Below are 144179 nucleotides of genomic sequence, written 5' to 3' on the forward strand. Positions count from 1 at the left end.
TCCTGTGGTGCTGGCCATCCTATAGAAGGGGTGGGGGAGACAGAACTACTGCCCACAGAGGGGACCATATGTAGTACTACCAAGAGGGAATGGATTAGTGGGTTCACTGCCCCTTTGTGCCGGTTTGTTCCTGGAGGGACTGTGCCTACTTGAAGCACAAGTCTTCTGGAAACTCCCTCTGTGGTGGCATGACTCAGCAGGGCTCCCACTCTGGGAGTCCCTAACACAGGGGTGGGGAACCTACAGCCCACAGGCCAGATCCATCCCGCTGCGTCATTTCATCCAGCCCGCAGCAAGTCTCCATGCCACAGGTTGGAAGCCCTGAGCCTCGGTGCTCCCCCACTGCAGGGCTGGAGCCGCAAGTGCCAGGTTTTCAAGCCATTAAAAGTCCGGTTGGCTCTGCGCAGCTCCCAGAAATGACTGGTATGTCCCTGCGGCTGCTAGGCGCGGGGGTGATCAGGGAAGTTCCACACTGCCCTCGCCGCCAGTGCTGGCTCCACAACTCCCATTAGCTGGGAACCGAAGCAAATGGGAGCTGTGGGGGCAATGCCTGTGGGGGCAGCCAGCATGCACCGTGCAGAGCCCCCGTCCCCTCCACCGAGGGGCTGGACATGGCAGGCACTTCTGGGAGCCTGCCTTAGCACCACCGACTGAGAACTGCCTGAGGTAAGTGCCGCCTAGCCAAAGCCTGCGCTCCAAACACCCAGCCGCAAGTCAGAACCCCCTCCTGCACCCTAACTCCCTCCCAGACCCCACACTCACACTCCAAGCCCCTGCACAGAGCCCTCACCTGCACCCCTCATTTCTGGCCCCACCCTGGAACCTAGGGGAAGCCCCAAGCCTCCGTGTCCACTCCCCCACAGGGTTGTGTGTGGCCCGCAACTGACTTTTTCTGTGGGTCAGTGGCCCCGGGTAGAAAAAAGGTTCCCCACCCCTGCCCTAACAGGCACAATCCACCCTTATTATTTGACTAAGCCTGACTGTTCCCTGAGGCAACAATAAAACAAATCTCCAAGCAGTGCCCCCTATTTTTTGCCAGTTACCCCATTCCCTAGGGGGTGCTTTACATCTCCATAGGGTTTGTCTTTTCCCCTTTATCAGTTGTATTTAGCACTTTCCCCCACAGATCAGTTTTCCCCCTGTTCTCCAGCTGATATTCCCCAACTGCCACAGGACCTTCCAATCCCAATCTCCTGTCCTTTTTCCAGTAGAAGGGCATCAGCCAAATATTCTGTTGCTGTCTGAATAGCAAGAGAGAGGAATAATATACCACAGGTATCCCATCATACTACCCTTTAGTTAACAAAAATGATGGATCTTACACTTGTGGGTGAAACATTCCTTCCCTAAATAAAAACCCAGCTCTATAAACATTCGTGTTTGCTTTTGCTTGCAGGCATGTTACCTGCAGGGAGATCATTATTATTCCTTGATTACATGGAGAGAACTGGCTAAATCTGAGATCAATGAAAAATTGCCTATCCAGTAACATACTGCAAATTGCAGCCACTTTCAATACCTCAGAATCTGGCGGACTCCCAAGCCAACCAGCCCGCTTTCACACAGGATGCTCAAAGTACATAAATGCCCTTTAAGTAAAATCTGCCTCACTGTTGCCGCTTTTTAAAAATTGCTTTTCCATTCCATTCTTTTGCTATACGGAGACCTACGCGCTCCAAAAGGCAATATGCAGGCTTTCCTCGGCTTCTCCACACCACCGCCAGCAGTACCCTGACAAGCCCTGTTCTCAGAGCTATGCACGTTCCTATCCACACTGTGGTGCACAAACAGAAGGGCAAATATACAGCTCTGTCTACTGAAAAAAGAGATACAGGGCAAAGTGACCTCTCAGTTCTATTAGTGCATCTCCAATGAAATGAGCAGAATTACATTGGTGTAGCCATGTAGGTGAGACGAGAGACTGTGGCTGGGAAAGTCTGGACTACAGGCCTCTCTCCTTTCTCAACTGCCCTGGATTTTTTTGATCTGTACTTCGTCCTCCCACCATTCAGGAACGCATGAAAAGCATCTGAATATTTGTTTAGGATTATATGTGGTGATGTCTTGTAATGTGTGAAAGATGCTGACTAATAAAATGGCTGGCTCTGAATGTGGATTTTTGTTCATTTGTTTATTTATTTATTTTAACGCTGGCTTCTGAGTCCTAGATCGTAATTGCCTTGAATAATTGTGCAGGCTTCCAGCATGCAGCTCTTTGCCTCTTCCACCAGCAACTCTCTTTGCTTTTGTAAATACCACATGTTTGCCACTGGGGGCATTCACAGTGCTTGGCTTGCAGCTTCTCTTCTTTACAGCGATGGCTGCTTCTGCCTCTAAGCACTCTCTTCGTAGGTGCAGATGTAATTTTTCAAAAAAACGTTTGCAGCCCATTTATAGAAGCTTGGAGGCAGTTAACTTACTTTGCTGGCATTTTGATGGCAACCCAAGAGAATGGCTCTTTGAACGTTCCTCTGGTGACACATGCTTCCTGTAGCACCTTATGCAGACTGGTACATTTGGATGAGCCAGTCTTTGTTTGCAGCCAGGATGTGTGTGAACAGACTTCTACTGTATTTATAGGCAGAATCCAGAATTTCAGCAAAGCCTGAGGTTTCTGACCCTCACAATGAGCTCTTTCTTTGTCAAAGGTGCACAGAGACAGCATTTCATTGTTTAAGGACAGCAAAACGGGCAAAAATGTAAACATTTCCCTCACACTTTGCTTTTCTTCCAAAGGCGATGGGCAGACACACTGGAGAGCTAGTTTGAAGGAGCTATCAGTAAAATAATGTAGAAGTATTTATATTAGCATCTGTTAATCTTAGTGCAAAAAGAAGCTGCCTATATACATATCAGTGTATATTATTTTCATGCTCCTAGCTGACCTCTGCTTGCAGTCCAAAACTGCTGGCTTGTTGCTAGAAATAATTGCTGTAAATGCTTTTTTGTGTGTGCTGATTTCTCAGATTTGTGAAAAATTATTTTACAGCAAATATTATTAATTCTATAATAGTCATGGTTTAAAATAATAACAAAAGCTCTGGAGCCCTGTATAAATTATAGGGTTGTTTAAAGACAAGATTCAACCTTGGCTGCACTGGTACCAAGGGGCCATAGGGCTGGCATAACCCTCTTCTGTCTGAAATATCCCTAGCATATGGCACCCTCTGTCGGAGTCATAGTTCTGTGCTTTAACTAGCCCCTATGCAGCCCCTGCACAGTAGACATTGTGCAGGAGGGCAGGCAGAAGGGGCAGTGGCCAGCACATTCTTACAACCCAGCAATTCTGTGCTTCTACAATGGCCCATTTACAGAGTGGATTTGCCCTCAGTTCTTCCATAACCTGTGCAAGGGGCTAAGGTGGCCCCTGACAACCTCAAAATAAGGGAGGCACTTGGGCTGGTGTGGGGATGAGTCTGTGCTTGTTTCAGCCCATCTTCTGGATGTCCTTTGTTGGTAGATCTCAGTTCCCCTGGCTGGGATTTAAATCTGCCATCTGCAGGTAGAATTCCCAGCAGGCAAGTCACCACTCTGGTGCAGCTCCCACTGTAAGTGCGGGGAGGTGCAATTTGCATCATACACCTACAGGGGTGATGTGGAGATAAATTAACGATTTAGGGGTTAGTGAGGGGCTCAGATGTTATTGGTAACGGGGCCCAGGTAAGTAAACCAGATAGATAATCTACAGCAGGTGTGTATCAGTGGAGAATCAGACCTTCAGGCTTTTGCTTGAGGAGTTTCTGATGGTGAATGTATTCTGGGGAGTCGACTTAGAGCTGACATTAGTCAGCATATTGTGTATTTTGTTTTAAAATTGTGTAAATGCCACAGATAATTTTTGATGGTTCCAATCAATACATCTATAAGAAATGAAACTAAATTAGGTTAAATTAGTAAAGAGGCCACTGAATAGACAGTACTGAAAGGGAACAAAGGAATCACATCATCCTCACTAACATTTCTAAAAACATCCTTTGTTGTTTGTAGTGTTGCTGTAGCCATGTTGGTCCCAAGATAGGAAGGAGACAAGGTGAGTGAGGTAATATCTTTTATTTGGCAAACATCCATTGGGCTGAAAGAGACACAGTTTTGAGCACCTCAAAGACCTGAAGAAGAGGTCTCTGGAGCTTGAATACTTGTCTCTTTCACCAATAGAAGATGGTCCAATAAAAGATATTACCTCACCCACCTTGTGTCTCTACAAACATCCTGAAAGACAAAGAACCAGCAAAAGCTGCAAAGAATAAAAAATGACAGTGGTAGAATGTGTTTGCAAAAAAGAAAAGAAGTACTTGTGGCACCTTAGAGACTAACAAATTTATTTGAGCATAAGCTTTCGTGAGCTACTGCTCACTTCATCGGATGTGTTTGGTAATTGCTGCTTTTTCTTCCCTGTCTATTTCGGTGGTGATCTTATAAATGAGTCCTTTAATAGTTTACATATGGCTGTCTCTCTAGGCTTTGCATGCAAAAAGGTTAATGCAAAACAGAATGGCAAATTCTGCTCTCTGTTACACCCAGTAGTTCCATAGAAGGCAATAGAGTAACTGAGAGCAGAATTCAAATTAATGCCATTGAAATCTCCCTGATTCAATATTCCATGAATATGGAGAATAGGGTTTTCTCTCTCATAACAGATTAGTATATCTTCTTTACAATTAACCTGGATAAATATAGAGAGAGAGTTAAGTATATTAACAGTGTTATTATTACTACTAGTCTCAAACAAACTTATTTTACAGATTAAAGCATTCAGATGGTAAAACTGGCTTGGACAGCATGCACTCTACTATGTTGAACCAAGATGTGGGCAATCCGTATAGACAAAACAGTACAGTTAGATTAGTATGGGAAAGTTATTTGATCAGTCACAATGATGAACACTCCATCTGATCTTGCACAGCCTCCTACCAGAACAGCTTAAAGGGCCTGAGTTGAAAGCCACTGAAGTCAATGGGAATCTTTCCATTGACTTTAATAGGCATTGGATCAGGCCCAATGAAAGCCATTTTTTCCCTCACTTATACTGGTGCTTCCTCACCGAAGTAACAGGGTTGTAGTAACGTAACAGAGGAGAGCATGGCCCACGGGAAAGTGTTCAGATTACCCAGAAATTGTTAACTGGGATTTTAGGGATAGAAAGCTTGGAAGGACAAAAACAAGCCTGAAGGCAGGTTCAAAAGAAAACAACCTCTGGCAAATATTGTGAAGAATTTTGCCTCTATATCGTTGGACCATTAAATTAACAACTTCTATTTTTTAAAAGGCCCAAATTTAAATGCTTTTACAGGCATACTTCTGAGGAATGTAAATAATGAAATGTGAAAGATTTGAAAACCGGAGGCCAAATTCTGCTCTCTGTTATATGAGCGAGGATAAACATTTAAATAAACCCTTTTTCTTCAGGGCATAAGCCAACCACTGACAGCCTGGGGTGAGGAGGAAATTTCCCCTCTGGCCATATTATGCCATAATTGTCCATTACAAGGTTTCTTGCACCCTCCTCTGAAATATCTGGTATGACAATGCCTATGTTCCTAACCAAGGACAGAATTTGGCCCAGAATGTTTTAAAATTAAATTTCAGCAACTGTAAGTATGTATTCTTTGTGGAGAAATACTTTAAAGTTATGCCAGAGTTTATGGCACAGCAGGTTTAAGTCCCAGTTTTGAACCCCCTATGTTCTCTGTAACCATGGGTTCAAAATCCCAGCAGGATTGACTCTGCCCTTAACCATCTCAGGAAGAAAACTGGTATCATACTGTTTACTCTATGGGTGCATCTACACTATAAAAATGATGTGTTTTTACCTCATGTTAGCTCACCGGATGTAAACCAATGAAGACAAGGCACTTTATAGCTTTCATACATTAGCAGGTTAAGGTAAAGATTCTGGAGGGAGCGAAGGATTTACCTTTACCTGTTAACTCATGTGAAAGCCAAAAACTGCACTGTCGTCATCAAGATTATGTCTCATGTTAATTACCACATGTTATCAACCACAAGGTAAGAACACACCTTTTTTCATAGTGAAGTCACATGTCTGGTGATGCTTTGTTGCTGTGATCATTTACAAGAGGTTTACTGAGTAAAAACCAGCACTGTATTTTTTAAATGAAAGCTCAGAGTCAGTGGGGACACTCCAATGTGCAGATTTTCTGATGTCAATAAAAATTAATCTAGCAACATGCTAGGCATAAGGGGTGGGTTTCTTGAAGGGATTTAGGCTTCTAAGTCCCATTTTTTAGGTACCACTGTGATCCACAAAATTCCTGCCGAATTCTGTAGACGTCTAAGGGCTACAGCCAGAGGTGGCAAGTTATATGGGCCCATGGTGCCCATGCTTCACCAATATTGGAAACATGGGCCTGGCTCCACCAATGTTTGGGCTTATATTTTCTGACCCCTCCATAGGGACGGGACGGCTCTGCTTGGACCAGTTCTGGGCAACACCAAAAATTATACAAACCTGGCACCCATGGCTACAGCGGCACAGCTATGCTGCTTCAGCTGTGCTGCTGTAGTGTAGATACCTCCTAAATCGATGGACGGGGTACTTCCATTGCTGCGGGTAATCTGCCTCACTGAGAGATAGTAGCTAGGTTGACGGGCAAATTCTTCCATTGACCTAGCTGAGTCTACAATGGGGGTTAGGTCAATCTAACTACATTTCACAGGGTTTGAAATTTTTCATAGCCCTGAGCAATGCAGCTAGATAGACTTAAGTTTTAGGTGTAGACCAGGGATGTAGTTAGGTTGTTGAACCCACACTGTAGATGCAGTGTAGACCCAGCTACGTCGACAGAAAGATTCTTCCATCAACCTAGCTTCTCTCAGAGAATTGAATTATCTACATCAACAGAAAAAACCTTTCCATCAATGTAGGAAGTATTTACACTATGGTGCTACAGTGGCACAGCTGAGGTGCTCTAGCTGTGTCATTGTTGCATAGACATACCCTTAGTTTTTTCCTCTGTGCATGCACACTGCAGCCTTGCTCTAGGCTCCCGGACACCTCTCTTGCCTAAGCAAGTCACAAACAGGGAAAGATAGGTGTTTGGCTGCCCAATCCAGTAGGAAGTCTCTGAGTATGCCTACCAAATCAGGCCCCTCAGGCAAGTTCACACAAAACAGCTATGGGAGGGAAGAGCTCCCTTAGAACCTTTAGCCAAGTGGATCAGGTGCCGATTGAGGATGTGCTTCAAGTCTCCCCTCCTTCTGAGGGGGAGAAGGGATTTGAACAGGGCCCTACCACCTCTCAGGTGAGTGTCCTCATCACTCGGCTATGGAATAGTCTGATGTGAGAGCCCCCTCAATCTCTCCTATTGATGTTGTTCCACTTTAATTAAACAATGGAATACTTAAATATGCCCTGAGCCAGAAAAAAAGTTAGAATGACTCCATAGCCTAGTTAGCCACTAAGCTAAAAATTATAAAGGAGTGCTGCTGCTGCTGCTGCCTCTTTTGTTTCAGGTCTTGCATGCAGCTTTGGCATTCAAGCGCCCATCCTTCCCCAGGTCATGGATCACTAGCAGAGCTAGGTGCCTCTGTATAGCTCAGACTTAGGCTACCTTTAAGAGAGGGGTGGGGCTTAGCACACAGACCTCTGGTCAGTGTCTCCCACTGGCTAGCTTAGGCCGCTCTTTGCCTAATGTGCCGGCTTTGTGAATCACATTCTTAGGTGCAAAAAGTAAAGGAGGACTTGTGGCACCTTAGAGACTAACAATGTTTCATGTTCTCCGTGTGTATAAATCTCTGTACTGTATTTTCCACTGCATGCACGCGATGAAGTGAGCTGTAGCTCACGAAAGCTTATGCTCAAATAAATTGGTTAGTCTCTAAGGTGCCACAAGTACTCCTTTTCTTTTTGCGGATACAGACTAACACGGCTGCTACTCGGAAACCTATTCTTAGGTGCCTACTTCTCCCTATTCATGAAATAAGGAGCCTAGGTGCCTAACTCAGACTTTGTGGATCACAGTGTTGCTCCTGTGGTTTCCTAGGTGCGTGAAAGCTGGGCACTGTGATGCTCAGTATTGCAGCCTTAAGTCCTTTCATGGATCCCATTCAAGATCTGATTTTGAACTCACACCAGTTTTACGGTGATGTAATTCCATTTACTTCACTGGAATTAAACCACTTTCAATCTGTCAGCAGTTTATAACACAGTCTGCATGGATGGATTGCTACTAAAACTGGCCAAAGTGATCCCCTGCCTGTGCATTCTCTGGCTGCTGAGCACCATGCTTAGCAGCAGAGCAATGTGTGTATACCTCAGAGGTCAAACCAGCAAGTCACACTCTTTGAATAATGGGTTACCACAAGGCTCTGTAGTCACTTGGACACTCTTCAGTGTTTACATGAGTGATATGCCTGAAAGGATAGTGCAGAAGTTTGCATATGCTGAGGATTTGGCACTTGCAATTCAGACCCATAGCTTTAAAGAACTTGACAAAACCCTGACATCTGACCTTAAGATCATGGAGGAGTATTTTCAAAAGTGGCAGCTGAGACCAAATCCAAGTAAATCAGAGCAAATTGACAACAGAATCACATAAAACACTCCAACTGTTGAAACTGTGCATTATGACATTGTGTCATAATCTTGGTGTCATTCTTGACCACACACTCACCTTTCATTACCACCTCAAGAAAGCAGCCTCCAAAATGAAGACTCGCATTAACAGGATCCAAAAGTTAGCGATAACAAGCTGGGGATCAACTGCCCTGGTGCTATGAACATCAGCTGGGGCCCTGGTGTTCTCAGTTGCAGAGTACAGTGCACCAGTGTGGACAAGAAGCTGCAATACAGCTGAATCAAACCATGCGAATCATTATGGGAACTTTAAAATCAACACCTCTGCTGTCTCCAGCTATCTGTCAAGCTATAGCCACAGCAAAGTAAATTACTGTCAGAGAGAGAAAAGGGAGAGGGGATTCCTTAATTGACGCTTGAAGAAGCTGCTAGACAGAGTAGCCAAAACTCTGTTCCGTGGCCTCGAGTAGGACTGTAAGCCAGAGGGGTTTCCCGGCAGCCAGAGCCTTGCCTCGAGGGAATCCGAGACAGGCCAGAGTGCCGAGGAGACCAGACCCGGAGGGAAGAAGTCATCCATAGACATGGTAACCACCTTCCCTGTTTGCCAAGCAGGAACTGTATGAGGCTAGCACAGGGCCTGTTTGTGTATATTTGTGAAAGAGAGGCTCACTAAGAGGAATGTATAGCTCTTAATGTATAGTTCTTTAATGTCTAACATAGGAGTTATGTGCTTAATGTAACCCTTTACCGCTTGTGTAATTTCTTCTCAGTGTATGCAAGTTAATTACTGTGGATCTTTTTCAGTAATCTGCTCCACTGAGAGCTATTAAAGATACATTCAGGGGTAGTAACCCCTGGGGCCAACAAAGACTACCTGGAACTTCCCATCCAGCAGATTATAGACAACATACCCCAACAATGCCTGAAATCACGAAAACCACTATGGACTCCATGCGACCACCTCATATCTCTGGATCTGGCCAGGGAATGGCAAAGTATCAGAACCTCATTCACCATTCCAAGCAAGCACATTATCACAGGCCCAACAAAAGCTACCTTCCCAGTTTCAACCTGCCATGTAGACTTTGGACCACACTGAACCACATCCAAACAAACCATGGAATCTGTGGCTACTTTGTGCACAAGTGGAAAATCAAAGACTCCCCTGCATGCAACTGCGGTGCGAACTTCCAAACTATCAAACACATCATAACGTAGTGCCCCAAATATGGATTCAAAGGTGAAATGGAGGATATTATCTGTGTCACTGAGGCAGCCTTGAAATGGCTTATGGACCTGCAACTGCGTCTAAAGAATGTTGCTCTGCAGACACTATATGCGCACGTGAGACAGAATAGAATTACTATTGATTGACACTGATGTGATATCAAAATCAGGCCTCAGTGATGTTAAATGATGTTTGATTAGGTGAAAAAGCATGAGGCTGATTCGATCCTTACAGGTCATCTTCATACAAGAGAAGTCGGAATGTGATTTCAGGGAAGTCTATTTGAATGGTAGATTATGGGCTTGATTTCCCCTCTCACTTATGTTGATTTTACACCATTGCATTGTCTATGACATCAGTGGAGCTACTCCTTATTTACAGCAGTGTGACAGGAGAATCAGCAGGCTGTAAAAGATCCTGTTATATAAGTCACGCTTCAGTAACATAATGATTTTCTAGTGCAAGTAGCATACGCCCCAAGAAGAAGTCTCTGTGGGTCAAATTATTTTCCTCAATTACAGTAGTGCAGCTTCACTGACTTCAAAATTGCAGAATTCAGCAGACTAGGAATGTTTGCCCATGTATATTTAGTTAGAAAAAAGAGAAAACTTTGAGCAAATTCTCTGCTTGTGGAAATGGGGCTTTGCCCACTTGTGCCAACAGAAAATATGGCCCACTGGCAGTGCAAGAGTCCCAGGAAACTTTAGTGATGTCCCACATAGACTTCATCAATAGATGTATTTGAAGCTGGAAAATATTTCAGGTAATGGACCAAATTCTTCTCTCAGGTATACTTGTGCAACCCAATGTATTAACTTCAATGGAGCTGCACTGGCATAACTAAGATCAGAATTTGGCACAATACCTTTAAAACCACACAGCGGCCTTCTGAGCACAGCTGAAGCCAGCATCTGACCCATTATATCTGAAGATATTTAAGTGACACAGAGGAAAAAATGTTTTTCTGGGAGTTCAGTTCAGATCCTTCATATATTTATTGTGTCGCCCTTATGCAAATTTGCACTTTTAATCTCAGTAACATATTACACCTTAGGCATACATTCCATGATCACTGAAGAGCTGTTACAGAACCTTCAGAGCTCAAACTGGTAAGTAATCAAAGCATTAATGGTGGATTTAAACTCCGAATTAATGCTTTGTATTGTTTTGGGCATATTGCAAATAGCTGGCCAAATTCTGCTTTCATTTGCATTGCTGTAGATCCAGAGTAACTCAGATGAAATTGGTGAATTTCACTGTTGTTTTACTCTAGATTTACACTAGCGTAACTGAGTAGAATTGGGTCCAGTTGTGAAATGTGCTCCTCATTGTCATTTTATTTTACTCGAATGTGAAGAAGAATAAAAAACATGTATCCACAGTGAAGAAATATATTTGGAAAGGCATATTGAACCCTATATTTTTATCTCAATTCTCTAAAATCAGAGGTTCTCAAAGGTTTCCACAGTGTAGGCTAGATCTTAATAAAGCAATTCCATGTACATCTTCCTCCCATACACAAATGGGCAGACTACCTCCCCTTCTATTCCTGTTTATGTAATATCCTTGTGGAAACTACCGCAATTGCTTACACGGAGAAATAGTATTAGGAAAATACTTATTTAATAGGCCAGCTCCTCAGCTGATGTCAATGGAGCTCTGCCTATTTACACCAGCCCAGAATTTAGCCCAAACTATTTTGAACTTCTTTTAATAGTTAGAGACAAGGAAAGCCACCCTCATCTGACCAACCAGCTCTCTGCAAACCACCAGCAAGTGCTCCATGAACCACCACTCTCCACAAGGCAAAACCACTGTTACAAATGTAATAATAGGCTGAACATAAGAGAAACACCACAGTCTACCGTCCAGTTAATAGCAAGGTAGCAATCAGAAACTATGTCTTACATGTCAGCTAAGTGTGCAGTAACATGCTGAATCCAGTGTTTTAGTTATGTTACAGTTACAGAATGTTGTTTTCTTAAGTGCCCTTCAAGTTGTCTCAAGGCTTTCAGAGCTGTCAGTTTTGTTTCTTTGGTGAAATGCACTGAGCATTACTTAGCCTCATGTGGTATATTTCCAGCAGGATTTTCCACATACAGACCAATCCCCTCCCTGCTCCTAATTCCCATTCATTCATATAGCGGATTGGCAACAGCCAGTCCCTAAAAAGGTTTAAAAAAAACTAGACCAACCCCTTTAAATCCCTATCCTAGCTGTGAGCGCTTCAATTAGCAGGTGCAACAAATTTCCTAAGGTCAAATATTTCTTGTAGTAACTTCTCAGTTAGAAAACAGCAGCTTGCAAAAACAAACCCCCAAAACCTTTACATGGTTTTCATGTTACAGTTGGAAACATGCTAGTTATAGCCATGTTTGGAAAGCTCTCCAAAATAGTAGTCAGAGAAGCTCTGCTAGACCCAGGTGAGCAGCAATGATGTTTAAATACATAGCCCCTCTGCAATTTCAATGGTACTGTGGGCAGGGCGAAGAATACCCTACTTCTCCAGCCCACACAGATTTAGGAATGGAACGTCTTATATTCTCTCAAGATTGAGGCTATATGGAATAGGAGACTGTGCCAAAGCAGAATCACAGCCATTTTTCACATTTTACCACTGTAAGGCTCAAAACCTACAGTCATTATGGTCTTAATGCTCATTGACACTAAAGTCCCTTTAAACTGAGAGAACAAGTAAATGAGAAGCAGAGCCATTTGTCTTTTCTGCTCTTTGATTGGATAACTGACTTTTTTAACAGGAGCATAATGAATGTTGACTAACAAATAATGATCAGTCCCTGAATGTGGGTCTCAGATACTGACAATGAGTGTCATAGAAAAGCTTATAAACAAACGTCAGCAATGGATTCTTGAAACGCTGGCAATTGGCAAATGCTGGCAGTTGGCTGAAAATTGACACAAAATGAATAGTGTGAACAACAGCCAAATGGAGTTCAAGTAATTTATGCAGGAATATATTTGCAAACATGCTTTTTTTCATTATTTGACCATCTCAAGATTTGAACCAGGCAAAACTGTGGCTGATTTCAGTAGGAGCTTTTACCGAGTAAGGCCTGCGAGACTTGGCTAAATGCATGCCAAGAAAAAAAAGGGGTGGTGGTGGTGGTGGGGAGAATGGCTCATTTGCATTGGCTAGTGGTTTGTCATCACATTGCAGACGTGTCCAGCCACATCAATAAACCAGTCTATTCTGTCCCATTAAACATGTGGTCCAAATTCTGACCTTAGTTTCACTAGTGCAGTTCTATCCAAGTCAATAGGATAGATGTCAGTGGGGTTGCAATGTCTGCAGGATCGGTCCCTATGTATAAACAAGCTGCACATGAGACCATGGCTGTGCTACAAGACAACATAGGCGCCCTTACTAGGCACAATAGCACAGTAATGTTTCAAAAAGGGGGCCTATTCTCCTCCAAGTGTTACAAGAAGGTACTGTAGGAAGAAGGTAAAAGAATCATCCCAGCTTGCCCAAAACTGTAGGTGCTGACATAAAAAAAAAAAAACCCTCCGATCATGCATGGTAAGTGACAGGCTGAAGTTACTCCCCCTTGGTGAGATGACCCAGGGCTAAGAAATTTCTGTTGAGATTTAGAAATAAATCAACATTTTAAATAACTGGGTTTTAATTATTTCCCAAAGGGGAAAGTGTCCAGGTAGACAGGTCCCAAATCTGACCACCCCCAGTACATTTTCTCTTTCCTCCTTAAAGAGGTGTATGCCTCCCCTCTGTGCCACATACAGAGGCCTTCACGAAGAGATAGGGGCATACACAGAGGAGAAAGCAATTTCTGTAGCAGCAGCAGCATCCTCACCACATAGCTGCCTCTCTCCTCTTCATAGCCAGTCTGCTATAGCTCTACAGACGGGAGAACCAGGCAGCAGGGTATGCTCCCTGCCCCCAGGCAGCAGAATTTACTTTGCAAAAGGCATTGTAACTGCCACAGCCACTGAGTGGCCTGAGCAGACCTTAGAAGGGGAGAGAAGAGTCATGGTCCCATTGCCGAGGGGTTTGGGGGTTGGAGGGAGCGTGAGCAGGTTTAAATCTGCAGGCTGGATTCCTGTGGAGCTCCCATTTCTGTAAGAACAGGCAGCCTAACCTTGTGACAGCTCTGCTCTGCCCTCAGAGGGAATGCTATGGTGAAGCTGTAGCCCACGCAAAAACACTGTTATGGGGGAGTCTGCGCTATTCTACTGGCTGCATGCAAGGAGTGGGGGACAGTTGGTTCAGTTTTGAAGAGTCAGCCTTCCAAAATGATGGCTGAAATGGCAAAATCAGAAGCATTAGGCTGAGACATTACTCAGATTCTTGCTGAGGGTGGCCCAAATCTCACTGCCATGGAAATCAAAGGCAAAGCTCCCACTGGCTTTAATGGGAACAGGAACAAGCCAAGTATATGAAGCCCCTAACAATCTAACACCAAAATATTTGAGCAACCCGCAAGGCAATTGAGATTGGCTGGGATCTCTCTGCTGTCCGTCCCAAAGATCCCCTGCAGCCATTTGGGGCACAATCTTCTCTGATCAGGTACTCTGTATATGGAAGGTCCTCCCTGAGTCTGTCCTTCTGAATCATTCAGCTGCTATTTTCATATCATGGGGCAAGGCTTGTCTTAAGGTATCAATGTACCTGTGACTGTTTTTACCCTCCTTCCTCTTTTGGCACTAGCTCTTCCTTGTCAGGAATCAGGTCCTGCAGCAGAGCCACAGCCAGAGTTAGAGCTAGTCTCCACAGCTGGCCAGTAGTAGGCTGCCTAACTAGGTGACTGTTCGGAAGATTCCGCATGTGGGATTTTAAGCCCAGCAACAGCAGTTCAGTGGCTACTCAAAGCATTTGCCAATGGCTCCTGCTCCTGCCATGCCTCACTCTAGGTAACCCAGTTCTGCTCCTTGGCTCAGATTTCTAAGCTCTGACTTCCGGTCTGACCCTCAGCTCTGGCACCTGACCTCTGACTCTTGGCTCTGATTCCTGGCTACTGACTCCTGTGCTAACCACAAGGCCTGACTCCTGCTCTGACCATTAGGAACAATCACACACATCCCAGTCACTGACATTCGTTATAGATCATCCCCCAGAGGGGCTCCCTCCGAGCTCCTTCCCAGTGGATTTGGAAGGCTCAGGCGACTGGGCTGGAACATCCGCTACTCCACCTGCCCTTGCCATCACAGACTGGGACACAGCAGCAGGGGTAGTGGCAGTCTCAAGCCTGCAGTAGTGACACAGAGAGGTTCTGCAGTCTAGGAAGGCTGGAAGTTTCCTTCATCCCTATCCCACTCCCAGGAACCCCCCTGCCCTGAGCTCACCTCCTCAGGCTTGGTGAGGGCAGAAAGATTTGGCTCGTGTTTTCATGTGAAGGGGGGGCGGGAATCACGTATGAGGCCAACCAATTTTATCAGTGCCTCATTTGAATGAGAAGGCCCTTAAAGAACAACATCACCAGTTGTGAGATGGAGTGGACACAAGGCTGGGGCTCAGACACAGTACACATTTTATTATTAAAAAAAATAAAAACTAATGAGATGCTTCCAGAAGTTAGATTCTATAGGTACATCTCCACTTCCCAGCTGGCTGCAGGGAACGTGGCCTTCAGCTCTCACAATAAACACACGTATGTACCTGCACAGGTACTGGGGTAAAACAATACCCTTTGTTATGTGTTATTTGCTCATTTATAACCTGTGTTTTCTGTATACCAGTTAAATCGAGAAGAAAAATCCTACATTTCCTGGTCTATAAGATGGTGCAATCTATTGTGTGGGACTTCTGGAAGGCAGCTTTAGGACGTTGTTTTGAGTTTCAAAACCCCAGCTCCAGCTACGCTAGACTTTGTTCTAAATAAAGACTCAAATGTGGCTCTGAATTTTGCAATCAGCACCTCTCTTTACAATGGGTAAAATGAAAATCATAGTGAGCAAAGTTTGGATATTCATATTCCAGATCTGGATTTGAATTTTTCAGCTTGGTCCCATCTTTACCACTTCATTTCAAAGTATAAACATTGAATTTTACAGCATTCGCTGTGAGGGGAGTGCAATGTGGAAGCCCAAGTCACGCGATACTGCAAAGTTCTTCAGGGCACAGGAAATCCAATGAGCTAGATCCTGGTCTTGTAAACATTCAGACAACTGGAGTAAGGTGTACTGCAAGTCTCTGCAAGTGCTGGGACCGGTATACAAAACACTTGCTCATTTACATTAAAATATTAAATTATTTAAAAAAAACAAGACACGTGACTGTTTGCAGTTATAATGTATCCGACATGCTGATTTCGGGGTGGAGGAGAGAGCTGAAATATGAATCTCTCCCTTGCTGGAAGGCTGCAGTGATAAATAGAATATGTTCCAATGTGGTTGATCTTTTGCAGACGCCTGAAGACCTCCTAATCAGCAAGGCCCCTGGTTCTCATATTTTTTCATAGCGAGGACTGCTTTTTTTAGATAGATATCCCCTTATTGACATAGGTGCTGGAACTAGGGGTCCTGGGAGTGCAGCAGCACCCCTTGGCTTGAAATGGTTTCCATCATATACAGGGTTTACAGTTTAGTTCAATTGCTCTCAAGACCTCCACTATACAAATTGTTCCAGCACTTCTGCTCGTTGATCCCTTTGCTCCCAACGATTCCACATCTTTTCAGTGGCACCTACAGTGCCTGGTTACATGAAAAAGGTAAGAAAGGACAGTTAAGGGAGAAGATTAAAATAAACTTGTTCTAAAGCAAATGCTGGATCCTGCTTCTGCTGAAGTCAATGCATGGTTACCGACCTTCATTTTGTATCTGTGCTGTTTCTTTCCTCTCCACTTTGTGTTATTGAGGAGGGGTTTCCTGCACTGCTGCAAGCCCCCACTGCAGTGCTCGATTTACTTCCCTGTGAAGTATGGTTCTATCCTCTTGCATGGTTGCCCCCCCCCATCTCATTTTACAGAAGCTGCACATTTAATCAGGGCTGCATTCATATCAAACAGCAGACAACAAAAGACACAAAACAGGTGCACAGGGTGGAGAAAGGTGTTGGATTTTTGTTGGTTTCAGTTTAGTTGTTCAACAAAAGCATCTGGAAGTTCTAAGAGTTCCCTGGGCTGGTCTACTTCTAGCAACAAGAGTCATTTCTTGAAAAACACTGGCTGTTTTATCACTGTGTGTAAGCAGCTCCGTAGATCACAGATTGAGAACCACTGAGGTAGGCAACAGGTCTAGGCAATACTGCTGAGTGAACACAAGGGGGCTTTTCTTCCCCTATGTCCTGAACGACAGCGTAAATATTCGCCAGTGTTTCCAGATCTACTGGTCCAAAACTCACACAGCCAGAATTGAAAAAGCATCCACAAAATAGCAAGCACTCATGGACTAGTATGTGCATTCAATTCTATGGTGGCAGCCAATGAGAATTAGCTGAGCAAACAAACACTCATTGGTTGCTATAGCTTTGAACCCACTCCCATTGGATGTGATCGACCTTTAATCCTATCCTGCAAAAGTCCAAGGGGTTATTATGATTTGTGATCTTTCTGAGCTGTCCGCAACAGCAGCCCACACAAACGGTGCTAGCTACAGAAGCAGCCCTAATTATAGCTACCCACACGGCTTAAAAACATCCTCCAACTGGCTTTAGAAAGCAGCGCGACTTGGCAGTACAGCTGCACACACCCCATGGTAGAGAACTGAAGCGTCTTTTTCTTACAGGCTAACAACTTCTCTCTCCTTCTGACTCCAGCTCCTGCAGAAGGCTCCTGGCCTCCCCTTCAGCTGCATTGGGACGCCTTTCACTTCCAACATCGTTTCCAAGGCACAAGGGGCTCATGATGTAGCGATAGTCACTAGTGACAGCAGCAGCTGCTCCAGCAATGTTCTCTCCGCTGTCCAAATTTCTAAACGAAGTGTACAGGGCAGGGTTGCTCCCAGAAGTCTCTTTGGCCTCCTCAATGTTGACATACAAAGGATCTTGACTGGACGAGAGCGTGGACATTCTCCCCTGAATCATTTTCAGCTGTAATTTCAGCATTCCAAAGCTAGGGCGTAGCTTGGGCTCAGAATGCCAGCATCTGCACATGAGATCATAGCTGCAATGCAAACAGAGTAAAGAAAGCTGAAAAATATAGAGGGTCTGTGTGCAAAGTAACCCTGCCCATTAGTCATGTGGCAAAGCAGGACCCAATTCTTCACTCAGCAACATGGTACAACCACCACTTTAGGGGTCAATTGTGCCGACCAGCCATAATGGAGGGTAAGGGACCATGCAATTCCACCCGATCCCAGCGGAAGTTCTGGGAGTAATTCTGTTCTACCACCCAAAAATCTCTGTGTACAGAGGCAATTCAAGCAGACAAGATCTGCAGAGGAGTCACCCACAGCCCTAAGTGAATATTCCTAGGATTTGTCCAGGGTGGGTTGAGCGGGAAAAAGTAGGGCGATGGGGAAGGGGAGAGTTCTAGTTTTGGTGTGTTGGAAAGTTAACAAGGGCATTTGTCAAATCTGAATTCTGGATGCTTATTTTTTGGTTGAGCTAGATGTGTCACTAGATCGTTTTAGAAGCAGGTACATGCTTTTTTGGATAGTAAATTGACATAGCTACAATACAAAAAAAATAAAAAGCACACATCCCTCTCCAGTGCTCACTGACACAAAGGCTGTTTGCTCAGGCTTGGCACAGGGTGAGAGGATTTGCCTTCAGTATGTTCAATAGGATCAAATTCCTAGTCTCCTCACATTTTCCAGAGTATTTTCACTTTGGTCAGAATGACGGTTGCCAAGAAGCAGGTTTCTCAGGAGGCGCACACACAAAAAATCAAAAGGCCAGTCAGACAAAGCTGATTTCGTAGAGCATCAGTCCACTGATGCTGCTTGGCATGAATAGAACCCCGAATAAATGCAATGGGTAGTAATAGATTTTTATTCTCTCTGCAGAAGTTCTCAACCTTTTTCTTGCTGAGGCCCCCCTCAACATGCTATAAAAACTCCAGGGCCCGGTGGGGGTGGGGAACTCAGGGCTCCGGGCCAGGGGACCCTTGGGCATAGGCATAGTTTTACTTCTAATTTTGGGGGACAAGGGCTGGCAGGGCTTGAGCCAGCTCCGCAGAGCAGGGTCCATGGAGGGAGTGCCACCTCCAGCCCCTGATTCACTCAGGAGCTGCTCCCAGCTTTGCCCGGGGGGAGGGGGCTTCAGCCCTGCACCACTCCTGGCTTCAGCACCGGGGCTCAGGGCACCGGGTTTCAGCCCTCCTGAAAGGGCTCGCGGACCCCCTGGGGGCCGCAGACCCCTGGTTGAAAACCGCTGCTCTTTGTTCAATAGTATGTGTATTTTACTCTCAACAATGGATTAGAGATTTTATTGTTCCAGATTCTAATCAAATGATCGATAAAACCGTGAGGAGGAAAAATAAAAAACCAAAAAAAAAACCAAAACAGAAGCCAGATCTTTAGGAGCAAAAATTTCTGGTCAGAGTTCTAAAAGGTTCTATCTAAATTTTGTTATCTCAGTTCCTCAGGCATAATGGAACCCATCCGCTATTCACGGGCAGTGGGTATCAAAGGCAGGGGGAGGCTGTGCCTCCCCAAACAGCCTTGCGTGGCACTGCCCACGCTTCGCCCCCAGGCCCCTTCCTGCTTCCTTGGCTGTATTGCGGGGGGCTCTTCCCCCCCATAGATGGGACCCCAGGCTGGGGGGCTAATGGGGGCCGGCCTGCACTCCGGGGTTGGGGAGGGAGGCAGTGCCGCCCGCTCACCTGCTCGGTGCTCCAGGGCTAGGATTGCACCACCTGCTCGCCCGCCCAGCGTTCCGGGGCTTTGGTGGGGGGGCCGTGCCACCTGCTTACCCGCCTGGCGTTCTGGGGCTTTGGGAGATGGGGGCTGTGCTGCCCACTCACCCACCCGGTGTTCTGGGGTTTTGGGGGGTGGGGGTTGCATCTCCCGCTCACCCACCCAGCATTCCGGGGCTGGGGGGGCGGTGGGGGGCATGCCGCCTGCTCACCCACCTGGCGTTCTGGGGCTGGGGGCGCTCGGGCAGCCTGGGGGTGGGGCTGGCTGCTGCACTGGGAGGTGGGGGGACTCGGGGCTCCGGCAGGGTGGGTGGGGCCTCAGGAAGAAGGTATGGTCTGGGCTGGGGTCTAGCCTCCCCAAGCCCGGAGTTCACCCACCACCCATGCTATTACTATTACTATGACAAAATGACAACTTGATTGGTAAAGGGCACCATCCCCATGTACCATGGGCACTATTATTCTAGTTCAGAGGGTTGTAAAGGAACAGACAAAGTCTCCATTGCTTGAATAACTGAACTTAAAATAGCCTTGTCTGCTCTGGAAAAATTTACCAAGATTACTATGTGTTCCCCCTAGATTGACTGTGACACACTCCACCTCCACACGCACAACTCTATCAGTCATTTATCAGCCGTGGTACCAGTCATGCTACGTAGACTGCTTTTTCTGAGGTCAAGTATCCATTCAGCTTCAATCATTACAGGCAAAGTTGTAGTAGTGCCAGAGTGGATGAAGGTGGAGCTATTAGCTCTGCTCCTGAACCTCTTACACGTCACCAGCTGACCCCCCAATCCCCACTCTGTCCCCCTCCATCCAGTCACGCCTCCATGCAGGCACTGTAGATCTTGCACCAGGAGTGCCAGGTCATGTTAGAAGAGCAGAGAAAGTGAGGAGGGAAGATGAGATCCATTAAATGGGATAAAGAAAGTCCATGGAGGTTCCTAAATACAAGCCTGGCTTTTGAACTGGGTCCTGAAACGTATTGGGAGCCAACAGAGTTGGAGGATGGGGATCACATGGTTGCTCTTCTTTATTTAAAGAAAACCGTGACCTACTATCCTAAGTTTGTGAACTTTTAGAAAAACCTGGTCCTAGTCAAACTGACCAGGCGATCAAATAGATCCCAACACTGACCATCCACCTCAGGGCTGGTAAATAACCTCCTACAACTGGTACATGCTGAAGACATGGCACACACATGCTTCCCTACTCTCCAGAGAGCATCTTCTCACTTAGCGCAAGATATGCCTGGGAAACATCTACTGCAGTGGTCAGAGACAGAGCTCTCCAGTGAGGCCTACTCAGTACTTAATTTGTAATGAAAGTGGTACTGGGGCTCAAACAATTTTTGTATTTTCATAACCATCACAGCAAGCCCAGAAGTGCTAGGGCTATGAACTGCCAAGCCTAGAGGTGCTGGGGGCTCAGCCCTGGCACAAATTAAGCACAGCAACGACTGCAAAACTGACAAAGGGAGATGGCCAGGAAGGAGCTCTTCCCTCTTACAATGCAGCACAAGAACGAGGGCCAAACTCACAGAACGAGGGCCTCTCAAAGAGAACGAGGGCCAAACTCACAGAAATTAGTGCAGAGAGGAATACATCAAACCTCCCAGAGCTAGGCTGGTCCTTTTGTGCCAGGCAGGATTCACCCTCCAGAGGGCAGGCAAAGGTGATATTGCTCCTTCTTGTGTGGATTTTACTGGGGAAGGTGCCTTTAGCTTACCCCAGATACTCCAATGGTTAGATCCTGTGGGGTGGCTAGGGTGACGGTATCGTCTGAATAGTGGGATCTGTGTCACATATCTGCTTCATGTGGATCAGAACCCACAGTTCTCAATCAGACAAACTCTCCCTGACCTCAGTGCAAGTTTTACTCAGGTAAGGAGGGAAGAATCAGGTCCTGTGTGTTTTATACGTAACTCAGCTCTGCTCAGCCTGGGAACAAAACAAGTTCTATTTTTTTTGCACAGCAGAACTTATTTAGCTAGAAAAAAGCCAGATTTCTTGTATTCTTCTTTGTGCGTCACCCACCCAGCTGGCAACTAAATTCCTATTCCAGAATCTTTATTGTTGCTGATTCTTCCAGGAAAGCGAGATCTTACAGTTCTGACAGTGAAAAGCACCCCAAAACAAATAGACCTGTAAACTTGTAAACTGAGCAATCCGATATGGGGCTTACTGAGAAACAAAGAATACAGAATTGCATGATGGCATTTTTTACTCTTCTTACTATAGCTAGACAGCGCTTTATTGAGCCTGTTACTAATTTTGCAGTGCAGCAGTTGGCTCCCATGGCATTATTCCTGATTTACACCAATCAGAAGCAGGCCCACATACTACACAAACACTCCGTACAAAAGAATTGACCAAAGCCTGGTTACTCTGACTTGCTCGCTACTCTGCAGCGCCACATTCACTGTATATTTTGGCTTCATTGCCAGAGCCAAACAATGGGTTGACAAATAGGTATACAAATGCTAGGAAACAGTCAAAAAGTGATCTGCCATGAAGACGAAGGTGAATGACTTACTAACAAGAGCCCAGATCATTCCCTTATGTGGAACAGCCAACATGGGGGCCAGGCAACTCCGTGAAATAGGGATTCCTCCAGATCATTCTATAAGCACCACTTTACAGATGGGGAAAGCGAGACAGAGAGGGGAAAGCCAACATTTTCAGAAGCGTCCCCTGTGCTGGGCTGTGTGATGGAGTGGTCTGCCACAGAAGACATGGAGACCTTATAGGGCGGCTAGTGAAAGGGTTAAATGGAGAATATATTATTTGTACTAAGATGCTCAAGAAAAAATGGGAAAGTAGAATCCAATGACTGGGAATTCTCAATATGGATGGCTTCTCATTTCCTTTTCTCAAATGCCTTTGTCCAGAATGAAAAGGCTTTTACCTTAGGAAATGCACTGGAGTAATCCTCTTGGAGCTGAGAAAGATGGCAGTATTTGCTACCAGCTTTGAGACTCCTTTTTGAGCCAGGCAGAGGGCACTGATTGATCAGCATGTATTAGAGGTGGAGCTAAGGAACTATAAAGACTGCTTCAGCCTCAAGGGATTCACTTCAACTTGATAGCTCAATCTAGGCAGAAGTCTGTTCCAGCACTGGGGGGCTTATGCCAGCATCTATAGAGTGAAAGATCTGGATACACACATTCCATGTAATTTTACAAAGAGGGAACACTTCATCACCCACAATGCAGTGTGGAGATGACCATTTGAAAGCTACAGCTGGTGCAGAATGTGGCTGCCTAGTGGCATTTGCTGCAGGGTCTGAGGATATATTACACCAAAATTCCAAACCCTGGCTTGGCTTCCTTGCCATTTCCAGCCGCAGTGTAAAATGTGGACACTGATCTATAAAGCCTTACATGGCTCAGGTTCTGGCTACCTGAGAGGCCCCCCAGTCTACCTATATATTCTGCCAACTGCAGTTGAGGTCAGCAGAGATGCTTTGGATGACAGAGCCTAGCTTTGAAGGAAAAATGCAATAAAGTGTCCTCTGCTCCGAGATATGCTTCCCCCATAGTTCTGCCAGATTATTAATCTCCTGATCTTCAGGGCATGGCATGAGGTCCATCTCTTTGCTTAGGCTTTGGCCTGGAGGAGGTGGGGAGCAGTGAGTTTCAAGGAATGCAGGTGTAGTTTAGCAAGGGGGGCAAAAGCAAGGGGGGCAAAAGTCTCAAGTGCTGATACTGTCCAAGCTCTCAGGCCTAGTTAGTTGTCTGTGTAACTACCCTGACTTCGGTGGAGTGACGCCAGCAGAAAAACTGGCCCCTTGTTTTTATAGTTTGTAGCAACCCCAATGACTGTCTCTAGCAGGTGTCTTCAAATATTGAAAAGAAATAGACGGTGAACAGAAGCTATGCCACCTGCCTCTGTCTCCATAAAGAGAGGATTCTCCATGGGGGTCAAAACAAAGCAAGGGACAAGTTACTCACATGTCTTCCAGGCACTCTGGGGGTTGCTTCAATCTGTTGCCCCTGATGAGGTAGTTGTAGATTTCTGCATTTTCAATGCCTGCATAAGGGGTTTGTCCTCGGGTCACAATCTCCCACATCGTCACACCAAATGCCCACTGAAACAGAACAGCAAACAGAACTGGCAAATCACAGGTTCCCTGTTTGCCAGGGCAGGGGGCATTATTTTTTCCAACTGGTTGCGGTGAACTAATTAGCTTATTGCGCTGCGCCAGATTTGGGACTACTGGAGGATGTGCAGAGTTTGGCCACGATGCCTAGGGCAGTGCAGGGAATGAGCCACTTTTGACTTAGTATGTTCTGACATGTATCTTTGGAAAATGCCAGGGAAATGCCAGCAGGATTTGCTGTGTGCACAGAGGACTGTTTCTCATAATCAGCGATACATGCAGCTGTGTCATCAGTCACTTGTTGGACGCACTCAGAAGCAAGGTCGAGGACAGTACCTCATGCAATATTGCAGCCAGGCCGTACGGCAGGGGTACTCACACTTAACTGCCGCACCCCCTTCGGATAACAAAAATTACTACACAACCCCAGGAGGGGGGGACCCAAACCTGAGCCTGCTCAAACACCACCACTCAGAGAGGGGGGCCACATCCAGGCAAGGGGCCTGTAACCTGAGCCCCACCATCCAGGGTTGAAGCCCTCTAGCTTTGGTCCCGGGCCCCAGCAAGTCTAATGCCAGCCCTGGTGACCCCATTAAAATGGGGTCATGACCCACTTTGGGGTCCTGACCCACAGTTTGAGAACTGCTGTGGTATCACCAGCTGCCTCTTCAGAGGCAGCATCAACAACTGGTAATTGGCAGTGCAGGTCCACAGGTAAAGGAAGGAGCCAATGCGAAGCTAGATCAGAAGGCAGCAAGGGAGAGAGGAGGGAACCAAAAGGCAGGCCTAGAGGAAAGGAAGAGGACTTCCTTAGTGAAATGTAATAAGGAGGACTATCTAAGGAGTGAGTGGCCTTTTAATCCACATAACAATATGGCAGGAATGTGTGGTATCATCCTCAACATAGCCCTCTGCTGGATGAAATAGTATTGCCAGAGCTACTTGTGTGTGTGTGAGAACGATGACAGAGAAAAAGGGAGAAGAACAAGGGTGAGAAAGGAAAGATGAAACTGGAGGAATAGAAAGGATGGGGTGGGGGAACAAGAGAGGCAGAGAGGTGAGGGAAGGAGGCCAGGGATTAGAAATGACGAAGGGTAAAAGAAGAAGAAGGTCAGGTGAGAGGGATTCATCACTGTCACAGTGGTACCACAAACTGCTCTTTTCAGCTTCAAAACATTTCCCAGATTCCCCAGTTCTGACATCATGATCCAAGCCAGGAGACAGAGATGCGCCCATCCCTTCACACAAGGCATCAGCCATTCACATGGTCCTCTTCCGTCACCAAGGGCCTGATTCACTGTTTGGTGAAGTCAACGGAAAAATCTCCACTGGCTTCTAGGGGAGTTGGACCTGGCTCCGAACACCAGAGCAAAACTTACCACATCACTGTGTGTTGTGTAAAGATTGTCTGCAAGGCTTTCTAGAGCAAGCCACTTAACTGGCAGCTTGGAGGCGCAGCCCTGACGGTAATAGTCTCCACTGTAGATTTTCTTAGAAAGCCCAAAGTCTGCAACACACACGTTCATATTCTCATCCAACCTAAGGGAAAATGTGAAAGAGTAAGAAAGCAACTATGGGCTACATTCAGGTAACTAGAAATATGTCCAAGACTGGCCAGCTCAGGGCAGTGGTAATAAGGTAAAGAGCCTTTCAGCCTTAGCTCACCATATCAAATGGGGCCCAGAGTTGGTAGTGTCCCCAGGTCATCCCCGTTTGGTGGCCAATGTGAAATAGGTTGGAAGTCTCAGTACAGTTCCTAGGGACTAACAGGGGAGTCACTATGACCCTGGAAGTGTGAGAGCAGAGTGACTTCCAACTAAATGGGTCCAGAGAGAATTGCCTCCCCTACCCACAGTGTTTATGCAAAATGGTGCACTTAAACTTCCGCTGCCTGGGCCAAATTTGCAAAGCTATTTAAGATGCAGACAGGTGCCTGGGGGTTGGAAGTGGTTTTATTTAGATGTACACCAGTTCTACTAATTAAAGAAGAGTTTGGTTCCTTCCCTTGCTCCATCCCAAGTAGACAGGGGAGGAGGAGGGAAGAGAAACAAAGCCCTCTTTTTCCTCACAGCAGGCAGGTGGTTGGGAGAAAGAAGCTGCAATGCTGCATCACACACAGTTGTCAACAATTTAATTATTTCAAGAGAAAATCCATCAGGTGGGCCAAGGTCCACGTGTCACCAGAGGGTTCCATGTGCACCCTGGGTAATCCTAGATTAGTTTTAACATCTTCATTATCAAGTCCTCAGAGCTGATACAGTTTTCTGGCAGTTCTAAAAGCTCCTTTCTCTTATCACAGCCCAAATCCACTCTCTGCTCTGTATGTTGTATTGTGACCTTGCAACAATACCTGATGATGTCTCATCAGAATGACACAATGCTGCAAAAACATAACATGCGCCCCACTAAACATCAACCCTGCAAAATACACACAGAACTCAATGACGGGAGTGCTGAAGATAAGATTCAGTAAAGCACCCAAACTGAACCCTAGGAGTCACCTGTGAGGATATGCCTCTCCTCCGATGGGAAATAACGGCGAGAGTGATTAATCATTGCCACAATTTACCAAGGGTTTTGGTAGAGTTTCCATTTGTAAATCAAGATTGGATGTTTTTCCAAAAGCTCTGCTTTTAGGGAAGTTCTCTGGCCTGTGTTACACAAGAGGTCAGACTAGATGATCACAATGGTCCCCGCTGGCCTTGGAATCTATGAATCCCTACACAGCTAATAGGCCTTAGCTTCCCCATATCTGTGGCCACTTTCTTGGAAGGAAGGACTGTATTCTGCTAACCCTTCAGGAAAAGGCAGGCTACTGCCCCCTCCTGTGACTTCATGGGGCTTCTCACCCCTTTCTCTCTTATCTCTCTCTTATGAAGGCTTTGCCTCCTTCCCTCCCTAGCCTTTGTTTGGTACGAAAGCGCCTGGCCAACTTACATGCAGTTCCGAGTAGCAAGGTCCCTGTGTATGAAGTTTTTCGAGCTCAGGTATTCCATCCCACTGGCAATATCAATCATGAACTTGAGTAGTGTCTGAAGAGGCAAATTCTGCAAGAAAGCACAGTTCTAGATTGGTCCCTTGAACATTCCAGTCACTCAGGGCCAAACTAGGGCATTTATCCCCTGGTCCGCACTGGGGGCGGTGGAGAGGCAGCTTGTCCTCAGTGCAAGCATGACAAAGTAAAGTCATTTCAGAACTTTGTGAGCCTGGAGTCTCCAGTGAGATCAAAACCTTCTAGCCCCTTGCAAGTACCTTTGAGAGATAAAAACCTGCACCAGTGTGAATGTGATCTTCCCAGCACTCCCCCTCCCCCTGCCCCTCCCTGAGAGGAATTGTACGAAGAAAAAGACTTACAAAGGGGTTTTCTCCAATCCGGGACATCAGCAGAAAAGCATGGAGATCTCCGTGCTTCATAAAGGGTAGGATGACCATGGGAATTGGGAGCCGACCCTTAGGGCGACTCCGCAAACTGACTCCTGGGGTGAGAGAGCACACAGCAAAGAGCAGTTTGCAAACAGATCCATACTGAGCAGGGCGTTACACTTGCCTCTCCCTCTTCTTAACAGTCTGGGGGAAACACGGTCACTCACATTTCTGGAGGGTTGAATTCCATGTGCCACCCTCCCTCTCAGGGCCTGACCCTATGAGGTGCAGAGACACCTACCTCAGGGGGAACTGCAGGTGCTCAACACAACTCAGGAGGCACTCAGCTCCTTCAGGCCTGGGCCCTAAAGTTCCTAGGCTCCCTCCAAAGGGGGTGGTGACCTGCACCACAGAGCACTCAGAGTTTTTCTTGCATTGCCCCACAATACCTTAGAGCAAGGCAGGAAATGTCCTGCTGTCTTCTTTCTCACTGTTTAGGAGTTTCTAATCTGACGGATAACAAAGGTTTATTTTTTCCCCTATTTTTTCCCACTGACCCATCCAACATATCCCTTTCACCAGCCTTTCTCAGCCAGGCCATCTGAGGCTAACGTTGCCGAATGCTTTTCCAAAAGCCAAGGAAGAACGGAGAAATGGTTTAAGAGAAATCAATTACAGCTGCATTAAAAATGTGTGTGTGCATGCACACACGTCTATAATTACACATACTTCAACTCCCGGTAGGCCTGGAAAGGAGCAACATCCACATCCCACACAATGGGGAGGACCAGTTGAAAATGGCTGCCCACCACTCCAGAAGGTGGCTGCATCTCAGTGCTGTTGCACAGTCTGCATACATTTATGTGTATAGTTTATGAAGCAGTTTGGGATCCGGCAAGGCAGGAGGAATTACATTGTGCCATAGAACTCTGCTGCTGGCTCACCGATCAATTTAGTAACATGTGGGTGGTCAAACTCCTTCATGCAGGCAGCCTCTCGCAGAAATTCTTCAATGTCGCTTGAGGTGAAGATATCCGCTGAAAGGCAGAAGCACGAGATTTTTCCTCAGTGACTCAGAGGAGCATTAAGAGACATGATTATCAGAAGCTTGCTTTGTGAGGCATAACACATTGTCTCAGACGCACAATTAGATAACATTTCACAACAAAGCCTAGCCTGCCACATTCTCCTGGGACGTAGGGGGAGAACAGAAGTTGGAACAGGGAGAAAGCCTCAAGCATACATCAGGGACATCTGGTGACTTCATTCTTGGCAGAGCAAAAACCTGTCGATTTGCAGCTCTTTTCTCAGCAACAGCTTTCATTGGAAGCCACAGAAATCATGAGTGGGGCTTAAAGACATGGGAATTAATTAGCTAAAAGGAATTGAATTAGAATGTGTGGGGGGAGGTGATAGCCTGGCAGAAGAGATTAAAGATGTTGCCAACCAACTAGATAGTCTGGAATCCCAGTCCAAAATGGGGGAGACCATTTAATACATGACCTTGGTGGCACAAAAGATCAATGCTTTTATATCTCTTCGCAATATTGCTTTTTTTATTTGCAGGAGCGATGATTTCTTTGGCACCAGCAGCCTTGGAGATCTTGGACCAAATTCAGCAGTGACATTAAAGGGCGTGAAAGTTACTCATTGACCAGTTTCTGATCTGATAACAACAGTATAAATCTGGAGCAGCTTCCTAGATTTTTCTGCTGTTATTCCAGATTGTGAAGTGAGCTAAGGATTCAGTGCAGCTTGTCATTTCCCCTTCCTTTATGTCACTGCTGAATTTGGTGGGAGTTCTTAAGACCTGCTGGGAGATCAGATTCAGAGTCAGAGGTTTACAAGCTGGTCAGAAAAATGCTTTTAATTGGCAAAACAGTGCAACTTGCACTAATCTGGTATTAAATAAATGAAAAGTGAGTGTAGTTTACAGTCTTGTATTCAGTGGGGACCAAACTCAGCTCCAAGCATAAGCAAGCATAACTTCTGTTTCAGCCAATGGCAGCTGCACCCATTTACACCACATCCGACTTTGGCTCCAGGAGCGACAGGGATGGAGTGGCGCAGGTTAGTGTGTGAGTGTGTGTACGTGAGAAAACGTCCTGCTTTATTTTACCTGCTTTATCTGGTAGTTGCTTTTCCAGCTACAACCCCACTTCCCAGTCAACATGGACGTTGGGCTTGTTTTGTACATCCACTGAATGCCAAATCAATGGGCATTCTGCTATATTGTCACTTACACTCGACACATAACTTACGTTACTATTTACTTCACCACTGAATTTGGCCCAGAGACTTTCATCCATTTACTTCAGGATATATTTGGATGGATTTGGCCCTTCATTGCTATCTGTGTAGGGCCAAGTAGACTTGACAGAATTGTTCATGACATAGGACTTAGTATGGTGCAGAATCAAGGAATTGAGTGGCATTCTCTGAACTTAGTAGTAATAATATTTACTATTTGCTTCTGGTGGTGCCCAGGATGTGCTAGGTGCTGTACAAACCATAAGGAGGCATTGTCCCTGCCCTGAAGAGTGTATATTTTTTTAAAGAAGAAATGGACAGAGATGAAGGGGAAAGAAAAGGGATCAGCAAACAAGTGAGGTGGCTCAGCGGGAGCATGTATGGTGAAATTAATGTTGACAGACATTTACTGAGCAAAATCAAATCCTTCCAAGCCTAAATGTAATCTTTCCAAGTGATTTTATTTTAGGAGTGTTTCAAGTAGCCCCGCTTTCACCCACCTTTCAACATCTTTACTGCAACCTTCTGGAAAGAGCCATCCTCCAGCTTCAGTAGCGCCTCTCTAACCGACCCAAACTCGCCTGTGGAATAACCAGAGCAGGCAGTAAGGAGACAACACTAGCACAGATGAGTCACATCACGTTTACTCCAGGGATCACAGAGGGAGAAGCTGAGAGCTGAAGAGCTATAGGAAGTATGGCTACCGGCTCCATTTCTCCTACAGCAGCCCCATTCAGCCCATGAGCATGTGTGTGCATGGGAGGCCATGGTAGCATGACCAAGGGAAAGGAAATACCGTGACCGAGGTATGCTAGGTAGGGGACAGTTTCAACTGGCAATCCTTTGCTGACTGAGGACGTGCAGAGCTGGAGGGAGGGTCATGAATCACAGCTGAGGAGTACGTCTGGAAAGGGGATATTGCGAGGGGCATGGCTGAATCAGGCTTGGCTGGGGTCTCTCAGCTGGAGAACTAAGGAAGTTTTCATCTGAGGAAACTCTCCAAGGTGACAGCTGTCAGAGATGACAGCCAAATGACTGTGCCAGTGGGATTCATCAATCAACCAAGACACAATCGGGCCTTATCTCTGCAAATTCAGGGATTAACATCCACTGACTATAGCTGGCCTGACAATCTATTCAAGCACTTGTATGTGGGCAGGAAGCACATGTCAATCGATTGAGGAGGTGTTTCCCCAGTAAATTTCTCCAGTGAAAACAAGGCCCCGGTGCAGACAAAGCATGGCTGGCTACACCATGTTAAAGTTGTTTTGGCCTGAAGTGGTTTTAAACCATAACACAGATTTAAAACAAATATAATGTATCAGTTTGCATTAGTTTCAGTCTAGCTTTGATTTGCCTGATGGGATAAGTTCCAGCTGCTAAATCCACATGATTTCATAACCGCTTATCTTGTAGACGAATGCACTTGGTTTGAGGTATATTGTTTCAGATCAGAATGCTGCCAAGTAAGCAGCACTGGAGCAAGAGTGAGAAAGTGGAGCCAGGTGGTTCTGGCATCCTCGCCACAAGTGAAAGGACCTGATAGAAGTTAGCTTCTTTCTGCTAGCTTTTCTCCAGTGCCATGCTCAATGCTGTATGTGGTCATTCCACAATCACAATCACAATGCACAAAAGATCAGGTCACACAACCCAAAGTGGGAAGGGTTGGGGGGTAAAAGACAGTTGAAAGCCACCTATATACTGTCCCTAAGGGCAACCAAAGGCTGCTACACAGCCAGGGATCATCAGAGCACAAGGCACTCCGCCCACTGCACCCATGCCTTCTCCTACTCCCACAACACCCCGTGCTGAGAATTGGGGTTGGGGGCCTGGAGAAGATGGTGCAGAACTGGACGCACCAGGCCTATGCCATCTAGGGATTTTCTCAGACTAAGGGAATGCCCAAGTGTCTTGTTAGGGCAACTTTCCAGCTCATGTGTAGCATGGAAGCAGCCCAGGAGCATCAGAGTGTGAGCTGAGGAGCTGGCCAGATGGGTCAACAGTGGGATGATCCTCTGTACCTGTCAATGAAATCCAGACACAAGAGGCAGGCACATGTTGCTTCCACACCAGTTCTACCCAAGTTCTATTGCCTAGCAGCATCAAAATCTGAGCCCTTTTTTTCCTGCAGGAAGATCATCCTCCTACCATGAAACTGACTTTCAGAAGCACATTTTTTGGAGGCGGGGGTGAGTGTGTGGGGGGCGGAACAGTCTCACTGGAAACGGATGAAGGGAATTGCATTAAAGCTAATCTTAGAAACCTGTTGTTTATGTCAAAACGAAAACCAACTCCCTTTTCCATTGCCTATGCTGCCTGACTTTGGTTTCCCTTTGGATTAATTGCTGGCGTTTTGATTAAATGCTTTACGTTTTTCTAGTGATTAACCTGAACTCAAATGCTAGAGATGAATGCTCTCAAATTCTGGTAAATTCAGATGCAGCTGCAGACTTACCCCTATAATGCTTTAAACCCAAATCCTGCATTCTAATAGCCCCAGACAGAGAACATTTGAATCTGGATCCATATATTTTTTTTTGGTCTTGGGTTTTGGTTTTTTTTTTTTTTTGTAAAGTGCCTCATAGTCTCTATGCTGCCTTATTTCATGTAAGTGTCTATAAGCATATTGGGATACAATTTTTATAAGAACTCCTTCCATACCAGTTAGTTGCATTGTATACATTTGTAAGTTGAAGGGATGGCTGAAATTTAAACAATATGCCTTAGCTTAAAACACCCGGAAGTTTGCATACCAGTGGACCACGAGTTACGTGTAAACCTTATGTGTACGATAGCTATAATTTAGTCTCTGACCTGATTAAAAAACTCTTAACAGCTGTAGTGTAGATGTGGCCTAATCAATCCCCATAATCAAGCCAAAGCCTTGAATTGTTTTAACCCAGGAGTGGTAGTGCCCATCTAAAACGACAACATTTAACCATTTCAGCAGGATCAAGGGACAAATGGGTTGTAATGCTTCCTCGTGACTTGGTGTGGGTTCACAAAAAAGAAAAGGAGTACTGTGGCACCTTAGAGACTAACAAATTTATTAGAGCATAAGCTTTCGTGAGCTACTCTAGCTCACGAAAGCTTATCTCTAATAAATTTGTTAGTCTCTAAGGTTGCCACAAGTACTCCTTTCTTTTTGCGAATACAGACTAACACGGGCTGCTACTCTGAACCTGTCATTGGTGATGGTTGACATAGATGGGCGTTATCAAAGTGTATTAGGTCTTGTTCAAGTTTTGGTACAGACTCACCCTTGCCTAGCATCCTTCCAGAGTGACTGCTGCTCCTGGATTAGAACATCCTTGAGTTTGGTCTTCAGCTCATCGCTGATCCCTATGCTGTCCACTGGAAAAATGAAAGGAGGAGGGATCAAAAGAGGATGCACGACAAAAAGGTTCTATGAGAATATCCAGTGAATCCAGCCCTCTGGCACGCTCCTATAATCCAGCCCTTCAGTCCTACTCCCACATTATATGTTGATGACCTGGGAAAAGGAAGGGCTCCTCCCACATCCTTGAGCTTCATGCAAGAGAAGAAGCCAATAACTTTCAGGCAGGTGAAAATCGCTCTTTCAGTGCCAAAGAGGCAGTGATGGAAATGCTATGAGAACACTGCTCTTGGTAACCCCAAAAGCAGTGGAGTACAAGAGTATAGTAATAACCTGAGGAGCCAGACTTGCATTAGTTTCCCAGAGGGTGTTTTGGGACCATCAGCTGGTGTAAATCAGCATATCTCCACTGATGTCTGTGGAGCTGCACCAGTTTACAATGGTTGAGGATCTGGCCCTTAGCTGTTATTACACACAGTACAAGTTTTCCCTGTGCCTGATGAGGATGGATAAGGATAATATACAATACATGATGGGCATTAGGGCAATAGAGCAATTTCTGATTCCCAGAGGAACAGACTCAAAGGAATGTGTTGCAACCATCCCAGTCTAGCAATGCAGCACTACTCCAAGGAATCACCCCTTTGCAGAATCTAGTCTAGAGAGTGGAACACAGAACTGGAAAATCAAATTTCTCATCCTGGATTTCACTCTTGTGCTAACACTTAACTGTGACTCAGCTCCTCATCTGTAAACAGCAGCCTAATTTTCTTCCTTGCCGCATACTGATTAATTAATTCATGTTGTGTACCACATTTGTACCACATTTTAAGGCTACGGACGGTTCTATTATTATATTATTAGGACTGATTGATCTCCATTACACCCCTGTGATATTAGAATTCAATGGAGCCACACCAGTGGAACACTGGTGCAATGGGGTGGCGAATCAGACCCATTGAGCTTTGCATTGTAGTATGGAATGATAGCGGCCAGAAGATGTTCTCTTAGTGTAAAATCAAATGCTAGAAGCTATGTAACTAAGTAGGCTAACACACTAGCCTTTCACCTCTGTAGACTTTGTTTCAAATACAACACAGAGGCCTCAGCCCAGACTCTTGTGGACATTTGTCCACAAGACAGTCCATCCCTATTGACAGCCTTTTCCCAGAGCTGGATTAGACAAAGGTTTAGCATTTAAATAGCTATGAGAACCGTATAGGGAAACATGCTCAGCACCTGCTCACACTACATCTGGAGCCTCATTTGAGTTAATCCCAGTTTTTCATCCTAAAGAGTGAGTTTTAGGGAAAGGTGAGCGAGACCAAGGTATACATGTGAATGGGACTTGTTGGAAAGAGTCACTCAGACCATTTTACCTACATGTTGCCTCAATCTGCTCTGGGCCTTCCCTGTTGAAAGACCTGGCTGCTCTGAAATGGACCACTGGCTCTCCCCTGCCGATTACAGTGCCAAAGACATGTCTAGGAGGCAAACAGAAGCACAAATTATAATGAACAGGCCATTCCTTGCTATAGGGATATCTCATCCAAATCCATCAGACAATGCAATGGCTCCAAACATGGAGCAGAAATGTTCAATCTGCCACAAGTCTTCATTATAAAAAACAGGGAATGAAAAACCCAGCGGAGAGGGAGCTGAAGACCACCATCTCCAGCACCCATAACCATGAAAAGAATCTATCTTACCCAAACCGAGTTTCTTTTCTTCTTTTTCGAAGGAGAATGAGTGCCAGGGCAACAGCTGTAACCAAGGCAGTCAGAATGCCCAAAGCCACAGGGACCCAGGATGTCCCATAGGGCGGTTGTCTCTGGCCATCTAGGTGGAAGATAAGACACTGGTTTAGAAGTAGGAGACCATCTATGCTTGACAAACAAAAGCTGAATTAATCCACCTCACCAGATATTTTTCCCCTACAAGTTAATAGAACATCTTGCTGTACTTGTGTGCCTTGGAGATCTTATCAACACTGAGACTTGGCTTAAACAACTACTCAACTGATCATCTAAAACCTGGTTTGCTTAACTGAGATGAACTTCTAGCAAAGGTGAGCAGACCTGCATCATGTGGGTGGACTCTATTCTTAGTTACACCCGTGGCAATTAAGTAAATGGAGTTGTTCCAGATTACCTTATTGAAAAGAGATCAGAATTCTTCAGTATGTATTGGGGTGGATTTCTTAAGACAAGAGGTTGCTTTAACAAGGGTGGGCTCGTGTACAGGTTTCATTCTGTTTTCTCTCTGAAGTGAGTAGTCTTGTACAGGCCAAGATATCTATACATGATGCCAAGCATATCCTCACAGTGGTGGCCTTCTGAAAGACAGTAGAGGAGCTTGGCATTAATGTGACTCTTATGTTCTTTGTAAGCAAAACTGAGTAAGAGACTTTTTGAAAGTCCACCATGAGTCCATTCTTAGAGGAAACTAATCACAACATTGGTTCTAGCTTCTGTTTTGACAGTGCTCTTTGCTGTGTGCTGTCCAGAAAAGGATGGATATGAACCCCTTTCTGATTGAGAGGTGCCTCCAGAACAAATATTTTTGTGAATATACTTGGGGAAGGGGTGAGGCCAAAGGATAGGCCCTATATTGCAATTGTCCCTAGACACAGGAGAACCTTAGAAGCTGCCTGATCAGGAAATGTATGGAGCAATGGAGCGACTTCAGCAACAAGACTTGAGCGCAGATATATGGTCTCTAAATACCCATTGCTGTCTCAATTGGAATTGTGATATTTTTACTAATTTATTCCAGTTCTTCAAATCCAGGATAACCTTAATGCTTCCCAACTATTTGGGGATGGGAGAAGAATGTGGAACAGGTCTCTGGGCATCTCTCCAGCCTTGGCACTGGCTTGATAAACTCCATCATCTGACTGTTGCTTTATGAGGTTCTGGGAAGGGAGCTGAGGGGATGAATCTGTGAGGGGTCTGTGGAATTCTATGGAATTCTTGCTGACTACTCCAGTCACCACTGGCTGGAAAAAGAAGCAGTCCAATGGGCTGAGAACAGGAGGAACCTCTCTCCATTGGTCCTATCTGCTCTGATGGGTGCCGGTGGAAGGGAGTCCGGCATTCTTATAGCTGGTGGAGCCTTGTCTGGTGAAGGTGTTTTGGGGCCTTCTGTATCGGTTGAATTGTATAATTCTGGTGTGGAATTTTTAATGGAGTAAAGAATAATTAATGTAACAAGCTGGGGAAATGTAAGGAGACAGTGTAAACTCCTGAGCTGGACTAAATCCAAGAAATGGAGGCTAATACCCCTATGCTTGTGTAAAAGCTATCAGAGCTTTAGTTGCACCGGTGTAAATGAGATTTGGTGTCCAATTATCAGCACTCACATCTTCTTAGTCACCTTTAGACCATCTCTGGAACCTAATGATAAAGCCACATTGAGACAAAGAAGGGCAGTTCACACCTCTCTCAAAGCTATTGTTTCAGTCTGTTTGAAGATATCACTTGGGTAACTGCAGAAAGTCTCTTCAAAACCAAAAGGCTAGAAACTTCCTTTTTTTTTTCTGGAAACTAAATTCTAAAGAAACTTCTAGGACCAGCAGAGACATATTAGAATGGTGAACACCATGTACCACCCCAGTCTGACCTCTGTGCACGACAGAAAGGGTCAGTGCTGCAGAGTGACCATCCCCTTAGCTCTGATCCCCCCTGAACCAAGGAGTGTCAACTGCATAATTTATCCATAGTTGGGAGGAAAGGGAAGAGCCGTGTCCTAGAACTATAGGATCCCACTCCAGATGTTTCCCAGTTACATCCCTTCTTCCTGTTGAAACTAGAGGGAAGCATTGCAGCCTGAAGAAAGTCAGCAAGAGTTGCCTCCTCACCAGAGGTGTCACATCCCCAGGATTTTTGCTTGCTTGTACTGAGCATGTGCACACGGACTGAGCATGCTCAGTAACACTGCTGAAGCTGCCCTGACTCCTCCTCCCCAATATTGGCTGGCACGGATCATGTCTGCTCCTCACACTCCACCCCATGTCTTTGTCTGTCGAAGGTATCTTATTGACAGTGCTGAATGAGGCAGAATTATATATTTGCTTACATGAGCATTGAGGAGCATTCTGGTGTTATCAGAGCACTGGTTTTTATTAGCTTTGCAGTTCTTTCACCCCAAGGATGTACAAAGAGTACATCCTAAGGGTCCCCCTGAGTACATGATCATAAACATTAGAGATAGAAAACTGATTAGATCATTCTGCCCATGTCCCTGTAATATTTGTGCCAGGTGCTTCTATCTGAGTAAGAAATTCCTATGGGTAGAAAGCAGAGCTCCAACTGGCACTCTGCAATATGACATGATTTAAAGTTTTTATAAGCTTAGCCACCCCTACCACAGCCCAGGGAGATGTTAATGACCCACTCTTGGCATTTTGCACACAGAGCACCCACGCAAAGTGTATCCAGTGCCAGTTAGCTATTTTTGGAAAGTCAGCCACTTTTCTTTTCTCTCAGGCACATGCCTGGAACAAAATGACATTAGTTCTGCAGTTCTATAGTTTAGGGTTATTTATAGAAATGCTGACAGGCCCTATTTCCCTGCTTTTGGGCCCTTGGTCATGGGCCAACTCTTGGCCACAACAAGCATCAGTCCAGAGATTTTTTTTTTTTTTTTTTAAAAAAAAAGCAATTTTTGAGACAAAAACAAATTTTTATGGTGATCTTATTCCGATTTAAAGTGACACCATCCCCTGGAAATCTAGTCAGCTAACGAGAATGAGCTAAACACTGCTTCAGGCATAACACATGCCCCAGAGGCCTCTGCCAGTTTCAGTGATTTTCCAGTCACATTTTCCAGTTCTTGAAGGTGATTTTCTCATTGTGGCTGCCCTGGGAAAGACACGCAGGGAACGCTGCCTGACTGAAGGTAACGCTCACCCTGTGCAGGGAGCCAGCCCTTCAGTCCCACCTAAGCCCTACGTTGAAGGCATAGGCGCCAATCCTGTCATGAACGCTGAGTGGCACAGATGACCACCATTGTTGATCTCATTGCAAGCGTGAGGCTTTAGAGGGCTATGCGGCTAGCTTAATCATCAAAAGCATCACTAGCAGCAACAGAGAGGGTAGTGGTTGGTAAAACCTAGCTGGGGTCTCCCCACCACTCTCCCCCTACCCCGGTCCACCCTCTCACCCAGGGCGCCAGGGCTCATGCTTCTCCCTCAAATCTTAGTCACATGGGCTGAGGGAGAAAGAAATCACAAGTGAAGTTAGCCCCTTGGTAGCAAAGAGCCTCCTCTCCCTAGCAGGAGCTGGGAGCATCAACAGCAGTTCTGAAGCTTTTGGAACCTTCAGGAAGACTCTCCCCACCGCCTCACATCCTGATGCTGGACATTTTTCTTCCCTTCTGATTGGTTGTTTTCTTCATCTCCCCCCTCCACCACAGTGTGAGTCTCTGCCCTCCATCTGTCCCCCTACGTATTGCCCTTCCTTTTCCCACACCCAGGCCCCTATTAACCCCTCCCTTACCTGTTCCCCAGCTCGCACCAGGGTATATCATTAAAACAAAACAAAACAAACCCCAAACCAAATGGAAAAAATAAACACAGTGCTAACATGACACGTGCCACCCATCATCCTGGCAGCACTGCTTTCATCCTTCGTCCAAAAGCCAACTACAAGCTCCTCTATCTGGAGCTAATGTCACAGACCTGGCAAAATCTGGACTCATGCAAGGACATGGAACTGAAACCACTTTAGTGGCACTAATGGATGATCTCCTCCTGTCAGTGGATAGAAGCAGATATCCATTCTCATTCTCCTGGATCGCTCTGCAGCATTCAATGCTTTTAACAATAAGATTATGCTGTCTTGCATGAGAGAGTTGGCAGGGATCCAAAGTAATGTACGAATTGGTCTGAGTCCTTCTGGAAGGACATATCCAAAGAGTAGCGATGGAAAACTGCACTTCCATCACTTGTGGAATCCTTGGAATCTCACAACGATCAATTCTCTTTTCTGCTTCTTTTCACCATCTGCATGCAGCCATTAGGTGAACCGTTCAGATGATACAGACTCAAATGGCAGCAATATGCAGATGACACACAGCTCTACCTATCCTTTACCACATACAACCACACTGCTACTGCCAAAGTGGACCAGTGCTTGGACGAGATGAGCTCATGGATGAAGAACAGCTGGTTGAAGCGGAACCTGAGCAAGAAACAGGTGATGCTGGTCAGAAGAGGAAAGTGCTTTGAAAAGTTTGCATCCACAGTGCAGGCTACACAAAATTGGCCAGTTTAGTCTGTAGTTTAGGAGTCATCTTGGATTCCTCACAGATGCTAAGCTCTCACATAGCAGCATCTGTGCATAACACTTTCTGTCTTCTCCAGTTGGCTCGGAGACTCTAGCACATCCTGGTGAACCATGACCTGGCCTCAATTACTCACACCTTCATCACCTCTCAGCTGAACTACAGCTATCTGATATACTTGGGCACAAAGCCTTCAGCATTTAGGAAACTCCAACTAGCACAGAATGTTGCAGCGTGTCGCCTCAGCAACACAGGCTTCTGCAAGCACACCAGATCTGTCCTCCATTCTCCATACTGGCTTCCCACAGAATTTTGAATCAAGTGCAAAGTCTTGATGCTTATTTTCAAGGAGCTCCATGGTTTGGGCCCATATATCTGAAATACCACCTGAAGTTCTGGGATGAAGACTGTGGTTGACAATTTCAGTTCTCCGACCCAATAGAACTCTCAGTAATAAGGGTAAAGCTCGTCTATGTAGGAGACAGAACTTTCTTGGGGGCCACCTCAGGGCTGTGGAATGAACTCCCCCAAGAATTAAGTGCAAGTTGCATTTCTTTGACCTTGTCTTCTCTATTATAAATACATTGCAACATGTATATTTAAAAAACAAAACACTCCCTCCCCCAAATCCTACCAAGATAAGATGCTCCACTGAACACATTTCTCCCCCAGTGGAGAGAAAGAGAGGGCAAACAACTCATGACAGATGTTAGTCATGTTACTTAATGCATGACTAGAAGGAGCTCAGATGCTATGGTCAGGAGCGCAATCTAAGAACTTATATAAAATAGAATAGAAATCCCGATCACCTGTATATATGCCACATCCTTTCCTCCTGACCTTTGTCTGTCTGGTCTCTTTAGACTGTAAGGCCCAGATATTGAAAGGTATTTTTTTGGCTTTGCTCAGTCAGCATTGCAAGGCCTAAGTGATTTAGATGGCTAAGTCCCACTTTCAAAAGTGAAGACATTTTGGAGCCTAAATCTCATTGAAAATCAATGGGGTCCCAATTCTGATTTGAAAATAATAAATAATAATAATAACAACAACAATAATATCATCATCAGGCATGGAGGTCCATCTGTCATCTGAATCAGCATGGAACAAGGGATGGGAGAGGTAGGATTTCTCTTGGAATTCAGGATTTGCCCCAATGTTATTAGTCGGTCACTTTCATGACCGCCAGAGCCACACAATTAGTTATATTTTTAAATGAGACCCACACAAGAGTTGATTTTTAATGCAGGAAATGAACTACAAAAAGTGACACTGAAACAGCATACAGGGGCTAAGGGTCAGTAAAAACCACCACATTCAAAACAAACGTGGTAAAAAAAAATTCACAAAGATGAGATAGGGCCTGATTGCCTACTGCCCTGCACCTCCAAAATCATTTATGCCAAGTGCAACACAGGGGAAAAGTGCTTCCATATCACATCTTCAGGGTTTTGCAGCCCTTTTGCACTCACTGGGCTAGATTCTGCCCTGCATTCAGATTCGGGGCCTTTGCCTAGGAGTAGAGGATCACACGTGATGAAAGGAAATGGAGAGGACAGGTCCATCAATTATTATTAGCCAATATGGTCAGAGACATGACCCCATACTCTGAATGTCCCTAAACCTCTGGCTGCCAGAAGCTGGAACTGGGCAAGAGGGGACGGATCTCTCGAAATTGCCCTGTTTTGTTCATTCCCTTTGATGCACCTGGCATTAGAAACTGTTGGACGACAGGAGACTGGGCGAGATGGACTGTTGGTCTGACCCAGCATGGTCATTCCTATGTCAGGCTCACTGTGCCCGGGCCTCCTCTCACTTGCACCATTGTAACTCCATAGTGCCATGTCCTCAGCTGGTATAAATTGGCATTGCTCCATTCCATTGACATGCTGATGTATACTAGCTGTAGACCTGACCCACTGACTCCAGTGAAATAACCCCAGATTTACTCCTGTATAAGGATGTGTCTACATGCAGGGTTGCTCCAGTTTAATATAAGGTGTGATTTTAAACTGATTTAGTTATGCCAGTGCAAAAGGCTGTGTGGGGACTTGGATTAAACCTGAATGATTTTGCTTTAAACTAAACCAAGAGAAGAGACTCCACATGGGGGACTGCACTGGTTTCACTAAATCAAGGCAAATGTGTGTGGACACTGCCTAAGCAAGAAGAGAATCAGGCCCTCGCCTTTATCTCTTGAATTATATCTCCCTCCCTCCTCCATGTGCTACCCGCTGCGGCATCAGCTAAAGAAGACAGCAGCAGCTGGAAACTGTTTTGCTCATTCCAGAACTTTAAAGGTTATTTAAATTCTGTTTTGTTCAATGAAATGTACTGTGTATGTAACCATGCTGCTTGGTCAGTTGTGTGCTCTGAAAGGCACCAGGACAGCAAGATACAGTGGGACCAGCAGCAATCACTGTTTCCCAGCTTATGAGAGAGCATTGCCAGAGCAAAAATAAACTAAAATCATCCTACTACTCACCTACGACCTCCTGGGCTGCAACCAATAAGGTGTCACTCCAGGGTCCACAGCCAGCTGAGTTCAGCACGCACACTCTGATTATAAGGTCTTTCTGGGGATTCCATGTCGTAAGATTGGCTTTAGTCTCTTGTACTGTCATTTCCCCCTGAAACCAGACAAGAACAAAGGAATCGGGGGAAACTGTGCTTTTTTTATTATTATTAAAATAGATCATTGTGTCCAGAGGCTAGAGCAAGGCCTGGAGTCAGGACTTCTGGATATGCCTCCTGTTTCTGTCACTGACTTCATCTCCTCTGTGTTTTAGCTTCCCCATCTCTAAAATGGCTAACACCAATATCTTTCTAGCTCATAAGAACGTTGTAAGGCTTAATTAATGAATTCTTTGAGGTCTTTGGATGAAAATAGCTACAGAAATATATTCTTTTGTCCTTTTCAAATACACAGTTCCTCCTGCTTCAAAGACATAAAGCTGCTGTAACACGCTGCAAAGCCACTGCCAGTTTAATCAGAAAAATAAATTCTGTTTGTTTTAACGTGTTGCCAAATTCCAATCACCATACAGCATTCGTAGCCAAGTTTCACTGAAGAGCACATGGCCAAGGTATTTGCTATAATTTTTAAGATCCTTTATACATGCATCACTTACAATAGAGCCGTGGAACTTTTTGGCTACCAATATGGGCCTGATTTTCCTCTCCCACTGATATAATTCAGGAGGAATTCCACCGAAGTCAGTGGACCTGTACTGGTGTGAAATTGGTACATGTGTAATTTCCCCCCTCCCCGTCTGTTATTGCAGGCTTGCTCATCGTTACAGGGTCACTGGCAAAGCATTTGTACGGAAGTGGGAAACCACCATAAAGAATCACATAAATGTCAAAAGCAGGTATCAGGGAAAAGTAAGAATTGATGTTCAAACTTAGGGGCCAGATCCTTGGCAGTGTCCTTTTAAACTCCCTTTATCACTGAATGAAATAAAGAATTTTAACCCCCTTTCACATAATTTGCAGTTGTTAATACTACTGTATCACTGGCATTTGAAAAACAAACAAGCCACAGGAGATAGAAGGCCCAGATCCAACACACTGGCCAAACTGCTTGGTGCAGGACCTTAAGAGGGCAAGGGGGGTGGTTTTCCTTCATGAGTCTCTGATGCAGGGAGCTGCTGGGAACTGGTTTGGGCCTTAATACGCATCAGAGCTCAGGTCTGCGCTAACTTACTGACACATGCTGTCAGGGGGTGGGGGGAAAGGGGGGCTCGTAGGGGGTGATACGAATCCCCAGCTGTCCTGGTAGAAAAGCTCTGGGGTGCAAAGTGGACATAGTGGGGGCCCAAGGAAATGTGGAAATATGCACATTGTAATAATACTTTGCACTTATACACCACTTTCCATTTTCAAATGCTTCAGGACCTGATTCTCCACCACCCTGCACCCATCACTGTGATAGCTGAGCACAGTTAATCTTACATATAAGTGATCAATCCAAGGGACTGCTTGCCTTGCAATGCAGCCACTGTGTGTGGTTTACACACAAACACACCCTGATGTTGCAGATTTCGAACACCCAGAACTCCCACTAATTTCAAGTGACTGTTCACAGATTTACTGATGGTATTTAATTGATATGAACGGGAGAATGCAGAATTCTCAGCTGGTGTAAATCAGAGTAACTCCACTGAAACCAAGGGAGCAATGCTGATTTACACCTGCTGAGGATCCAGTCCAAAGACAACAGCGCATAGGAGAGGCAGTGTGGTCTAGAAGACTCAATTTGAACATTCCATAACTCTGTCCTGAAGGCGTCACCGTCAAACTCCCCAGGGTTGATTCCTGGATATGTTACCTGCGTGACGTTATCCTGACTCCACTCCAGCCTGTATCCCAGTAGATTTTCTTTCAACATGTCTGGAGCCACTCCTTCCCACTCCAGAACCAGGCTAGTGTCTGTCTGGATGACGTGGATGTTTTGTGGAGTGCTGCCTGGAGCTGGAGACAAAGAGTGGTACCCAGTCAACTGCACTGCAGAAGAACTCCTGTCCCCCAAGGCGCAAGAGTCACCAAAAGGCTCAGATCACCCGCTCTCAGGGGAAAACCCAAAGGAGAGAGTATGGGGAGAAAAATAAAAATCTCTGCAAGGTTCCTTTCCCTACATTTGCTTTCAATTCTTCCCTTGGGCAGTTTGGGATTTGCCCCCACCTCCTCACTCCTATAGAAGAAGCATGGGGTTAGCCCCCTATCCCCTGCTGATCTCTACCGTCCCCCTACTCTCAAGGGCCACATGGCTCTCAGAGATCCACCAGGGCATAGGTACGTGCAGACAGTAGCCTGTGCCTGCACACTGGCTTCAGGTTCTCAACGTATCGTCCACCAGCACAAAGGGAGCTCCACAAGAAAGCCGTTAAGCCTGCTAGGCCTGCCCAGCTAATACAGCTATGGGAGAGGGGGTGAGTTAGTTTCCATTCTGTCTCGCCCAACAGTGTTGCCAGCCATTTTCCAACTGCAGAATTTTTATTACTGGGGATGATGTAAGCGGAATGAATGGGCCAAATTCATCCCTGGTGTGACTCCATGAAGTTACACCAGTGATGAGTCACCAGACATACCTTTGGCCCGGTATACTGATTTTATTTTAAGATCCTAAGTGGGGTCTGTAGCTTTCATATTTGACTTATAAACTTGCAAATATGATCTGGAAACTAGGGGGTGAGAATAAATATGGAACCACCTCCCAAAAAAACCCTGTTTACTATCATTTTTTGACAATAGCATCACTCACAGTAAGACAAATAATAGGAGCAGAACTTTAGGAGACTTCAGAGTGGATTCGCAAACTGATGACCTATAGGTTCCTTGTCTTTCTGATTCAGTGAGGAGTTCAATGAAATTTATCAGTGGTTTGTCCCAAGCTTTCCCCCACGATCAGAACAGACTCATTATATAGTAACACTTCTTTTAACTTTTCCAACCTCTGTCTGACATCTGCTTACCTATCTCCAGGGTCTGAAAATAAACCCAGTCTGTGAAAAGGGAGGTGCCCATCTCATTAGTGCACTGAACCCGTACACTATAATTGCTGGAGTGCTTTAATCCTGGTAAACCACAGGTAAAAGGAGGGACAGGGACAATTTCTGTAGAGCCTTCGTGATTTTCGGGTGACTCAGCAACCTGTTTCACGAGGAAAAGCAAGCAGATATATTAGGATAAGCAGAGTGACCAACAAGACCACGCTGGTACAATGGGGCATTTGTTTCATGCAAATGGCTAATTTTTGAACCAGTTCAGGACCAAGTAGCAACAAATGCTGAATCAGCAGTTTAATACCATATTTAAAGGGACGCTGTCGAATTAAAAATCATGAGCCATCCCCTCCATTGACTTCAATGCAAGTACCTGATGCTCTGGCCCCACATTTAAAAATGTTTCCTCACCTGCATTACAAATCACAATTGGATTATTAAAAGTGAAAGACATTTTTAAAATCAAAATTTACTTTATGCTACTGACGCTGCTTGTTGACTTTTTGCATTTCTCTAAGCTTAGACAAAGAAAAACAGACCAGTCAGCTCCCCTCTTGTTCATTGTCAGTTTCTAATCAATGTCACTTGCAGGGTCTTTTGCATTAGCACAATGCTACAGCGTTTGGGTTGCAAACGCGGCAGAAAAAGCACTTTTCTTTCAAAACCAAAAAGCTTTCAATGGGAATTAAAAAGAAAAAGAATCTTGGCATTATTTCTACAGGCCTTAGTTTCTCTAAAACTAAAGATTTACCAGACCTGAATTTTGGATCCCATTTGCTCTCACTGTGTCCCTTTTATAGGCAGACAGGTTCAACACTAGCACTTCCTGATGGCCTGAGAATAGTCAGACTCTACCGGGCAGCTCCAACTCAGCACAACTTACTAAAACACACGCGCTTTGGGTCAGCAGCGAAGCTGGGGATCGAGCCCAGGAGTCTTGACAAAGGGGAAACATCTTTGCTAACTTTATCTCCACTACGAATGTAACAGTCCCCTGCCCCATTTTGATCCAGTAATTTATTTTGCTAATAATATTGATGTTTAGGCTGAGTACAGTACATAATAGGCTGACTTGTTGTTCCTGTTGCCAGTCAATGTCATCCGGAGCTGGGTGGGAGCTATCAGACTTTCACGTTTAAATTCTGTCATTCTGCTTATGCTTCTGGAGAGTCAGAGCGGCTGCATTCGTTTCCCACCCCCGCCCTCTGAAATACCTCTCGCATTGAAGTGAGGAAAAGTGGCACTATTTTAGCCTTTTCTCTGAGAAGCTCCAAGGGTGCACCGACCCATAGTGTATCCAAAGTGCCCAAGAACCAGAGCCAATGCTCCCCCCTTTCTGCACCCTCCTAGCAGGAGGACAATCATTCATTCATGGGGAGCCAGAGGCATGCATTTTCACATGGGAATGTGGGTCAATGGCTTTCACAGAGTCAGAGCTGCGGGCTGAGGAGGGAGGGAAAATGAAACATGAGAACGCCAGTGCCAAAACCACTGCGGCACTGCGGGAACCCCAGCTCCCTTGGTCTAACGATTTCCTGTAAAGGGAGTATTATTGTCCATTTCACCGGATCTGAGATACAAACAGGGGCACAGAAAGGGCTGGGAGGCTTAAGAAACGCTAAAGCTTGGTGAGTGGATGGAATCTGAGTTGTTTTAATTCTGCTCCCTTTCTGCCTCTCTCCCCGCTTCAAAGCGGAGAGGAAGGGCTCAAACCCCAGAAAGATTAGTATCGGCAAGGCTGATGAGCATGCACACCAGGAAGAACGGACTGTACCAACTGGGGCTAACTCAGCCTGGAAAAGCATAGGAAGAAATTCATTTTGAGCTGCAAACAACAGCAGCAGCAGCAGCAACAAAATACTACCAGAGACACAGAAAGCTACTTACACCCAGGCATCATTTCTGCTGGGGGGTAAAAAGAAACATCTCTGCAATGATGGTTTATTTTATTTAGGAAAGGGAATAAGCCACAGAGCATGGACTCTCCTATTTCCTTGCCCCTCCCCAAAAGGGACAGGAGAGAAAGCAGGTTAGCAGATGCTGCATTTGTGCTCCAGGTTTACATCTGTGCTTCTAATCCCGTCCTTCCAATGAAAGTGTCTCAGCATCACACAGTGATTCCATTGAAGCTCACATCAAGCTGTGACAGGGGAGGGGAGTCAAAGGGGGCTGTGTGAACACTGCCCAATATTCGTACCTGAGAGATGAACAAGCTGAGGGAATAAGCCTGGTTTGACTAGCCTGGGTTGTTGTAGGATTGATTGTCTCTCTCTGCTTGGCACTCTGGCACCAAATGTGTAGCTCAGCTTCCAAGTAACACCAGGGCCAAATGTTGCAAATTTGGATACCTAAAGCTAGGCACATATGTAAGTGGGCTGATTGTCAGAGATGCTGAGTGCCCACAATTTCCACGGTCTTCAGCTGGAGCGACAAGAGCTCAGCACCTCTGAAAATCAGGCCACCTGTTTCGGTGCCAAAATCCAGACGTAGGCTCCCAAATTTGAAAGGGTTGGCCTACAAATTCTAATGCTCCCACAGAAGATTCAAGTGTGAAGGATGGCCTAGCTGCAAGACCAATCAGAGGGATCCCATTGTGCGTGCAGGCCAGGGAAGAGTCACAAGGGCCATACCTGAACTGTGCAAGAATGAAGAGGAGAGTGGCCATCAAATCCTGGGATCCACATCACGCTGGCATTGCTGCTGGTGACTCGGGTTATGGTCACATTGAAAGGGGGGAGAGGCATGGCTACGGAAAAAAACAAGGAAACTCTTTAGTATACACAGAACTGAGCCGAAGGTCACATGGAAATAGGCAGAGGATACAGTCTGGGGATTTGGGGCTTGAGCACAGGCAGTGGCTGAAAATATTCCTTGGGGGTGCTGAGCCTGCCCCATACTCACCCTGCAGCAGCAGCTGCTTTCCCATGGGGCTGAGCCCAGCTCCCTGCTCTGGCCCATTGGCTTTCACTGCTCACAGATTCAGAAGAGTCCACCACAGCGTCACTTGATGCACCCATCTGTGCACAAATGGGGCCCTCTTGCTATGATGCCCTCCCCCTGCGATGCCCCACTCCACTTTCTTCCTGGCTGTGGCATCACCAGCCATGGGGCTTTGCCTGCTGATCTGAGCAGGTGTGCACGATGGCTCAGATAATAGATTTGGGACAGCTGAGCCCTCTCTAGTCCTAGCCACCCACTGCCTCTGATCTTGAGCCCACTGAAGTCAGGCCTTTGGAGATGGCCCCTGAGAGCTGCCAGTTGGAATTGCTCATGCTATTCTAATTTCTGCTTAACACTGAACTTATTCACTGTTTGTTTATTGAAGATATATGCAAACACATGGCAGTTGTTCCAGACTTTTCTGTCAAACATTTTCAAATGGAACTTGAGTTGGTAGTCCCAGGGTTATGGTTACTAGCCCACAAAGCACCCTATTTTATGATAAGGAGTACTTGTGGCACCTTAGAGACTAACAAATTTATTTGAGCATAAGCTTTCATGAGCTATAGGGAAACTGAGGCATGGAGAGGTTAAATGATTTGCCCAAGGTCAGACTCCAAATTAGTGGCAAAGCTGGGAACAGAACCACGCTCCCCAGACTAGTAATTTAACACGAGTATCCTTCCTCCCCTAACAAGGCATGAATGGAGCTTCGCTACCTAGTTCTTACAATGTCACTCTGCCCATTCACCTAAATCTCTTCATTGGCTTCCAGGCTTTTAATGCATTAATGCAAGTTCCTTGTCCTCACTTTCAGTCCCCTGCACTTTCTCTCCACCCATTTAATCCTAATCTCCCTCTCATTCCATTTGTCTTTCCCAAGCTTTGCCTTTTAGCATTCCCATCGTCCTCTTCTCCCACTACTGGCTTTGTCTCTCCATTCGTGCTGCATCTCCCGCTTGAACCAATCACTAACTTCATGCCTGGCAAGTGCCTCTCCCACCTACAGATCCTTCCTTAAAATCTACATCTCCCTTGTTCTCCGACACAATCATCTCCATATCACCTTCTACTAGGGGTGATTTCATGTGTCCTGTTTCAAAGACTTTAAAATCCTTAGGGCAGGGGCATGTCTCAGTCTATCGGCCAGAGACATCCCCATTGCTCCTAGGCTGTGGCCAGTGGTAACAGGAGGAGGAAAGGTGATTTTAAATCACCTTTACACCTGCCCCATTCTCGGCCCTGCCAGAGTCCCATTCTACCACTTCCATCAGTTGAAGGAGCTTCAGGTCTACTCTCATTTATGCTTGGTTGCAACAGCCCCCCAAGAGGCCAACCTGCAGCTGAAATGCAGCACACCCCAGTCCTGCCCAGCCCTCTCCCACATGCCTCTGACACTGAGAGCTGTGAGAGAGGGTGGCATACACTGGAGCTGAATGTCTGCTTCATTCCTAGAGTGAGCAGGCCTTCATCATTCTATAACTAGCTACAGGTTCCAGGACTGAGACTGGGCCTCCTGGAAAGAAGGGACTCTCTGGTGGTTAAGGCACAGGACGGGGAATCAGGAGATCTCCGTTCAGTTCTCAGCCTTTCTATAGTCTTCCTATGTGAGCCAGAATAAATCGCTCACATCTCCGGGTTTTGGTTTCCCTGTGATAAAGGTGATGATAATTTTTAGTATCTCCCAGCCCTGTGTCTTGGCTATTTATGTTGTAACCTCTTTGGGGCAAGAACTGTCTCTGGGCTTGTCTTCACTGCAAACCTAAATCGAATTATAAATCAAGTGTTGCCCCTAACTTGAGTCCTGTCCACACACACACATACATATCCTTAACTCCAGCGTGGTGATGCTTTTAACTCAAATTGGTTGTTATTTCAGGGGGTACAGACTGAAACTCTAGTGATCATCAACTGCTCACATGACCACTCTGTAGCATGGATGTCCGTAGCACCACTCGAGTGGCGCTAGTCCTCCAGTGCCTTCCCACAATTCCCCTGTGTGTCCAGAAAGGACAAACAAGTTCTCCCGCAATTACTGGGATAGAATTAATAGAGAGGCTTAGTTTACTGCAGTGCTAAGAACCATGGGCTATGTCGCAAGAAGTCCATACCCGAGTGCACGTAGCACCAGTATGGACACAGCAGCTGGAGTGTTACTTGGCAGTTCGGCTGCTTTCTTGCGAGTTAAGCTAACTAGAGAGGAATTACTTGGAGTGTAGATAACTGAAGTTAATTCTGCAGTGAAGACATAGCTTCTTACTGTGTGTTTGTAGATTGCCTAGAACAATGGGTCCTTGAACTTGAGTGGGGCCTGTAAATGCTACAGTAACCACAATTTTCTGTTTAGAACATACCTAGCACTTTGGGGGTACTATGGCGAACACATGATGACAATAATAGGAAGAAACTGTTTGTAAATGCCCCATAAAAAATGTTTGTCCCTGGAGACACAGATGAAGAGAGTCAGTAATAAACTGGGGACAGATGCCAAAGTCCCCACCAGCCTCTACATCTGTGAAACTGTAAGGCCCCAATCCTGCCCATATACATGTGCTTTCCTTTACTCATTTGAGTAACCCCATGGAAGCCAATGGGACTACTCACATTCTTAGAGTAAAGCACATCTGTGTTTGCTGGATTAGGGCCTAAACGAGCACCCTTCAAGTCTGCTCTTCCTCCCACTGAAGCCATTGGAGTTTTGCCAGTGTCTCAACGGGAGAAGAATCAGATCTGTAGATACTGGGTTTTTTTAAAGCCTCCCCACTTCCTTCACTTTACTGCAACTTTCTTAGGCATATTTGTGAAGAATACCAGCTAGGACACATGTGGCTAAAGCACAGAACTGGAAATTTAAAAATCTAGGCTCTTTTCAGGGTCTCTCACCAATTTGTATGACATTTGGTGAACAATTTAATGTCTCAGTGCCTCGATTTCCCCATCTATAAAATGGGAACAATACCTTCCTCACACGGGTGTTGTGGGGATTTATTCATTGATTTCTGATTGCGAAGCATTCTGAGAACCTTGGCTAGGAGGTGCTATGTTGTGGCAAAGTATAATTATTATGAAATATATGAGAACTCTAGATCCATTAAGGATACATGCCAGTCTTCACCCAGCCTAATTATTTACATGCTAATTTACTGTTAAAGATGCATGTCAATGTTTTTGATTAAAAATAGGAGGTGAATTTATAGCACAATAGCTTTGCGGAGTGAGCTACACAGGAAAAAGGCACTATTATTCTGGAATCCGAGTGTCCAAGAGGGAGTTGTTCCAGAAGAGCTATTGTGGAATACCTATTCCAGTTAATTTCTCCAAGTAGACAAGTCCTTAGGCTGAAAACACTAAACGCTTTCTAAGTCAGTCATAAATCACAACAGAACAAAGTGTTGCATTCTTGGCCTGTATCTTGCAGATACAAGTGTCAACATAAAGAAAAACACACCCCACGAAGGGTATGGTCTATAGTTGGATTTAAAGGGGTATTTTAACACATTAACTAAGACGATCATAAATTGTAGTATAGACATATACAGTTGCTCTTAGTCACATTCAACTCTAGGCTGCAGCCTGGAACAAATGTTTGTGACTTGTCTATACTAGAATTTACAATCAGGCAGCTAACAAATCTTCAAACACAACCAAAAACTCAAGGGCAGATAGGACCTAAGATGAAGGGGGAAAGCTGGCCACTCCTGGGTCTCTATTGTTTCAGTCTGTCCAAAAAGAAAACATGACAAGAGCTCAGGGATTCACAGAAGGACAGATGTTCACAGAAGGGCTAGAAATTATTTATTTTAAATGAAATTTTAAAGGGTAGAGAACACAGAAATCCATAAAATCAGTGTCAATCTGTTGATTTTAATGGTCCCTGGTGATCTCTGACTTTGGCCTCTCTCTTTTCAGCATCTAATGCGAGGCCAGTGCATTGGCACAAGAGGAAAAGGCTCCAAAGAGACCCCACTATCTCCGAAAAGGGACTATTTCCCCATTTACACTTTAGATTACATCTTGCCACACCTCGTGGAACAGCTCTGCTGCCCTGACTCTCCACTTTACGAGGAAAATCTGTTATCTGACATCATGTTTCCAGTTGTGGTTTGTTTTCAATTGCCAATTTCACTGCCAGGGAATGGGCCTGCATATCAAGCAGCGAGCAGCCATTACAGCACAGTGTGTTGTTTCATCTGCTGAGAGCTCCTCTCAGCTTGGTTCTCAGGCAGCTCAGCAACAGCTTCCCCCCCTCCTCCCCCACCCCCAATTCTTCTCCGTTGGGACTCTCTCACCTTTAATCCGAACAGTGGCTGTCCGAGAAGAAGACAGTCCCTTTACGTTGTGGGCTTCGCAGGAGAAAACCGTGCTCTGGTTAATACCTGGATATCAGCCAAGGCAAGACAAAGAAAGTAACACAAACTGCTGTACAGTCCAGCTTCAACCACAATCATGGTTACGTCTGACATCCAGCTCGTACTATACGTGCAACTGGGGGCAAAGCTGGGGGCCAACCAAAAGCAGGTGGATTTTAGTGTAATTAATGTGTCAATTGCTCATTATAAAAAGGGAGAGGAATGTGGCACTGTAGGAGCCCATATCAGCACTTTGCAGCACAACAAAGGAGAGAGGGGGGCCTTGGGAAGAAGGAGATCAAAACACTAGGCTGGCAGCTCTCTCGTCATGGTTGCCATCTCATTATTGTTAACCTTGGCCTTCTTCCCCACCCTGTCCCTCCTACTGGTTGGGAGCTCTTTGGGGCAAGGACCATGCCTGGAACAATGTGGCCCTGATCTTCATTAGGACCCTGGGGCACTATCACAATCCAAATAATAATCAGCTTTCAGGCTAGGGTAGAGTAGGGAGGAATCCAGTTTGGGCCATGAGTAAACAGAGTTTTGTACTGTCAGTTTAGGCCTAATTGTCCCTTGCCTTACACCATAGGTAGCCATTAACCCCAGTGCAAAATGAGGACAAAGTGCACGTAAAATGCTACTAAATCAGAATGGAGTCATTTTACACCCCTTTGCACTGGGGTAAATGACTACACCAGGTGCAGGGCAAGGGAGGATTAGGCCCTTTGTCTCCAGTGACTATTTGTCCACATCTCAAAGCCAAAATATAATGCAGTTCTATTGGCAAGCTTCTCAGGGGAAGCCCGGGATTGATGCTTACAGATTAATCAGGATTGAGAGGCATTGGCAAAGCTGCCTGGAGAAGTGCATCCAGCACTTGCCCTTGCTACACATGGCCCTAGCATGCTTTACAGGTTCTGTTCGAGCAAGGTCAATGACTACTGCAGCAGCTGTGTGTGCAAGTTAGGATGGAGATGCATCTCAAAGCTGTGTGGAGTAGCTTGCATGGTGCCTGCCCTTGCTGTGCTTGACTCATCTTCACAGGGACTGAAACTGACAGGTATTGAAAAGGAGGAGGGATGGCAAAGGAGGCAGAGAGGAAAGGAGAGACTACAATGAGTGATAGAGAGAATGACACATTTTAATACCTTCCCCTGATCCCACCAAACCACAGCAAAAGACATTCCAGCTGGCAACAAAGCAGGCACTGTTATTGTTGTTATTATTTGGATCGCAGCAGCAGCACCCAAAACATGGCAGGCAATTTCCCAACACAAAGGGAAACACAGTCCCTGCCCAGAAGATTGTGAACCAAGCTCCCATCACACTCTGTCCAACAATCCTTTCCCTGTTCAATCGGGGGCCGATTGTTGACTTTGATTTCAAGACATTTGCTTTTTAGTTATGGCTTTATTATTATTTTCCTTAGTGATTTGATGCTTGTATTGGCAGAAGAAAGTATGTCCTCCTGCCTCTCCAGACCTGCTGTTTTGACATGTCTGGGAATGCTGACCACTGGTATCAGCACACACAGCTTCTGTTTCAAAGGCAAGAGCCAACAGGCAAAGGCCAGAGGACTCTGGGGAGTTAAATTCTGTAAGTAACCGCTAGTTGGGTTTCAAGTCAAGAGGATTATTTTTTTAAGCCTCCTCATGGTTAAAAAAAAAAAAAAAAGATATTGAATAATTCCCAGACTGCTCAGTACTTTGGAGTGGAGCATGCTCTGCCTGGCAGGGGGAGCTGTGTCCCAAGGGTGAGAGCAGATGCTAGTTATCTCCACTGAGACTCTCCACAAGGACAGAAGATGCGGGATCTCCACTCTTAACAACCTCGTTCCAGCTTAACTCAGAACAATGCTGCCCTAAACCAGGAAAAGCTGGCCTCTTGGTGCATGTGTGTCTGGGGGGAGGAGGGGTGAACGAGGCCACCTGTGATGAATGAATGCACCAAGAATGCAGCTGGAGACTGCTCCACCCTTGGTGTTCTGAGGACTAGACAGCCTTCTGCTGCGGCCCCAAGTTGCTTTTCCTAAGAGATTAAAGCTCTGTGAGGTGTCATGAGATTGGGATAGTGGTGTAGAGAGACTGTTTCCTTAGCCTCTCTCCCTTCCTGATGGTCTGCCACTCACTCCTGCTTCCATTCCGACTGGCAGATTATACCATCCAGGAGAATTTACATTTCCTTCTCAGAGCAGCACAAAACAGCAACCCAAGAGAGGGCACAGCAGAGAAACCCATCATAAATTGCAGCCCTTATTTTGATTTGCAAATAAGTTAGGCACTATGGAAAGGTTAATATGACTGGCAGTGTGGATAGCCCAAGGCATGCTCAATGGCATACAGAACCAAATTAATCCCTAGTGCAACTGCATTGGTTTGAATGGATTTCACCAGGGATCAATTTGGTGCATAGAACCTTTTGTCCATAAGGTGTTCATTCAAATCTGGCCCAGGGCTGCACTGATCACACAGTGTTACTCTCTGATGGCTGGCTGGTGCGCAATGTGAAGAGTGGATAGCTGTAGTCCAGTTCCTAGTGACAGATGTTCTTTTCTCTGTTGGACCCCCTTATGGGCCATCTCAGCAGAGAGGCCAAACCTCCCTTTCACCCTAGAGTTTTTCCCTCCAGCTCAGAGCTCATGCACACTAATGAGGAGGCCTGCTGTATGGTGGTCCCCACTGGACCTGTTCTGGGGCCAACTGAGGACTCTGGTCTCCAAGGCTGTCAGTCTGCCACCTTCAGCAGCAATCAATTCACTCCACATTTTCCCAACAATTCAACTGGGTGACAACGGTTAATTGGGCAGGTGTTCAGCATGCCTGGAATAGAGGGGAGCCTGCAGCCTGGTTGCAGGCATGACAGGGGGTGGGACAGTGTCCAGCATGGCTACACGGGAGTGGGGGATGAGCAGCGTCAGGCATGGCTGTGGGGGGAAGAGGGTGACACGATATGTCCAGCAGGGCTGTAGGGGGGTGGGCACTGGCTGGAAGCATCTGGATTCATAAGACAAATATTACAAGCAGAATAATCTAATTAAACCAAGCACACCCCCAAGAGGTGAAGCTACACTAGAAGCCTCCAACATGTCATTTTCCAGGAGCATGTGGGCAGCCACACCACTCCAAGCGCTGCAGGACTTGTGCCTTGTATTCCTATGGAAGATGTCCTAGGGAACAATTACCCCTTTGGGACCTATGCCATATACTGGATACGCGTTTGTCCTAATCCCCAGCTTTTAGCATCACAGCGTGGCCAAGACCCAGTCTCCTATTACACGGGTCTCAGGTGTCGCTGCAGGCCTTGTCACATGGCAGCAAAAGAGCTCTCGTCTCCTCTTCCCCCTGCCCTCCTTGCGTGACATTAATCTTGGAGGCAGACTTACCTGACACATTTAGGATGGAGGGGGAGATGTCCGGAAGCCCCACTCTGGAGTCTCCCATCCACCAGACAATTGTTACTGGCTCAGGAGGGCCAATGGCAGCACAGGCCATGTGGAATGGGGCATTAGGGGATACAGACAAATCTTCCGGCTCCACAGTAAAGTAGGGCACACCTAGAAAGGCAAACACGAAGGTGGAGTAGTAGGAGAGTTTCCCTCTGTCTCCACCAGGACATTCCCACTTTCTTCCATTAACACTAATACCTAGTGCTTATAGAGAACTCAGAGCCTTCCACAAACAGCCAGGGTTACATCTTCAACAGCAGCTCAGGGCATTAAGGCCTCCATCTCTCACTGAAAGTCAGTAGGACCTGAGTACCTGTTCCCTGAGAGGTTTTTGAAAGTCACCCTGTGACCGAATTCATGCCCTATATACCACTATAATAATCTCTGGCCAAAATGTGCCTTGGGAGGTATTGTTTGAAAACTAATTACTCACTGGTAAATAATTTCATGGTGAAATGTATGTAGTGACATTATGTGCAAAGCTAAGAAATCTCCCGTGTATGATGAAAAAGGCACATGTTCAACCTCCTGTAGCTCTGGTAGAACTGGTCAGGCAGGCCTGTCTTAAACAAAGGGATGTGCCTTTACCTCAATTTGCATATAAGCTGTAAAGAGAGTCCTCAAAGAGTGAGAAGGGGAAGAAGACAAAGAAAATCTGCATTTCAGCATACATCGGTGAAAAGAAACAGCATGAAGCCCCCTTCCTCCCTCAGGCTCCATGTCTCCTTGCTCTCAGCCGGAAAGAACTTTAAATAGAAGTCACGCTCAGGAAAATGTTTTCAAAGGATGACTGAGCTATAAAAATAAGTTGCAAAACCACCCCAAATTCTCTCTCCCTACCCACCTCTGTCTGTTCACCTAAGACGACAAGAGAAGCAGCTGTTGGACTTTGAGAGCAGATCCTGGCTTGAGAGTTTGGTCAGCAATGTACTGAAAACATGGGGGAAAAGCTTCACCTTGAACCAAGTCAAGTTTGTGACATTTAGAAAGCATTTTATCTTTATTTTTCTTGCAGCCATGGCTGACTTTAATGCCTCATTACTTGTATTCACTTAAAACCTCTCTCTTTATAATTAACTAAACTTGTTTTATTCTTTAATTAAACTAATCCAGTGTTGTGGATTGTTTGGGTAACGCCATTTAAGGCAGCAGATTGTTGTATGTTAATCCCCTTACGGGGCAACGGACCTAATATATCTGGACTGCCCAGGAGTGGGCTGGACAGTGCAGAATACACATTTCTGGGGGACGATCTGGGACGGAGACTGTGTTGGTATCCCCCTGCAAGTAGTAACCAAGGCTGCTGAAAGCCAGAGTGTGGCTGGTGTTTGCTGACAGGCTGCTGGATCAGAGCTGTGGCTATACACAGACACACAGGGTGTGACCTGCATGATGTTTGTGAGAAGCCCAGGTTGGAAGCTAGAGCAGCAAAGCATTGTGAGGCACCCCTGGTTGCAGGGCAAGGCTGACACAGGCCCTCCATTGGTCTGGATTGCACCCTGGAATGTCATACCCACCCAAAATAATTAAGCCTCAACACAACCTTCTGAGGTGGCTTTTAATGACAATGTTAGCCCCATTTTACAGATAGGGAAACTGAGGCCCAGAGATCCTATGGCCAACATATCTGGATGCATCCAGTGAAATGTTTTATATATATAAAAGGTGCCTGGCCTAGGTTCTAGGTTCCTTTGCCATACATTAAAAATTCAATTCCATAAGAATGCTGAAACAACAGCCACACTCAACCACAAACCAGAAAAGAATTAGCCAAAGATTAAATTGTTACAGTTCAGGGCAACTACGGGCAATAAAATTTCTGCCTGAATATAGCCTATGAGATTTGGTCTTAGATTTTAGATAAATAAATGCATATGAAGTCATTCAAGTTCACCTGGGCTAGATAATTCTAATAACCTATATTTGTGTAGCATTTTCTCCTGAAGGATGCCAAACCTCACCAAAACTGTATATATGGGGATCACACACTCACCACTCTACTGCAACCACCTCTGGAGCGAAACATGGTAGCCTTTGTGAACCAGCAACACTATACAATTGGGGATATTTTTATCTATAACATTTTTTCTCCAATTGAAGCTGTAGAAGAAATGTTACATTGACAAAACACTGGAATTGAGTCAGGACAGATAGCAGGAAGAACACCCTATTCTTATGAAGACCGCTATGAAAGCTTTAATGACTATGAATGACTAGGACCCTGGCTTCAAATTTCCATCCAAAACACAACACCCCCAGCAGCACAATGCCCCCTAGGACTATGCAGGGACACTCATTCAGCTCTGGCCTAGAGACATGAGTACCACCTACTAAACCAACAGTACAACTTCTTGGTGGAAGCTGGTTGTTCTTGCAGATCTCCTGTTCAAATACTAAGCAGCCTTAATGCTTGAGACCTAATATGATCATAGCCTAAGGAGGTATGGCTACAGACTATACGGCACCACCTATCCACTCTGGCTTGGGTAACTATTAAACAAACGTGTAGAAGCTTTACATTTACCAGGCCAGATTGCTGTGCAAAGTGCACCAAAGATTATACACTTAACTTGAGTAAACTCTGCTATAGTTCAAAAAACTTCCGTTCGAAGCAACACTGATCATGGAAATTCTAAAAGAAAGTGCTTCTCATGAAACTAAGAGAATGGTACTAAAACTATGGTCTGTGAATAAGCAACGGTCCGTGGAGCTCTTCCTGATGACCTGCAGAATGAGCCATTTGAAGACCCAAGAAATGCGGGATGAGGAGGTTGGAGGGGACATTTGTCCATGAGATGATCCTTCACTTATTTCCTGGTCTGAGGAATTAAAAACTGAGAACCCGTGAACTAATACACACTCTTGCAGTGCAGCTGCCGCCACTATCACTTCCTACTCCTGTGCCTTAATTAGTTCACTGTGGTACTTTACAGTTCCTACTACTGTCCCCAGCTGTGAAAAGACTGGAGAGCCTGGCACAATCTCCTCTGACCACTTCTACAAGTGTGATCCCAACATGAGAGAGCCCTAAAGGGACGCTAGCACTCCTCCTCCTCACCTTCCACTATGAGCCACACTTGTTGCGATTCTTCCTTCTTCCCTTTGTTCTCAATCTGGCACCAGTACTTCCCAGAATCTGTCCGCTCAACGGATTTCAAACTGAAAAGAGTGAAAAAACATATTGATATTTTACATGTATGAAGCAACTTTCATCCCAGAGAATCCTAAAGCATTAGGAAAACTAGATACACACACAACACCACTGATATGTAGCCACCTCTGGGAAAGAGGGCAGTAGCTAACCAGCAGAAAGCATGCGGCACAACAGTGGATAGAGAACAGAGATTCACAGAAGTAGGACTTGACCCAAAGTAAGGTGTTGGGGGATTTTTAATACCCACACAGAGCAGAGAGGCCCTCATCTGAAATATCTACAAAAAGGAAATAACATGGCACTTTATATTTTCAAGATAGGTGAATTAAGGGTCTAACTAGATTGGATTCTGAACTTGTGAGTCCAAAGAGTCTATTTGAACTACTAAATCATCCCTAGCCAGCAGCTCCAATTCACATATCTGCTGAGAATGCAAATGCTGTGCTTTCGTTAGGGACAGGACTGATTGCACAAACCCTCACACAATGACTGATGGGTCAGAATTGGCACTCCTTCACTCTGCCCCTACTTAGCATTGTTCTTATCCGAGGAACGCTTCTAGCTAACTGATCTGTTCATACTACAAACCACCAGGGGCCAGATCCTTGACTAGTGTTTTCAGTGAAGCCCATGCTGATTTACTCCAGCTGAGGATCTGACCCTGAGAGCCCAAGTCTGGTCTGACTCACTCAGGTGCAGCTCCCATTGACTTCCAAGAGAAGTGACCCATGCAAGTGAAGGCAGAACTGGGGCCTAAGTGGTATCAGAGTTTTAGACCTCGAGGGGGAAATTCTGCCCCCAGTTATAGGGAAGAATTTGCTCCAGGAGTTGAGGCTTCAGGGTCTCAGGTACCAAAAACGGCAGAGAATGTGAGAGTGCCCTTTGATTATCCAAATGCAAAATGCACCCTTGTGATGTTGCAGCCATGCATCTGCTGCCATGCAGGGACCCCGAGCAGATCTGATGCTCCCTTTTTTATGCCAACAGTTGGTCTTGGTGATGGGGTGAATGTGCAGGGTGGAAGAGAGGAAGGGGAGAGTGCTTGCTGAAATGCACAAAATGCTCCCACTACAGCCTGATTTTCAGAGCTGTACCTTCAGATGAAACCAGCTGTCCTGCCCGTCCAGCCGCATGTTCTGAAACACAGTGACTGTAGGAGAAAGTCATAAAACAGTGGGTGGTTGAAATGATCACTTTAGGAGAAAGAAGAAAACAGAAAAAGAAAATGGCCATATCTAGATCCAGCATCCAGACTCAGCTCTGATGCTGTGGAGCTACTGTCAGTGGAGGAGTATGAGGAGTGAGAAAGGGCTATGGAGATCAGACCAGGAGAACGAGGGAGTGTGGAGAGATAAAAAAGTCCTTAATCTGGGGACAGGGACTATAATGGAGATGATATATGATGCAGTGCTGCAGAGTGGATTACTGCACACAGATTTTTCCTATCAGAGGAAGGTTTATTGCAGCCTGTTCATCTATAATCAAGTCTCATGCTTCGAAGTTTCAGACAGTTCACTGCGGGGGTCAGGAAGAGTTCCCTTCCCCCAATGCACAACTGGCTAGATGTATTCTGTTTGGGGGATTTTTAGCATCAGAGATTGACCATAGTTGAAGATGGGACACTGAACGGGGTGGATGACTGCCGTGAAGTGGTACAGAGAATCCTGTGTCTAGATGCCTGGCTGGAGGGGTCTTGCTCAGATGCTCAGGGTCAGACTGATTGCCAGGTTTGGGTCAGGAAGGAATTTTCCCCTAGATCAGATTAATTGGGACTTTGGGGTTTTTGTTTTGCTGTCCTCTGCAGCATGATGCATGGTTCACTTCCTGGGATCATCTGGGCATATCCTACCTTATCACTTCCCTTCCATTACAGGGCATTGGTGGCACCTTGGTCTCTCCTGTTCTCTGCTTGTGGCACACAGCAGCTTAGTCTCCTGAGAACTGAAATGCTTTAGCCTATTGGGCTCACTCAATATAGGGGCAACTGAGTGAAATGTGATGGCCTGTGTTATACAAGAAATCAGACTAGATGATCTACTGGTCCCTTTTGTATTAATCCATGAAATCCCAGGGACTCGTCTAGGGTTCCCAACCCTCCTGGTTTCACTGTGAGTCTCCCGGAATCGGGCTCTATCTCCCGGAGGCTACTGAAGCCAAACTGGGAGATTTTAGGCCACTAAAAGTCCGGCCTCAAGCGCTGACTCCACAGCTCCCATTGGCTGGCAACTGTGGCCAATGGGAGCTGCGGGGGCAGTGCCTGCAGGCAGGGTCAGCATGTGCAGCCCCCCTGCCCTAGAGGCCGCAGGGATGTGCTGGCTGTTTCTGGGAGTGGTGTGGGGCCAGGGCAGGTAGGGAATCTGCCTTAGTCATACGGCGCTGCCAACTGGGAGCCGCCTGAGGTAAGCGCTGCCCAGCCGGAGCCTGCACCCCTCACCCCCTCCTGCACCCCAACCCCCTGCCCCAGCCCTGAGCCCCCTCCAACACCCAAACTTCCAGCCTGCACCCCGTAACCTCTCCCCACCTCCAACCACTGCCCCAGCCCTGAGCCTCCTCAAGCCCACACCCCGATCTCCCTCCCACAACCCGCACCCCCTCCTGCACTCCAATCCCCTACCCCAGGCCTCTCCTGCACCCAAACTTCCTCCTAGAGCCTGCACCCTGCACACCCTCCCGCATCACAACCCCCTGCCCCAGGCTCAGCCTGGAGCCACCTCCCACACTTGGAACCCCTCAGCCCCAGCCCATAGCCCGCACCCCCTCCTGTATCCCACCCCCTGTCCCAGCCCAGTGAAAGTGAGTGAGGGTGGGGGAGAACACGCGACAGAAGGAGGGGGGATGGAGTAAGTGGGACAGGGCCTCAGAGAAGGGGCGGGACCTTGGGGCAGAGGCAGGGTAAGGGTGTTTGGGTTTGTGTGATTAGCCAGTTGGCAACCCTATTAGTAACAGGTATTAAACCCCAAGATATGCTAATCCAAAGGAGGCGAGGAGACCTGTGTTCGCGAATGGGTGATCCTAGACTGAGCCTGGCAGTTCCAAGTACATTCTCTCTCAGAGCGTGCTGTTGGTACCAAGCTCCCTTTATGCAGGGAGAGAGAGGAGTCTGAGATGGAGCGGTGGGCCCTTGCTTAACCCACTGCTACCCCCGGGATGCACGAGAGGCCACCTCCTGCTGAAGAAAAGGTATAAATGGCTGGCCCTACAGGCAGCTTTTTGGACCTCTAACAATAGCAGGCCTGATATAAATGCTGGAGTAAATATGCTGGAATGACTAAGGGATGGTGTGCATGACAAATCCTCCTCTCCAAACAGGATTGAAATGTGGTCCCAAGAGTCTAATTTTAACTAGGACACCTCACCATTTTAGTCAGAGAGAGGGAGAGGAAGAGAATTAATGATTGTGAGAGAGAGAACTTATTTATCCAGGTCAGAATGTAAGCTTCCAGCTGCACTGCAGAGCTCATTAGAACAAACAAGGGGAAAGCATCCTACCTTGGAGCTTTTTGCTTTGTTCATTTTCCAGTGCTGGTAAAGGAGCTGGACTGAGAGCCCCCTACTGATTATCTGGATACAGCATGGACAGAAGCAGCAAAAGCTTCCCCTGACCACCCTGGCAATGATCCATAGCTCTGGCCTAGAAGGACCCCCAGGAAGAATCTGATGGGGTAATTCAGTCTCCAGGTCTATTCAGTCCTCTGCTGAGACTTGCAGCAAGGCTACCAACTGTGGTGGTGAAGAACTATTTACTGGTAACTGGGCTGTGACCACTGAAGAGACTTCAGATAGCAATGACCCTTAGACACAACTGACTGAGGTTGGATTTGAACTGGAGATTTAAAGTGAGATGCTCTGCTCCCACTTAATAATCATTTGAAACATTCTGTACCCAAGATATCACTCAGGTGTGCATACAACACAGACTGGGAGAAAAGTTTTAAATTTCTTTTTAAAGGGAGTGGACAGAAATATGGCTAAATATCTCTTCACAATTTCAGCATAGATTCCACAGGACTGGTTGGTGTAAAGAACTGCTAATAGGATAAGCAATACCTTTCACCTCTTGGCCACCTGTCTATCACTCATAGGCATTTCCAAAGCACCCATCACCACAGTATCTAGGAGCCTTGTCAGATTCCCCCAGCTACAATCCAACCCTTCCTTAGTGACTTAAACACAGTGCATCAAATTCCACTCTCAGTCATGCCCAGGCAAGGTACAAAGGTACAATCACATGGTGGTCAGTGGGGTTCCACTGAGGTAACTGACAGCAGAATTTGACCCAGTAGATTCCATAATAGTCTATCTCCTCCACAGTTGTTGTACCTGAGGAAACCGATCCAGTGTTCTTCATCTACTGGAATGTACACCTGATCTACACTCTGCACCACCGCTCCATCCTTGATCCACAAAATCTCTGGGTCCTCCATTCCCTCGAGGCTGCAATTTAGTTTCACCGGCTGACCCTGGGACACCTTTAATTTGATTGGAGATCCTGTCAATTTCATACCTAAAAAAAAAAATTATATATATATATATACACTCCTCCTCCCCAGCCCCAAAAGAAGTGGGGGTTGGAGTACAGCAAATTAATCTAGGTTGGTGGTCTGTAAGGACATACAGTATAAGACACACTGCACAGTTTTCTAACTGCCTCGCCAGAGCGTTATTATGTTTGTTTCATGATGATAAGATGAGAACACTGACATTCCAATTACTTGAAAATGGCAGAGGCTTAATCTATACAGGGCTTCTTCAAAGCCAGTGCCAATTTGGACAACAGCAGGATGAGCTTCCACACAGCAGCACCCAGCTACAGCTAGATAGGAATGCCGTATGCTTCTTCACAGCAGTGCACTGATAGTGGTGATGTCTGTGTTCCCTCAGAATGGTATCATGCTGCCCCTCTCACTTTTCAGCTGCTATGGTATGTTCCTATACTACTACTAAGTCATCACTTCTGTTCAACTGTACGCATTTGTAAAGAACTGGGATTTTAGACTCAATCACAGCAGGTTACTCAGTGTACACTGTTCCAATGCATTACAAAAGCTCCAATGCAATTTATAAACCCAGTGAAAGTAAAGCATACTTTAAAGGATTCCTATCAGAGGAAAAAAACTGTTTCCAGAACACATTTTTCCATAGTATGTGGTGGGAGAATACTTCAGCCAGCCACTGTGTATCTCCAGAACAGAGACAAATGGCCTAATTTAGATCTCTTACATCAGTGTAAATCTAGAATAACTCTGCTGAAATCAGTGGAGTTGCTGTGACTAACATTGGTGTAAAAGTGACCAGCATTTGGCCCAAAGCGCAGTTGCGTGTGGGTGGGAAGCACTCCCCTCAATGAGAAGTGAATGTGTGGAATATGTCACCTTGTAAAAACACAGAAACCAACTGGATAAGTACATTTTTAAAAGATAGGCATGTATATGAGGAATGAGGGGAGAAAAGACGACCTTGGATAAAGCAGAAAGATGGAAGACAAAGGTAAAGTATCCAGTCCTGCTGGGGAAAGTAGCCTTTTCCTTTCCATTAGCACAGGGACTCGCAGACTAAAACAGACCAATGGTTCAGTCTAGTCTGATATCCTACCTCTGTTAGTGGCCTATACCAGATCCTTCAGAGAAAGTTAACCTGTCCATCACTATGTTGCCCTTGACCAGCCATGCAGAATTATGACCCTAGCTCTGCTCACATGCGGTCAGTTCTATCACCAGATGACATTCCAGCCCACCACACCCTGACAGAAAAACACTGTGAAGCCAAGATTGCCTTAATTAAGCATGCAGCCAGACTGTTCTCAAACTTTTTCACAGCCTGAATTGCATTTGAATATAGAAATAGTCTGGTACCCCATTTCCTGTTTGCCATTACATGGCATCCCCTCGGTAACAGTGGCAAATGCTTCCATGGCATAGTGATATCAAAAAAATATTTTGTGTATTTTCAGCTGTGTTTTAGCAACTGTAAATAAAGATGAAGAGCTGTTAATTTAGCAAATTTACTAAGAGCACTGAAACTAATAAAGTGATCATTTAATTTTAGATGCAGCAATGCTTTGGTTGGGCAAAGGAATTAATCACCTAACTAAGTGAGGATGATCTAACCTCAGATTACTTAATGTGAAAGTGGCATAAATTATACATCCTAGTGTGTCCCAGAAAGCATCCTCCTTCTCACCATGCATAATATTGAAACAGAGCATTAAAATTTCACAATACATCCATCTGTTTTATATAAACCTAATGTAGCCAGATATCCAAATGCACACACAAATTGGCAGACACTCTTCCATAATAGGTATCTTACTGAAACAGCAAATGACTTAGCTTGCTACAGTCTGCTTTGCCGAAAGGGTTAATCACAATGTACACAACAAGATATCTGGAAGGCCTTTAAAGGTTTCAGTTCCCAGCCAAACTGATTATGCAAGAAATTAAAGGACAGTGCTAACTATACTCTATTTGGCTATTTTCAACAGCACTTCTGTGTAATCCACAAGTAGAGCTGAACTAAAAGGAAAGGGAAAACAACATGGGGATTTTTAACAGATATACATTTCTGTCATCCATAAGATGCAGTTTAGCTGCAGCACCTTTTTCTGAAGAGAAGGGAAGGGAATGGTGCACACAGGTTGGCTTGGGTCTTTTGTACATTTGAGAAGTTAAGATTAATGTTTATTTTCCAGTAGTCCTCCGCCTTCTCTCCCACTCCCCATTTTTACCTCATTACATTTTTTACTAAGTGCAGGAAATAAAAACTAGCTATTTTTTCCCCCAAAATGTGATCACTGTAGAAGTAAAGATTCATAACTGATTAGAAAATGAAATCATATTAACTTCGTACTGCCCATCAGACTGAATTGACAACAAATGAGTGCGCCAGTTGTCTCTGTGCACAGTGTATTTTACTTGTTAGTTTATCATCATCTCTGTACCATTTGATTACTACTGACAGAAGTTTTTTGAAGTTGTTTTTGGAGTGGAGGGAGAAACAGATAACTGCAGACTTTTACCTACTAAGGCAAAAAGACCTTCCATTCCTTTGATACCTGAGGTCCCCAATCTAGCAATCAAAATCTACAAGGCAAACCCTTGAAACCAACAGTGCTCCACCCATGTGGATCTAAATGTAGGATTGAGACCTAAATTCCCAGTGAAGTCAATAGGAAACGTGTATGTGGAAGGATTAGGCTATAAAATCAAATCTTTGTATGTCTACTGTAGATGAAACTAGGAAAATGTAGGCTAGAAGGAAAACAAACAAAAGCTATATAGAAATGGATTATCACCTGGCCTTCCTATATAGCAATCTGAGCTCTGCAAATACAGGAACAATACATTTGCAAACATTCCCACTGACTCACTTAACTGGTATTCAGGACTCTATTTATTTGCCACCATCCAGGTCTTATTCACAGGAATATTCACAGCAAGCATAAGGTTCATAAATACGAGTATTGAATCAGTATTCCCATGAGCATTTGCACTAGAAGTGCTCTCTTCACCATTTTGGAAAGCTCTCGTTATTAGTCACACATAGGCAAACATTGGTGGATAATTCACAAAGAGAAAGGGGACGTCTTTATGTTTTTAAAGCTTATGGACAAGACTTTCAAATATGGATGCCTAAAGTTAGGCTCCTTAATCCATAGAAACATGGGGCTGGAAGGGATCTCAAGAGGTTATCTAGTCCACCACCAAACACACTGAGGCTGGATTATGTATACTTAGACCCTCCCCAAATATAGGCACATAAATAAGCAATCTTCACAATTTCAAAAGAGCTGAGCGATCAGCAGGTCCCATTGAAGTCAACCTCCGCTACAAAGGAAATCATGTGTGGGAGAAAGAAAACTTGGGCGCCATATTTTCAAATGTAGGTGCCTACTGCGGCTCCTCAACCCACATTTAGGCACAGATGGCCTGATCCATAAATGGTCTCATTGTCAGAGGCATTCAAGCATCACTTTTGAAAATTAGGGCACTTGTTTAGGTGCCTAAATATGGATTGAGGAGCCTCACATTAAGCACCCTTTATGGCCAAGTCATCCCATCAGGGGACAGAAATATTACCATGCCAGTTGGGTGACCAATCACATGGTGCAAAGAGCAAATAGTGCATCCCAACCAGTTCCAGAAGGTATACGCTAAACATTGTTCACAAAAGCTGTCATGCCGTTGAAAACAGCAACTAAGTTTGTCAAAATCAAGACCTGTCTATGGGCAATTGGGCAACAATAAAAAAGAAGCTACGTTTAAAAAAAAAATAGTTTGCGGAAAACAATTCCTGCAGAGTAACTCCCAATCATAGATCGCGCAGGTAGACCACAGCCCTCCAAAATGCTAATAGTCACCTTCCCTCTCCTCCCCCATAAAATATAGTGTTCTCCAGCGGAGTGGAGCTTGTCTCAGCTCCAGCTGATTAGGAAGTAGGTGAGGATCTGAGCAATACACTCAAGACTAGAAGGACTCCGTCAAGTGCAGTGTGTAGGTCTTGAAAGGGAGCCCTCCCCCCGGGGGGAGCCCCTCTCCCGCGCGCAGTCCAGACCCAGGAGTGGAGTTTGTGCAGCGTCAGCAGGAGCTTTACACACGCCGCGGGGGGGGGGGGGGGAGCGGACCCAGCGCTCCGGCTCGGTACGAAGCCGACGATCAGGGCAAAAGCCAACAGCCGCTGGCTGGGCGCCAGGTTCAGGAACAAGGCAGCAGCCGGGAACGCCGGGCCGAACCTTTCCACGTTACCCGTCGGAAGATCAGCCCCTTTCAGAGCCGGCCAGGGTCGGCGCTCAGCCTCCAGCCCGGGCGAGCGGCAATTCTCCCCCCTGCGCCCCTGCAGCCTTACCTGCTTCAGCAGCGGCGTCCCGGAGCGCCCGAGCCCAGAGTCCCAGCAGCAGCAACAGGAGCCCCGGGATCCCCATGCTCTGCTTCATCTCCATCTCTCCCGCATCTTCATCGTCAGCTGCCTCCCCCCCAGCTCCACGCTGGCGGCGGCTTCTTGCTCCGAGAGCAGGAGGAGGAAGGGAACCCTCCCTCCCCAAAGCGGTGCCCTTTCCCAAGAAGCTCCCAGGGGAGGCTGCAGTGCAAACTTCTCACGCCGCTTCCCCCGGGCTCGCTCAGCGGGAGCGGGCCCTGCTGCTGCTGCCCCGCGCCAGCCCGGGGAGGAGGCGTGCGTAGGGGAAGTTTCAGGAAGCCCCCAAACTCCCGATCGCTTTTTCCTCCCTCCTCCCAGAGCGGGTCGCTCTACACGAGGGGGAGTGCAAGGCAGGGCGGTCTCCCTCTGCTGGCCTCGGGCTGCATGGAGTCCCCGCAGCCGCGGCTGCTTCTCTCGCTCTGGCCACCGTCTGCTGCTGCTGCTGCTGCTAATTCCTTCGGCTCTTCTTATTCCTCTTCTTCCTCCTCTTCCTCCAGGAAATGGCGCTGTCAGGCAGTCACAGAGCTGGTTTGCACCCCCCACCCCCGCACACACACCTACCTATGACATCACTCCTTATGAATATTTATACCATCTATTTATTATCCAAGCTTCCTGAACTTTTAATAAAGTGGAAAATAACAGCTCTGCAGAGTCAGTGTCTCCCCTAGGAATTTCCTGATGGAAAGGGATAGTCGAGGTTGCATCAGTCAAAATGTAACCTACCTTCCTGGCAAGAGTTTATTTGCAAGGTCCAGGTAATTCTTTATATGGCTTTTACCCCCCCCCCCCAAGGAAATGCTTTGGTGCTATTTATTATTTTAAATAAATGCCCGCAGGCCAGCTCTCTGGTGAGCAACCCTACAACAAACAAGGGGGCAGGCTTGTGGGGTGGAGGAAAACCATTTTGCCGTTAGCTTGTCCACTACACAGGGGGAAAAAATCCGTTTAGGAGAAGGAGATTGAGAGCAAAAAACATTCAAATGTGGGTGCTCATTAGGGTCCTAAACCCATATATAGGCTCCTAAATAAGTGGCCTGATTTTCAGAGGTGCTGAGCACTGGTACCTCTTAATGAAATCAGTGAGAGTCACTGGGGGCTTGGTCACTGCATGTGAAAATCAGGACACTTGTATTGGTGTCTAACTATGGCTTTAAGAGACTAATTTTACTAGAAAGAAAAGGAATATTTGTGGCACCTTAGAAACTAACAAATTTATTTGAGCATAAGCTTTCGTGAGCTACAGCTCACTTCATCATATGCATTCAGCCATAAATACTCCTTTTCTTTTTGAGAATACAGACTAACACGGCTGCTACTGTGAAACCTAATTTTACTAGGTAACTTTGTCTGAAAGTTTTGGCCTCAGTTTCCTCCAGCAGAAGTGCCTCTGAGTTGACTTGAACTATCTGGGAGCGAGGAAATGGATTGTGCTGACACAAGCACAACTAGGCATTCCAGACCCAAGCCCAGAAGATCTCCCAAACACTGAAGAGGCCTGGGTTATCCACACCATGCCCTTGTGCTTCTGCACTGCTTCTGCACTCATAGCAAAGCTCTCAACCCTCCCCACTAGGAGTGCCTGCAGCAGTGAGACACAGAAGGTAAGTCAAGGGAAGTTACTGAGTTCTCTGCACTTTTCATAGTCAAGCCACTTATTTAGAAGATTAAATATGGATTTAGGAATCTAACTTTAGACTCCTATTTTGGAGAATTTTGATTTATTCATCCTACAATGTATAATACAGGCTCTCATCTATCAAAAAGAATCCAAAGTCATACAGTGTGTCTCATGGACACAAACTAGGCCTGACCCTGCACTTGGTTTTCATATTATGAACAAAGAGAAAGCTGTACATAAATGCTGACTGATGAGGCATTATGGTAGAGAGGTATTTCCCCACAAGGCTTATGGTGGGGAAATGATACCAAGGCCAGCCTCCTCCCAATATGTGAACTCTAGTCCCTGCAGCTCATCTGCAGTGGAGCTTTGGCACAGTTGGGGGATATTCTGTGTCCCCCAGACCTAGTCGGCTTGATTTGGGCCCCCTCCACTTGTCAAAATGTAAGGGATGATGTAGCCTATGAAAAGGGAACAGATTTTAGCTTTGAGTTTCCATGGAGCTATTTTTGTGAGGGGGAAAAGAACCCTGTAAAGGTTATAACAAATAGCCTGACACATAGGTGCTGGAACTAGGGATGCTGAGGGTGCTGCCTCACCCTGTGGCTTGAAGTGGTTTTCATCCTATCCAGGGTTTACACTTTGGTTCAATGGCTCTCCCCACTATACAAATTGTTCCAGCCCCCCTGCCCTGACTCTGTCCTTTCATCATAGTCACCCTGCGAACCATAGAGGAAAGGCACCATAAGTATCATTATAGCACAGTGCAATTTTCAATTTGTAATCATAGTTAAGATGTGTGGCACTTATATGGTGCCTTCCATCTCAGGCTCCCCCAGCAAGCATTTGTGAATTAAAGTCCCCTGTGAGGAAGGAAGGTATTGATATCCTCATTCTACAGATGAGGAAACTGAGGCACAACAGGGTTCCATAACTTATGCCAGTGTTTCCCAAGCCCCAGGCTCTGGTCTCTGCACTCATACTAATCCTCATCCATTTGCATTTCTGTTAGGAATCCCTAAAGTGCTGGAACAATGCCAAGTGGGGGTGCATGACTGTAATGAAAATGTGTTTTCTCTCCCTCCTCTGTTTCTACAATCTGAAATGAAAAGGCAAGGAGGAGACACCGATAAATCAGGTTTATCAAACAGCAGGGAACCATGGTGCTCTCGGGGTGAGGAATCCATGGCAGATCCTTTGTGGGGACTATGATACTCAGTGTATACGATTGCTAAAAGCATAAAGCATTTCCAGTATAAACACTGTAGCTAATCTCTATCTCTCCCTTAAATCCATATGAACAGATCTAGCTATATATGCTGTATATTGATGCACACATTTATGTGGGCCATTGCTTATAGAAAAAAGAAAAGGAGTACCCGTGGCACCTTAGAGACTAACAAATTTATTAGAGCATAAGCTTTCGTGAGCTACAGCTCACTTCATCGGATGCTCTAATAAATTTGTTAGTCTCTAAGGTGCCACGGGTACTCCTTTTCTTTTTGCGAATACAGACTAACACGGCTGCTACTCTGAAACCTGCTTATAGAAAGTAACTATGTTCTCAAAGTTTAGCAGCCTTGTGTGAAGAGTAATGGGCATTATATGAACTCTGCATTTCTACAGCATCTTTCATCTAAGGATTTCAACTATTTAATCTATACCCTAAATAGGTATAGGGAAAAGAGGAAAACCTTGCATGGTGACAAGCAAGGTAGGCTATTTCCAGCAGTTAACAAGAATATCTGAGGAACAGTGGGGGGTCCCCCCCCTGCTGCTGGTGATGGCTTATCTTAAGTGATCACTCTCCTTACAGTGTGTATGATAAACCCATTGTTTCATGTTCTCTGTGTGTGTATATCAATCTCCCCTCTGTTTTTTCCACCAAATGCATCCGATGAAGTGAGCTGTAGCTCACGAAAGCTTATGCTCTAATAAATTTGTTAGTCTCTAAGGTGCCACAAGTACTCCTTTTCTTTTTGCGACCCCACCCCACCCCCCACTGTTCCTCAGATATTCTTGTTAACTGCTGGAAAAAGCCTACCTTGCATGTCACCAAGCAAGGTTTTCCTCCCCCTTCCCCCCCCCCCCCCCCGCTGCTGGTGATGGCTTATCTTAAGTGATCACTCTCCTTACAAAAAGAAAAGGAGTACTTGTGGCACCTTAGAGACTAACAAATTTATTAGAGCATAAGCTTTCGTGAGCTACGTGAGCTGTAGCTCACAAAAGCTTATGCTCTAATAAATTTGTTAGTCTCTAAGGTGCCACAAGTACTCCTTTTCTTTTTGCGAATACAGACTAACACGGCTGCTACTCTGAAACTCTCCTTACAGTCTCAGGCACATGTAGGTGGTGGTGTGTATGATAAACCCATTGTTTCATGTTCTCTGTGTGTGTATATCAATCTCCCCTCTGTTTTTTCCACCAAATGCATCCGATGAAGTGAGCTGTAGCTCACGAAAGCTTATGCTCTAATAAATTTGTTAGTCTCTAAGGTGCCACAAGTACTCCTTTTCTTTTTGCGAATACAGACTAACACGGCTGCTACTCTGAAAAAAATATCCCTCTGGTGTGGGTATCAATATTCCCAATTTAGAGAAGGGGGAATTGAATCAGTGATAAATGGGAAATTCAGGTATAGATAAGTGAAGTGAGTTGATCAAAGTCACACAGAGAGTCAGTGGCATAATTAAGGACTGACCCATATTTCCTGATTCCCAGGCCCATGCTGTAATTATTAGACAATGTTTCACATACAAGTGTGCTCAGGGCCAAGATAATTGAAACAAACGACAGATGAGCAGAGAACAAGATGGAATAATAGAAAAATGACACACAGAAAAGAGATCTGACCGCCAAGAGATTTATATGAGATATAAACAATGTACATAAAGATTTTTATCTGATGTGCTATTTTACACACAGCCCTGTCTCCTCATCTTGGCAATGAGTTCAGGTAAAGGCCAGAAACCTATAGAGAATGCATCTAAGAAATGCTGGGAGATCTGAAATAGGTATTTACTCTTTTATGGTTATTATTTTAAAAGTTTTTGACCAAGTATAGAAAAAATTTGTCTAAACGTTCACCAGATTTTTTTTTCCTGTTTCTCAACTAGCTCTAATTACCAGTGTCCCGAAAAACAAGCCTAGAGGAGCAGCTTCATCTGCAAATGTGACTATGTGATATGAACTTTTTGTTAAGGGCCATAGGCCTGACTCTCAGCTGTAATAACTCAGCCTACTTCTATTGAATTCAATAGAATTCATCTGATTTACACCAGTTGAGGATCTGGCCTCATATCTTCTCAGAAGTCGGTTGTATCCTCAATGATAAGGACGAAGAACTTTGTGAAAATTGTACTGAAATCCTGGATACTTTGCCAGTTGGACTGCAAACTGCTGTGGAAAAACTTATGGGGGAGGGCTATATTACCATGAAGAAATCAAAAAGAACTTGTGACTTTTGAACGCTTTTAAGATTCAGAGGATCATGAACAAACATTCCTTGCTTTTCAGCATCAATGATTTTGTGTACCTGTGCCATTGTAGTATTGGCCCTAGACTACCAATGACAATGTTCATTACACATCAATCTATAAAGGACACACCACAACGACTCATAATTAATCTATCTCCTTCCTTCCTCTATTTTGATATTGTGGTGTTATGTTTCACCTGACCCATTGGATGCTTTATATGCATTTTGGCAAAGGCAGAAAGAGCTCAGCCCTACAAAGAGTCAAGTGCCAGTCGAGCATGTTGAATTTTTTTTAAATTTCAAAATTTTGGTAAAAAATTTAATGATGAAATTTTCATGATTCCCCCCCCCCCTTTTTTTTTTGAGCAACTACAGAGCTGGTCAAAGTGTTGACAAATTTCTAAAGGCAAGAAGAAATTTTTTCTTTTAAATATTGGCCAGATTTTTTTTTGCTCTGTTTTTCAACCAGCTCTAATTATGAGGGTTGCTGAAAAATGAGCCTACAAAAGAACTGGCCATCAAAAGAGAAAACAGCTTTGTCTTCATTACCATCGCAGCCTCTCTCCGATGGCTGAAAAATAAAGGTCTCACTCTAGTGTCCCAAATTCTGCAAAGGCTACTAGATTACATCCATCTTTGTTGTTGATGGCGCTATTCCCCTGCAGTTGTACACACATTCCCCATGTTTTAAATAAAAAGAAAAGGAGTACTTGTGGCACCTTAGAGACTAACAAATTTATTTGAGCATAAGCTTTCGTGAGCTACAGCTCACTTCATAGGATGCCTTTTTTTTTTCACCTTAGAGACTAACAAATTTATTTGAGCATAAGCTTTCGTGAGCTACAGCTCACTTCATCGGATGCATTTGGTGGAAAATACAGTGGGGAGATTTATATACCCACACAGAGAACATGAAACAATGGGTTTTATCATACACACTGTAAGGAGAATCCGATGAAGTGAGCTATAGCTCACGAAAGCTTATGCTCAAATAAATTTGTTAGTCTCTAAGGTGCCACAAGTACTCCTTTTCTTTTTGAGAATACAGACTAACACGGCTGCTACTCTGAAACCTGTCATGTTTTAAATGAGGTGGTCTCCAAACAGCTGACTTAGTTCACACTCAGATGTGAATGTCCAGTCCTTTCCATTTTCTGACTTTAGCTTCAAAGGGCACAAGTTGTTCCCATAGTTGTTAGAAGATAGGCCTGTCATCCTGCATTAGTAAATTGAAGTGCTGGCAAGAGTGACAGTGAAGTGACATTCAAGTTGCAGGAGTAGCTCTGCTCTGCGGTGAAGGAGATCCAGAATGACTGTTCAGATACTTCCTGAGCTGACTGGGGGATGGCTGAACCAGCATGTTCAGCCCCAGGTCAGAATGAGAATGGGAGCTGCATCGGGCTTTTTGTTTTGTCAAATAGCATGAATGAGCTCTGAAGCTAGCCCAGCTGTGTGGGCCTGCTAACCTAAGGTGTAGCTTCCTCAATTATGCCCCAAGGCATGTTCAAAGGGGTGGGGAGGGAAACTTGGTAGGAATCTTTAGGGCTTTTCAAGCCCTGCCGAGGATATATCCAAGGAGATAGGGGACATTCTGATGGCGGTAGTGCATATACCTACTGAACACTTCACTGAAAAGATTAAATTAATTGGTTTGGCAACAGCTGTCTCTCATGTTCTGCCCAGCCCATCATAACAATGGATTTGTTACAGCTTGTTTACATCATATAATAACTTTGCACAGTAATAACCATGCCTAGGGACCCACTTACCATACGGCTGTCCCCTGACATAGTTGAAACATGGGTCAATCGCAGTCTTGCACCTAAATATCCTTTTAACCATGTCCCTAAACTGACTGCGCTAGAGCCTTGGACATGACTGGGGTTTTTGCACAGTTCAGAAACATAGGCTCCAGCTACACTCCAAGACTGAATCACATTTTAACTGTGTTGGGGGTACTCGCGCTCCTAACTATGTTATCTGACATGCTTGTGATCGCCGGCTGAGCGCTCTTTAGACAAATCTGAGCCCCTTCCTTTCACTCAACGTGTATGTCTCTATCATCCCTTTTCTGTCTCCTTTTGTGTTCCCTTCCTCCTCTCCTCTACCTCTCCATCACCTTCTCTCAGGGCTGGCTCTAGGATTTTTGCCGCCCCAAGCAAAAAAAATTTTGGCCGCCCCCTCTTTTTTTTCGTGCCCCCCCAACTCCGCCCCAGCCCTGCCTCCTCCCCCGGGCATGCCGCATTTCCTCCCCCCATTGCTTCCTGCAGCTCCCCCCCCCCCCAGACCCCCACCCTAGCTCACCTCTGCTCCGCCTGCTCCCCCGAACATGCCGCCGCTCCGCTTCTCCCGCCTCCCTCTCAGGCAAGGGAGAGGCAGCGTGTTCAGGGGAGCAGGCGGAGCGGAGGTGAGAGAGGGTGGGGAGGGGCAGCGCAGGAAGTAACAGGGTGGGTGGGTAGAGGAACCGCTCCCCGCCCCAGCTCACCTCCGCTCCACCACCGCCGCCTCCCCTGAGCACGCCGCCACTTGGCTTCTCCTCCCTCCCTCCAGGCTTGCCGTGTGGCAAGCCTGGGAGGGAGGGGGGGAGAAGCCGAGCGGCGGTGGCGCGCTCAGGGGAGCAGGCGGAGGCAGAGCAGAGGCGAGCTGGGGCACATCGCTAGGGGCTGCATGGCTGGCGCCGGAATGCCACCCCTAGAAATGTGCCACGCCAAGCACCTGCTTGTTTTGCTGGTGCCTAGAGCCGGCCTTGCCTCCTATAGTAGGAAATAATGCTGAAAAGTGTCCAGTTCCTGTATTTCTGGAAGCTGCAGCCTCCTCCAGTTCTTAAGTCTTTCATATGCTCTCAGTTTAACTCTGTGCGTGTGTATGTAAAGGAGAAAGGGAATCATATTTTAAACAGTCTCAACTGCTCCATCTAAAAAATAATTAGAGATGAGCTCAAGCTATAGAGCTTAGATCTGATTCTTGATCTGGATTTAAAATCTCCCCCTATTCTGAGTGGTGGTGGAGTGCACTGTTGTTCAGATCTGAGGTTTGGGTGGCTCATTATAGTGTGAATCTAGGTCTGAATTCTTCCTAGATTTGAATTTTATCACAATTGAGATTTTGGGTTGAGTCCATCTCTGAAAATTCCAAACCTAGAACTGGCTCTTCTAAGCACTGGGGCAAGTAACTCTAAGCACTTTTTCTTAAGGTAATAAACTAAAAGCATCATGTATGTTTCCTAACTTTTGTAATTAGTGCCTAGCTGTCAAAGTGGTAGTCACTTACATAAAACATTTATAGAAATAAATAAATTCCTGTAGACTGAGACAACCTTTTGATTGCAATCACCATCATTTACAGATTAACTTGGTGTTGTATATGTGAAAGCAATCCCTGTCTCTCTTGTGTTGAAATAAATGTAGTATTACAAAACAGAATAATTAAACTGAAAGGATTTTTACATGATGCAACAGTCAATGCCATAAGAAATCACTGTATACGTATAGATACAGATACATGCCAAACAGGCAGTACAAATTTCAGATTACAAGTAGATATATAAGAAACTGATTTGGGAGTAAGCATTTGTTAACAATCCTTTAGTGGACAATGCTTTTTATTTATTTGCCCTGTGGTATTAAAACACATTGTTTCTGAAAAATACTGTATTGCATTCTGATATCCACTGTAAGCCACTGATAATCATGATGTCCGCGATCCATCCAACAAATTTCTAGGTCTTGTTCAGTGTGAGACGATCACTCATTGCATGCAGGTTTGCATTCTGAGATGGCCCCTTAGCAGTTCCTGAGAACGGTCAGCCGCCTTTGATTTGTTCAGATCTTGGAGCTAGGAAATGTTTAAAAAATGCTGACTCCCAAGATGGGAAAGCAGGAGTGCCACTGACAGAGCCTAGAGCCTTGTCTACTATTGCTAGCGGCAGTTCAGCTCCACCAATAGCAGAGCACTCTGTTGTAAATGTGTCATGGGCTGCCGCTGCTGTTTTAACCAGTGTGTCATTTAGACCTGCTCTGAGTAGGATTAGATGACACGGGGCAAATCTGGCATTACACTAAGGCACCTTTACCATGGTCTGGCAGCATAAAGGGGCCTTACGGGGAGAAGAAACAGCACCCCAAGGATATCCCTGTATAAAGGGCCTCCTGGCCAGCATAGAACTAGCATGGAACTAGGCAGGGAGGGATAGCTCTGTGGTTTGAGCATTGGCTTACTAAACCCAGGGTTGTGAGTTCAATCCATGAGGCAGCTGTTTAGGGTTCTGGGGCAAAAATTGGGGATTGGTCCTGCTTTGAGCAGGGGGTTGGACTAGATGACCTCCTGAAGTCCCTTCCAACCCTGATATTCTATGATTCAGGCCCTGTGCCAGTTGTGCTCCCAGCCCCTGATGTTGGGGCCATGGAGTGGGAGGCTGAGAATGGGGCAGGGGATGTAGCTTAATACACAGTGCTACAGCTATTCTTTGTTTCCCAGGGCCCATAGAAGTCATGGGAAACAGAGTTTAAGTTAGAGCAACTCTGAGGTTGCTCTAACTTACACTGTGGCCTGTGGCAACCCCCAAACAGCCCCAGAATATGGGGAGGACAAAGGTGACAAAAGGCCACCTTGGCCACATCATTCCTGTGCCAGGTGTGGGAATGGAGTAACTGGGAATCGGTCACAATGCTAAAAATGGTGGTGCCCACCAGCACTCAGTCTACAATAGTGCCCCCAACATTACTAACTCTGAAGAGTGGAACTGGAGCTAGCAACAGGAGGAAATGTTTATTGACAAGGCCTGGGAGTGTGATGGGGTAGGAGGAAAGATGGGATGGAGCATGTTCTTTCCTTTTACTGGTAAACTTCAGTATTTTGGGGCTTGACCCTTCAGTGAAAGTTCTGGGTGTGCAGCACATTTCAGTATCAGGCCCTTTGTTTTTACAAATGTGTTAAACTTTAATCCATTAAACTTGTTCTGTGTAGATACCATTTTTTACTCGTATTGACTGGCTGTACCCGGAAAGCAAGGAAGAAACTTTGATTAGGCAAGATCCAGCACTCCTTAAAACCCTGGGAAGGAATGATGAGAACTTAGGGAGCAGAACTGAGACAGCCACAAAGGAAGACAGGCGTGGACAGAGAAGAACAGGAGGAAGTGAAAGAGGGAGGGAGTAAATGAGAGAAGGAGGAGGGAAAGATAAACCTGGTCTGGTGGTAACAGCAGGTGACTGGGAATCTGCAGATTTGAATTCTGCTTCTGGCTCTGCCATTGACTTGCTGTGTGATCTTGGGTGAATCGCTTAACCTCCCTGGGCCTCAGTTTCCTGCCTTACAAGAGAGTTGGGAGGCTAAATGCATCAATGTTTGCAAAGCGCTTTGAGATCCTCAGGTGGAAATTGCTGTTGTGGTGCAAAGTATAATGATTGAAATGTGAGGGGAGGCTGGAGATGGGAATGAGAGGGGAGACAGAAACAGGGGAAGAAAGAAAAGGGTGACTGATGAGCAGAAGAAGGGAGAAAAGAGGAAAAAAGAGAGGGGACACCTAATGATGGGGAAGTAATGGAAAGTGGCAGGAAGAGAAATGAGTAGCTACTTGTCGGACTGGATATATTTTCTTGCATTGGCAGGGAGGGGAATTAGAATCGGAGAGTTTGCCTTGTGGAGCTAGTGTGCGGTGGCACAGTCTTGAAGTTAATGGTTTCCCTGCTGATAGCATCTCTGTCAAACAGCACTAGTGCAATGGAGCTGTCCTGGGGAGGAAGGAGCCATAAGGCCTGATCACAGAGATGTCTCCAGGCAGGATGAGCGCCGGATGTAGAAGCGCCTTCCCTCGTGCCCTTCAGATCTGTGCACAATTAACACTGGGAAAAAGCGGGCATCCTGGTAGGTGGGTGGGTTTTCATTGATGGCAAGCTGGCTAGAGTAAGAGCAACACTGTTCATCTTGGCAGCCACGGTCTGCAATGCTGCTGCTGCAACTCCTCCAAAGTCCTGTCCTGTGAGAACCATGAACCCGGCACAAAGAGAAGCGGCTAGTGTTGAGGGAGAGGTGTGAGTTTCCGCTGCCACTGTGGAAGGCGTAGCGGGAGAAGATGGAGGAGGTGCTGGAGGCCTGATTGCAGCGCTCACAGCCATGAGCTATTTCACTGTACCCACACATGGAGTAACCGTTGTACACAGGGGAGTCTGTCAGGTCCAGGAGCATGGCCTCCGAGTAGCTGGGGATCAGCTGTCGGTTGGTACAGATGTGCCATTCCAGTTCAGTGCTGTCCTGAGTGTTATCCCGGGGCATGCGATACCTATACAGGGGCTCCTCTGCTATGCCGGGCACTGTGTACTCTAGGCCTAGGAGCTTCTCAACGTGGTAGTGCACATACGCAGTCCGATACTCTATGAGCACCCGCAGTGGCCAGGAGATCATCAAGACAGCTGCCACCCAGAAAGTATAGTGGGACACATACCATGGGAGATGCTCTGGGTCCCCATAGGCCATCATAAGCTCTTTGAAGTCTATGTTTTTGAGCTGCATGCCTTCCCTGACCTCCATGTAGTCATCCAGCCCCTCAATTTCTGTGAAAAAGTGAGTCCTCTGGGTCAGGTAGGCATTCTCTGACTCTGTGTTGGCAAAGCTGAAGCACTTGGTGAACTTCAGTTTTGTGGCTGTGTAGCATTCCAGGCCTAGCAGCTCCTTGGAAATGTCTTTGAATCCACAGGGAGAGTAGTCGAACTCAGCTTCAGCCACATGTGTGTTGACCCGCTCATGGTAGACCTGTGTGGTGGTATAGGCATCGCCATTGCGGTAGCGGGTCACCTGCCGAGTGCGTCGCACAAAGTGGTAGCTGATGGCCTTCCACCAGATACAGGGAGTGGCCTGCTGCATGCGGTTGATACGGTCATAGATGCTGTCCACATCCGCCTTGTACTGGAGTTCACTTTTGGCATAGCAGTGCCAACACTCCACCAGGTAGGCCACATACAGTATGGTGAGGAAGGCTAGGGGGATGTAGACATAGCCATCAGAGCACGGGCTATCATGGTAGATCATAGACTTGCCTTTGAAGGAGCTATCAAAGCTGAGCTTGGTGACTCGGGCTAGCTGACACCAGGCCACAGCACCCAGGCAGCCATACATAAGGATGGAAAGGAGCAGGCATTTCCAGTGGGATTCTCTGCACATGGAGGCACTCAAGGACTGCTTGACAGGGCGTTGCTGAGAAGCAAGAGAAAGAGTAATTTATGTCAGTGGCATCATTTTACATAATACATGACTCTTATTTTCAAGATTGTGTTTGTCTTAGCCACTGAATGCCTTAGGGCTAGCTTGGGCCTGTAGGCAGAGCCCTCAGTAAGGTGTGGTGTATAAACTGCAGTCACAGGAGTAGCCCCATAAGGCATTATGCCTCAGAAATGTCTCTCCAAGGCACAACACCTTCCCTTTTCTTTCCTTGCTCCATAATGGGAGTAACATGCTGCTGGCCTATACCGACAGCAAATCTACTCCAGACCTCTCTCCTTCTGGTCAAACTAAAATTGCAGCCTGTCTCTCTGACATCTCCTTGTGGATGTCTAGTCATCAGCTCAGGCTAAATATGGCTAAAACAGATCTTTCTTACAAAATTCTCTCCGCTACCTCCTTTCACAGTCACTGTGGACAACACCACCATTCTTCCTGTCACTCATGCCCATAGCCCAGATGTCATCTTTGATTCAGACTTCTGTCTAGGTCATCACATCCAGGTTTGTAGATTCTTTCTGCTTAACATCTCTAAGATATGGCCATTCCTATCCAAACACACAGCTAAAACTCTCATCCAGTCTTATCATCTTGCATCCCAATTACTGCCACATCCTTTTCTCTGACAAAGGCAATTGTGCCCTCTTCATATCCATTCAGAAGGCAAAGATCATTTCCTATCCTGTCTCTGACCATGTCACCCCTCTCTTTGTATCCCTTCATGGACTCCCTCTTCTCTTTTGTATCAAACGTAAGCTGCTTGTCTTTACTTTCAGGCCCTTCATGACAGCGCCCCACTTTAATTTGTAATGAAAGAGGTGCCAGGGCTCAAGCAATTTTTTTACATTCACAACTGATGCAGCAAGCCCAGAGACACCGGGGCTATGAACTGCCAAGCCCAGAGGCACCGGGGCTATGAATTGCCAAGCCTAAAGGTCCCAGTCCTCAGCCTTGGCACAAATTAAGCACTGTTCCCACCCTACCTATCATCTCTTATTCAGTATGGAAAAATCATCTCCTGCCTCTGACCAGCCCAAGAGGCCAGCCTTTATCTGCTATTTGTTAACTTTCAAACAAGCACCTTTCGTGCTTCCTCTCCTGTTGCCCCTCATGCCTGGGAGGTGCTCTCTGTAACCATCTGCAAAGCGACCTCATTATCCTCCTCCAAACCCTTCCTTGAAACTTTACTATGCTGTGATGCCTACAAAAACATGACAATGGTTAGGCTGCCAGTGTGCTGAGGCTAGTGTCGATCATGCTGACCAATACTGTCTCATTGTGTCCTTGTACTATCCTCGTGTGTTGAGGGGCAGAGTCAACGCTTCACCCATTCTCACCTCGCCATGTGCTCAGGGGTGAGGATAAGCAGAGGCACAGTACCTGCTCACTCCTCTGTGCTTGAGCCCCAGATCCGACAGCCCACACAAGGCACTTACTCTCTGTTACACCCCATACGGACACATAGTCCAACCTCTGCCTTCATGTACGTTCTGTGCAATCCCACTGAAATTGATAGGGTTGCACAGTGTATGAATGAGAAGACAATTTGGCTGCTGTCTTGGCCCTTACATTCTGCAACTGCTGAATTTCTGAATCCATGCTCCATTGCTGAGAAGCCTTGGGAGCACTCTTCTTTAGTGGTTTTGTACCCACTCATTTTGGCCACACCCCAGAGTCGGCAGAGGACTGCCAGAGCAGCATGAAGCCAGAGGAATGTAAACCAGAACCAGGGCCTGTGCCTCCAGCAGCATGAAGCTGACTCACAGGTGATATCATAAATGATCTGGAGAAAGGGGTAAACAGTGAGGTGGCAAAGTTTGCAGATGATACTAAATTGTTCTAGGTAGTTAAGACCAAAGCAGTCTTGAAGAACTTCAAAAAGATCTCACAAAACTAAGTGATCAGGCAACAAAATGGCAAATGAAATTTAATGTGTATAAATGTAGAGTAATGCACATTGGAAAAAATAACCCCAACTATACATACAATATGATGGGGGCTAATTTAGCTACAACTAATCAGGAGAAAGATATTGGAGTCATCGTGGATAGTTCTCTGAATACATCCACACAGTGTGCAGTGGCAGTCAAAAAAGCAAATGAGATGTTAGGAATCATTAAAAAAGGGATAGAGAATAAGACGGAGAATATCTTATTGCCCTTATATAAATCCATGGTAAGCCAACATCTTGAATACTGCATACAGATGTGGTCCCCTCATCTCAAAAAAGATATTCTGGCATTAGAAAAGGTTCAGAAAAGGGCAACTAAAATGAGTTTGGAACAGGTCCCTTATGAGGAGAGATTAAAGAGGCTAGGACTTTTCAGCTTGGAAAAGAGGAGACTAAGGGGGGATATGATAGAGGTATATAAAATCATGAGTGGGTGGAGAAAGTGAATAAGGAAAAGTTATTTACTTGTTCCTATAAGAACTAGGGGCCACCAAATGAAATTGATGGACAGCAGGTTTAAAACAAATAAAAGGAAGTTATTCTTCACTCAGCGCACAGTCAATCTGTGGAACTCCTTTCCTGAGGAGGTTGTGAAGGCTCGGACTATTACAGGGTTTAAAAGAGAACTGGATAAATTCATGGAAGTTAAGTCCATTAATGGCTATTAGCCAGGATGGGCAAGGAATGGTGTCCCTAGCCTCTGTTTGTCAGAGGGTGGAGACGGATGGCAGAAGAGAGACCACTTGATCATTACCTGTTAGGTTCACTCCCTCTGGGGCACCTGGCATTGGCCACTGTCGGTAGACAGGATATGGGGCTGGATGGACCTTTGGTCTGACCCGGTATGGCCATTCTTATGTTCTTAAGAGCGACACCTACCAAATTATCAACACAGTGTGCTGCAGCATTGTCTTGGAGGTCTCCCATCCAGAAACTGCCTAGATTCTACCATGTTTACTTTCAGTTCTGACAGAATCACAGTTCCAGGTGGCATGGTAACGAGCTGAAAATAATATTGGCAAGAAGCAAAAAAAAGGGTTTAAGCTTTGTAGCTAATGGTATATATATGAATAGTTAAAATCCAGCAGATCCCCCTGCTTTGAGGGCTCAAAAGCCAGGACACAGATCACAAATAAAAGAATTTACACTTGTACACTCCCACGTGTTCCCTGAGAGGACAGGATTAGCATCCTCACCCTGATGATGTTGCAATGAATCTGTTGCATGTCATGCTGTGCTGGGCTGTAATAAGAAACAAATCAAGCCAAGTAGCCAGAAACTGTAGCAACTGAGTGGTCTCTTTATAAAGAGCAGCAGCAGTGAGAGTTCCAGTACCAGATGGCTCCAGCGTACAGGCTGGGAGGAGCACACTCAGCAAGAGCCTTACACCTGATGTGTACTGTTGAGGAATATCTCAATACTGGCCTCCCTCTTGCTACTGATGCCCTTTGGCCCCACTTTGTAGTAAGCGTGTTGTAGCAATAAAAACAGTGAAACACACCAAGATACATATACCATCTCTCTGCTTTTCCCCCACTGATGCAAAATGGAACTAATCCATCTCCCAAGGGGCCATCTCTAACATTCCAAACTTCTTCACAGCTTCTAACAGATGCCACGGTTTTAAAGCAGCCTATCAGAGAAAAATTGCCTCCTTCTCCCCCTAAATGTGGTGTTTCCCCCTAATATTGGTTGTGTGAGGCCCACAACAGGCAAGATTCAGTTCTGGACCAGTGATGAGTTTAAGGTCCAATGCTTCACGACCCTGCAGAGCTAGAAATGGGAGCTTTATGCCATTTGAAAGTAGAGTTTGCCCTTTTCCCAGTGGGACAGTAGCATTTGCTTTTAACTTTGCAAGGCTGAGATTTGACTTTAAAGTCATTCATTTTTAGGCAAAGAAGAACTATTTTAGGTAATTTTTAGAGGTCTTTGTGGTTTCCTTTGAGGCTGAGCCCCGTACAGTTAGACTCATGGGACTAGATTCTAATTTCATAGATTCTCATCTCACTCTGGTGTAAACTCAGAGTAACTCCAGTGATTTCAATGGAATTGCATCAGTGTAAATCTAGAGTAACTGAGATCAGAATGCTTCCAGGAGGAAATGATGACAAACACTGGCAGTGTAAAGGGAGCAAATTGATAAAAATGTAATTCACATCCACTTTAAGGCCCCATTATGCGCCATAGTGGTGTAAAGGGACCTTATTACAAATGTAAATCAGGCCCATTTTTCCTCATCTCCTTTAGGGAATTCTGAGGAGAGGAGCAAAGTGGTTACAACCAGCACCCAGAACTCTGAACAATAACTGCAAAACAGCAGGAGCCATGTAGGTATATGATTGAGTCTAGATCTAGCTACTGAGGGTATGTCTATGTTGCAATGTAAGCCCAGGCTCTGACTCAGGTTCAAGCCTTAAGCCCTCTTTCATTGACACTCAAATCTCTCAGGCTTGGACCCAGGGTCCTAGGAGCCTGTGAGAGTAGAGGGTCTAAGCCCAAGTCAAAGCAGGACCCAGGGTTCGAGCCCTATCATTTTGCAGTGTAGATGCAACCCCCCTGGACTCAGGTTCTTGGAGTCCACCAAAAATATCCACAACTCTATGGGCAGACTTCATTTGTCCTCTCTCTCCCAAGACTCATCAGTCGACTCCAGGGAAAAGGAAGCACCCCACCTTGTTCTAATACAACAGCTCAGCATTTTATTCTGACAGCCAACCTGAAAACAAACCTTTGGAGAACCTGCAGCGTTTGCCATGGATACTGACCAGAAGAAGTCCTTTACAAAGCTTGCTGCATTGTGGTTACCAGGGCACAGATTGATTTTGGTTAATCTATTGTGTGAGGCCACAAGAGTTTAACCAAACAATTAATTTTATTAGTAAGAGTACCAGAAATGACCATGCATACCAGCAAACAGCAAAGAAGCTGGCGGCGCTGGAAATTTACCAAAACGGTGATCAGTGCAGGAAATGGATTAAGTGGATTAAGACCAAATACCGAAAAACCAGGGATCACAAATGCGCCTCTGGCAACTCACCAGCATTGTACCTATTTTATGATGAGTTTGACCTGGTGTGGGGATTGCTCTGAGCACTGGGCAATGTGCGGTGCACAATGACCTGGTCAGCTGCGATGATGCCCTGCTGGCCCCTGTAGCCAGCATGGGAATTGATGGGAGCAGCAGCAGGCACCAAATGAGGCAAATGAAGTAACTCTGCTGATGAAACCAGCCCCAGAGGAGGCTTTGCTGCAGAAGCAACTGAGCACATCCTGGGGCCATATTCAGAGAAGCTTTTTGATGCCCCCCCGGCCCAGAGGAACAGCCCAGCATGGATCCAGCAGCAGAAATGGAAGAGGGAGAAACTTCCCTGGAGCCTGGTAAGTTTCTGACTCTATTTGTGTATTTATTAATATAGGGATGAGAGGGATTTCGGCTTTATGAACCAGTGCAAACCCTGAGAAGCAGCATATATCTGCTAATGGTGGATTGCACGTCAGTGCCTTGCATCCCCCCTCCCTGACTCTGTGGAATTCCAAATGGAGACTGGGAAACACAAACAGTAAAACAAGCGTGTAAAAGTGAGTTTTTACTGGGAAGCAGAGGCAGATTACAGTTTAGTGGGGCCCTGGGCCAGGACAAGTGGGGGACCCTTCCCATTCCTTCCACCTGCAGTCCCCCCACTCCTTGGTGCTCCTGCTAGGGAGCAGGGTCAGGGGGTGGCAGATTGCCCTGCTCTGCCCCTCTGCCTGGCACTCCTGCCAGGGAGCAGGGTCAGAGCACGGGGACTTGCCCCCCTTCACCTGCCCACCCGGCACTCCCACTGTAGAGCAGGGTCGGAGTGTGGGGGCTTGCCCAGCCGTGTCTATGGAGCGTCAGTGGTGTGAAGCAGCCCTCTACCAATACACTGAAGTTCAATAAGGTACATTTTCTGTCTTTGAAATTCCAAGATGATTTTTTCTGGGCTCCTGCACTGAGCTATTTGTAACCTTCTGAGTAACCTCAGTAACCTTCTGAGTCTCATCCTATTCCAAGAGGAAAGACAAGCTGAAAGGCAAGCGGGAAGGCTCACTCTGGCTGCGCAGCTTGAGGATAGGGTAGTGGTGCAGGAGCAGGCATATGCTTCACAGTTCCTGGAACAGGAAAGGCAGTGAAGGGAGGACAACGGAGCACAACAGAGAGAACTGTTTGAGCAGCAGCTGTCTCGAATGGCCGCAAACGTAAAGGCTCCACGGGCTTGTGTGCCCTCCATGGTACCCTGGCCTGCATTCCAGGAACAGCCTGGACAATTCCATGGCTGGGTAGGCCATGCATTTGGGCCCTATCAGTGGCTGGGATGGACAAATATGCCCCATGCAGTCTTCAGTGCTGAACCCCTCCCCCATGGACACCTCCACATCCCTGCCCCAGCACCAAGTGCATGGCAAACGTGAAAGGAGAATGGTGGGCCAGGGGAAACACAACAGTGTGTGTATAGGGTGTCTTGTACATCGTTTCACTGTTTGCACAAGTTTATGCTCTTGGATACTTTTAAAGCTTTTGGTGTTGCTGATGTTATAGTGGGCTAATGGCAGCTAGCTTGCCAGGCAGTGGTTTAATATTGTACTTTTCCACTAACTGTGTAAAAATAAAGGGGTTCTTTTCATAAAAAAGATTTATTGCCGTCATTGCAACACATGATATAATGTGTATTTCAAATAATAAAGATAAACAGAGGAGCAGGGACAAATGGGATGTTGTATGCAAAACCCATGTCTCATTACAGCTATATACACACAGCAGCAATTTACATCAATCCATAGTGGCTTCTCTACACCATCCCATTACACAAACAGTTATGTCATTCAAAAGTACAATGCAGGGCAATCAATGCCCCCTCCCCAACAAGCACGTAGAGGTGCTATTCTCTCTTCAGTTGGCCCATGAAATGTGGAAGCACAAAGCATCCCTGACTTTTGTTACTTGGGTGCATCCAGCTCCAGCTGTGGTAGATGCACTCTCTGGCTGAGTATACCAGATCAGGGGGCCTTGCAGTCATAGGTTCATTCAGGGGCAAATGGCTCACCGCTAACTTCACAATGATCGTGAAGAGCGCAGCAAGCCACAGAAATGCGGACAGAATTGATGACACTGGCATCCAAATGGGTCTGTAGATACCGCCAACGGGATTTCAGTCTGCCATATACACATTCAGCCACCATTCTACACCTGCTAAGAATGTAATTAAACCTTCTTTTGCCAGGGCATCTGAGATCAAGGTATGGTTTCATCAGCCAAGGCAAAAGTGGGTACATGGCATTCCCCAGAATAACAGTGGGGATGGAACTTCATATACAATAATGTCGTGGTGGGAATAATATCCCAGCTTGTCCATGAATATAGACTCTCTCAATCAGCAAAAAACCCTGGCATCATAAACTTTTCCAGTGCAGCCAATACTGACATTCACAAATCAATCTTTGTGGACCATGAGGGCCCACATAACAATGGAGTAGTACCCTTTGTGGTTTGTGTACTCATGTGCTCCATGATGAGGGCGAACTATGGGCACATGGGTCACATCAGTGTCCCCGGCACAGTTTGGAAACCCCATTCTCTCAAGGCTGGCAATTACCTCAGGAATATCTTTTATACCTACCAACTTGTGGTAAATTACACACCTGATTGCCTCAGAAACCTCCACTGCCACTTACTCACAGTCGACCTTCCAATACCAAACTGATTGGCCACCGACTTGCAGCGGGATGGGGTAGCCATCTTCCAGATGATTATAGCAAGCTGCTTGTGGACGGGCATGGCCAGCCTCATGCATGTATCTTTACACTGTAGGGTCAGGGCAAGCTGCTCAGAAAGCTCCAGAAATAAAGTTTTCTTTGTGTGAAAGTTCTGGACCCACTGCTGGTCATCCCAGGTCTCCATGATGATGTGATCCTACCAGTTTGTGTTTGTTGCCTTGCTCTAGAAGAGCTGGTCTATGGAGGGGATATCAGTGGCTATACCGAGTGTCATGAGCAGCATCAGCCAGTTCAAGTCTTCCATGTCTGTGTCCTCCTCCTCCTCTGTCATTATCTCTGTCAGGTACCTTTGGTGGGTCAGAAAACACAGCCGAGCTGCCCACCAGCGCCTCACATTTTGGGAAGGTGCTAGGAAACCTGAGATACAGTTGGTTGGATTCATGTCTGTGTGGATTCCAGAGCTTACGGTTTGGGCCCAGGTTAAAAAATTCTTAACCTAAATTTGGCAACAGGGCTGGCCTTACCATGAGGTGAACTGAGGCGGCTGCCGCAGGTGCCAGACTCGGGGGGGGGGGGTGCCACTAGGACCCAGAGTGTAGAAAATTGTGTCTGCTGCTGGTGCATATGTATTCCCTCTGCTCTAGATGCACAGAGATGGTGGAGTGCTGTGCTGAAGGAAAGAGGGCACAAGAGACATAACAGGCAGGCAGGAGAAAAGGTGAGAGGGACTACCAGAAAGCAGCAGGAGCTGCAGCGAGAGAGAGGAGAAAGATCCTCTTATGTACCTCTCTAGCACCCCCAGGACCCTGCACTGATTAATGCCAGGTTCTCAGGGAGCTTCCTGTTTCCTGCTGCTTCCCTGATCCCACTTGAGGGGAACAGGCAGTCAACTGAAGTAGTAGGAGCCAGTTAGGACCTTAAGAAGCTGATATCTTCCCTCACTCAGGCCCTGCTACCAGCCTGCTGATTTGTCCCCTTCAAATGAGTGTTGAGAGCCACTATAGCTGGCACAGAACAGCAGCCATGAGTAAAAGAAGAAAACGCCCCTCTGGGGCAGCATTCAGAAAAAGAAAGAAAGCAAAGGAAGCCAGTTAGTCAGAGTGCAGGTGTCATAAATATAAAGGGAAGGGTAACAACTTTTCTGTATACAGTGTCATAAAATCCCTCCTGGCCAAAGGCAAAATCCTTTCACCTGTAAAGGGTTAAGAAGCTAAGGTAACCTGGCTGGCACCTGACCCAAAATGACCAATGAGGGGACAAGATACTTTCAAATCTGGAGGGGGGGGAAAAAGGCTTTTGTCTGTCTGTGTGATACCTTTGCTGGGAACAGATCAAGGATGTAAGCCTTTCAACTCCTGTAAAGTTAGTAAATAATCTAGCTAGAAAATGCATTAGATTTTCTTTGTTTTGGCTTGTAAATTTGCTGTGCTGGAGGAAATGTGTATTCCTGTTTTTGTGTCTTTTTGTAACTTAAGGTTTTGCCTAGAGGGATTCTCTATGTTTTGAATCTGACTGCCTGTAAGATTATCTTCCATTCTGATCTTACAGAGTTGTTCTCTTTTATCTTTTTTTTGTTCTTCTAATAAAGTTCTGATTTTTAAGAATCTGACTGGGTTTTTTGGGTCTTAAAAATCCAAGGGGTTTGTGCTCATCTTGTTTATTCTCAAGCCTCCCCAGGAAAGCGGGTGTAAAGGCTTGGGGGGATATTTTGGGGAAATAGGAACTCCAAGTGGTCCTTTCCCTATTCTTTGTTTAAATCACTTGGTGGTGGCAGCGTTTTACCTAATCCAAGGGCAAAGACTTTGTGCCTTGGGGAAGTTTTAACCTAAGCTGGTAGAAATAAGCTTAGGGGGTCTTTCATGCAGGTCCTCACATCTGTACCCTAGAGTTCAGAGTGGGGAAGGAACCTTGACAGCAGGTGACCTGGAAGCTACTGCAGCATCCATATCTCCATCTCAAATGGATGTAACCATGCACATTCCTGAAGAAAAGCGTAGATCAGAGAAGACTGTGGTGGAGGCGCAAGAAACAGCGGCTGCTGAGTTTAGTTCCTTAAGTCTAGATGAACCAGGACTGTGGATCCACTTGAGCAGTAGCCTGAGGGACTTCCTTGTACTGTATAGGAAAAACTTCATGTTCCCCAAAGACAATGAAAATAGAAATTTCCATTCAACACATTATTGGCGTGAAATCCCCAGTGGTGACAAAGTGGAGAGGCCATGGCTTATGTACTGAAAAACCCAGAATGCTGCATACTGTTTTTGTTGCAAATTCTTCCAGTCTAATGTTCCAGCCACAATGGTTGCTACAAGAACAAAGGGCTGGAGAAATCTGGCTAGAAATCTGGCATGCCATGAGAAGGCAGCAAATCACCAGAGAGCATTCCATAGGTGGAAAGAGCTTGAGATGAGACTAAGGTTAAAGGCCACCATAGATGATCAGCATCAAGAGAAGATTGCATCAGAGTCTCTTTACTGGCAAAATGTTCTGAAAAGGCTGATTGCCATTGTGAGAATGCTTGCTACCCAAAACCTAGCACTGTGTGGTACTTCAGATCAGCGGTATGTGCCAAACTATGGAAACTTCCTTAAAATTGTGGAGCTGATAGCTGAGTTTGATGCTGTACTCCAGGAGCATCTAAGAAGAGTCACCACCCAAGAAATGTACACACACCACTACCTTGGAAAAACAATTCAAAATGAGATCATACAGTTACTGGCAGCAAAAGTCAAACGGAAGATTGTGGCAGATCTGAAGTCAGCAAGATATTACTCTGTTATTCTGGACTGCACACCTGACATCAGCCATACGGAACAAATGACTTTAATGGTGAATTTTGTAATAACAGAACCTAGTGAAAATGTCCCTGCAATGGTGACTGTCAGAGAGCATTTTCTAGAATTTATTGACATTGATGATACTACAGGAGTTGGTATGACAAGTGTGCTTCTTAAAAAGCTGGAAGATACGGGAATTGCAATAGCTGGCATGAGAGGTCAGGGCTACGATAATGGTGCCAACATGAGAGGAAAGAACAGAGGAGTGCAGACACGGATCCAAGAGTTAAACTCTCGAGCTTTTATTGTCCCATGCAGTTCTCATTCATTGAACTTGGTGGTCAGTGATGCAGCATCAGCTTCTAGTGAGGCTGCTGAATTTTTTAATGTAATTCAAAGCATCTATCTATTTTTCTCTGCATCAACTCATCAAATTTTGAAGCAACATCTGGGAACATCCTCTCTGGCACTGAAACCACTGAGTGCCATATGATGGGAAAGTCGAGTGGAGGCGATAAAGCCTATCAAACACCAAATTGGGAAGCTGGATGATGCCATAGTTGCCATTATGGAGAATAATGCTATGACAGGAACTGTTCGTGGGAGAACAGTGGCAGAGGAAATTGGAATCACCAGAAACATACATAACTTCAAATTTCTGTGTGGCTTAGTGTTGCGTTTTGACATACTGTTTGAAATAAATGTTGTAAGCAAGAGACTCCAAAGTGCTGACCTTGATATATCTGGAGCAATGGAACAACTGGACAAAGCAAAGTCATACTTACAGTCTTACTGGTCAGATGAGGGATTTCAAAATGTTCTGAAGAGTACACAGAAGTTGGCAGAGGAACTTCACACTGAAGCTATTTTACCACCCATTTGAGAATACAAGAGTCACCAAAGAAGAAGATATTTTGATTACAAGGCATGGGATAATCCCATAAGAGATCCCAAACAACAATTCAAAGTTGAATTCTTTAACCAGGTGCTAGATTGTGCAATACAGTCAGTTGAAGAACGTTTCATGCAGCTCAAGGAACACAGCAGTGTATTTGGGATGTTGTATGATATTCCAAAACTCCTTACTATACCTGAAGAAGACCTACACCAGCAATGCAGGGCCCTAGAGACAGTGTTGACACTTGATGATATGCGTGATATTGATGCGAGTGATTTAGGTGATGAACTGAAAGCCCTTTCAAGATACATTTCAGCAAGATCAACTCCAAAGGCTGTTCTGGAATATATGTGCACAAATAAGATGACTACCCTCTTTCCAAATGCTTTTGTTGCTCTGTGCATACTTCTAACTCTTCCTGTAACAGTTGCCAGTGGAGAACACAGCTTCTCCAAGCTGAAGTTAATAAAAACACATCTGTGCTCCACAATGACACAGGAGAGGCTGGCAACCATCTCAACAGAGCATGAGCTGGCCCAGACTGTGGACTTTCGGGAAGCAGTTCAAATCTTTTCAATCAAGAAAGCACTACTTTTGAATATTCAAACAGATAAAAATGCCAGTGTTTACTATGCAGACAAGAAAAGTTACATTTGCTGTTCAGGCATTTGAAAATTGTTAGTTAAAATTTTTGAACAAGGCATTTTAAGTTGTTAGTTCTCCTTTATTGGGGTAGAAAGCAGAGCAGTACCATGAGAGGAGTAGAAGAAGAAGGTGGCAGAATTGAGACCTTTCAAAGTTTTGGCCCAAGTGAGGAGGCATGGGGGCGTCATTTGAGCTCCCTGCCTCAGGTGCCAAAATGTTGTGGTCCGGCCCTGTTTGGCAATCATTGTATATGCTCAAGCCCTGAGTTCTCAAACCCAGAGTCTGCTGACTCAAGTCCCACTAACTTACATTGCAGTGCAGATGTACCCTGAGTGGGTGGAATAGTCTTGTGAAATTCCCTCTAGCACCTACTTTTAAACCCTACTTCCATTATCACTCTACTGTGCATTTCTGCACAGCCCAACCTTCAGGCCCAGCAAAGCCCACAGCCCCAGACTCTCCTGATATGTGGGAACTATGGTTCGGAACCTCATGAAGACTCTAAGACATCTTTTCTATATTTTAAAGTAAGTTTCTAGCCCTCTTCTTTGTGAGGGAACTGTAAACTTCTATAAACCAATCTCTAGGCTTGGATTGAAGCAGCTGCTGGGCTTTCCTTCTACAGCAGAAGGCCATGATGGAATTTCAGATCCACACTCACCTGCACACACAGGCACTTTTTGTGTAAAATGAGCCAGTTACATGTGAATTCTGGAGAAGATCTGCAAAACAGTGCAGGGGCTCCAGCCATCTATTGTAATGGAAGATGTGTAGCTAAATCCCCTGCACAGCTTTGCAAATCTCAGCCCTCCTCAGTAGTCCCAACACCTCTCCAAATCCCCAGGCTGGGCCTGAGCACAATGCAAGGGTGGACTAGGATTGTTTAAAGATGGCTGTGATACCTGACAGCCTCATATGTTCCCAGTGATACTGGAAATACCAGAATCACCAAAAGATGGCAGATATTCATGCTTTTTTGCAAACTCATTTACCCATCCCTACAGCCTGTCGCTGTCTCTGTGCCATTGCCCATACATGCCAATGCCTCCACTGCAGCTCAGCTGTAATCCCCAATCATGCCTCCATCTCTTTCCTTGATTATCTACAATTCTGTTCTCTAGGGCCCACTCTCCACACACTATCAGGTACAGAATGCTGCTGCCCCCCCCTCACAGGCACAAAGAAGTGCAACTATATCACTCCCATCCTCAAATATCGCTCCCCTGACTTCTCATTTACTTCAGAATCCAGTTCAAAATGGTCTTTGGGTTCAAAACCCTCCATGGAACTGCTCAGAAAACCTTGTCATTATTTCTCTCCTTTTGTTCACTGTCTTATTCCTTCTTTTTGTCCCTGCACCAATTCTCTCTGCAGCTCCCTTATATCTTTCTATCTCCTCCACTGTTCACTTTATCTCAAATCCCAAATATATTTCCCCTTGCCTATACACCTTCATTTCTCCCTTCTGTTGGCATTATAATTATTTAATGTTGTAATTCTATTGGCATATGAGCATTTTGGCTCAGTTTATATGAAAGATGTCAGATATAATAAAGAATAAAAACAACAATAATAGTAGTAAAGTATTGCCCACTCTCAAAATCTAATGAAGAAACACACCCCTCTTTCATACAAATTCATTATATATTAAACTACAGCCTACGAGTTTCATATGCTGTCATGGCTTGTTTACTATCTGTTGATGTGAAGCCTTTGGACCATTGCTTTATGTGATAGATGTTATTTAATTTGTTCCTATGGTCATTAGAAAATAGTCTGGAAAGTCACAACCTGCAGATTAAAAACTGGAATTTCTGGTACATGTACCAAACAGGTGTTTCTAAGTTGGCATTTGAAGAGATTAACAGAGGTGGGGCAGGTGTGTGAGTCTACAATTAGGTTAATTTTCCTCTTCAGGACACACGTAGAGAATCCTGTGTGCAGTTTCATTTGTAAATCATAAAGTATCAAAGCCCCAACTTCATGGGTAGTTGCCTTCAAAGACACTGTGGGGTGGCAGGTGCCCAAAATAAAGAGCAGCTATGGAATGGTTTTGGTTTACCAGGTACACCCAGTGCTTCATGTTCCTTGTTGAACTGCAGCTGCAGCATGTTAGTCCTTTTGCTTCTTCAGCAGTAACTCAGTACCTGCCCCCCAGCCCCACCCCTTTTTAAACAATTTTTTGTGTTGTAACAAGCTTGGGGTCAGACTTTGGCTTTTACTTCTCGATACCAATGATGGGTGAAGGAAGAGGAGAGTCTGAATAGACAAGCTGGCATATTTTTCCACTTGCCTATCAGGGATGGAGTATACTCTGTTGGCTAGAGCAAGGAACTGGATACCAGGGCACCTGGATTCTTTTCCTGATATCTACTGCCCTTGAGCAAGTAGTTAGGAGCCTCTTAAGATGTGCATTGTTATACTCATCTCTTCAGCAGAAATGTCTCTAGCATGGCCATGGATTCCAAAAGTATTGCTGTTGTTTCTTTAAAAATTACAGTCCAAAGATGAGATAGAAGTTATAGGTTCAGGAAAAATATTTATTCCAGTCAGGAAGTGTCTTTATAACTCTGCTTCCTGAGAGTCTTGTGAGAGGTAAAGAGTTTTAATGGAGCTGAGCGATAGCCCAGAAGCATGCGCTCGTTTTCATATGCTAGTTGAGTGGTCAGAATCATTGACTTCTGACGAAAAAAGTGAAAATGTAAGACAATATTTTCAAAAGCTTTCACTGATTATGAGAGCCTTACTTTTTGGGTGCTCAACTAGAAACATTTTGGGCCTGATTTTCAGAGGTGCTGAGGATCCACAGCTGCCATTGACTTCACTTTGGAGGTAGGACAATGCAGCACCTCTGAAAACAAGGTCCACTGTGTGTCAAGTTGGTCATCCAAAATTAGCAAACAACTGAATATGCTGGCTCATGTGGTCATTTGGTCAACATTTTCACATGACAGGTCCCAGCTAACAATGAGCTGGGATTTTTGTCATGTAAATAACAATCAAGGATAGTCTCAGTTATTCTTGGATATTAAAGGATATTCTTAGGCATCTAAAATATTTATGAATATTCCTGGCTTTGTAAGGATATTCTGGACCAGGGAGCTTCAGCCTCCATTAAAACTAAAGTTTAAGTTTAACATAGAGTTTAAGGCCAGAAGGTATCATTAGATAACCTAGACTAACCTCCTATATATCACAGGCCATTACATTTCATCCAGTTACCTCTGTACTGAGCCCAATTGTGTTTGACTAAAGCATAACTTCCAAAAAGGCATCCAGCCTTGATTCAAAGACATCAAGTGATGGCAAATCCACCTGTTCTTCGTAATTTGTTCCAACAGTTAATCACTCTCACTGTTAATAATTGTGCATAATTTCTAACTGGAATGTGTCTGGCTCCATCTTCCAGCCATTGGTTCTTGTTACACCTTTTTCCTCTAGATTAAAGAGCCCTTTAGTATTGTCTCTCGATGAAGGTTCATATCCACTGTAATCAAATGCCTTTTCCATCTTCTTTTTGACAAGTTACCCAGATGGAGGTCTTTAAGTCTCTCACTATAAGGCATTTTCTCTAGCTCTTGAATCATTCTTGTGGGGCTCCTCTGCTCCCTCTCCAATACCTCAACATCATTCTTAAAACGAGGACACCAGACTTTTTCAGAATCATCAATTTCCAGGATACAGTCCCCCACTCTGTAGATATGGCCTTCACTCGTTGTTCCTAGATGTATGACATTGCATTTGGCTGTATTAAAACACGTCTTATGTGTGTGGATCCAGCTAACCAAGCAATCCAGATCACTTTTCATGACTGCCCTGTCCTCATTATTTACCACTCTGCCAATCTTTGTGATATCCACAAATTTTATCAGCCGTGATTTTACATTTACTGCCATAACATTGATGAGAATGTTGAATAGTGTTGGGCTTAGCACCAACTCTACAAGTTTATGCCTTCATAAAACTAAATGTCTAGGTTGTAAAACCAAAACCATGAGCCCCCATGTAGTCATTAAAGAGTCCATGTCAGTTTCAGCACCAACGCTTTGGTGTAATGACAGTATTCATTTCAGCATAGTAACAGTTTTACGTAAGTCCTCCTTGTAACTTTAATTGCATAGGTGCCGACTCTGTGGGTGCTCCGGGGCTGGAGCACCCATGGAAAAAAAACAGTGGGTGCTAAGCACCCACCAACAGCCCTGTGGATCAGCAGCTCCCCACTCCCCCAGTGCCTTCCCCTGCCAGCGGCCCCTCTGATCATTTCCTCCCTCCCAGGGCCTCCCACCCATTGTGGATCAGCTATTTAGCAACAAGCAGGAGACACTGGGGGGGGGCAGGGAGGAGCAATGGGGGGTGTACTCAGGAGTGGGGATGGAACCAGGTGGAGCAGGGGCAGGAAGAGGCAGGGCGAGGGCGGGAAGAGGTGGGGCTGGGGGGAAGGAGTGGAGTGGGGGCAGAGCCTGGGGAGGAGCAGGGGGTCAAGCACCCCCAGCAATTCATAAAGACGGAACCTATGTTTAATTGAACAACTTATTATTTACTTTCTGTTCCAAACTGTTATTTAATGTTGCTGAATGCTGTTAGACAGTAGTAGTATTCTACTCCAGAAGCAATTGCATTTTGGTAATGCATGAAGCAATCCCTCTCTGTATATCTTTTTCTAGCTAAGTGCAGCTGATAGAGAGAGGATAGATAAGGTTGGAAGCAGCTTCCATTTTAAGCCTTATATTTAGTCCAGATGTAACTCTGGCTGGCAAAATAAATTTGACATGAAATTACTATACTTACTCTGAAGGCTGGGGAGACATTTTCTGCAAAATTCAGAGGAAACCGAACAAACTGTTTTTGAGTTATAGGTCATTAAATATGTTACCCTAACGTGAAATGAGGACCTATGTTTATTTCTTTTTCTCTCTCTAGTTAAAAAATGCCTTGTTACTACCCATTCAGATTTTCCACATCTTCAATCTTGAAAACTCTTGCAGTGGGTCTATTTGCAGAAAATGTGTTGCAGGTAAATACAATGATCCATTGCATTTCTTTTATGGATAGTTTGGGGCCCAGTGCTGACTGTGCTGTACCTGACTCCAAGCCAGATCTGCTGGTTCCCCACTTTCAAAAGCATTAAAATTCACAATTAATAAAAAAAATCATTGCAAAAACATTTCTAAAATAGACCTCTGTCCCTTTTAAAAACCATGCCTGCCCTTGATGGCTGACCTCAAGAGCTGTAATTTTGCTGAAGCAAACTGCTATCATGTCTAAATTGAAAGATTGACGGGAAAAAACAGAGGGTAACCCAGACGTGGCCTGAATGGAAATAGCAAAAATGACAGGGAATCGGAGAAGAAAGGAGAGAGAGGGAAGTGAGCGAGAGGAGGGAGAAAGGATAACCCAGACGTGGGCAGAATGTAAATGGAACAAAGGCAGGAAAATAGCGAAGACAGACAGTGGAGAGAGAGAGCAACTAACCTACACAGGAAGAGACTGGAATATAGCACAGAGATGGGTCCCAGGTAAGAATTAATTGGATGGCAATGAAGGTTAAACCACTAAAGCATGATATACCCCAGTGATCCTCAATGTGTAGCTGTAATGTTGCATGTGGCCCTTCCAAGTACCACATATGGTTCCTGTGGAATTCGCTGGATAAGAGTTTGAGAGAAAGAGAAAAAAGAAAATCTTTCCTCCAAATTTCATCTTAGCAGACTTGAGTGGTGGGGAGAGATTGTAGCAAATGGAATCAGAGAGCCTCATAACAATCAGTCATGCTGGGATGTCTGTGCATTCCACTGTGATGTTTATATCACGGCGTTGCAGCAATATGGATTGTGTGGCCACATCCCCTTCCGAGCCTAATGCAAAGTCAGAACATCACTCTACAGTGCCTTTATGATGCCATTCAATGATAAAACAACTCAGTAACTCAGCAATGCTAAGGATTACTCATGTGGGCAATGATTCAATGTTATTGTTTACATGGGTGAGGCTTTATTTTTATATACCGGATAAGGGGCAAATAAGTAAAAGATTGAGAACACAGATGAAGGAAATCAGAGAAGAAGAAACAGAGCTAGACAGGGAACAAACAAATAAAGAAAAATATGATGGGCCAAATTAATCCCAGGTGTAATTCTACTGACTTTAGTGGTGTACACCTGGGATGAATGTGGCCCAGAGAATAAGGGCAGTGAAATGAGGAAAGAACACTGGATTACCAAACATTACGCTCTACATCAGGATGCTGCCATGCCTGGGTGGAGATGGATTTTTGCAATAATTCTGTGAATCTTTTCACCTTGATCTAGAGAGGGCTGTGGAAATGCATCACCTAAGAAGAGAAACGTTGTGCAAAGCTACCTGTTCATTGACCAGGGTGTTAATAAAATGAAATTGTCCAGCACAGTAGCACTCTACGTGCAGCAAGGTGCTGCAGTATTCCAAACTGTCCCACACTTTAGAGAAATATTCTCAGCTTGCTTCAGTTGGGCGTTGGAAAAGAGAGACAGAAAACTCCCTGTGAAGCTGCCAGGGAGAATTGCATTACAACCCACTTTTCTTCTGACCGTTTGAAGTTAGCATAACCATTTTCTAACGCTGTGGAGGTGGGGATGTCTAGAGAAGAAAGTTAACTGACTGTGAACCATTCAAAATCAATTCACATGCTCCTTTTTCAATCTAGTTCCAGCTGAACCCCTATATCAGGTTTAATTTGACATTCATATAATGAGAGAAGGTCCTGAACCAAAATTCTAGCTGCCAACATCCCTGAATTAAGAAGCTGACCACCCCTAAATTTCAAGATGTGGACCCATATGTCATGGCCTTCGGCCAACAGGAAGTGCTGAAAGCATGGCTGCCAAAGTGTATAGAGAGGAAAATATAAGGGGAGAATTTAATGGAAAGAGTCATGTAGCATCTAGGAGGATTTCCCCACAGCACCTGTTTGTTATTGGGTATATGTTACAAATGCACTGTTTGCTCTTCTGGGATGGAATTCCAAACAAAGGGAAATCTTTGTTCAATAACTCTCCTTTTAAAAGCTGTGGTGTCAAATGCTGCTCAGAAATGTTCTTTCTTATAGTCTAAAAAAAAAAACAACCAATCTTCACACAATCCGTGCCTTTGTAGTGTCACAAACTTAGAGGTATTTATTTCTGCAGAAGATTTAATCCTTATCACTCCCATCTGCTTCTTGTGCACCTGAATCTCTTTTGGTTTTAAATCTCTGCAGCTTCTGTTTTCCTCTCATTAAATCAAGTTATCAGACTGATTGTTTAGAGAGAGAAGGCCATGCAAAATGGAGGGGGGCAAATTCTCTCCTTAGTAATTGCCTGTATCAGGATGGCAGGTTATAGTACCCAGAAGAGAAAGGCAGAGCTCTTCTGCTGATTGGTCTGAGTGACAAGCTCTAGGACCTTGCATAAACACACAAAGCTGTTCTACTGACTCACACTGGCCACCATCCCAGATGGGTCCTATTGGCTTCAACCTAGTTTATAAAAACATTTGAGCCTCCCTCTGAAGAAGAGGGAACCAGAGGCAGGGACAGAAGGAGCCTCCAACCCTGAAAGCAGTCAAGTTCATGGGCAAGCTCTTGCGGGATGCTTGTTTATTCTTCAAGTTAGAAGTAAAGAAAACCCCAGGAGAGAAGTAAATTTGGATCTTAGCCAGTGTATGTAATATACTAAGAACAGGTCGGGTGCAAAAGTCCCCTACTTCAACACCAATGGCATGAAGAGAAGAATTTGGTCCAAAATCCATTAATGAGTTTAAGGCATTCAGATTCTACAGTGGTGAGGGCCAAAAAATTAGGTAGCTCTCTAAGCAAAGGATCCTGATCAATAAGGTGACCGTGATTTTCAGAATTTTATAAAAGGCCCACTTCTGTGGCAACATTTTACATGGTCACAAAACATTAATGCACAGAAAAGTGCCACCTTTTAAAACGTGTGCTGATGTTGCTGCTGCTACATTCTGACTCAGCAGCAACACAATGTGTGTATTTCCAGGAGAGGAAGACTCTTCCCAGTAATTCTGTGTTCTGAATGAGTTCATCATCCAATGCTGAACGAGTATTAGAGCTACTCTTTTTCTCAGAGTAGATGCTGATAGTGACTACACTCATTTAAATTTTCAGTCCAAATTCTGCTCATCAGACTGAACTCTCATTCCACGGGACTGTTTGTTATCTCTGGTAAGCACAGAGCAAGTTTTACTTCGTATAGCAGTGGGTCTTGAACAAAGATTTTGCATTAAAAAAGGTTTGATTGATGAAATGGAAAAAAAAGAAAAAGTAAATGTAAGATGTCCTGAAAGAAATTCCTGAGACACCAGGATGTTATATGAAAAATGAGGACTGTACCAATAAAACTGGGATGCATGGTCTCTTCACCTGTCAGTGTCCTACATATCTGTTCAAGACTGTTGTTCATATCTGTTCATTATAGCTTTCAAAGGAAGTGAAACTGGCTAGTGGGTTTTACAGGAGTGTGGAAAATACAACTGCAAGGCTCTGTGCCTGACCTTACCATCAATTCACTATCCTTAGACCAGTCATTTGACCTCTGGTGCCTCAATTTACCTAGACACTTAGAATAAATAAATCATCATCATCATCATAATCTCTTTCCACGTCATAGAGATCCTGTAGGACTTAATCTGTGAATATAAAGTTCTGTGAAATCCTCAAAAGAAGTATTCTGTGGGACTGAGCCACATCCCACTGAAGTCAATGTTAGTATGTGCATAGACTTCAGTGAGCTTTGGCTCAGGCCCTATAAGAATAATTGTTCTGATTTCATATAGTTTTTATTCATACTTCTGCAGTTATTTCCTCCTTTCTTCTTTTTAACTAGACAGTTTTCAATTTTTATCCTATGTGATGACTCTCTGGTTAGACTCCACATGCACCTGCCTTGTGAATCCATGTAACAGCTTCCTCACAGTAATAACCTGTTTGTGGCAGCTAATGCTACTGTAAGGGAACTTCTATCACGGAAGTGTCTACAAGGGTCAGGCATCAGCTGTGGTAGCTTCCTCACAGTGTGTGATCCGCACAGTAGTGTCCAGCCATTGTTACAGCATCAGCAATGCTGCCACAGAAAAGTGGGGTTTAAGGAGTATGTTTCCTTGCATCCACACCTTGTCAAATGTAGCAAGGACCCTGGCAGTGTGGTAATTATAACAGTGCCCTTGTTAATACCAGCTAGAATCTGTGCAGTGAACACTTCTCTGGGAGAAAAGAGAATTGAAGGTAAATATTGCCTCCCAAAGGGAGGTCACACAGACAAGTTCTGCCAAAGATTCTGAAAGCATAGCACTTAGAGGAATTCAGCTGAGGCATACTCACGTATCAGTTTAATTTTATCCAGTGCGTCCAGTGGGCCGGGAGCCAGGAATCTTGGGTTTTGTTGCTGCTGACTCATTGTGTCCTCAGTTAATCTTGCTGTGACTGAGTGTACCCATCCATAAAATAGAAAACACATCACCTGCCTCAAAGGGACATTGAGAATTCATGTTTGTGAAGCGATTTAAAATCACCTTATTAAAGGCACCCTGAAAACGCAAAGCAGCAGCCTGGGAGCTGGCTATGAAGAGAGGGCCAGGCAGCTTGGGAGCAGTCACATCCTGCAATGGGGTCAGTTACAAACTTGTGGTAGCTATGGGATTCCAAACCACACCCTCAAAGCCACAGGACCTCATGGTGGGGCCATCAGACTGTTATAAACCACCTTACTTTGGTGTTGAAATCCCAGTAAGGTAGTAGGGTCCACTCTATTGTATACCTTGAGCATGGAGGTAGGGTGTTGTTCTCCCCCTCCTAGGACACACCTACTCTTACCCTGCTGTCTCATTTCCATCCAAAGAACAGTCCTCCGGAGGTTTGTTTCCTGGTACTTGCACTTCTGGCCAGTGTGACAAAATGGGAATGTTCTTAATGTTTTCTCTGAATACTGTGTGTGCCTCGGTTTCCCCTAGGCATTTCTTAAGTATCTAGGTGGTAGGATAAGGGTGTTTGATTGTTGCAGAGCCCTAGAGGGCCAGTGTGATGGTGTCTGCACAGAGAATGGCTGACACCCTGTCTCCTGGCAACTGAAGGCCTGGGCCCCTCCTCTGCAAAGGTGCCAACTGAAGGTGTTGGAGAACAAAGAGATCAGGTGGCCTCCTGGCCCGGGAAAGAGACAAAGGCCAGAGGAGGGGTGGGAGAGTTTCAGTTTGGAGCTGGCTAGGGAAATGGAGGGAGGCCCAGATGGGGCTCTGAACTCTCTGGCCCCCAAGATGGACCTGACTGAAGGGTCCTGTTTCCTGTACCTATAAGCTGTGTTTTAAACCGTGTTCCTGTCGTCTAATAAACCTTCTGTTTTACTGGCTGGCTGAGAGTCACGTCTGACTGCAGAATTGGGATTCAGGGCCCTCTGGCTTCCCCAGGAGTCCTGCCTGTGCGGACTCGCTGTGGGAAGCACACGGTGTGAGAAGAGGATGCTGAATGCTCCGAGGTCAGACCCAGGAAGGTCGAAGCTGTGTAAGCTTCTTGCCCTGGAGACAATCTGCTCAGAGAGAGGAGACTCCCCCAGAGTCCTGACTGGCTTCGTATGGAGTAGTTCCAGAGCATCGCCCAGTGACTCCATGACAGCCAGCCATTCAACCTCTTGTCAATTGGAAGGGTTTCTTCTCCTCTATTTTGGGCTATTGGTGGGATCCCACTGCTTCCACCAGTTTGTTGGGGGTATACCAGCTCCTAGGTGGCTGGTGGCGGGTTCCACATGGTCGGGGCAAATGCTGTAGGCGCTCCAAGCCTTAGGCTTTTCCAGCTCCAACCCCTGAGAACACTGATGTCTTTGGTAACAGAGGATTTCTTTACTAGAGCTGCTGGAAATAGGATGCAGATTACCCTAGGCACCATTGCTTTAAGTTACAGCACAAAAGAGATGGTACTCCACAGGTCCTAATGCAGCCCCTAGGTGTAGTCGAGTGGTGTTAAAGTGGGGCTTCTCATGCCAGGAGTAATCACTCCAGCCCTCCCCTTTCCTGGAGACAAGCACACACTGGCCTGCACATCCTCTAGCCAGAGTCCAGTCCCCTTGTTCAGCACCTGTGGTTTAATTCAGGCCACTCCACATAGCTTCCCCAGTCTGCAGGCTCCTCCTGGCTGACCACCAGCTGTAGATACCACTAGTCTCTTTGCTCACAACTGGCTGCTTCCCAGCTTGGTTCTCAGCCCTTCAGTCCCAGTTCCCATGCTGCTGCTTCCAGCCCACTTCTCTAGCTCCCATGCAGCCTCTGCTCCCTCCTCTCTGAACTCAGATGTCACTTCCCTTTCCTGTGCTTTGGAGATTATGGAGCCAGAGGGCTGAATGTTGAATTGGGGATTAACATAGTGCCCTGTAATGAGCCAGCAGGTATTATATTAGTACCTAGAACCACAACATTGTGTGTGAGTTAGGTTGCTCTGTACATAATATACTTAATCCAAAAATCATAAAAGCAAAGAAATAAAAAGTTAAGGCACCTAATAGTACATCCCCTCTACTCCTTCTCCCAGACACCCACCCATCACCGGAACCACCACCATACACCACAGACAACACGTCACAACCCTAACTCTGCCCAAGTAGGGATGCCAGCCTTCCAGCACTCCCTTCCCCAAACTCATCACCAGCCTTCTCCCAGCCCTCACCCCTTACTATGTTCTGCACGTTTCTGGAACATCACACTCTCTCCTGTTTGGGGAATGCAGGGCTGGGATCCCTACTGGGGTGGAGTGAAGGTTGTGATGTGTGTTGTCCGTGGTGTATGGTGATAGTTCCAATAGTGGGGTGTTGTGTCTCTGGGTTGAGGAGGAGGAGTAGAAGGTGTGTACTGTTAGGTACCTTCACTTTTCTTTTCCATGCTTATGTGGTTTTATGTTAGGTATGTTATGTACAGAACAACCTTGACTGACACACAACAATGTGTATTAATTTCCCAGGGATATTCAGATTGAAAGTAGCTCAGTTACATAGTGCCCAGACGACCTGGTGGTGCCACTCCAGAATTGGATGACCACTATGACAGAGCTCCTGGTCCAAGATGAACCAACAGCTAGTGCTTGATAGAAAGTCCTGGTCATCATAAACTATGGGCTCACTTAGCTCATGGCCATGTAAACCAACAGTTTTTATATAAATCCTCATTTTTCTTTTTAAATTAATAAAATAATTATATAACCCAGAGACCTCACTGAACTCTATGTGCATTTTTAAATTTACTATCTACAGGTTGTAATTTTTAAGCTAGAAGGGCCTAAAAAACAACAAGACTCAGCAGACTCTTTTGTGGACCAATTTTTCATTTATTACAACTTGGAAACTAATTAACTGATTTTCTTGAAACGCCTCAGAAACTTCAAGTTTTCCTCAGAGGTTATGTACATAAAATTTGGGGCAGATGCACTGGCTTGTTCATCAAAAGAAAACTGCGTGAATTCCTTATTTAAATGAATACAGTCTTAGCTATGACGTTGCAACCGTGTTGTCAAAATGACTCAACAAACCTTTCAATGGTTATTGTTTGTCATCTAACATTTGTCAGTGTTAACATGCTACAATGTACTAGAAACTCACCTAAAGACTCGTGCTACTCACTAGGTGCTACTTCAGAGCTTCTCAGTCTTTTTGCCTCCATTTTTTGCAACATCTCCTGATGAGATGAAAAAACTTAGCTACCATCTTTTGCTAAGAGGCAGAAGGAGATGGCAAGAAAAGCAATATCAGGCACAGATACTGATTCTCAAATTGTACTGGCTGGAAGGATTAAAATAAATAAATGATCGTACACTCTTATTCGGGGACCCAACGTGGGTCCCTAGCACTGAGGTAAGCAAAGGCTGGGATCCCGGCAGAGACAGCATGCTCTGCTTTCAGGAAAAAGATGTACCTTACACCACTTTCTAGCAAAAACTTCCACTGGCTCGAAAAATAGCCTTTTGAGCATCAGAGGGAGACTGGTCCAACTGTTCTCTGCCAGAGAGAGGTTAGCCACTGTATGAGGCCCCTGATGAAGCAGGGGAAAGTAAAGAGAAAAACAAGGAGCATTCTTGGGGTTCCAGGCATGGAGAGTTTTCTCCATCTGAAGTGGTGGGAGAAGAGAGCTTAGCAGGGCATGCTAACAAAACACAATTTTGTTTACTGTGAGTCCATTTCTCCTTCATGGATATTATTCCAAGATCATTCCTGATTAGGAAAGCCTGGTTTTCCACAAGGGCCGTATTGATGCTGCATTGTTGGATGTGGCCCAGTAAGAGAATTTACTGCTCCTCTGAGTATCCAGTAAGTAACCGTTATTCCTATCCATTGTCACACAGTGGTTACAATCAATTTGATTCAGTCCTATTCCATTTAAATTCATGAGCCCGATCTGCAGCTGGTTTAAACTGGCCTAGATCCATTGAAGTCAATGTAGGTACTCCATTTACACCAGCTGAAGATTTGACCAAATGTATTTAAGGACCTACCTTAAATGTTTCTTTAAGTCTTAGGCTATGTCTACAATTAAAATGCAACAGCTATACAGCTGCAGCACTGTAATGCTCAGTGTAGACAATTACTACAGTGACAGGAGGGGTTCTCCATCACTGTAGGTAATTCTCTCCCTGATGGGTGGTACCTAATTCTCCCATCAACCTAGCGCTGTCTATAGGTTGGCTACACTATACCGCTCTGGGATGTGGATTTTTCACACTCCTGAGAGATGTTGCTATGCCGATGTAACTTTTCAGCGTAGACCAGCCCTTATTTTGTACTTATTTATATTTTAATGCTTGGAAGAATATTGAGAGTCAATTCGAAGAACTTTAGTCCTAAATAAACCAGATGGATGAAGTAATGAATATTGTTTATTACATTAATGCGGTTTTCAGGGGCTAGTGCAATTTTGATCATGTAGTTCCATCCGGTGGTTTCCCATGTTTTTTTCTTCTCAGTGATATCCATAGCAGAGCATTATTGAAAGGAAATCCAAACTGATGGAATTTTATAGGTACTAAAAACCTACTGCTAGGAGGAAGCACACACTGCTAGAGTCCTATGGAAGGACACTACTGTTAAAATGCACATACTGCTGGAGTTATAGCTGCCATTTGAAGCTCAAACACAGGAAAGTGCAGTTTCTTGGCTATTTTTTTCACTATCATAAGTTTTTGGTGCAGAGGACAGAGTACAGAGCCAACCCCAGAACACAGACCATAGACACATGATTAGAAAACAAAGCAGGACAAAAATACAGGACAAAAGAAAAGAATAGAAACTCTGAGTGAGGATGTGAAAAGACTCAATGGCAAGCTAGGACTAGCCGCTGACAGGATATGCAGTGCAAATATTCCCTGGAACTACAATAACTGTAAAGAAGGGTATTCCATTTTCCTGCATTGCTGCTACGGTTGGCACTTTGAACTGCATTTACAGTGAAGTTATCCATATCAATAAAGCAAGTTTATTCCTTGCATTATGTTTGTTTGGGGAATAGAGGTGGGGAGGGGAAGGGATCTTTCCTCTTCCGTCCTGATTCAAAAGCATTTGGATGAATGAGGTGATTGGGCCAGCAGGTGGCAAATACACTTCAGTGTCGGAAAATGTAGAATTAGTATATGATCAAAGCAGCAGTCTAAGGATTATGTGCTAAAATGGGACAGTCTTCTGGCAAAGCAATCAGGTAAGGGAATTGGAGAGGTGGAAACATCAGCCTAGTACATAGCAGCTGTGTTTATATGAATAAAAAAAATGAACCAGTTACTAGAACACATTAGCAAAGGGATAGGATATGAAACAAAGGGTGATGCTGTTGCTGTATGATGCTCTGGTGAGGTCCCTGCTGGTATCTTGGATGTTGCTTTGGTAGTTCTTGCCAATGGGATTCAGAAGGGGCCAGGGAGGGAATGTTGCTTCTCTGGCTTCATCACCCCCGGCTCTTGATCTGGGAACCCCAAAAGCTCCTCTGCCAGAACTCTGTGGGAATGGTGCTTCATGGAATTTTGGAGAAGGCAAGGATGAGAAAGACACCAACTGCTCTCTGCAAGACTGTCACCGACTGACTCTCATGATACCTGATTGGGAGCAGCATGAGTCTTCCCCCTTCCCTCAGCATTGTTTCTACTGAGCAGAGAAAGAAGAGACTGTAGCACAGCTCCTTCCTTCAGAAAGAGGAGGACAAGAGGGGAGCATGGAGGAAATGTCCCTCTATGAGACTAGTGGGTTCCCATCCATGCATATTCTGGAGATCTACAGTGTTGGGCGGCTGCACTCCCTGTTTACTCTACAGGGCTCATAAACCTTTCTCAGATGAAGATGAAGATTTGATAAAAATGCCACGAATTACCTGGGCCTCTTGTCACCTTCCATTGATTATGATTCAGTCCATAAACAGGGTAAGATTTAGAACATGAGAATGTTAGGCCTAAATCTAAGTCATGAAGAAAGGCAAAGGGAGTTGATCCAGTTCTTAGCATTTCCAAGGCTGTGAAATGGGATTGTTAACATTAAACATGACTGAAAATTTAGGGAATTCAACCTAAAATTTAGTGAACGGCATAAATTAGGAATTCAGAACATCATACAAACAGTGATGCACAAGGGACTATGATATGACAGGTAGAGAGTGGGCAAATGAATATTACAAGTGCATTTGAGATGCCTAGACTTATGTCAGAGAGAGGGGTCTGGTGAAAAATCATGAAGCTGTGATTAAAATAAACCCCAAAATGGAAAATACATTGTATTGTATGGCCTTTTGTGTGTGTGAGAGAAAAGAGTCACGCAACATGCTGGCTGCTCTAGAGAGAGTCAGAAGCTCACAAATAAGCAATATTTTTTAAAGTTGCAATACTAAATGGTGCCATCATGACCATAATTTGCACTCTTTGATGATATAAGAAATAAGCTCTCCATGTGCCTGCACTGGCAACAGGAGATGGATGAGATTACTTAAGACTGACTTAAGATGACTTATGAATGTTATGATCATATCACACAGCCTCGAGTCTGCAGATTTCAGTAACATCTGCCCATGGCTTCTTGTAGTTTTCTCTTTCATCTGGAGAGCTTAACTGATTACACTGTATCACACTCAATTAAAGTTTTTTTAATACAAAGGACAAGTTAAAAGCAGCAATAGATAAGCACTATTTAAATCTACAGGAATGGATGAGACAAACAAATATTTCAAAATGACAGTAACCTGCTGGTATCCTGGTTGCTGATTCCTTGGCAATTATTTAGCTATGGAAGGTTATAAATGACTTTTTATTCGTGAAGTTTAATTGGCTAAAATAAAACTTCCAATTAAGCTTTTAAAATTAAGATATTTAAGGCCAAATCCTGAGCTAGTGTAAATTGGCATTGCTACATTGAAATCAATGGAAATACATTGATTTGCACCGGGTATGGGTCTGGATCTCACAGTAATTTCCAGTCTGGGAAACTTGGCCAGCCAGCTGTTAAAGCATAACAATGGAGGAGGGTGGGATAGAGCAGGAAAGGAAGTCAAGAAAAAAGGTAAACAAGAGGGAAAATATTTCTGGAGAATCCATGTAGATATGGAAACACCTTCTGAAATACCTGGAAAATAATTTCTCCTTCCCTTCCCTACCAAAACCTTTGTTAATGTGTCTGTGTTTCTTTTGCAACAGCTGATGGTGTTACTAAACAATGCAGAGCACCAGCTCTAGGTCTTGCTTTAATTGTCAGTACCAGGCAGGCAAACCACAGAATATTGGTCTGAAGTCCTAGGGCTTGTTTTTATACTCATTGAAGTCAATGGTGAAGATTCACTGAGTTAAATAATGCAGGATTAGGATCATAGTAGGTAACTGAAAACAAATTGGTCTTCAAAAGGTCTGTTTTAAATTGTATTTGTTTAGACTCAGCTGTTTCAAACATCTATTACTGGCTTGGGAACTTACCAGTTTTGTTTTGTCTTTTCAATTAAAAGCTTTTCTAGTCACTGTTAAGATTTTTTTCCATGATTTATAAAGAAACTGGAACACACAAATTGTGTGAATAATAGATAAGCACCCATGTTATACCAGACACTTAAGAGGCTGTGGGGGACCTAAGAACATTACACAGAAACTGTGTGTGCAGGCAGATGGGGAGGAAAGGACTCATTACATAAGGCTAAAATAATGAGACAAGGAGTTAGTGTAAAATGAACATGGAAATGTTTGTATTGGACCAGAGGAAAATTTTAAGAGTGGGGATCATTTAAGCATGATATAAGTGTGGAGATCAAGTACTCTCATCTTCAGAAATGTCCAGTAACAGTCTAGACATTTTTGTGGTGGGATTAATACAGCGAAAACCCTCTGTGGTTCAGGAGCACAGACTGGCTAAATCAAGAATTCCTTCCCAGCTCTACCCAATTATTGATCTCCTATTAGGCTGTAATTACATTGGGGAGTTCCAGTGATATCAGCAATTGTAGAATGATACTAGTTGAAGTTTACAGTTGTGAACTATGCCTCACAAGTTGAAAAGTGACTTACTATGAGGTAAAATACTTTGAGTCACGGACTGACGAAATTATTGTTCTTCTGTAGTAACTTTTTCAACCTAAGCTGAAAAGTCAGTTTTATAGTCTTTAAAAATGTTGTTTTTTTGTTGTAGGTGGTTTACTCTAAATATACCTGAACTTAATATAGGGTTTGCTGAGGCTGCTCTATTTAAACTTACAAGATCATTTGGCACTCTGAATCAGTGACAGAGCCCCAGCAGTAATAGCAGGAGCTATCCTGAATAAAAGTGGAAATGTTCCTTGGTTGATAATTTATGTCCCTCGTATTCATTTCGTTTGAGGAGAGGGTAGCATTTAAATTTGTTGTTAACTTCAGACTACTTTAAAACTTCCTCTCCCTCCTATGATTTATGTCTCATAATGGGGATGACAAGCCTGTGAAACTGCAAAAGAGCAAAAAAGTGTACACCAAATGCTGCACTAAGTGTGACAAAAAGCTTAAATATCTCTTTGCTCTAAATGTATTCTAACATAGGATGGTGCTTATATTTACAATCATTGAGTCATGTGATTCTGTCTCAGCCAAAGGGTTATAGGTCAATATCTTTTATGTCAACCTTCAAATAGACAACACAAGTTGATTAGAGGTGATCATCTTGGAGGGCAATAGTACAAAGCTATTTTAAGTCACTTGAGGGCCTCAGCCAATTGGATTGTTGCTTGGAAGTTGAAAAATGGGGGGGGGGGGCAGGGGAAGTATGATTGATATTGTTTCATCTTTAGGAATTTTTTAGCACACTCATATTTTTAGTACCTGCCTAAAGGTGCCATTTATTGTAATTGTGTAGAGGCCCATTAAAAATGCAAATGTTAGTGATTAGGGTCAGCAGGCATTGAAGTTAACCAGTGCTTATTCTGCGGGGTATCCATGTTTCAGAGAGATCACAGCAAGAGGCACTGAAAGGTCTGGAGACAGTTTCATGATTCTGTCTGGAGACACTGATTTGTTCAGGACAGTCTATAAATCTGCAGCAGCCAATGGTTAAGAAAGAAAGAAAAGAAAGAAACTGTAATGTCAGCCAGACAGCCGCAGAGCCCTTCTTGTGACTCCCTTACAGGAGAAGCGGGGCGAGACTCCCATTCCTTCTTGGGACCCGGTGCTTGGCTCCGCAAAAGGAGCACTGGGTGATTCTGCCTCGCCTTTTGGGGCGGGTGGTGGGGAAAGCACAGCCCCTTACTCAGCTCTCACCTTGTAGGGGGTGGTGCAGGGTCAATCCGATGCTGTCATGGGGAGAACCCAAGCACCGTGGAGAGCTCCCGGAGCCTGCTAGGGGCAAGGAGGGGGATAGTCTCTACTGTGTAGGGTGGGATTAAATAGCCCCGGACCGGCTGGTCCACGGATACCGGCTGACTGGTTGCTGCCTCAGTAAAGGGGTTGCAAGAAGCCCAGCGAGGCTGCATAACAGTCACTTATTTTTTCTCTCTTTTGCATTACAAACCACATACAGGTCCCCAAATGCCCGTCTTGCTGGCTAGACTTCAGCAGCGACAGCTCCTTACATTCGCTCCCTGAGGCTGTTTTACTTGCACTGAAATCCCCCCCCCCCCATTTCCTCTCGCCGTTTCATTTGTTTAATCCAATGCGGACGAAAAAACACCAAGCCCCGCAAGTGACCGAGCCCTGCTCGCAGTCCGGGTTTTCCCGCCGAGTTCAGGAACCAAGGCTCATTACCGATCACTTTTCCCTGGGGTTTGTAGACAATGCATACGTGTGTCTCCATCCGCACAGCTGGGGCTGTCACACACACGCATAGCTAGCCACGCACTGCACACAGGTACACCGTGATACCCCCTCCCGCCCCCCCCCCCCCCCGGCACAGATACGCCCCGGGTTGCTCACCTCCTCTCGAAGATCTGCAGGTGCAGCTGCTCTTCCCTCCGGGCTGCTCGAAGTTGTTTCAGCAGCTGGGGCTGTTTCCGAAGACATTCTTTGCCATTCCTGTCTCCCAGCCCCCCTCACTTCAAATAAGCCCCGGGGGCCGCGGGCTTTCCAAGTTCCTCCTCCCAGCAGGGCAGTCGGGTTTTACCAGTCAGAAAGCCCCGGGACTGCGGCTCGCCCCCCATCGCCAAAGCAGGGTCCTGCTCCGGCCGAATCTACGCGATTCAGAGCCGTTCCCCACCCGCCACAATCCGAATGAAGACGGGAGGGAGGGAGCGCGTGTAAATCCCTCGCAGTCCCGTGGCGTCGCAAGTATGGTCACTTTGTCGGCCGAAGCCAGAGGCTGCATTTAGGGAAAGTGCCTCTCCCACCAACTGGCGGGAGACGTCCTCCGGGCAACCCAGTGCAGCCGCGGATCGTCAACCTGAGCCAGGACCACACAGGCCGTTCTCGGAGCTGGGGGAGGCTGCTTTGCAGGCAGCCGGGGTCCCCTTTCCCCTCGGAGGGGGCAGCCTCCCCGCCTGCTCTCCCCGTCAGTGCATCGCCTCAGCGTGTGCGGGCAGCCCCGGAGTCTGCAGTGGCGCTAGTCCCTGCCAACTTCGGAGCGCCCTCTCCGATGCCCCCCCCCTTGGCTTCCCTGAGCCGGGCCGTCGCGTTCCTCCTCGGGCCGCTGGCGGGCAAGCGGGAGGGGTCGGGGTGTCTCTCTTGGGCAGACTCCCTGGGCTTTGAAAACGATCTTCTGCATGTGTCGCCACCTGGGTAAACAAGCCCCAGCTCCCGCTTGCCGGCAGTACAATGCGCGGGAATCTTCCCCACGCCCAGAAATCCCAGGGTCCTGCTAGCGTCTTTCTGTGCACGGGGCCCGCCAGCCGCGAGTGGCCCGAGAATAGTCTGGGCCGCCGTGGCCCGAGCTCAGCTCCAGCCTGTCTGTGGCAGTCGTTCCCTCCTGCCCCGAGGCCCGGGGCTCGCAGCGGTGCACGAGGGATTTGCTGTTTGAAGCGGTATTAACACCCCCCACGCACGATCCCCATGCATATCTCTGGGATCACAAACCTGCGCCCCCTGCAATAACCAGCCCAACCCGGGGTTTGCTCCCTGCCTTCTCCCCATTGCGGTGGCCTTGATTGTTCTGCGGCACCAGCGCCTTCATTCAGCTGCCCCACACTCCGGCGCCCATCACCTCTGCCTCCTTTCACCTGACATGCGAGCCTGCAAGGAGAGGCCCCTAGGCTCGATTCTGCCTCCTCCCTTCCCCCATCACACACCTCACTGCTTCCTTAGCCTCTCTTTTGTTCGCATTCGTTTCCAACATATCCCCGGTCCCCTATCTCCCTCCACACAACTGCAGCCTCCTGCAAACAGGCTGCCCTGTCCATATTGCTTCCTGCTCCCTGCAGCCCGAGCTCAGGGCCTTCATTCCGTACTTCCCTCAATCTGACCAGGGGTGTCATGCTGCATCCCTGCATGTTTGCTGCATGTTTCATTACGCTCCTCGCCTGTGAGACTCCTGTCCTGGGATCCCTTTCTCCTTTTGTGCCATGGAGATGTATATATTTTTTAAATGCTTTTTAAAGTCTGACCAGCAGGCAAGTGAGCAAACACAAAGCATCTCTTTTGGCTTTAGTATTCCCGCCACGCTCAGTCCCGCCATATAATGTTACTTTTTTAAAGCTGGACCCCTTTCTGATAAACTCCAGCCCAGTTTAAAGAAGCTGGCAGGTCCACGGGGTGGTAGTCCAAGGCCAGGAGGGTTCTGGAGCAGAGAGCTATGCTTGGTGGGTGAGTTCACTGGCACAATCAAAAGCAGTGAGCGGGGCTGGGATTTCCTTGAAGAGTTGGTCTGAATGAACTAAATGGGGTAAGGGTACTTGTTGATTCAATGTGGGTCAAGTACCAGCTGCACACTCCTTGCATATCTAACATAAGGCTGCTAGAAGGGCAACTTTGAGGCAGAGAACTGCTCCAGCTAACTCTGGAGACCTGGCTATGAAAGGTTGTTCCAAGATTATAGAATCACAGAACTGAAAGGGAACTCGAGAGGTCATCTAGTTCAGTCCCCTGCACTCAAGGCAGGACTAAGCATTATCTAGACCATCCCTGGCAGGTGTTTGTCCAGCCTGCTCCTAAAAATCCCCATTGATGGAGATTCCACAACCTCCCTAGGCAATTTATTCCAGTGCTTAACCTCTCTGACAGTTAGGAAGTTTTTCTTAATGTCCAACTTAAAACGCCCTTGCTGCAATTTAAGCCCATTCCTTCTTGTCCTATCCTCAGAGGTTAAGAAGAACAATTTTTCTCCCTCCTTGTAACAACTTTTTATGTACTTGAAAACTGTTATCATGTCCCCTCTCAGTTTTCTCTTCTCCGGACTAAACAAACCAATTTTTTTCAATCTTCCCTCATGTTTTCTAGACCTTTAATCATTTTTGTTGCTCCTCTCTGTTCTCCAATTTGTCCACATCTTTCCTAATGTAGTGCCCAGAACTGGACACAATACTCCAGTTGAGGCCTAATCAGCGTGGAGTAGAGTGGAAGAATTACTTCTCGAGTCTTGCTTACAATACTCCTGCTAATACATCCCAGAATGATGTTTGCTTTTTTTGCAACAGCGTTACACTGTTGACTCCTATTTAGCTTGTGATCCACTATGACCCCCAGATCCCTTTCCACAGTACTCTTTCCTAGGCGGTCGCTTCCCATTTTGTATGTGTACAACTGATTGTTCCTTCCAAAGCGGACTACTTTGCATTTGTCCTTGTTGAATTCCATCCTATTTACTTTAGACCATTTCTCCAGTTCATCCAGATCATTTTGAATTTTAATCCTATCCTCCAAAGCACTTGAAACCTCTCTCAGCTTGGTATCATCCACAAACTTTATAAGCGTACTCTCTATACTATTATCTAAATAATTGATGAAGATATTGAATAGAACCAGACCCAGAACCGATTCCTGAGGTACCCCACTCGTTATGCCCTTCCAGCACGACTGTGAACCACTGATAACTACTCTGGGAACGATTTTCCAAACAGATATGCACCCACCTTATAGTAGCTCCATCTAGGTTGTATTTCCCTAGTTTGTTTATGAGGTCATGTGAGACAGTATCAAAAGCCTTACTAAAGTCAAGATATACCACATCTACTGCTTCTCCCCTATCCACAAGGCTTGCTACCCTGTCAAAGAAACCTGTCAGGTTGGTTTGACACAATTTGTTCTTGACAAATCCATGCTGACTGTTACTTATCACCTCATTATCTTCTAGATGTTTGCAAATTGATTTCTTAATTATTTGCTCCATTATCTTCATCTTTCATCAAGAAGGTTGGTGGCAATTGGATGTCTAACATAGTCAATGCCAGTGAAAATGAGGTAAGATCAGAGTCTAAAATAGGGAAAGAACAAGTCAAAAATTACTTAGACAAATTAGATTTCTTCAGATCACCAGGACCTGAAGAAATGCATCCTAGAATATTCAAGGAGCTGGCCGGTCTTTAAGTTGACTGGTCTGTAATTCCCCGGGATGTCCTTATTTCCCTTTTTATACATGGGCACTTTATTTGCCCTTTTCCAGTCTTCTGGGATGTCTTCCATGACTTTTCAAAGATAATTTCTAATGGCTCAGATACCTCCTCAGTCAGCTCCTTGAGTATTATAGGATGCATTTCTTCAGGTCCTGGTGATCTGAAGACATCTAATTTCCCCCATCATGGAGTAACCAGCCTGCTCTGTCCTTGGTCTTCCTCTTGCTTCTAATGTATTTTAGAATATTTTCTTGTTACCCTTTATGTCCCTAGCTAGTTTGATCTCGTTTTGTGCCTTGGCCTTTCTAATTTTGTCCCTACATACTTGTGTTATTTGTTTATATTCATCCTTTGTAATTTGACCAAGTTTTCACTTTTTGTAGGACTCTTTCATGAGTTTTAGATCATTGAAGATCTCCTGGTTAAGCCAGGGTGGTCTCTTGCCACACTTCCTATCTTTTCTATGCAGTGGGATAGGATAGTTTGCTCTTGTGCTCTTAATAATGTCTCTTTGAAAAACAGCCAACTGTATTCAGTTGTTTTTCCCCTTAGACTTGCTTCCCATGGGATTTTACCTACCAACTCCCCTGAGTTTGCTAAAGTCTGCCTTCTTGAAATCCATTGTCTTTATTGTGCTGTTCTCGCTCCTACCATTCCTTAGAATCATGAACTCTACCATTTCATGATCACTTTCACCCAAGTTGCCTTCCCCTCTATTTGTCAAAATCAAATCTAGAACAGCCTCTCCCCCCCAGTAGCTTTCTCCACCTTTTGAAATAAAAAATTGTCTCCAATACATTCCATGAACTTGTTGGATAATCTGTGCCCTGCTGAGTTATTTTCCCAACAGATGTCTGGGTAGTTGAAGTCCCCCATCACCACCAAGTCCTGTGCTTTGGATGATTTTGTTAGTTGTTTAAAAAAAGCCTCATCCACCTCTTCTTTCTGGTTTGGAGGTCTGTAGTAGACCCCTACCATGACATCACCCTTGTTTTTTTACCCCTTTTATCCTTACCCAGAGACTTTGAACAAGTCTGTCTCTTATTTCTATCTCAACCTCAGCCCTGTCCAACTAGACATTTTTAATATATAAGACAACACCTCCTCCCTTTGTTCCTTGCCTGTCCTTCCTGAGCAATATACCAATATTCCAGTCATGCGTATTATCCCACCAAGATGGGGAGGTCCACCTCATTTTAGGTCTGATCAAAGCCCATGGAAGTCAGGGGAAGGACTTTTCTTGAGTTCTATGGACTTTGAATCAGAGCTGCAGTGCACACACCCCTGACATACTTGAAAAGCATCAGCCCATGTGGGCCAAGCGGCATAGGGGAGAGCTACCTCTGAGATGAAAGCTGAGTCAGACTGGAAGGAAAAACAAGGACCTGGCTGAATTCTGAATGTAAGATATATTTCCCCCCAACTTATTGAATAATCATTCACCTGTACTAAGCAAGAACCTACCCAATGAGAGTTGGGGCAGTCTTGGACAGTGGTATGAAGTGTAGTGATTTGCTTTCATTTCCATAGATTCTTTCATATAGGTTTGTATGTTGAATAAACTTTGATTTGCTTAAATTAACTTGGCGGTTTCTAGGATTATTGCTGCCAGCTGACCCCAAGAGCTCGTAACTGAAGGGATCAGATGCGGAAGAGGTAGAGATTCTGCTCCTGAGCCCAGCTGGGTTTCTTGGTCTGAGGCACAGATGTGGGCATCCTGGTACACTAGGTACTGTCAGTGCTCTGGCTGCGGTTGAACCAAAGCATGGGAAAAGCCTAAAAACTTGAGGAGAACTGAGAACGGGGTGGGATGGGGGTGGGGTGGGGGAAGGAATGGCTGTTACTGTCCCTGATAATTAAGCTTCAGAAAGTGGTCACATCTCACTTGCTATCACTTCAGTCTCAATAGCTGCAGACTCAGTGCATCAGTTTGTTATCAAGGTTGTCTTCGCAACCAGAAGGGACAGAAAAAAACCCCAAAAGCTTAAATTCTAGAGAGGACAGCAATATCCATGCAAAGAAGCTCATTCTGCAATTCCATAAATCAGCGGATCAGTGTCACTAGCTCTATCTGCCTGAAGGGGCTACTTTTTCCCTTTATAAGCCTTTCTCTCTATTCTAACGCACATTAAATATGCATAATTATGTATATAGTGCCAAAGTATGATAAGCGCTATTTTCAGGCAGACACACAAAACTCACATGCCCTACCCTAACGTTTGACCCCTCTTTCTGGGCTTGATGCCTAGTCTCTTTCTCTTTATATGGCTAGTAAAACAAGAAACAAAATGCATTCTCAGTGACACTTCCTCTCTGCAGAGCAATAAGAGATGCGTGCAGTCAATATTTGTAGCTACTGTAAGGTCAGAATCAACCACTCAGAGCGGGAACACAGAGCACGTGTTAATTAAAGTTTTGATGACCCTTCCTCCAAGATTAGACAGGGGCCATTTCACAATTTAGCAGGCAGCATGTTGTTCTATATTTTAGTGAGAAAATATTGGGGCTAAATTTGCAGAGCTATATCACTGTCTTAAGTCACTTTGAATATGGGTGTTTGTTGTCTGCCTTTCAGATGACACAGAAAACAGAGGTCCTGAGCACTTATGATTATTAGAGATCCTCTAGAACTTCATCAAAAGAGTGGTGTTAAACCTTCTGTCCTGATCCAGTTCCAATTTGGGTAATTACATTATGACCACTTAATTTTTTCCCTCCTCTGAACACTGGTGACAACTTTTTGTGTACTGTTAAACAGCTACCACATTCTGCCCCAGAGGTAGCTAAATTTCAGTAGGGGGCAGAGTGATTCCTATATATGTGGTTTGTAATTTGACATATGTACACAGGCATATTGGGATCATCCTGGATGAGAGGTGCTATTATTACAAGTAGATTACGTCACATTGTCCTACAAGTGTTGCATTAGCGGTCATAGGAACTGTGGGGCTTGATCTGCAGCCTGTTAAAGTCAGTGAGAGTTTTTCCATTAACTTCAACAGGCTTTGGATCAGGGCCTTAGTATAGGGATGAGTATCTGGTCTTATTTACATGTTAAAGCAATTACTTTGCATGACAGTGGAGCTGCCTTTAACCTATGTCTCTTTATCAGAGCATAACCCAAAACATGTCTCTTACTATTTGCAAAGACTGTAAAATTGCTGCAGTGCTAACACTTAGGCCCAGACCCTCAAAGGCATTTTGGCACCTAAAAAGAAAAGGAGTACTTGTGGCACCTTAGAGACTAACAAATTTATTAGAGCATAAGCTTTTGTGAGCTACAGCTCACTTCATCGGACGCATCCGATGAAGTGAGCTATAGCTCACGAAAGCTTATGCTCAAATAAATTTGTTAGTCTCTAAGGTGCCACAAGTACTCCTTTTCTTTTTGTGAATACAGACTAACACGGCTGCTACTCTGAAATTTGGCACCTAACTCCTATTGAAATCAGTGTGAGTTAGGCACCTACATAACTTAATGCAATCTCTGTTAATGAAATTGTGGATATGTCCAAAGAAAATCTGTCTGGAGCATTTACAAAATGAGCTTTGATATTTTGTAAGTAAAAAGCAGAAGGGGGGTATCAGTAATTTATCAGCGCTTGGATTGCATCCTCTATTGCTTTTACTTGCTGCCTCTTTGGAGCAAAAAAAGGACAAGTGCAATATTCCCTCTTAGTTTGTAAGGACTTACTATTTTCTAATGGGCTGACACTGTGAAAGGATGCATCCATTATTGAGGATTTGCTGACCCCAATATTAACCATTCTGAATGTTGAGTTGTATAGTTGAAGGGATTGGTAATGGAATATGATCATTGGGTTGGTTGTTGTCATATGATGACTTTTTAATGAACTATGTAAAATGCACTTGGCCCGGGGAAGAGACTCAATCCAGTTTCCAGTGGATAAGTGTCCTTATCAATCCTGTTGGAAGTCTCAGTAGAGAGGCCTGGGATTTAATAGCAAGAGTGACAGGACGTATTCTCTGTGTGGGTCCCATGAGGCCCTGAGGTCCCATGAGGTCCTGAGTGGTTGCGCTGGGGCTGCCCAGGTAGAACTAAAGCCCACAACTGTATTTTCCTGTCCATTCTGGATGGGTATGGAATGCTCCTCTCTCCTCTCCCATCTCCTGGCAGTTGCATCTCCCACCTCTTTGACCTTCCCCTCTTTGCGATTCATATCAACTCTACCTTCCCCTTTCTCCCTTCCATCCTTGTGCCTCCGTTCCCACCTCTACAAATTTCTATCTCAACTCGTTTTTTTCTGCCACTTCTTCCTTGGTTCAGGTGACAACTACGCCAACTCTGGTCCCTCCTTTATCTTCTCTCCTCTGGCCCATCCTTTCCAAAACTCACCCACACTCTTCTATTTCCTTCCTCCCCTTCTCTTGCTCTCTCTGGAATGCCCACCCCCATTACATCGCTAAAAAGATCCCCACCAGCCATGACCTCTTCCTTTCTTGCTCCCTCCATCTTGCACTCACAAAAACCTTGATTGCCCCTTCTGACACTGCCTCTGCGCTGCTCTCACTAAGAGCAGCCTCTCCTCACATACTCCCTGCTGTGAGTCATCTCCAGAGGTACATAGTAGAGGGGAAGGGCTACTCCTAGTCTTGCTGCTTCCAATCCCTCCCTGCTCCTACTCCTTCAGACAACAGGTCCTCTCCCCTCTTTCAAGGTATGCTGCTCACATGGCTGGGGAGGGAGAGCGTACCCTACACAGAGATGGAAAGTGAACTATCAGCTCCAGGCAGGATAAAGTTGCATAGGTGACCCAGCATGAGGAATCTTAAAACAGTCACTGCCCATGTGATACCTGCTCTATGCAAAGAGGACTTTGTTCTCCACAGATCCCAACACATCACATTCCATGAGCACTAGACTCACATGTAGTGAAATCAAGTTGAAACTTAGGGACATAGGAGTGTGACAAACATGATGCTATGGAATCATGGAATATTCAAAGACTGTTGTGTTAATTGTATAAATAGTAAATGTATCTTTATGAGCTGGCTATTGATTGTATTCCTGGCTAAACAGATAAGATAAAGAATGTTTTTTGCTGGAACTAAAGATAATGGGGGGCTGGTAATTAATGCAAATCCCCCATACTGAAACAATGCAGTTAATAAGTTTAAAAAAAAAAAGTTTTGTCTCTCTTGAGGAATTGCACACAGACTGATTTGACCTGTTCAAAGGCCTTTTCAGACAAAAGACTTGAAACTGAATAAAAAACAGCCCTGACCTGAGGGGAGGGTCGCTCTCACTCCATCTAAGAACTGGCAAGCATGAGATTGTCTAGCAGAATCAGGCCCTGCAGAAGCACCTGAAGTATTCTGGACCTTTCAGGATGTGATGTGGAAGATGACTGACCACCTGATAAGCTAGGCATGCGTATAAGGTGATTATTGTTTGAAGATGTGTTTTAGCTGAAATTCTTTTGTTCTGAATAAACAGAAAGCTGGTTGGTCACTGGATAACTTTGTCACTGCCTCTGAGAAAACAGGACTGCAGGTGCTCAACTGCAATCAGAGTTGCTGAGGCAATCACAGTGAACTGCAGGAGATTGCAGTCTACGGCCGTGGCTAGCGGGGAGAGGACTCTGGGATTCTGTCCTGAGAAAAGGGATGGCTGGAGGCCTGAGACTACAGTTGGGGCCCATATGGAGACAAAGAGGGGGTGTGGGTCAGAGGTATAGTTAACTCAGGGACTGTGACAAGGGAGCTGGGAAGAGCCAAAAGCACAACTAAATAACAAATAAAGCAGTCAAAAAGTCTGAGCCAAAAGTCTCACCAGAGGAGCAGCCAAAGGGGTAGATGAACTGCCAGTGGCTCCAGACACTAAAAAAAAAGTGGACTTCACCAGTTAAAGGTGTGTATTCGTCCTGTTTTGCATCTCTGGGGAGGGACTATGGTTCATACCAGGTATTGTTTGGCGAAACACCATCCTGGACTAAACTCAAAAGGCCAAATCTACCTTTAGACCTCAGCAGAGTTACACCAGGGATGACCTGGGCCCAAGGTTTCTGATCCAGAAAGAGCAATCTGGACAATACCATCCTGTAGCCAAGCTGATAGCTTGGAGTGTTCCCAAGATGGTCCCCCGGAGGAATAAAGCAGGGCAGTTGCTGCTGCTTTTATTTCTCTCAAAGGCAACATGCCAGCACTCAGAGTATCCACTGCCAAACAGACTTCAGTTTTAAAATAGAATCTCCCTCAGTAATGAGACTAAAAGGTACTACTTAATTTAACCGTTAACACACACAGCAATCAGGTCTCTTAACAGAATTATGGAGTGCAACATCTGGTCAGAAGGACCGTACTCTCTGCTGCTTCTCGTTACGCTGCTATGGGGGAAAGAGCCTTCTAATTTTAATTTTGTTTGTGTACTGGGTTATCTTTGCTGATTAACTTGAGGGAAGCATTGCTCAGCTATTCTCCAGTGTTATTGTTGTGTGAAGCTAATAGCAAAGGGAGGAGATGTACCTTGCACTCTGAAGTTGTCAAGAGTTGGTGTCAATCTGATTTCTGGAGGAAGGGCATTGTACATCTGTAGGTAAGAACACCTGGTCTCAGCATCTGTGAGTTTCCCTCTGGACACTATCAGCTCCATAGTTCCTGGTGGATGCAGCTGTCATGATGAGTCACAAGCTAATCATCGCCAACCCACTGATGGCTTTGAAAATAAAGAACTGAGCTTTGAAGTGGCTCTGGTATTGGACAGGAGGCTAATGTAGCAAGCAGAGCACTGGAAAAATGTGCTCCCACCAACCTGCGTGGCTTGGTAGATGAGTTACTGTGTTTTGGACTAGCTGGAGCTTCTCTATGACTTTCATTTTCCTCCCCAGGCATAGTGCATGGCAATAGTGCAGTCTGGATGTGATGAATATATAGATCACCATGGTAGGTTTGCATCTACCAAAAAGGCTTTCACCTCCTACCCAGTGCAAGATGGAGAAGGGCATTTACCCTTGCTATTTGGGTATCCCAGAGGCAACCAGTAGTATCCTAAGACTGTGTAACAGATAGAAGAGTAGACACTCTTTAAGGTAATGGCAATTTCAAGGAATCTCCCTCTTCCAACCATCACTTCCATCTTGCCTGGATTTCATTTTAGCCAGCTATTTTTTCATTCAACTGCTTATCTCTTCTAGGCCTAGAGGTCTGGGTGATGGCACTGTGTGCAGCTGACATGAAGAAGAAAAGAAGTAGAGATGCGTATCACCATGCGTATTGCTGGAGGAGGCTACAGCATCTCATGGTTTCCCCAAGGGGACTAACATATATGTAAACAGGAGGGGAGACCAGCTTGAGCCTTGTGGGACAACATGGGTGAGCAGACACGAGGAGACACAGTTGCCCATCGCAACCCTCTGAGTTCTCAAAGATGACTGAGCAAAGCCCATTTTGTGTGATTCCACAGTCAGTTTTGTGAGGTCGCTTAAGTCAGGCCTTCATGATCAGCAGTGTCAGTGGCTCTTGCCAGATCTAACAGCATTAGTGTAGTTGTACAATATTAAATACTTTCTGATGGCTTGATCCTAGTCACAATACAATATAGCTGTCACACAGGGGATCTACATTCATTACTGAGCTTCCTGCACTGAGAGTGTTGCAAAGGCAATACAATTTTACTGTATGTGTGTGTGTTCACCTCCTCTTAAGCCGCTTCCTCTGTTTTACACTCTGAATAGAAATGATGGGTTATGGTGGGAGCAGCATTTAGATCTCTATCACCCTTATCAGCTGGAGAATGGATTGCTATGATGTGGGAGACAAAGTAACAAAAGGAGAATGGGAAGAATCCTGGGGTACCTCCAAAATGAAAAGTTCTTCAGGAGATACCCAAGAATAATTTGATACAGGGAGAAAGCCCAGGGCATTAAACTATTTTAAGTTGTGTGAAATGTCAGGCTTAGGCACTTTGACAGGATTCCTTTAAAATCTGCCACAGTAGACTTAAATACATCCGTTACATTACTCAGACTTTGGCAGACAGGTCCAACGTCAGTAGCAATGAGGGAAAACCTCCTGTGCACAAGAGGATGAAATTTAGAAGCATCTATTTCATTAGTGGTATTTTGGGGTGTGTTGCCAGTAAAAAAAGTGACTCAACCATCAGTTCACAGATTTTTCCTTTAGTCATTCTGTATATTGATGAGGATGTGTTCGCCATCTGTACAAATGTAGAATTTCATCTACAGTTCTCTCCAAATCAAGTGTTTGACTTATGATGTACAGTATAAGAGAAGTAAATCCACTTTGACAACACCTTCCCTTTTGAAAGGGAGTCAGCCCTCAGGAGTGTCAGCTGTAGGCTGATATTTGAAGGAAAACTCTTTCCTAACTAGGAGTTATTTTGGGATTGTGATGGGAATGGTGATGAGGCAATGAAGATACATTAGTCTGTTAAGAGTAAATTATATCAACTTCTCCAGAAATATTATCTGAAGTTTTTGAAGACTTGTATTATTTCAGAGTCTGTCCTCATAGCCTGATAACATTATATACAGGAATCCAATAAAACAAACAACTAAGAGGAAATCCCACACTAATTCTCAGAAGCCAACATACTGCTAGGCAGATGCATTGCTAGATATGAGCAAATATTTTTTTAAAAAAATCCACACATCCCCATTCATATGTTTACATGAATTCACTTTGGCCATGAATTTTTTTTAAAGTGAGTAAGTAGAGGTTTTACTGAAAACATCCCTGGCTTACATGGGCCTATAAATCTACAACAGTCTGTTCAGTGAGGTGTACCTGTTGGGATTAGTACAGTAGGCCTGTGTTCAAATCCCCATGAAGGCTAGAGATCTAAAAGAAAAGCCATCCAGAACTCTGCAGATGGATCTCTGGGTATATATGGACATGCACACTGGCTTTGCTTGCCTCTCAATTTGTCCGACTTGCAACAAAGCTGTCACTGACTCCAGCTGTGCTCATATGGATGTGTGTAACCGGGTGTCTGCCCTGCACTGGCCCTGATAGGGTTAAAACAGCCTTGAGGGCTGCAAGGAAACAGCCAATTAGGGTAGTGGCCGCAGCCAATCAGGGCCCAGCTGGCCTATATCAAAGGAAGCTGCAGGCCAGACCAAGGGACTATGCTGCAGAAAGTTCAAAGGAGAGGACTAGCACTGTGAACAGGGTTGCTAGGACTTGCAGGCCTGAGGCCCTAGGAAGAGGGTGAAGGAACCAGAGGCAAGAGCCCAAGGTGCTGGGGCTGTGGGGAAGTGGCCTAGGTAGTTGACACTGGTGGAGAAAGAAAGGTGGGGCAGTAGAAAGCTGTTGTTTACAGGGTCCCAGGGCTGGGACCCAGAGTAGTGGGTGGGCTTGTGTTCTCTTCCCCCTCTTGCTGCTGAAGAAGTGGCCAGGCTATAGACTGCCAAGTTGCTGTGAAGAGCAGCTAGACTGTTGTGGAAGGAGTCCCTGGAAGGGGGAACCTGGATTGTGACACAGCCAGAAGCAGTGAGACTGGAACTGCAGTGAGTCTTCAGGCGGAGATGAGGATGGGAGAGCCACTACCACAAGACATACCTACTGACCAGAACTAATTCCTGAAACAGCCAGCCGGAGGTGCCAGTGTGGTGAGACAATGTGCATAACTTTAAGCATATGAGTAGTCCCGTTTGACTTCATGGGGAACTACTCATTCTTTAAGTTACACATGTACTTGTGTGCTTTGCTGGACTGGGCTATGAGTCTTCCCAGGGGGTTCATCTATCACTTTTCCTGCGAAGTGCAGAGCACTCCTCTGCAGGCTTGAGTGCCTTCATTCTTCCTAAAAGAAAAGGAGTACTTGTGGCACCTTAGAGGCTAAACACATTTATTTGAGCATAAGCTTTCGTGAGCTACAGCTCACTTCATCGGATGCATTTGGTGGAAAATACAGTGGGAATCTCCCCACGAAAGCTTATGCTCAAATAAATGTGTTTAGCCTCTAAGGTGCCACAAGTACTCCTTTTCTTTTTGCGAATACAGACTAACACGGCTGCTACTCTGAAACCTTTCATTCTTACTGACTTCAGTGGGAACTGATGGCACTTAGCCCCTTGCAGGATTGACCCCACAGTGGAGAGGGCTGACTAGTGCTGCATAAATTCCATCTTTTTGGAGGAAGAACACCCTAACTGTGGCTATATCTCCTAACCAGCACCCTTTCAGGCAGCCTGTCATCTTTTTACCGTGTTGCAGCTCTGCGACAGACTATTGGTGGACATATTGTATATCCCCACTGCCTTCCCCTTCATACAACCCTCCAAGCCCATTTCCAAGAGATTTTTGTCATTCTGCTTTCTTCCATGCCACACAATGTCTTAGAAAGAGACTGTTGTGGCCATCCCTTGATCAGAAGATGAATAGCTTCTATTACAAGGTGTTAAACTGGGGGCTTCTGGTGGGCTAGAACTAGGAATGCAGATTATCCAGGTTCATGACTGAGGGGAAGGAGTCCATAAAGTCTAATACAATGTCTTTAATTCTAAGTAAAGCATTGCAGTTCACCTCTTATGACTCCTGGAACTGGACTAGGGACATTTTGTTAGCCAGAATAATTTAACAGATGCACACAAGTAAGTAGGTACTTTATAAATTGTAAGACAAATATGAAGATGCATGGGCATGATTTATTGACAGAGCATACACTATATAGTATCTTTGATTGTATTATTAAAACTGATCATAAAAAATGGGGGGGGGGGAGAAGATCCATACAACTCTAGCAGCTCTGATAGGAAGTTGTCTTGTCTGTGAGACATTTATAATTGAATACTGAGTATTTTATAGTTTTACACCTATCTAACAAAAATATTATGGACACTTTCCCATTTCATGCCTACAGTACCTGTCACACTATGCAGACCTCAGAAGATTTGAGATAAATCAGAGATGAGATGCTTATTCCTGTTATGTCACCTTGTCCATCTCTCTTACAGCGTAGTATTGCTCTCTGCAGATTATTTGTTGTTCATGCTTTGACCAGTCTATTCTAGAGATTAAAGCCTTAGAACAAACTAAAATGCAGCCTCCTTATTTCAAATAAACTAGGGGCATAATCCAAAACCCATTGAAGTCAATGGGTACAGATTTTGGCCCTAGAAGTCAAATACCAAGCAACATAAATAACTATTTCAAACGCCATCTGTATGTCCCACACTCCCCCATCCCCAGAACAGCAGAAACTGGGAACTACAAACTAAAGGGAAGAGCCTGATTGTTCATTTAGTTTTATGCTGGTGTAACTGGAAAGGCTGCAGTGCAGAATCAGGCCTTAAGTTTCCCAGGGTGTAACTGGGAGCATGCCTCCCAGCTTGGGTACATAGACATACACTAGCTGAGCTCAAGCTAGCACACTAAAACTAGCAGTGTGAACACCATGGCACGAGCAAAAGCCCAACCCTCTCTGTCTGTACTCATGTGGCTAGCCTGTGCTGCAATGTCCATGCTAGAAGCAACATAGTTCGATGAACTAGGATCATCTTTCACACTCTCAGTTCCCTTAGCAAAGGCAAAGCACTGCTCTGCCAGCAGAAGAGCTGCACTCCGATAGGGCAGCATCAGAGGAGATCCAAAGACTCTGGGGTTTCCTTTCCTGAGAACGCACACATGTTGTTAGGCATCCTTAACATGAGGGATAAAATATAGCAGCTCCTAAGTATGCTAGATGCAGTATTAACTGCTCAACATGCAAATGCCAACAACCATGATGGCCTGAATCAGATAACATTAGTTCCAGAAGCAGGGAGTAGAAGGGCATCAGATCATTGGGTCAGAATCAGAATTGTGCCTGTGATCTCTCTACCTAGCTGGTGGGTTGAACTGTGTAACTATAGGATATTTTCTGCGCTGGCCACGCTCACTTAAAAAACACCACCACCACCAACAAAAAAATCCCTAAAAGAACTACAATGGAGGGGTTCTTAACTTTGCCATTCCTAGAAGCAGCATGGCCTGCTGGAGGACTTTAATAGCTGAGGAGAAGGAAGTTCTCTGTGAAGTGTTTTCAGTGTACAACTGAATTTCTCTTTTTGACATTTTAAATTAATCGTGACCTAGGTTTTAAGCCAGGAAGCATCCCAAATCTGCAACGCTAGTTGCCTGCCAGGAGACCATGGGCTGGTCCTAATATGCATATAGATTTACATGTTTTAGTAATTGATAGGTTTCAGAGTAGCAGCCGTGTTAGTCTGTATTCGCAAAAAGAAAAGGAGTACTTGTGGCACCTTAGAGACTAACGCATTTATTTGAGCATAAGCTTTCGTGAGCTACAGCTCACCGAAGAAGTGAGCTGTAGCTCATGAAAGCTTATGCTCTAATAAATTTGTTAGTCTCTAAGGTGCCATAAGTACTCCTTTTCTTTTAGTAATTGATAAACGCACACCTCCAATATTTGCTTTTACTTTTTATCCTCCTTTACAAGATGAAAAGAATGTCTGCAGGATTTTAACAATCAACTTAGTTCAGACCCTGGAGGGACAGGGTAGCTATGAGGAGCAAATGAGGATGCCACAGTGTGGGCATCCCTGATCTAAATCCTTTGGCATTTATAATCCCACCCCCACACAATACATCTACAAAGTGGAAAAAGATGACAGCTGAATAAGCTTCAGCTCTAAGGGCAGTTACTCCTTTTCTGTAGGTAACAGCTTTTCTGTTTTTATTTATTTTTTTACTCTGTCATCAACAGAAGTTGGTCTAATAAAAGATATTACCTCACTTACCTTCTCTAATATCCTGGGACCAACACAGCTACAACACCCCTGCAAAAAGCAATGGACGTTAAACAAATAGTCAGTTATTCTCCTGTTGCTATAGACACCTTTTCTCCTCTAGTGTTTCCAGTCTCCCACCTGCAAACACCTTATAACAACATAAAAAGCAAGATTGTAAATTTGCATAATTCTAAAAATATTTATATAAATCCATGCACAAGTATTAAAACTCTCTGTCCTTAAAATTCATGTATTGAATACCAGGAACCGGACTTGGGGCAAGCTACATCATGAGAGGATTCAGGGAACTATGTGAGTGGCATCGATTTTTAGTGCCACTGTCTCTCAGGGAACCTGCAGGCGAGCACTAGCACGTTTGATGGTTTTTGGCAGTAGCTAGTGTGCTACGCCAAAAAGCAGCTGTCGACTGGGAGAAGCAAGAGACTTGGTAGCTCTTCAGGGGCGTACCTAGGAAATCATCTTAAATTAATATTCCTTGCCACGACCTGCAAATCCTACCTATTGCAAGGGGGGAATTCGGTCCCCTTTACTGCCCCTGCCTCGGCTCCGAATGTTTACAGATTCATGCACAGGTTTAACTTTAGGCAGGGGAGCGACCCGGCTAAAATCCCACGCGCAGGAAGTTAAGCCTCTCCCCAGGGGTTTGCGGGCTGGCTGGGGGCCACAGTGGGTGTCTCCTCCCTTCCTCTGTGAGCGGGGCTCTGGCCCCCGGGGAGCGCGAAGACCCCCCTTGGCTGCTGTGCGGGGGGCTCTAGGCGGTGGCGGGAATGGCCGTGCTGGGCTCGCGCGGGGCAGTGGAAGGAGCCAGGCACGCGCTGCCGCGTACAGGCGCGAGGCAGAGCCCAGCCGGCAGGGACACGCTGTCCGGGTGCGGGAAGGAGGGGCCTAGCCACGTGCAAGTCTCACTGGCGGGCGCAGGCTGCGGCTCCCAAGCCGGCGGTGACTGACAACCGTGCGTCAGGGAGGCGGGACTCCCGGAGACATACGCCGCTGGCGTCACACGTTCAGACCCCAGAGCTACATCGGCCCACGTGAGCCGCCGGCCTGCTTGGGGCTATTCTTCTCCCACGGCTCCAACATGGCGGCGGTGGGCGGAGACCAGAGCTTTGGAAACCGCTCTAGCTCGGGGTGAGAGGCCGCGGGGCGGGGCGGAAGTGACGAGCTTCGCGGGGCGGAAGTGCTGCGGCTGGCGGGATGGCGGGGGCAGCCCACATGCGCAGGTCAGTGTCAGCCCGTGGCTAGGGCTGGGGCTTGTCCTGGGCCGTTCCCCTCGGAGTGGCGGGGAGCCGCGTTTGCCCAGGGGGCGAAGGACGGGGCTGAGTGGGGACAAGCAGCAGGGGCGGGTCTCCCACTCCTCAGGCGGCACGGATCCGCTCTCGCCCTGGGCCACTGCTGCGTGGGCAGCAGTAAAACCCCCTTGGGGGTGTATGTGTGTCCGTCCGTCCGTACTGCGCCCGGGAAGCGTGTGTCAGAAAGTTTCGCTTCTTTCCCTGCTAGCAAACCCCCCCTGGCTCATTCCGGAGCGGGGCGACCTAACGCTGCCCATCTCCTTACTTCCCTGTCCCCAGCAGATCGCAGCCAGGGGCCAGCCCTCCCCGCCGCCCCCCACCACCCGGAGACACACACACGGGCCTAGCAACCACCCAGAAACACAGTGGGTCGCAGTAATTGTGTGGCAGGAGTGTGGTGGGTGAGAGCCGGCAAAAGCCTGAGAATTAGGGTTATCCGTTCAGAGATAAATTGGAGGTGAAACGCAAAGGGAAGGAAAAATTCTAACCCCCCGCCTGGGGACCCTTTAAGGGACATAAAAGTGCTAGTGGCGATTATATAGGCCTTTTCTGCTCTTACTGAGGAATTGGAGTTGCTGAGGATATGTCCACACTGCAATTAAAAACCCACAGCTGGTCCCCTGCCAGCTGACTCAAGCTTGTGCGGGTTCTGGCTAAGGAGCTGTTTAATTATGGTGTAGAAGTTTGGGCTCAGGCTGGAGCCCAACATATAGGATCCTGCCAGGGCTGAGGGTCCCACAGTTTGGGCTTGAGCCCATACCACAGATAAACAGCTCCTTAGGCTGAGCCTGAGTCAGCTGGCATAGGCCCCCAGTGGGTATCTAATTACAGTGAAGACATATCCTCAGTTACTGTCTTGGACACATGTTGACCTAAAGGGACATGTAGTCACAAATGTAAGAAATAAAGCTTGCTCGGACATCAGTTTTGCCCTGGCTTATGAATGTATGTTGGAATGTAATGTATGTTTAGATTTACAACAAATAGTTGAAAAACAGGCACTTATCCTGAATTTTTGGTGCCATGGACAATGTTTTGAAAGCACAACAAACCATTAACCACCCCCTTCCTCCAACCAGCAGCATCCTCCAGCACATGCAGTAGCAATACATTTGACCATATGGTGAATATCGCTATATAATCATAACTAACCTGTGTGAGAGTTATTTTGACAAATTATTTTTCAGACCAAGAGCCATGTACTTCTACAGGTTCTAACCTAAGTCTATTTTTATAATCGGTCTCAAAATCCTCACATAGAATGACTTGTATACTAAAACCCTATCAGTGCTGTGTACTCTGAAAAAACTGCTGAGTACTTTAGTTTATTCTAATGTAATCTATTAACAGCAGATCTCTACCTTTATTTTAACATTTGGCCCTCTCCAGTAACTCTTGAGGCTTTCCTTACCCCAAAGATCCAATCGATAGTGTAGGGGCACTAATTTTTCCTAAGGTACTCGCTGTTACCTGGTCCAAATGCAGGTAATAAATATTCTGTGACCATATAAACCTTGGTTTTTCTCCTGCAGGTGGCCCATTCAGCAGGTCCTCTTCCAGGGTTAGACTGGTTATAGCCCAGGATATTTGGCTATATTGTTGATTACAGGCTACAATTACCACCTCCCCCCCCATCCCATAGCTGTTGTGGAGTTTTTTTTGTGTCAGTTGCCACAGTCTCTAGAATGAAGAAAGCCTTTAATAAGGGGCAGAACAACATAGTACACATTGGTCTAGTAGACAGATAAATAGCTCAGTTAGTCTTTCATTGACATTGATTTAGAGCACTAAGGCTGTGGCCTTCCTTGATCTCTGCACTGCAATGAGGGAGGCCTGCCTGAGTGCAATTCTCTGCCTTTCTCCATTCACTCCCCCACTTCAAGGCCAGCAGGATAGGGCTGGAAGTATAGTGGGGAGAGTGTGCTCAGCCTCTGGTTGGAGGAAGCACCTTATGTTGCCCTATAGTGATCCCTTTGTCTGATTTAGGAGTTGTGATTGAGGGGCAAGTCCCTTATGGTCCACTTTGGTGACTAAACTGGTAATCTCCATTGAAAGGAGTTAACAAAGTCATGTTGGGGATGGGGAAGATAAGAGATCTTGGGGTTCAGAGACTCCTCACAGTCAGAGAGGAATTTTCCTACACTCCTGTATGGCGTGCCCTTCCTCATTTATTAGTCACATCTAGGTCAGAGCTGCTGTCTTGCCACTTACAGGCTGCTTATAGTTTTTCTTCTGTTCACACTCCTCCAGTATAAGCACAGTTCATCTGGCTCCTAATCAGAAATCACTATGGGAGTGGCTCACATCAAATCAGCACAATATTTTCAGGCAAATGTCTTAAACTGACTTGGTACCCATCACAATAATTAGGAGGTGAATTTAGGAGTTGCTGGAAGAAATTTTCTAAGTATGGGATGCTCCAGTAATGAAGTTGTATGCTAAACAAAAACCTCCCAAATCAACAACTTTCAATTGTTTTGTATCCAGTGAGAGGAGCAACAGATGGACCTGCTCACTTAACAGACTTTAATACTGATTCTGGGAAGTTTTGCAACTCTTAGAAACATACCCATTTACCATTGTAATGGTAAATATTGTCTCATCATTAGGGCCCTACCAAATTCACAGTCCATTTTGATCAATTTTATGGCCAGAGGATTTTAAAATTGGTCAATTTCATGTTTTCAGATGTTTACATCTGAAATTTCAGGGGTGTTGTAAGGGGGTCCCTTTTCTGGTAGTGGGGATTTGCAGCTAGGAGCTCCCCCAGCAGCAGGGGGAAATCACAAGCCGCCTCCAGCTGCAGAAACCTCTGGGGCTGCTGCCCAGCCCCACAGCTTCCTGCAACAGGGGAGGCACCTGCAGGTGGGTCTGATCTTCCCTACCCCCAGAGATGCCATGCAAGGGAAGGACAGGTCCTGTCCCAGCAGGGACTCACAGCTAGGAGCCCCCTGGCTGGGATGCTTCCAGCATCAGTGGGAGATCAGACCCATGTCAACAAGCCTCTATCAGAGCTTCCTGTAGCAGGGAAAGGCACTTGGAGGTGGGTCTGGTCTCCCTCTGAGAAGGGTTGTGCGAGGGAAGGACAAGTCCTGTCCCTCCCCAGCCTGATGGGGACTTGCAGCTAGGTGCTCCCAGCAACAAGGGGGTGATCAGATTTCACAGGAAAGGGTTTTTTCATGGTCAGTGACACCTTTTTCAGGGCTGTGAAATTGGTAGGGTCGTACTCATCATCTACAGCAAAGATGCATATATCTACTTTTGGTGACAAATATGGCTTCGACTAGCCCTCCTCCCCACTCACATGCTTGGTGATCCTAACAGAAGAGACAGGGTTGACTGAGTTCAACACCTGTAACAAAACATGGTTGATCTCCTACACCTGTTCCCATCCCCCTCTCTCACATCTAGTAGAAAACACTGGTCTCCAGGATGTTTATAGACCATTACATTCTATCCACAATATTGGTAGGTGTTTTACCAAAAATAATTATAATACAAATTTTTATATATGGACACTTCTAAGTGTGTCAGATACCTGTGTATTAAGGTTCTTCTTGTAGTGCAGATGGAGGCCTGAGTTGCAAGGCGATTGGAACCAGTCTTTAAGGCCCTGCTGCACTGGGTTCAGAGCTCCACTAGCAGTTAAATATGGTTACTGCTGGTGATGTTCTAGCATGCTTTTTCTGACAGCTGTGAGAAGGGCTTTCTTACTTTCTGACAGCTGTGAAAGCCAAACTGTACAGCAGTGTACCTGTAGGTAGTCTGGTGAATGGTCTAGAACAGGGGTGGGCAACCTATAGGCCGCATCCAGCCCGCCAGCCGTTATAATCCAGCTCTCGAGCTCCTGCTGGAGAGCGGGGTCTGGGACTTGCCCCACTCTGGTGCTCCAGCCGTAGAGCAGGGTCAGGGGCTGCTCTGCACGGCTCCCGGAAGCAGTGGTATATCCCTCCTCCAGCTCCTACGCATAGGGAAAGCCAGGAGGCTCTGCTCCGCACGCTGCCCCTGCCCCGAGCGCCACCCTTGCAGCTCCTATTGGCCGGGAACCACGACCAACGGGAGCTGCAGGGGCGGCGCCTGTGGACAGGGCAGCACGCAGCAGAGCTGCCTGGCTGTGCCTCTGCATAGGAGCCGGAGGAGGGACATGCTGCTGCTTCCGGGAGCTGCTTGAGGTAAGCGCTGTCCAGAGCCTGCATCCCTGAGCCACCCCCCCCACCATGCCCCAACCCTCTGCCCCAGCACTGATCCCCCTCCTGCCCTCCAAACCCCTCGGTCCCAGCCTGGAGCACCTTCCTGTATTCCAAACCCTCATCCCCAGCCCCATCCCAGAGCCTGCACCCCCAGCTGGAGCCCGCACCCCCAACCTCCTGTCCCAGCCCTGATTCCCCTCCCGCACCCTGAACTCCTCATTTTCATAGATACTAGGGTCAGAAGGGACCATTCTGATCATCTAGTCTGACCTCCTGCACAGTGCAGGCCACAGAATCTCATCCACCCACTCCTATGAAAAACCTCACCCATGTCTGAGCTATTGAAGTCCTTAAATCATGGTTTAAAGACTTCAAGGAGCAGAGAAGCCTCCCTCAAGTCAACCATGCCCCATGCTACAGAGGAAGGCGAAAAACCTCCAGGGCCTCTCCAATCTGCCCTGGAGGAAAATTCCTTCCCGACCCCAAATATGGCAATCAGCTAAACCCTGAGCATATGGGCAAGATTCACCAGCCAGATACTACAGAAAATTCTTTCCTGGGTAACTCAGATCCCATCCATCTAATATCCCATCTCAGGGGTTTTAGCCTATTTACCCTGAATATTTAAAGATCAATTATTTACCAAAATCCCATTATCCCATCACACCATCTCCTCCATAAACTTATCAAGTAGAATCTTAAAACCAGATAGATCTTTTGCCCCCACTGCTTCCCTTGGAAGGCTATTCCAAAACTTCACTCCTCTGATGGTTAAAAACCTTTGTCTGATTTCAAGTCTAAACTTCCTGGTGGCCAGTTTATACCCATTTGTTCTTGTGTCCACATTTCTGGCCCCACCCCTCAGCCTGCAGCCCCAACCAGAGCCCTCATCCCCTCCCACACCCCAACCCCAATTTTATGAGCATTCATGGTCTGCCATACAATTTCTATTCCCAGTTGTGACTCTCGGGCCAAGAAGTTTGTTCATCCCTAGTCTAGAATGAAGGTATTGGGGAAAACATAATCCTGTGCACGCTAGTCAACTACTCCTGCCCACCTGCTAGCATCAAATGTATTTAAACCATTTCTGACTCTTCCACACTTACAAATGCACAAAACTGGGGAAGCTGGTTACAACATGTCTGTCTCTTGACCCAGTTACAACATGGATGGAATCGGGAATGTGGGTGTTCAAGGCTTAAGCCTGGTTCCAGAACAAGGTTAAATTCCCATCCACACTATAACTCTGATGAGATATTGTAACTCATCACTCCAAGAGGTGGTAGTTACACCCATGCTGAGGGGAGTGGCTTTCACTTGTTCCAGAAACCCCTCTCTCTTTTTCAATGTCTTTTGTGGCTGGCTTTCACCCCACAGTGTCTGATGTTTCTCTCTGGACTGTTCTAAAGCGCCTATGTGGCCCCATTTATTTTCAGATGGTGTGAGTAATGCACAAAGTACCCAGGTAGGCTTGTGTAAATCTGGGTGTTGAAGGCAGGGCAAGGATGGAGGAATTGGTGAGGAATTTATTTGAAGGGCATCTGCAACGCATTTTGATTCTAGCCGATTTGTTTCTGATATTCAGTACCATTGTAATTTGGGCTCAGATGGTCTTTGAAGTCCATTACGGTAGAGCATGAAGCACATGGTTTCTGCTCTCATGTGGTGCTGCTTATGCATATCATAGGGGGAACCAATCAATCAAAATGAGATTTTTGCAGCCCTTGCTGAGGCAGAGAGCTCCATAAATAAACTACAAGCAAGTGTGCTTATGTCATGAAGTGAAGAGGGAAGAAGTGTCTAAATAAGTCACAGGTGTTGCAGTATTGTTGGAAGGAAGCCAGATTGTAAGGCAGCATTCTGCCTTCTCCCTTTAAAGGCAATCCAGCACCAATACATGCTGATTTGTTATATAAAATCATGCTCTCTTGTGTTTACAAAGAACATAGCACAGTGTTACCTCCCTATTGCCTAATATAGGGCAGCCTCATTCCAGGGCCCCAAAAACCTACCAGCAGCCACTCGTGGGACCTTTGCTGGCAGTCGCAGAGGAGAAGCCAAGGAATTTCCCTCTGGCTTCTAGAGGTGGTTGTGTTGGCAGGGTAGCGTAGGGAAGTTCATCCTGATGTTGCCTATGCTGTACCTGATCTTGGCCAAAAATAGAGGATACCACTCTATGATTGTTGAGTTGGCAACTGTCACAAGCATTAGGCCATTGTGTTCAAACTTGGGTGTCTAAAATTTGGCACCTAAATTCTCCTTTAGGCGTCAGACAAAGGGGTCTGAGAGTCAGAGGTGTTGAGCACTCACAACTACCATTGAAATTAATGGGATCTGTGGGTCCTCAGCACCTCTGAAAATCTTCTTTATTAGGTGCCTAAAGATAGGGAAAAATGTTTAGATTCAAGTGGCTAACTTCCTGTCTTTTTTCAAAATAGAGAGTTTTTACCCCTCCCCCGCCCCCCCAATGGCTGCATTTATATTGGTCTGTGGATAAAGAACAGTGAGAGAATAGGATGTATCTATCCCTACTCTAATGCCATTGAAGTCAATGGTGTTATACCGGAGTGAACTATGTCCCCTATTCCACCTATTTCCTTCCAATAGATTCAATACAGGTGATTCATATATTTCAAAAACAGATTATTTAGATTGTAAATATAGAGTTGAGTTATTTCGTATAATATCCTTCTTCTCAAACATTAAATCCCAGGCAGAAGGCCAGTGAGAGAGGGAGGGCAAAATTAAGAGGAATAATCAAGGGAGAAATCACTTGTCAGGTGAGATTTGAGTAAGATGGAGAGTGAAAGAGGCAGAAAGATATAGGAAAGTTGTTTCAGTTTTCAGGAGCTGCAGAGGAGATGGCTCTTGCACCAAAGGTGGACAGAGAATGGTAAGATTCTGAGAGGAGGCTAGATGCGTGGAGAGAGGTGATTGATCCCAAAGAGGGGATTTTATGTTTGTTTGCACCTTCTGAGTGACTTTGCACTAATTTTGGTGCTGAAGTAAGATAAATCCAACTACACCACTGTGGGCCTCACACTAACAGCCTCACACAATTAAAGGCTGCATGCAAAGTTTGTTTTTAAATATCTTGAAAAGAGCAGTGCCTGTTGGACTGATGGTGTTTTGCTCACAAATATCTGGCAGAGCAGGTGTCTGCTTGTCTGGTAGCACATTGACTGGTAGTGAAGACAAGGTAACAGTTCATTTGCACCATTAATGGGAAGTTTCAGAGTAGCAGCCGTGTTAGTCTGTATTCGCAAAAAGAAAAGGAGTACTTGTGGCACCTTAGAGACTAACAAATTTATTAGAGCATAAGCTTTCGTGAGCTACAGCTCACTTCATCGGATGCATTAATGGGAAGAACAGTGTTTGGGGTGATTCAAGAGGGTGGGGTACTGCAACAAGAGTGCGGGAGAGCTGTGTGTGTCAGAAGGAAATGTTTGGGGGGTTTCCTCCCCAGAATCCAAGTCTCTAATTTGTTTCCTATGTGTGCGCCAGGTACCCTGGGAGTGACACACAGCTCTAGGGCAGGCAGCAAGAGTCAGGAAGCAGGATGTTGTCAAGGCCAAAGCCTGGAGAGTCTGAGGCAGATCTGCTGCGATTTCAGAACCAGTTCCTGGCAGCAAGAGCTTCCCCGGCAGTGAAGGTCGTGAAGAAAGCAGACAAGAGGCGAGGAGCTGGTGGCAGTGGAGATGAGGAGAGACCCCCACTGCAGGACAGCAGGGATGTGGTGATACTAGAAGGTAACTTTCTTTGGGGTGTCTTTATTTTATGTTAATATGGACATCTTCCCCCTTTATCTTTTGGTAATCACTCCCACCTCAGCACTTGTATGCTTTATGTCTTCTACCTCCTTGCCCTCAACATCCATCTGCTTTTCCCCTGCATTTGTATCCTGCTTGTGACATTCTTCATCCTTACTCCTATATCTAGGGTAAAGTGCTCCTCTTATGACCTGTGCTTTTGCTTGCGCCTGTCCTCCAACAGCGTCCATCAGAGTTATCCCTGCAACACACCTCTGCCTCAAGTGCAATCTTGGCATCATACATCCATTCTCCCTGCAATATCCCATTTGCTTGGACTTTGTATTTGTAGTTGCTATCTCAGCTGTCTCATGTGCATAGCACAGCTGTTTTACCTGGCATTTAGGTAGGTAAAACCTAAGCGCCTCTGTTTAATTCTCCACACATTCCTGCCAGCATCCAGCTGTTTTAGTGCGTTATACATTCCTTCCTCTAACATCCATCAGTCTGCCACTGCACTGATAACTATAACCAGTTCTGTAGTACCTTTGATCATCTAAGTTCAAGGTGCTTTTAACATCAATAACATCCGTGATTTAAATCTCACAGCCGTTGGTGAGGTAGAGAAATATTGTTCCCACTTTTACAGGTGGAAAGACTGAGGCATTGACTTGTTCAAGGTCCCGCAGTGAGTCATTGGCAGAGTTGGGCCTAAAATCTTGGTCTCTGGAATCCTCAGCCTGTGCTCTAACTGCAGAACAGTGCTTCCTCTCTGTTTCAGTGTGTCTTCTTAGCATTTCTGTGTATTGCCCTTGTACCTATAGCTTTCCCTTGTGACCCGCAATCTTGAACTCGGTGCTCTTCCCTGTGCCCACAACTCTTTAAAGCCTTTCCGCAGGAGTGATGCCTGTAAATAAATCAGCAATAAAACCTTTGACTATGTAAGTTCAAACTCTCTGCTTCCCAGAGAAGTTGAGAATTCTCAGTTTGCTTCTTCATCATGTTCAATTCTTGCCAAGGTAATAGGCACCTTAAAATACCAGAGCAAGATTCCCTAGTACATATCTAACCCCTTTAAGATATGAGTAACTCCGTGCATCATAAATAACCTCATGGAATGTGTATTGGGGTTCTTTTGTTGGTTTTTTTTTGCCTCTTCAGACTTTCCTGATGTGCTCCCGGCCCTAACTCCAGCACCCCCAAAGAAGTCCAAGTTCAAAAATGCCTGTGTCTGCTTTGATGATGAGGATCCAGAGGAGAGATTGGATTGTCAGGATCGACACATCACAGCAGTCTTCAGCAAAATCGTTGTGCGTTGTGTGTTGTAATAGTATGTCAGGTTGCTGTGAATAGAGCACTAGGGAAGGCGGGAGGGAGTGTTATCAGATGGGAGGAAGCCCTTGCTGTCCGAGAGTGTGGTGAATCCAGTAGCTGTGGCATTGCAGTATCCTGGAGCACGCTGAGAAGAGCGAACAGTTTGTGTGTGCACATGCAAGAAGCAGTTTGTTTAGTTCCTTCTGTTTCTCCTGTCTTTAGGAACGAGACACGAGCACGGCAGCTGTGACCATGCCAGTGCCCACTGGAGACCCGTTTCCCAGAGCGTTTCACCGGTCTGAAATAAAAAATGAGGTCAGAAATGCAGCTTCATCCAAGTCTTCCCTCGCTTTCTTCTTTAACTACCAGAATTTCCCACTGTAGAGCAGAATGCCTGGCAACAGTATTGGTGCTTCTCTGTGCTATAAGCAGGCAGCTGAGCATGCTGGAGATCAGGAGCTAACTCGCATATCTACTGAATTTCCTCCTCATCACAAGAAAGAGCTGTACTGCCAAATCAGAGTCAGGGGTTGCCTTGTATCCTACAACTAAATGAGATTGAATTCCCCTAATCTAGAAAGAGAGAGGTCACTTCAGAGCTGTTTGCTGAGGAAGCGTGGGAGAATCCAGGTCTCACCGTGTACATGGCCTGTTTTGTTTTTGTTTTTTAACCAGAGAAAACACCATACTCTATTAATAAATAATGAAAGACTTTAACAATAGGATTTATACTAATTCCCATGGGGGTGGCACTTCTTCACAAACCCTCTTGTGAGTTCATTTTCATTGGTATCTGTTGCAGCTTTGTGAGTTTTGATTTTGTTTGGCCTGAAATCTGCTAGAGAAGCTAGAATCAGACGCAGTAGCTTCTGTCAACCTAGTTTTGCAGTAACAGGAGGTGCAGGCTAAGAAAACAAAACTGAGCAAGAGCAGAAGCCAGTTTCTGGGGCGATGACACAAGATGGATGTGCTGGTGCATCTGAAGAGATGGCTTTTTAGAAGGAAGATTATTAAAAAGAAGTAGCTTCTATTAAACCGCCAAGTTTGTTACTATAAATATGTAAGCATATGGAAGCAATTTCTTAGAGTTTTATTTTAATAGGCTCTCATTTTTTAGGCACTCTTCTCCTGTCACTGGGCAAGAAAAGTGCAGGAGTCCTGTTTCGTTAGTGTGCATGGATTCCCTATATATCGATGGGAATACAGAGTCTTGCCTTCCTTAGCACAAGCAGAGCATTAATTTAGCCAGGATTATTTTAGCATCACTCGCCCACTTATTACTGTGTAAATCTTCTCACCTCACTGCAGGCCAATAATCTTGTAAGAAGTGTGTTCCAAGCATGTGGTGAGTACAGTACAACCCCCACTTATCCTCAAAAATGCAAAGCGCTCATATAAACAGGATTTCAGATTAAATGGAGATTGTGAGCTGTTGTGCTCATTGATATTGAGGTGTATCTGCTTTCTGATTTGCCAGAAATCACCTATAATTAAACCCAGTTGTTTCTAACCAGCAAACAATGAGGGCAATTATTTTTCTCCTTCTGTTCTACCTTCAAACAATACAGTAGAAAACTGTTGTGCATGTGCAGGAGAGAGGGAAGACACTGGTATTTATTTCCCTCATAAATGTCCTGTTCCAAACTCCTTGTTTTGGAAACACTTTTGTAGAGCGTATAGATGGTTGTCTGTGATAGGAGGGTGGGGACGTCTGGAGAAGAGGTAGTGTTGATCTGGGAATTTATCTTCCTACAGGTGAAGGTGGAATCTGGAAGAAAAAGTATCTTTGCACAGAAGATAGCTGCTAAGAGAGCAGCTGAAGAGGCCGTGACAGCTCCATCTGCTGTTGAGACTAGGCATACCCATGGAAGATTAGCATTTCCAGGTGCCATGTGTTCCCCTGGATCAGCAGAGGAGGAGCCACTCCACAGCACTAAGGATGGTGAGTCATGAAGCCTCTGTCTGTCTCAACTGTCATACTGAAATGGCTGCCACTAATGTAGATTGGGTTGTTCTTCGGTGTGTCTAATATTAGATGTCAGATGGTCAGCTGTATTGATGGGAAGCCTAGGGTTTCTTCTGATAGGCCGTTCCGCCCACACTTGACTCCTCTCCATCTCTCCCCCCTTACCCCTCAAATACTCAATACACAAGGCTTTCAGCTGCTGTGGAGACAGTACAAAACATGTTTGGTACTATTACAGAGATATTACTTAAAACTGTTTGAAGAGCGGTCCAATGCCTGCAGGATTTCCAGTTTACAGTATTAGGGATGCTCTGGTATTGTATGGAGCAGATGGAATGTGCTGTTGTTCCAGACAAAAAGAATTGAATCCTTGAGACCATGTCCTTGTGGGGTAGACCATGGACCAGTTGAAGGATCGAAGTCACTATCTGATAAAATGAGAATTTTATAGCACTGTTAGGCTCATTCCATTTAACCCTTTTGTTAAGAAGGGTGTTAGATTGGCAGATAAAGAGAGAGCTGGGGTTTGCTCAGGGCATGATCCTTCTGCATACTTAGAGCTCTGACAATCAAGGAGAAGAAAATCAGTAGATTAGCAGTCCCCAACCTTTCAAGGCAAATGTCTGTTTAGCAGACTTTCACCTGTTAATGCCATTCACTTGCTCTTTGTTTATGTGTGCTGTAATCTGCAGTGTGGTTTGGGTAGTGCTCCATCTTTTACAATCATGAGAGCAGTATGAGTGTTGGAGATTGCAACAGGAGATGGACAGGATGGGGGCAGTGGCGGTGTACCAGGGCTTAGCAGAGGACTGACATTAAACCTGGAGCAGGAACCTAAAAGGCAGGTAACAGTGGCTGCGAAAACTGGAATAGGTTATATTCTCTGTTATCTTGGATAGTAATCCATTGTTAACTACTGTTTTTATCTGAAAAAACTGGAAAGTAATTGATTTCTGTGCAGTGGCATGTTTTTGATCTGTTCAGATTTGGATGAATTAATAATGCTATAGACATTTGACTCACTAATGATTTCTGTGGCTAGATCTTCTAGGCAAACCTGATGATGGTGTGAGCACTCAGCGACCTCATATCATAACCGGAGAGGGTCTTGGAAGCTTGGAGAGTGAGCGGGAAGCTCTGGCTATCCATGAGGAGAACCTACAGAAGTTGCACTCCATGACCCAGGCAGAGATCCTACAGGAGCAGAGGAGGCTGCTGGTTCAGCTGGGTATGAACACCAGTATCCTGCACATGAACACCTTGCTACTTATTCCAGGCTGGAGGAGGGTGAAGAAGATGTAGAGTGTACTGGATAGGCCACAAAGGGATGGAGTAAAGCAGTTGCAGCCAGAATCTTGGGGGCACCCTTAATTCAGAGAGCTGCACTGTCCGAACCCCTGAGATGAAATGAGTCTTTATTTCTGTCGCTTTTAACAAGACTAATATAAAAGGAAACCTTTCTTTCTGCACTGTGGAACTCGCTCCCACAGAGTATTAGTGAGGCAGAAGACTTAATACATTTCAAAAAGCATTTCACATTTTTTGGGGAATAAAAATACCTGTAGTATCTACGTTTATGCCAAGCAGGGTAAAATTACCCAGACTTTCAGTCCTCTGGCTTCAGGGAATGAAACTGGTCAGATCTGTGGGTTGAATTTTATGCCCCCAAAATAGTGAATTGTTATGAAGAATGGCTCACCTGAAGGCAAATCCTAAGCCCAGGCTCCTGACTGAGTATGTGGCCCGATGCTGGGCAGACACAAAGGAGTGGAGGAAAAGAATCCTCCCCTCCAGTCTCAGGCTGCATAGGGACACTGCGAGGGCTATTGCAGCCCAGTAGCTAGGTTAGCATCTGTGTCCTTGTTGTGGAGGAGATCATAAAGCTTCATGCCCAGCCGCATTGTATAGCCCCTTCAGATTGTAGGGATCTTTGCAGCAGGACTATATTGATTCTATCACCACAGAGACTATGCTGAGGCAGAGCATGATTTTGACCACTGTCTCTATATTGCCATAATCAGTGTCTCCGGAATAATATTTATACATATAACTCTAGAATGATTAAAAAAACCTCTTTTTCCTTTTTCTGTGCAGTGAAGTACAGGAAAGCACAACTCTACTTGCATTAATAGAAATAATGAGTGTTTTAAGACTGTCAGCCCTGACGCAGAATGTTTGATACAGTGGGATCCCTCGCTGAGGGAGGCTTAGTTTGAATTGTGGGATGTGAGAGAGAGAGAGACATGGACAGGCTATGGCAAACAGGGGCATAGGGTAGCTTGTTGTGTCTCGATTTCATCTGTTCCTTTCTATAAACTGATTTCAAAACACGGAGTACATTTACCAGAGTGAAATTTCCACAAGCCAGTGTTAATCTAACAGTATAACCCCCTACAGGGTTACAGAGAATTTCCTAATACCTTGTGCCTCCTCTCTCTGAGTAGTAATCAGTGTGATTGTTGTTGTCTCTAATAACATTTCACTTCTGTTACCGTCTATTGGAGGATCTCTGTGCACTTGATAAACACTTAATGAACTGAATCTCACCATGCTGCTACAAGGGATGTAATTTTCACTGTCCCCACTTGACAGATGTGGAATCTCTCACACAGAGAGGTTATGTGTCTGGCACAAGATTATATGAGGTCAGTGGCAGAGCTGGGGGTAAAACTCAGATCACCTGACTCTGACATGTGTTTTAATCACAAGAATATTCTCTCCCCTCCAAACACCTTCACCTTCCAAGCACCCTTTCCCCTCAAATCATGAAGAGAGCTGCCAGTGTTTATATGTGGTATATATTGACTTTAATAAGGCTTTTAATACTGTCTTGCATGACCTTCTCATAAACAAACTAGGGAAATACAACCTAGATGGAGCTACTATAAGGTCGTTGCATAACTGTTTGGAAAACTGTTCCCAGAGAGTAGTTATCAGTAGTTCACAATCAAGCTGGAAGGGCATATCAAGAGGGGCCCCACAGGGATCAATCTTGGGTCAGATTCTGTTCAATATCCTCATCAATGATTTAGATAATGGCATAGAGCATACACTTATAAAGTGTGTGGACAATACCAAGCTGGAAGGGGTTGCAAGTGCTTTGGAGGATAGGATTAAAACTCAAAATGATCTTGAGAAATGGTCTGAAGTAAATAGGATGAAATTCAATAAGGACAAATGGAAAATACTCCACTTAGGAAGGAACAGTCAGTTGCACACGTACAAAATGGAAAATGGCTGCCTAGGAAGGAGTACTTCAGAAGTGGATCTGGGAGTTATAGTGGATCACAAGGTAAATATGAGTCAATAGTGTAACACTGTTGCAAAAAACAAAACAAAAAAAATGGGGGGGCAAACATCATTCTGGGATGTATTAGCAGGGGTGTTGTAAGCAAGACATGAGAAGTAATTCTGCTTTACTCTGCACTGAGTAGGCTTCAACCTGAGTGTTATGTCCCGTCCTGGGTGCCACATTTCAGGAAAGATGTGAACAAATTGGAGAAAGTCCAGAGAAGAAGAGCAAAAACGATTATAGGTCTAGAAAACATGACCTATGAGGGAAGATTGAAAAAATTGGATTTGTTTAGTGTGGAGAAGAGAAAACTGAGAATGGACATAACAGTTTTCAAGTACATAAAAGGTTGTTGCAAGGAGGAGGGAGAAAAATTGTTCTCCTTAACCGCTGAGGGTAGGACAAGAAGCAATGGGCTTAAATGGCAGCAGGGCGGTTTAGGATGGACATTAAGAAAAAATTCTCAGTTGTCAAGGTAGTTAAGCACTGGAATAAATTGCCTAGGGATGTTGTGGAATCTCCGTTCATTGGAGATTTTTAAGAGCAGGTTAGACAAACACCTGTCAGGGATGGTCTAGACAAAACTTAGTCTTGCCATGAGTACAGGGGACTGGACTAGATGACTTCTCGAGGCCCCTTTCATTCCTATGATTCTCTGGATATGAAGTCCATGTCTGATACTAGGGATGATGATCCAGTTCAGATAAAGAGAACTCCCCTCAACTTGTACCCAGAACTTGAACTGAAACTTTGTTGTGTGAATGTGAATAATTTTTACTATGTTCTGTGTTTCCTATTCATGTGGAACTCAGATTGATGTCAATGAGAAGTCCATATATAGGGAGAGCAGAATGTCAGAACTGAGATTACCAGATGGATCTGAGAGCAGAGTTTTCTCCATAATGAATAGCGTGACCTGTATGTGCCTTTTTTTTTTTTTTTTTTGTAATACAGGGAGAAATTACTTTGTTTATATTTGTGAACTGGGAGAATTAATAGAATTTTGGGTCTTTTCCCTGCCTTGAAAGACGTTTATCAGATTGGTCCTTCCTGTCATTTTAACAACCAGTTGTCCCCACCTTACAGGATCAAGAGGTCCTAAAGCAGTAAGTGCCTTAGAGAGGATCTCCAAGAGCATTTGGGACTGGAGTAAAAAAAGACTAAAGCATAAATAGTAGGAGCTGGACCAAGATGCATTTTGATGA

At 45.3% G+C, this 144179-nt stretch overlaps 3 protein-coding genes and 1 long non-coding RNA gene across 16 annotated transcripts in view; 2 read left to right on the forward strand and 2 right to left on the reverse strand.

Annotated features, from left to right (window-relative positions):
* Window positions 1-15254: 15254 nt before the first annotated feature.
* TYRO3 (TYRO3 protein tyrosine kinase) lies at window positions 15255-67671 on the reverse strand. Its single transcript, XM_038407043.2, is given in 20 exon segments — window positions 15255-17842; window positions 23490-23626; window positions 25018-25177; window positions 26576-26685; window positions 26993-27114; window positions 27946-28038; window positions 29752-29832; window positions 32512-32531; window positions 32533-32605; window positions 33972-34072; window positions 34298-34427; window positions 41356-41500; window positions 43201-43343; window positions 44345-44522; window positions 47005-47120; window positions 51604-51690; window positions 55046-55216; window positions 58167-58267; window positions 62583-62766; window positions 67104-67671. Coding segments are annotated over 20 exon segments (2622 nt in total). The 5' UTR covers window positions 67198-67671; the 3' UTR covers window positions 15255-17466.
* A 29-nt stretch (window positions 67672-67700) lies between these two features.
* Window positions 67701-72958, forward strand: LOC119857719. 2 transcript variants are annotated; one of them, XR_005293683.2, is made up of 4 exons: window positions 67701-67930; window positions 68513-68776; window positions 71719-71807; window positions 71884-72958. It is a non-coding gene; the product is annotated as an uncharacterized LOC119857719 (long non-coding RNA). The 2 variants fall into 2 exon arrangements; XR_005293684.2 differs by lacking the exon at window positions 68513-68776.
* A 2005-nt stretch (window positions 72959-74963) lies between these two features.
* Window positions 74964-111467, reverse strand: LOC119857544 (transmembrane protein 151B-like). Its single transcript, XM_038406625.2, has 2 exons — window positions 110878-111467; window positions 74964-79462 (listed from the first exon to the last, which is right to left on the reverse strand). Exons 1-2 carry the CDS (start codon window positions 110962-110964, stop codon window positions 78032-78034), a joined length of 1518 nt encoding a protein of 505 aa, XP_038262553.1. The 5' UTR covers window positions 110965-111467; the 3' UTR covers window positions 74964-78031.
* Window positions 111468-128248: 16781 nt separating this feature from the next.
* The window catches only part of RPAP1 (RNA polymerase II associated protein 1), a 53256-nt gene continuing 37325 nt past the window's right edge, over window positions 128249-144179 (forward strand). For 5 of the 12 annotated variants that reach the window (XM_043515681.1, XM_043515685.1, XM_043515682.1 and 2 more), the window contains exons 1-6: window positions 128250-128394; window positions 136158-136402; window positions 137564-137712; window positions 137939-138031; window positions 139472-139658; window positions 140734-140910. In XM_043515681.1, the coding sequence (XP_043371616.1) occupies window positions 136213-136402; window positions 137564-137712; window positions 137939-138031; window positions 139472-139658; window positions 140734-140910 (796 nt within the window). In that variant the 5' untranslated portion in view covers window positions 128250-128394; window positions 136158-136212. Of the gene's footprint in view, window positions 128395-136157; window positions 136403-137563; window positions 137713-137938; window positions 138032-139471; window positions 139659-140724; window positions 140911-144179 lie in introns of all 12 variants that reach the window. The other 7 variants (XM_038404650.2, XM_038404653.2, XM_038404655.2 and 4 more) reach the window with 2 other exon arrangements.

This window comes from Dermochelys coriacea, chromosome 6 (genome assembly GCF_009764565.3).
Source record: "Dermochelys coriacea isolate rDerCor1 chromosome 6, rDerCor1.pri.v4, whole genome shotgun sequence".
Taxonomy (NCBI): domain Eukaryota; kingdom Metazoa; phylum Chordata; order Testudines; family Dermochelyidae; genus Dermochelys; species Dermochelys coriacea.

Excerpts from the sequence above, each read along its gene's own strand:
- LOC119857544 (XM_038406625.2), bottom strand. The coding sequence starts at position 110,964 with ATGTCTTCGGAAACAGCCCCAGCTGCTGAAACAACTTCGAGCAGCCCG. Across the intron at positions 79,463-110,877 it reads CTGCAGATCTTCGAGAGGAG|CAACGCCCTGTCAAGCAGTC; the intron begins GTGAGCAACCCG and ends CTTGCTTCTCAG.